The following is a 144179-nucleotide window of genomic DNA, read 5'->3' as shown; positions in this document are numbered from 1 at the left end:
CTTACACTGTTGGTGGGAATGCAAACTAGTACAGCCGCTATGGAAAACAGTGTGGAGATTTCTTAAAAAACTGGACATAGAACTGCCATATGACCCAGCAATCCCACTTCTGGGCATACACACTGAGGAAACCAGATCTGAAAGAGACACATGCACCCCAATGTTCATCGCAGCACTGTTTATAATAGCCAGGACATGGAAGCAACCTAGATGCCCATCAGCAGATGAATGGATAAGGAAGCTGTGGTACATATACACCATGGAATATTACTCAGCCATGAAAAAGAATTCATTTGAACCAGTCCTAATGAGATGGATGAAGCTGGAGCCCATTATACAGAGTGAAGTAAGCCAGAAAGATAAAGAACATTATAGCATACTGACACATGTATATGGAATTTAGAAGGGTGATGACGATGACCCTATGTGCAGAACAGAGAAAGAGACACAGAAATACAGAACAGACTTTTGAACTTTGTGGGAGAATGTGAGGGTGGGATATTTCAAAAGAACAGCATGTATATTATCTATGGTGAAACAGATCACCAGCCCAGGTGGGATGCACGAGACAAGTGCTCCGGCCTGGTGCACTGGGAAGACACAGAGGAATCGGGTGGAGAGGGAGGTGGGAGGGGGGGATCGGGATTGGGAATACATGTAAATCCATGGCTGATTCATATCAATGTATGACAAAACCCACTGGAAAAAATATATATATATAATAATAATAAAAAAAAAAAATAAAATAAAATAAAATAAAAAAAAACTCCAGAAAGTGGGCATGGGCATAGAAGGAACTTACCTCAACATAATAAAGGTCATAATATGACAAACCCACAGCAAACATCATTCTCAATGTTAAAAAGCTGAAAGCATTTCCTCTAAGATCAGGAACAAGACAAAGATGCCCACTGTCACCACTATCATGCAAAAGAGTTTTGAAATTCCAAGCCACGGCAATGGAAGAAGAAAAAGAAATTACCATCTACAGTGATTTTGAGCCCAAGAGGAAATCTGTTACTGCTTCCAACTTTTCCCATTCTATTTGCCATGAAGTGGTGGGGCTTAACCATACACAAAAATAAACTCAAAAGGGATTAAAGACCTAGATGTAAAGTTGGACACTATAAAACCCTTAGAGGAAAACATAGGCAAAAGCCCTCCTTGACATAAATTACAGCAAGATCTTTTTTGATATATCCCTAAAGTAGTGAAAATAAAAACAAAAATAAATAAATGGGATCTAATTAAACTCAAGATTTTGTAGAGCAAAGGAAACCATAAACAAAACAAAAAGACAACCCTCATAATGGGAGACAATATTTACAAATGAAGCAATTGACAAGGGATTAATCACCAAAATATATAAACAGCTCATGCAGCTCAATATCAAAAAAACCCAACAGACTCAATCAACAAATGAGTGGAAGATCTAAATAGACTTTTTCCCAAAGAAGACATACAAATGTTCCAAAAGCACATGAAAAGATGCTCAACATCACTAATTATTAGAGAAATGCAAATCAAAACTACAATGAGTTATCACCTAATACCAGTCAGAATTGCCATCAATCAAAAAATGTTGGAGCAAGTGTAGAGAAAAGGGAAACCTCTTACACTACTGGTGGGAATGTAAATTGGTAGAGCCACTATGGAAAATAGTACAGAGATTCCTAAAAAACTAAAAATAGAACTACCATATGTCTCAGCAATCCTACTCCTAGGCATATACCCAGAGAACACCACAGTTTAAAAAGATATATGCCCCCCAATGTTCACTGCAGCACTATTCACATTAGCCAGGACATGTGTGTGCTAAGTCACTTCAGTTGTGGAAGCAACCTAAATATCCATCAACAGAGAAATGGATAAAGAAGATGTGATACATGTATACAATAGAATACTATTCAGCCATAAAAAAGGATAGAATAATGCCATTTGCAGAAACATGGATGGACCTAGAAATTGTCATACTCAGTGAAGTAAGTCAGACACAGAAAGAGAAACATCGTATGATATCATTTATATGTGGGACATAAAAAAAGAATACAAATGAACTTAGTTACAAAACAGCAGTAGAGTCACAGAGGTAGAAAACAAACTTACCATTTACCAGGGAATAAGGAGGGAGAGGAATAAATTGGGAGGTTGAAATTGACATATATACACTCCTATATATAAAATAGATATCTAATAAAGATCTACTGTATAGCAGCAGAGGGAACTCTACTCAATACTGTGCAATGGCCTATACGGGAAAAAAATCTTAAAAAAGAGAATCCCTTCACTATCTCCCAGAGTTTGATCAAACTCATGTCCATTGAGTTGGTGATGCCATCCAACCATCTCATCCTCTGTCACCCCCTTCTCCTCCTGCCCTCAGTCGTTCCCAGCATCAGGGTCTTTCCCAATGAAGCAGCCCTTTGCATCAAGTGGCTGAAGTATTGAAGCTTCAGCTTCAGCATCAGTCCTTCCAATTAATATTCAGGGTTGATTTCCTTTAGGATTGACTGATTTGATCTCCTTGCTGTTCAAGGGACTCTCAAGAGTCTTCTCCAGCATCATACTTTGAAAACACAAGTTCTTCAGCACTTAGCTTTCTTTATGGTCCAACTCTCATATTCGTTCATAACTCCTGGAGAAACCATACCTTTGACTAGATGGATCTTTGTCAGTAAAGTGATGTCTCTGTTTTTTAATATGCTGTCTAGGTTTGTCATAGCTTTTCTTCCAAGGAGCAAGCGTCTTCTAATTTCATGACTACAGTCACTGTCTACACCAATTTTGAAACCCAAGAAAATAAAATAAGCCATTGTTTCCATGTTTTCCCCTTCTATTTGCCATGAAGTGATGGTACCAGTTGCCAAGATCTTAGTTATTTGAATGTTGAGCTTTAAGCCAGTTTTTTACTCTTATTTCACCCTTATCAAGAGGCTTTTTAATTCCTCTTCACTGTCTTTCATAAGGGTGGTGTCATCTGCACGTCTGAGGTTGTTGATACTTCTCCCGGCAGTCTTTTTTTTTTTTTTTAATTGGAGGCTAATTACTTTACAATATTGTGGTGGTTTTTGCCATACATTGACATGAATCAGCCATGGGACATGTGTCCCCCCGTCCCGAACCCCACTCCCACCTCCCTCCCCATCCCATCCCTCTGGGTTGTCCCGGTGCACTGGCTTTGAGTGCCCTGTTTCATGCATCAAACTTGGACTGGTCATCTATTTCACATATTGTAATATATACGTTTCAATGCTATTCTCTCAAATCATCCCACCCTCGCCTTCTCCCAGAGTTGAAAAGTCTGTTCTTTACATCTGTATCTCTTTCTGTCTTGCATATAGGATTGTGGTTACCATCTTTCTAAATTCCATATATATGCGTTAATATACTGTATCAGTGTTTTCTTTCTGACTTACTTCACTCTGTATAATAGGCTCCAGTTTCATCCACCTCATTAGAACCAACTCAAATGTGTTCTTTTTATAGCTAAGTAATATTCCATTGTGTGTATGTACCACAACTTTCTCATCCATTCATCTGCTGATGGACATCTAGGTTGCTTCCATGTCCTAGCTGTTGTAAACAGCACTGCAAGGAATGTTGGGATACATATGTCTCTTTCAATTCTGGTTTTCTTGGTGTGTATGCCCAGCAGTGGGATTGCTGGGTCATATGGCAATTCTATTTCCAGTTTTGTAAGGCATCTCCACACTGTTCTCCATAGTGGTTGTACTAGTTTGCATTCCCACCAACAGTGTAAGAGGATTCCATTTTCTTCACACCCTCTCCAGCATTTATTGTTTGTAGACTTTTTGATAGCAGCCATCTGACTGCATGAGATGGTCTCTCATTGTGGTTTTGATTTGCATTTCTCTAATAATGAGTGATGTTGAGCATCTGTTCATGTGTTTATTAGCCATCTGTATGTCTTCTTTGGAGAAATGTCTGTTTAGTTCTTTGGCCCATTTTTTGATTTGGTCATCTATTTTTCTGGTATTGAGCTACATGAGCTGCTTGTATATTTTGGAGATTAATTCTTTGTCAATTGTATCCATTGCTATTATTTTCTCTCATTCTGAAGTCTGCCTTTTCATCTTGCTTATAGTTTCCTCAGTTGTGCAAAAGCTTTTAAGTTTAATTAGGTCCCATTTGTTTATTTTTGCTTTTATTTCTGTTACTCTGGGAGGTGGGTCATTGAGGATCTTGCTGTGATTTCTATCAGAGAGTGTTCTGCCCATGTTTTCCTCTAGGAGTTTTATAGTTTCTGGTCTTACATTTAGATCTGTATCTCCTGGCACTCTTGATTCCAGCTTGTGATTCATTCAGCCTGGCATTTTGACTAACAAGTTGGAATAATTATGGGGATGTTTTTAATTTTCTTTTTTGTGCTTTTCTTCTTTTTAAAATACATTTTATACAAATATTTGTTATCAGATTAATAAATAATTTCAGGTACCTAAAAATTTTACTGTGTTCACTCCTCTGCTCCTCTAAACACCAAAGACTCCTTGGAGGTCATGTAATTAAGTTAGTGAGAGACTTTTCTTGCTGGAAGCATCTGGGCAGTGGTTTTTAACTCTTTGGGAGCTTCCCACCTCTTAGAGAGTCTGATTAAAGTTGTGGGCCTCTCTCCAGAAAAATATACACAGATGCAAACTGCAAATCTTATGTGATTTGGTAGGAGGTTCTTGGACTCCATGAAGTCTGACTATGAAGTTCAGGTTAAAAGTTTCTGATCCAAGTAAATTCCAACCCAGGAGAGAGAAAGCAACATATTGAAGTTTGCCAGCAGGCTAGTGGCACTCAGGTTCCTTTAAGGTTGTCCACAGTCTGGCCCCCACCAATCTTCCCAGCTTTACCTCCCCTAACTGGTCTCCACTTAGCGCACTTGGCCTTCTCCAGGCTTTTCTCAGGCATGCTCTCCACCCTTCTGTCCAGTCCTTTCTGCTCTCTACCTTCCAATCCTTTTCATCAGTATCAAGGTTGGCTCTAGCTGCATATAAGTGACCCCTCATACACCCCTGGAGAAGGCAATGGCACCCCACTCCAGTACTCTTGCTTGGAAAATCCCATGGACAGAGGAGCCTGGTAGGCTGCAGTACATGGCAGCAGAAGAGTCAGACACGACTGAGCGGCTTCACTTTCACTTTTATGCATTGGAGAAGGAAATGGCAACCCACTCCCGTGGTCTTGCCTGGAGAATCCCAGGGACGGGGGAGCCTGGTGGGCTGCCATCTATGGGGTCGCACAGAGTCGGACACGACTGAAGCGACTTAGCAGCAGCAGCAGCAGCATACTCCCTTAATAAAAATGGCTCAAATACCCAAGGGTATATTCTATTTGGGTAAAGTCTAAAGGTGAGCGACCCAGGTTGGTCTGGTAACTCCATAAGTTGTCAGGAACCCAGGCTTCTTTTGCCTTTTTGGCTCTGCCATCCTCAGTGTGCACCCAAGGTTGCCTCAGGGACGACATCTACCCAAAAGCAACAAGAAGGAAGGTGGGAGGAGAAATAAAGGCACACCTCCCCCAAGTTTCCCTTCAGGAGCTTTTCCAGGAGTCCCAGGTACCACTGAGAGAAGCAGGTTCCCAGACACGTCTAACCTCAAGGGAGGCTGGGAAATGTAGTCTTTCCCACTGGGCACTGTGCTAGCTTTCTGTCGCTAAGGAAGCAGGGTGGGAGGGATACTGGCCAGGCAGTCTTTAGCCTCTGCCATGGCATCTCTTACGCCCACTTCATTCGTGCAACCTTGCCCACCCACTCCAACTGCCAGGGGTGCCAGGTTCCCGTGCAACCTTCTAGTCTGTCTGAGCCTTTTATTTTCCAATTTCCATCTCCATCTATTATTTAATATTTTATTGCTATCAAATTTGGGGGACTCGATACATTGTAAACAGTCAATTTGTAACATTAATGCAACTCTTTTTCTTTTACAACCTAAAGTCTATGTTCCAATTTTGTCAATTGCCCCAATGTTCTTTATACCACTACAAAAAGCAAGTTTAGTAAGAGTTGAGCCATTTCTGGTTCTTTTTGTCTGTAGATGGAGGGACAAAGCACTGTGTTCAAAAATTACATGGATTACCTTTTTTTCTTTCAATGTGTTTACTACATTTATTTCAAATACGGTTGGATCCATTTATTTTCATTTGAACTCAGTTTTACAGCTCCCTGCATCTGGTTGATTTCATACTATATATTTTCTAATGTATAAAATATTAACATAATTTCCAGAGTCAACCTACATAAAAGGTACACTCAGAGAAGCACCACTCTCCTAAACTTCCCTCCAACCTCCCTCTCCCACCATCCCTTTTGTAGACAGCCAATTTCAGTAGTTCTGAGTTTATCCTTCCTGTGCGTCTTTTGCAAAAAACAAGCAGATACCATTATGTTTTCTTTCCTTCCTTTCTTACATGCTATATGCTCTCTTTTGCATTTTGCTTTTGTCACTTAATAGTATATCCCGAAATTCACTTCATATCAGTTCAAAGAGATCTTCCTCACTCATTTCACAGCTGTGTCAATGTGGATCCACTGAACGGATGTTCAGCTAATCTCTTAAGAGCTTTGACATTTAGGTAATTTCCTATAGTTTGTGATCACAAATCATGCTGCCATGAATCACGTGTATTTAACTCATTTCCTTGTTGTTGACCTGTATCTTCAGGGTCAGGGCTTCCCAGGTGGAGCAGCGGTAAAGAACCCACCTACCAACACAGGAGGCATGAGAGACATTGATCCCTGGGTTGAGAAGATCCCCTGGAGGAGGAAACAGCAACTCACTCCCATATTCTTGCCTGAAAATTCCCATGGACAGAGGAGCCTGGTCCATGTGGTCACAGAGTCAGACATGACTGACTGAGCACTCAGGCACCTCCTCAGTATAAGTTTCTGCAAATCAGTTACTCAGTAGACGGCAAACCTGTATGTAGTTTTCTTTTCTTTTTTTTGGGATGGAAAGGGACTTTATTACTTTTTTTTTTTTTACTTTATTTTTTTTTCCATTTACTTTTATTATGTATGTAGTTTTCTTTCTCTCTCTCTCTTTTTTTTAAATCCTGGGAGCCCATGTGCGTTTTTTTTCCCTGTGAAATAGTCTCCCATTTTATTGCTTACTTTTGAGAAATTCCGTTCTACTTATTTATTTGGCTGGGATCTTTCTCAGTGTGGCTCAGGGCGTCTTCAGTTGCAAGGCATGGGCTGAGTCGCTCCCGAGCATGACGGATTCTAGTTCCCCAGCCAGGGATCAAACCTGCATCCTCTGCATTGTGAGGTGGATTCTTAACCACTGGACCACCAGGGAAGTCCCCGTATGTGGTTTTCTTAGGTGTTCACAAATTCTCCATTGCAGAATCTTGGGTCCCACAATCCCACCAGCAACGTCTAAGACAGCCTATTTCCCCACTACCTCACCAACAGAATAGGTTATCAGAAGTCTGCGGTTTTGCCAATCTGATGAATGAGAAATGTCTCAGTGTAGTTTTAATTAGCACGTCTCTTAATATTTTCACTTGTTTAGTGGTCATTGTTATATCATTTTGCATGTGTGAATTTTCTGTTAGATCTTTGGCACATTCTTCTAAAGGGAGATATCTTTAAAAATTCTTTTAAGATTAAAAAAAATGTTAGGGAATTCCCTGGCAGTCCAGTGGTAAGGATGCTGTGCTTCCATTGCAGGGAACCCAGGTTTGACTCCAGCTCTGGGAACTAAGATCCAACATGCCCCTCAGCATGGCCAGAAACAAAAAAAATTTAATCTTTTTTTTTTTTTCTTTCAGTTTTTATTATTTATGGAGAAGGAAATGGCAACCCACTCAAGTACTCTCGCCTGGAAAATTCCATGGACCTAGAGCCTGGTAAGCAACAGTCCATGGGGTCGCAAAGAGTCGGACACGACTGAGCGACTTCATTTTCCTTATTTCTTTTATTATTTACGTGTTAGAGATATCTCATTTTATTACTGCCATGTAGCATCTACCCCCTCTATGCCAGGCACCATGCTGGGGACTAGGAATCTTACACCTGGGTGGTCATAGTTTAGAAGGAGAGAAAAATTTGACACAGTGTCCTGAGAGTTATAATTTTGTTGTTGTGGTTATTTAGTTGCTAAGTCACGTCTGACTCTTTGTGACCCCACGGACTGCAGCCCACAAGGCTCCTCTGTCCATGGGGTTTGAGACGTGAAAGAGGTGGGAGGAACTTCTGTGTGAATCCAGGAAGGCTCCACAGAGGAGGTGAACTAGCCTATCAAAACTCCAAAACATAGAAAGGCGAATAGACACAGGTGGGAGAAGACCAGGGGAGAGGAAGGCATGGCCCGGGTTCCAAGGCTCTTTCCGGCACTTTCTGCCTGACCCTTGGGCTTGGAGGCTGAGCTCAGCCCCCTCCTTCCCAGCCCTCTCCCTGGGCCTTCCCCGTGCCCTCCCACGAGTCAGAGTGCTGCCAGCCGCCATCGCCACTCTCACTCAACAAGCTGGTTACACTAGTGGGGGCGGGGGGTGGCTTCTGTTCTTGGCTACTTTAGACCCAACTGCCCAGCTGTTTCAGGCACAGTTGGCCTTGCTGCCTTGTCTGTGGGCCTCTGTGTATGTGTGTGTGTCGGGGGGGGGGGGGGGGCGGGGGGCACATGCCCAGGAACACCCACAAGAAGTGCAATCCATTACCGAGAGCTCATGTTTCTCTCACTTGCCTACAACCTGTGGGTCTGCAGTTAACAATAGGCCTCACCTCTCCTCTGCCACCCGAGACTCCCACCCTCCCAAGCTGGGGAGGGCTCCGGTCCTGTCCCCCCACCTCACCACCCCGGAGGGGGAGGGGACTTGTGGATTCGCTGAGCTAGGTCTGAAGTGGTCTGGTCTGAAGAGGTCAGGGAGGGAGGGCTTGCCAGCAGATGTGGGGTCTACACTAGTCTGGGAAAGCTGGGTGGGATTTAGAGAAGCCGGAGAGGCAGTGGGGAGCACCCTGAGGAAAGGCAGGGATCCAGTGTCCAGCACAGAGAGGAAGGTCCCCGGAAGCACAAGTCAGGGCGAGCTGCAGTCATAAACCACCCGGTGAAACAGATCGCCAGTCCAGGTTTGATGCATGAGACAGGATGCTCAGGGCCGGTGCACTGGGATGACCCTGAGGGATGGGATGGGGAGGGAGGTGGGAGAGGGGTTCAGGATGGGGACCACATGTCCACCCATGGCTGATTCCTGTCAATGTATGGCAAAACCACTACAATATTGTAAAGTAATTAGCCTCCAATTAAGATAAATTAATTAATAAAAACCCAACCCGGATTCTCAGAAGGGCTTGAACACAACAGAAACCCATTTCCCTCTCATCTCCTCTGGGTCCCACTGCCTTCTCTCTCCCTCTCTAGCGGCACCTTTTTAGTGGATTTCATATTTTCTACGCATGGACATTCTTGCTTGGGCCACATGTCATTGTAATGGATACAAACGGACTGTATCAGGGATCTCCCTCTCTGACTTTTTCCTCTCAGCTCTGTTTTAAGCTCCTCTATTTGGCCGTCTGGACATCAAATCTGTTACTTCTGAGACTGCGGCGTGCAGGGCAGCATCACACAGACCCGATGACAGAACAGGGAGGCTGGTGGGCAGCACACTGGACTTGTGAGCGCCGGTGGCAGTGGGCGAGTGCTGAGTTATCCCAAAGGGCGCAGCCCCGAGGCCCTTGAACATTAGAGCTGTCTCATCACCAGCAGGGCCCAGCTCCTTAGTCGCATTACTACATGGCCGCTGCGGCTGCCGTGTGTCCAAGTCCACCCAATTAAGCCCAGATTAATTCCAGAGGTGTTGGCCTTCTGACCCCAGGGTGTGGGGTCGAGAGGGCCTGGTGCTGGGCCCACACCTGAGCATCCAGGAGGGTCCCCCAGAAGCTGCCTGGCAGGGTGGGCAGCGAAGAAGGCTGTGCCTCAGTCCCCAGTGCCCAGCTGCCAAGGGCCCACCAGCAGTGCAGGATGGAGTTCTGATCAAGTGCCGACTCAGCCCTGACAGGCTTCAGGAGGGGAGTGGGGGTAGTGGGCCTCATGGCCGAGGAGACCCTCCCATGTAAAACACCCTTCCCCAGCCCTAGGGGCTTCCAAAGGTGCTTCCGGCAGAGTGCCAATCCCCCAGTCCCTCCCCAGTCTGAGCACTTGAGGGTGGGCATTTGAAAATCACTCCAAGGCATCGCCAGTCTAGATGAAAGGCATCTAGACTTCAAGGCCTTCATGAAATGAGTTGAAGCCCCTTCCTCCTAAGCGGGCACATTGGCGGCGTGCACACCTGCACCCCTCAGGGGTCAGGGCTTCCAGGCAAGAGGGAAAGGGGGAGGATGGGATGCCTGAGAAAGACCGCCCCCTTCGCCATTCCTCGCTGGCCGGCCCAGGTCCCTTCTCTGGTTCCAGGCTTCCCATCTGTTCCGGCTCTAAAGGGAATACAGTCTGTGCGCCCTTCCCTGTCCTGGGACAGCCCCCAGCTGCCCAGAGGAAGGACGGAAATGGATGACACCAGAGATGCTTCCACAAACTCATCTCCCCAGCCTCAGACAAAAGAGAGTGGTCCCAGAAGAGCTGAAAGGAGACTCCAGCTGGACTGGGTTTCACGATGAGCCTCTGGCTGTTGGCATCTTGCCTCCTTGGTGTGCAGGAGGGAGAAGAGGCTGCCACATACACCTTCCTCTTCAGCCGCGGCTGATGTCAATGAAGGAAGTTTATGTTAGCAGTGGCTAACATTTTTGAGCAGTATGTCTCTAATTCTTTATGTGCTAAGGGCTTCATGTGCATCATCACATTTAAGGTAAGATGCTTCGATTATTTGCTTTTTTTTAGGTAAGCAGGGAGATCCCAAGGTCAAGCACCTGACCAGGTGAGGAGGCTAGAGAGGAGGTGGGTCAGGGGTTCACCCCAGGCGGTCTGCTCTGCTCCGTGCTCCTCTGGAGCGGATGGCTCTGGGCAGCGGTGAGCAGATCTGGGCTCCCCCAGGCTCCCGGTGACTCCCGTGAGCCCCTCAGGCCATAGTTCTCAGCCTGAAAGTGAGTGGGTATCAGATTTACTGGCTAATATTTTTTCCCCCGAATGTCCCGTCCTATCACTGCTCCAGCCTGTATCAGAACAGGCCGGGGTGAGGTGCACAGTGCGTAAGTGGAAGAAGCCCCAGCAATGATTCTGATGCTTCCCCGGGCCTGCCACTAGAGGCCTGCTGCCTGGGGATCTGGCCCCTCGGGTCCCTGAGAGAAGCAGTCTCAGTCCCATCTCACATTCTGAAGGAGCCCCAAGCCCGTTGCCGGCTTCCTGCACCTTCCCGGTAGTTCAGAGTTTCTGCACATTTCCAAGGCGGGCACAGGGGTGTGGATGTGAAAACATCAATATCCATGCCCCAGGCCAGGAAGCTTGGTGGGGGGTGAGAGAAGATTCTGCCGACAGAGATTTAACTTCTGGCCCCCCACCGCCCCGCCCAGCGCTCCCCTCACCTCACTGAGCCCAGCCCGCAGCATGGAGCTGGGGTTATTCCACCTAATTGTGCATAAATTTGAACATTTCCATAATTAAAAAGTGAGGTTTTTTTTTTTCCTAATGGCTTGCAGGAAGGATCAAATGAAATACTGGCTGACATGTGTTCTCCCTGTGCAGGCGTGAGGCATGATGTCAGGATTATCCGGCTCATCTCTCTAATTCTCCCTGGAAGACGGTCTGGTGAAAGCTCAGGGCACCGACCCTCACTGGGGGGAGAGACCCAGAGGCCCACGGAGAGTCAGCATGTCACCATCTGTGGGGCAGGGACAGAGGGGCGCGTAGCTCACAAAGTATAGTTGTTTTGTCTGGTTGGAGGTGGGACTCTAACAAAAATACAAAATGACAAATACAAAATTAAAGTGAATACAAAACTGAAAATTAATCTCGAATGAGGGAAATGGCATGCTAAATTACAAATATTAAAAAATGCTAAGAGGGACCACTGGTGATCCAGTGGTTAAGATTTCTTCCTTCCAGTGTAGGGGATGAGGGTTCGATCCCTGGTCAAGAAACTAAGATCCCACATACCTTGAGGCCAAAAAAACCAAAACATAAAAATGAGAAGTAATAGTGTAACAAATTCAATAAAAACTTTAAAAATGACCTATATCAAAAAAAGAAAAAGCTAAGAAATACTACAAATTTCTCAAAATACAGAAAAATAACATAACATTTTAAATTCATTTACAGCCCAATCCACCTCTATTGTACTTTTCTTCTATCTTTTTTGGAGTTTTATTCTCTTTGATTACCTTTTCTTGAGAAAATTTTGTAACTGTTCTGTTTTCCACAGAGAAAATAGAAAGATAGCCTTGTCTTTCCTCTAATGTGATTGATCTAAATTTGCTCTTTGACTAGGGCTAGTTTAGAAAATGTTTTCACGTTCACAAATTATTGCTGATATTGCAATGTAAATGTTTGTGATTATTGCTAAATTTGGGGAAACTTCTATCAGTTTCTTTGGATGTAAATGATAGGAATTCAGGGCATTTCAAATTTTTGTATTCAGATCATCCAAAAAATTAAACACACAAAAAAAGTGATAAATTATATTTCAAGTGCTTCCCCCTTGAGAAAAAGTATGATGGGTATCATGTTTTAAAAAAATCACTCATGACACTTGCTTAAGATGGTAAGGAGGTGGGGAGGGGTTGGCTGCTACAGCGGAGTTTTGTAGAAGGGAGAGACAGCACGCTCAACCCTAAATACAGCAAGAAAAGTGGGGATTTACAGCCAAGGAGCAGGAGCAGGGTGGTGGTCAGTGGATGGAAAATTATGAAGAGGAAGCATCAGGGAGGGGTTTCCTGCTGAAGGCATCACCGGGGCAGTGGGGGGGGCACTAGAGGAGCAGAGTGATCAAATAAGGGATTAGGGGAATCTGGCTAAACTGACTGACATCGCAGGAGCCTTGCTAATATTGGGCAATGCAGAGACAGATACAGAAGCCCAAAAGTCAGGGCCAAGTTAAGAGAATTCAGAGTAGCCTGACTAGAGTCTAGTCAAGGAGAGAATCTTCATCAATCCTAAGACTGCACTTCCATTTTGAACTGGGACTGATAAGAATCAGTTTCTGATTTTATGCATTTGATGATCAGAAGAATGTTTCCCAGACTAGCTTCTGGCTTCATCACTTCAAAGTTTATTTCTCCTGTCACACCCACATGTTCACAGCCCAGCCTCAGGGGACACACTCACGTTGTGATACAATCAATCTCTGGCCCTGCACCTTTCACAGTGAACGGCAGGAATATGCCCAGGAGCCATTTCTACACCAGCAAACTACAGTCAGTCCTCCATACAGGCAGGTTCTTCACCTTCAAATTCAACCAACTGCTCATGAAAATATTTGGAAAAAAAATTCCAGCAAGTTCCAAAAAGCAAAACTTGAATTTGCCATGCGAGTATTTACATGGCATTAAGTGAAAGATGATGCTGTGAAAGTGCTGCACTCAATATGCCAGCAAATTTGGAAAACTCAGCAGTGGTCGCAGGACTGGAAAAGGTCAGTTTTCATTCCAATGCCTAAGAAAGGCAATCCCAAAGAATGCTCAAACTACCGCACAATTGCACTCATCTCCCACGTTAGTAAGGTAATGCTCAAAATTCTCCAAGTCAGGCTTCAGCAATACGTGAACCGAGAACTTCCAGATGTTCAAGCTGGTTTTAGAAAAGGCAGAGGAACCAGAAATCAAATTGCCAATATCCGCTGGATCATCAAAAAAGCAAGAGAATTCCAGAAAAACACCTATTTCTGCTTTATTGACTATGCCAAAGCCTTCGACTGTGTGGATCACAATAAACTGTGGAAAATTCTGAAGGAGATGAGAATACCAGACCACCTGACCTGCCTCTTGAGAAACCTGTATGCAGGTCAGGAAGCAACAGTTAGAACTGGACATGGAACAACAGACTGGTTCCAAACAGGAAAAGGAGTACGTCAAGGCTGTATATTGTCATCCTGCTTATTTAACTTATATGCAGAGTACATCATGAGAAACGCTGGGCTAGAAGAAGCACAAGCTAGAATCAAGATTGCCGGGAGAAATATCAATAACCTCAGATATGCAGATGACACCACCCTTATGGCAGAAAGTGAAGAGGAACTAAAAAGCCTCTTGATGAAAGTGAAAGAGGACAGTGAAGAAGCTGGCTTAAAGCTTAACATTCAGAAAACTAAGATCATAGCATCTAGTCCCATCACCTCATGGGAAATAGATGGGGAGACAGTGGAAACAGTGTCAGACTTTATTTTGGGGGGCACCAAAATCACTGCAGATGGTGACTGCAGCCATGAAATTAAAAGACGCTTACTCCTTGGAAGGAAAGCTATGACCAACCTAGATAGCATATTAAAAAGCAGAGACATTACTTTGCCAACCAAGGTCCATCTGGTCAAGGCTATGGTTTTTCCAGTGGTCATGTATGGATGTGAGAGTTGGACTGTGAAGAAAGCTGAGCGCCAAAAAATTGATGCTTTTGAACTGTGGTGTTGGAGAAGACTCTTGAGAGTCCCTTGGACTGCAAGGAGATCCAGCCAGTCCATACTGAAGGAAATAAGTCCTGGGTGTTCATTGGAAGGACTGATGCTGAAGCTGAAACTCCAATACTTTGGCCACCTCATGCGAAGAGTTGACTCATTGGAAAAGACCCTGCTGCTGGGAGGGATTGGGGGCAGGAGGAGAAGGGGATGACAGAGGATGAGATGGCTGGATGGCATCACCAACTTGATGGGCATGACTCTGAGTAAACTCCGGGAGTTGGTGATGGACAGGGAGGCCTGGCGTGCTGCAGTTCATGGGGTCACAAAGAGTTGGACATGACTGAGCGACTGAACTGAACTGAAGTGTATTGTATTCACAACTGCTTACATAGTATTTAAATTGTATTAGGTATAAGTGATCTAGAGATGATTTAAAGCCAGGGTCCCCAACCCCCAGTATGGTCCCTGACCTGTTATGAACTGGACCACACAGCAGGAAATGAGCTGGCAGGCAAGCAAGCTTCATCTGTATTTACAGCTGCTCCCCACTGATTCTGCATTATGGTGAGTTATAAAATTATCTCATTATATATCACAATGTAATAATAATAGAAATAAAGTGCACAAAGGCTTCCCTTGTGGCTCAGCTCATAAAGAATACGCCTGCAATTCGGGAGACCTGGGTTCAATCCCTGGGTTGAGAAGATCCCCTGGAGAAGGGAAAGGCCACCCACTCCAGTATTCCAGCCTGGAGAATTTTAAGGACTTGCATAGTCCATGGGGTCACAAAGAGTCGGACACGACTGAGCGACTTTCACTTTCAAAGTACACACTAAATGTCATGCACTTGAATCATCCCCAAACCATCCCCCCAACCCCCTCACCCCCGTCCGTGAAAAAGCTGTCTTCCACAAAACTGGTTCCCGGTGCCAAAAAGGTTGTGGACCACTGATTTGAAGTATACAGGAGGGGACTTCGCTGGTGGTTCAGTGGCTAAGACTCTGCGCTCCCAATGCAAGGTGCCTAGGTTTGATCCCTGGCCGGGGAACTATATCCCACATGCCTACAATTAAGAGTTTACTTGCTGTGACTAAGAGTTCACATGCCGCAATTAAAGACTCCTCCATGAAGACTGAAGATCCTGCAGCTGAGACCAGGTACAGCCGAATGAATAAATATATAAAAATAAAGCACCTGGGAGGATGCTGGCAGGTTACATGCAATGATTACACCATTTTATATGAGAGACTTGAGCATCCCCACGGATACAGAGGGATGGCTATTCATGGAGTGGCCACAAGCCCTTCTTCGCACCACATGCCCATCTGCCTGCTGTGCACTCTGCCCCGTTCAAAGTACTGAAAAGGACCCTTCGTGCAGCTTCAGACAAGCAAAGACTATCTCTAAGTATCACCAGAACTTCCTGCTCCTGAGACTCAGAGCCTCTAACCTGGATTTGCAGGGACCTTCTAATTGGCCATTTTATCTCCATCTTATGTTCTAGTGTGTCCTGCACTCAGCTCTCAAAGGACCTAATTGCATCAGGCACATAGCACGGTGTCTGGTATACAGAGAGGGCTTAATAAGTGATACTCAACTGGATGAATGAATAAGCAAACGAGTATCAGTCCTTTAAGAACTCCATAGGGCTTCCTACTCTGACACTGCTTCTGTGAGTTTCACAGTTTCAGTTACTATATTCTGTCCTCTCATCCCCACACATGGGCTGTTATCTGTCCAATTACCAGTCCTGAGTTTGCTGACCTTGTCATTGCCATCGTAGTGACCATCAAACCTAAACAATCTACTTGACTTTCAAGGCCTTCTACAATCAACCCCACCCCAAATATTTATCTAGACTATGTTCCCTCTGACCCCATCCCTAGTTTGTTTCAGTAAAGGAAGTAGCCTCACACAAGTAAGAGGTACATTTACTTTATGTTAACATGACATTGACTGTATTTTAAATAGGTCAGTTGTAGAAACGTTGGGGAAATCAAAACATCCCAGAGTGAAAAGCATGTATAAGCATTAACATTCATTTTCTCACCATCTCTTTTCAGGGAACACTTTCTGCTTTCATCGGAGTTCAGAGCACACCATTTTACAACATGTTCTCTTTCGGTGATAACTGAACACATTTTTTTCTGCCTCCATGGTTTCACCTCTAGACACACAAATCTTCGAGGTTAAAGGAAGAGGAGCAGGGCAAGGGGGTCTTTGTCAACATTGAGAGAAAAAGTGGCCAAGAACCAGCTTCTGTTCAAACACTCCCAATAAATGGAACCTCCCCCTCCCAAGGCAGCCGGTCCCACTGGTGGGGGCAACTACTTTTTGGAAGGTGCTTTTTTTCTCTGTGAGCTGAGTGGCCTCTGGGAGCCTCCCTGTTCCGGTTCTGCTCCCTGGAACAGCACAGGAGAGCCTACATGTCCTTCCCGTCAGCCTGTCCACTCTTCAAAGGCTGATAACAGCATGAACCTTTTTTCGGTTCAACAATCCTGAACTCTCATCCTCTCCGGTAGCCCCTGAATCCCCTTTTGGACCATTATTCTTCTTAGGCTATTAAATCACTCGTTCAGGGAGAATTACAGTTACCTTTGAGGTACATCTTCATGATCTATAATTTCTAGATTTTCTTCCATGAGCTTGCATCTTCCCATTAGAAAAAACATTTAACATACATTGTTACTGCTCTGCTGTTCTGCTATTACTTCTTGCTCCTTATGAACTGAATCCTTAATGCTACGATGAGGTTCTCTACTGTGCATCCCTCCCACCACGTGTTCCCTCTGGCTCTTCAGTGGCTGGACCAGAGCCCACTGGCTGCCACTGGGACCGCGCTCCAGGTTGACATCCGTCCCCTCGTCCCACTCTGGGGGCAGAACTGTTCACACTGTGACAGACCCCACCTGCCCATCAGCCTGCTCGCGGCTCTCTCATACCCACACGGACAGCACGGGAAGCTTTGCTCAGGGCTTGCCAAGACACTCTTTGCTTTCCCTAACATGCTAACAATAAATATGTTGAGTGATTGAAAAAAAAATCCTTTGGTAATGGGGATTTGGGTTTGACATGATTTAACGAATTAATTCTGGCATGAGTATGGTTCTCTGTAAAGTGCTCCCGGACCATCTGTCTAATAATTCTAGAATGCTGTGGAGTGACATTAAGCTTACATCCCAGGAAGCATATTATTCTCTTTTTGAAAATCAGGACATTTTGCTCCCTCGGGTTGGGTAGTCCTTCTCTTCTCTAACCCATCCTACAAGTCTTGTCTCCTCAGGCCATTCGGGATCATTCCGCGGATTTACCCTTCCCTGAACTCCTGCGATGACTCATAACCAGGAGGAACAGCAGCCAACAGTAACAGCTACCACCTATTAGAGCTTGTTCTGCGCCAGACTCTTGGCCGAAGGGCTTTATATACCTTTATCATATGTACCAATTAACCACTGTATCATACTTTTGAATATATATAATTAAAGTTTTACTCACTTGCATAATGGATGCTATCATCATCCTCATTTAGCAGATGAGAAAACTTGAGATTCTGAGCCGTTTAGGTTCCAGCGTTGCTCAATGTCCCTTCGCTAGTGAATACGCTCAGGTTTGTCTCGGTCCAAAGTCTGAGCTCTTACGTCCGATCCCCCAGGTGTGAGTGTCGGTGTTACACAATTTCACCCTTCACTTTGTACCATTCTCCTATTGTTTCTGGGACTTTCACCTTAATATTTCTGGCACCTCCTGGGCAGCACCCCACCCCCCAAAATGGCCTTAGGTACGCTCCTTAGCTGCTAAGTGATCTTTCTTGAATGCTGCCCCTGGTTCTGTCTCTTGCTGGGAGCCAGCAGCATCCGTCCCCTAAAAGGCCAGGCGCTGGGAGAAGCCGCCATGGAGGGGTATGGGCAGGGATGCCCAGGGCCCGGCTGTCTCCACCTTTCACTGCAGGATGAAGAAGGGACCAATGTGCAGAAACCAGAGGGATGTTCTCAGCCTGCTGAGCTCCTGGGAGATTGACACTGTCACATTTCTGCCTTCTGTTCTCTCCCACTGAGCCCCTAGGGGCCAAGGCCTCAACTGATAATTCTGATCATCTAATTCTCAACAAGGTCTTTCTGGCTGGTAATTGAATTCTGTATTTTCCTCCCAACCTAGTCAGGGGGCCTTACCCGCACATCTGTTGAGCAGAACACTGGGCCAGGCTTGGTGGGAGGGGCGCAGAGGCATGGAGACCCTTCTCAGGCTCCACGCGTTTGTTTCAGGGCCATAGGTGCAGGCCGACCATTGGACCGAGTGGCATGTCCAGGACACTGTCCTTTGCAGGGCAGTCACTGCGCTTAGGAGACTTCCAGGCCACAAGCTGGGGAAAGTGTCCTGGAGGAGGGTAGACTGCAGGCAGGATTCTGATAGATAGGAGGAGAGAGGGAGGCATGGGCCAAGGCCTGGAGGTGGGAACACGCATGACACATTCAGTGACAACAAGTCAACCCACCTGGACAGGCCTTCAAACCTTCAGCCAAGGAATGACTCTGAAATGTGCTCAGGCTGTTATCAAGAAGTGTGTGTGAGCCGCAGGGGTGGGGAGGCCGGGGGTCACGTGTCAGAAGGCCCAGTCTGACCATGCCTATCTCCAGGCCTCCATCTTCAGAATCAAGCGAAAACCTAGTGGTGAGGCTGGGTGCAGAGGGTTCCCCAGCTCTGTGCACAGATCATCCTGTTCATCGAGCCCAGAAACGGGCCGCTTCCTCACCCTCAAGTCCCCCTGTTTCACCATCTCCACCCCTTTGGCAGGTGGGCCTTGGTCACATCTGATCTGTCTTGGGGTGACTAGCTCCTCCCTGACCTCTCTGCTCCAGCCGAGTTGTTCTCTAGCACATTCTCCACACACACCTCCTCACGGCCCCCCAGCGCTGAAGCCCCCCAGTGGCTTCCCAGGGCCCTCGGGTCCAGACGTGGTGATGAAACCTCCTGAGGCTTTGTTCCCCCGTCTCTCCAGGGCCATCTCTTGTCACATGAAGCTCCCAAGATATGGGGTTGCTGTGAGCCTTCAGCACATAAAAGAAACCTCCTCCCTTGTTTCTATTGAGATAAGCCTGAGGTCCCACTAGCCAGTAAGGAAGGGTGCAGCGTGATTCACACCCAGACAACTTATCTCCAGAGCCCAGCTTCTTCAATACTAGATTACAGTCCCCTGGAAACTTCTATGGGCACCCCTCCAAACCAAGTTCACTCACAAGCCTCTGCTGCATTTAAGGCTTCTGCCTACATGGCGCTCCCCCCGCACCACCCATGAAAGCTTTCTCAGATGCCTCACCCCAGGAGTGCGTGGGGACAGTGATTGCGCTGCTTTGCTCCACATTGGCATCACCTGGGAATCTTTTTTTTTTAAACTACTGATGCTTGACTCCCACTCCCAGATGTCGTGATCAGATTGCTGCTGGATGTCCCAAAATGCAGCAAAGTCTGGTAACCACTGGCAGCCATTCTCAAATCGGAATATGCACCAGCATCCCCAGGGGGACTTGTTAAACAGATAGCTGGGCCCACCCCTGGTTTCTGACCCTGTGTACCTGGCTTAAGGCCTGAGAATTTACATCTCTAACAAGTCCCCAGGCTCTGCTGCTGCTGCTGGCCCTGGGACCATGCTTGGAGATGCCCTGAGCTAAGGAGTCTTCCAGAAACCCAGCTGTCCCCAGAGTGTCCCGTGCTAATCACCACCCATGCACCCATCACTCTGTCGGTGTGCTTCTCTTCTTGGCCACCTCAGCCTGGCCAGGAGCTTCCTGCTCAGTCATCTTCAGTAATAGGTGTCAGCATGTGTTGGATATTCAATGAACCCCTGAGACGCCAGGCAGGCTCCGACTGGCGCTCTGCAGCCATCCATCCTTGTTTCTGAGTGGGAAAGGAGCTGTTATTATGACTGATGCTGTCTTTACCGAGCACAGATGGGGTGGAGTAAGTTGTTCAGGTCACAGCAGGAGAAAAGGGCAGAGCTGGGGTGACAGGGGCAGCCAGACTTTCCTTCCCCGGGAGACCAAGCCCTAACCTCTCCAACTCCCTAAGATTCCTAGCGAATTTCAGAGCGTAGGTCTCCATCTATTGGTAGGCGGGAGCAGTATGCTTTAAAATGACCTCATAAGGGACAGAACCGAGAAAACTAGATCAGAATGCACACAAAAAGCAGTAGAGTTAAGTATTGTTTGGTAAAATACACATGTGCATAAATCCATACTGGGTCGTGAGATAAAACGCACGTCCTACTGTGGCTCATGGTCCGAAAAGCCTGCAGAATCCTTTTTCCAGGCTGCTGTCAGCCGGAGAAGAGCGAGGTCGGCCCCTGCTGGGCGCCGCCAGTGTTGCACCAGGAGCCTCCGCGGCCGCGAGGTGGGAAGGGCAGGGCCCTGCATTGCAGGACAGGTGTGGGAGGCAGCACCCGTTTTCTCATGGGAGCAGTTCAAAAAAAAAAAAAAAAAAAAAAATATATATATATATATATATATATATATATATAATTAAATAAGAAATTTAATGAAATGTTTATCTGTCTTAAGTACTGCTCTGGTCGTCAGTCCCCCACCGTCTTCCCCGTGGTCAGACTGCTTCATCCCGTCCTCTCATCTCCCCAGGAGGAGCTGAAGCTCCTGGGGGCACGCTGGGATCTTACACCCACCCGACACACCGGTGAGGCGGGGGCTCCAGGCCCCCCGGCTGACTGATGAGCCAGCTCTGCAGAAGGAAGCTGTCGAGGGTCCCCAAACACTTGGCTAACCATTCTGAGCACCAGGCAAGAAATGGTGCGGCTCCCTTTCCTTGTGGCAAAAGCAGGGGGAAGTGTGGCATCTGGAGCGTACTGAGTAGCGACTACAAGGGAGGTGTTCGTAGAATCTATTCATCACGTCTTTGTTCCTCCCTTATTACCCTCAGTCTACAGACGAGAACACGGCTGACAAGGCGCAAGTTCCAGAAGCTGAGTCTGCTGACTTCTAGGCCAGCCCCTTGGAGAAAAACGAGGCAGTCGAGAGGACCGGGACCATTTCCCAGCTGGGCCTCTTCCTCCTCTAGCTTTGTTCCATCTCCCAACGTCTCCCTGCGCTGTCCCCAAAGGAGCTGACACCTTACAAGGTGACAGACAATCTTGAAGAGTGGGCCTTTCTTGGCTTAAAGCGAGTTGCTGTGGTGGGTTTGGGCTTAAATCTTAGAGGTCCCCAAACCCTAACTGAACCTGCAGTCCTACAGAAAACACATTTGGGGGCGGGGTGGGAGGCAAGGACTCAGCGTGCCCCCAAGAGCTTCAGTTCTTCCTGGGGAGATGAGAGGATTGGATGAAGCAGTCTGACATAGAGAAGACGGTGTGGGACTGATGACCAGTACTCACTTTAGAAATTAAGACAAATGAGCATTTCATTAAATTTTTTATTTTATTTTTTTGTATTTTGAACTTCTCCCATGAGAAAACACATTTTCACGACTTTAAGCCATAACCACTTTCTGCTGGAGGAAGAACCTGTCTAAAGGAAGCTTTCTTGTCTACCGTGTTTGGGGTAGCCTGTTTGGGAGCTCAGCACGGCCGAGTTACTAGTGGCAGAAGGAACTGGAGATGAGGACAATTTGCAGGAGGCAGATGAGGAGCTGGGAAGGGATAAGGAGGAGCAAGGTGCTCAAAAAATGGCACAGGTGTGGGCTCTGCAAGGACCCAGACCCGGCCACATGCCCGAATGTTTGGTGTGAGGTGATTTTGTAGAATGAGAGAAGGATTTCATGTCCAATCGTAAATCCATGACAGAACAGAGTACACATGCAGACACAGGAACCAAGAGACAGAGGTGATCCCCAAAACCCAAGTCCATAAACATCTTGAAGGGAACTTGGGATTCCCACAGGCATTCCACAGAGGACAGGCTCAGCTGACGTCCTGGGGTTGGGGGGACCCAAGTTTCCACAATTGCCTTGTGCTCACTTTTGGAACATCTGAGGCAAGAAAACAGACAAACTGCCGAAGACTCATTTGGGAGAGCAGAGCAATACAAAATCGCAGTGCAATAAATGATCCCCTATAATGCATTAACAGTTAGTTATTCATAGCCTGTTACCCCACCACCTCTCCCCTGCAGAAGGTCATGTCTCCCAGACATGCAAAAACCAAAAAGCCCCCAGGTTAACCCGTGACAGTCTATACTCCCCTACCCAAATGTATGTATAGCTATGCCCACCCTGCCTCCTTCCAGCCTCAGAGGAAGTTTTCCTTACCTGATTCAAGTGAGGGCACCTCTGCTCCAGTTTTCGGTACCACAGATGCCCATGGGTCCTCTCTTCCATCAATCATCCCCATTCTGAATCCCTACTTGTTCTCTGTCATCAGCATATACAGGGTGTTTGTCTTTCTAACATGTTCCTAAGCTCTTCCTCTCCTCTATAGCTCCTTGTAGCTCATCCCAACACCCCTTTTGTTCACCTCAAAGCTCCTGGAAAGAGTCTGTCCTTGTCTTCACTGCCTGCCTTTCAGTCCTCCTTCCCCAACTCCAAACTGACCTCTGCCTCCACGCTGCTAATGAAATCACATTAGTAAAGGTCCTCATTGCTAAACTAAGTGGACGATTATCAGTTCCCACCTCCCCTGCCCCTCTGTAGCATTGACCTGCTGGCCCTCCTGGCTCCAGGGGACTCTGGTTTTCACAGCCTCTCTCTCTCCAGGTTTTCTTCCTACCCCTGATCTTTGCAATCTTAGAACAGTTTCTCAACTACAGCGCTATGGACGTTTGGGACTGGATAATTATTTGTCATGGAGATCGGACTTGTGTGTTGCAGCGTGTTCAGCAGTGTCACTAACCTTCACTCACTCGGTGCCAGAAGCTCTAGAAGGGAGCGTCTCTTCCATGGGTCTCTTAAATATGGTCCGGTTTTGCAGGGGGTTTTTTGAGGAAGAGCGGTGTGGCTGTGACTTTTATCTGTACTTTATGCTCATATATAAATCTACATCTCCAAAAGTCATACGGCCACTGCCTGCTGCCTGTTTCCACTCTACATCGCCTCAGCATGTCAAGTTCTTAGTGGACTCAACCTCTTCCTGTCTTAGTTTAGATTCTCCCAGAAGCAGAGCCTGAGACAAGCATTCAGATGTAGGCAGTTTAATTAGGAGGTGATCTCAGGAAATAGGAGTGCGGAATGGAGGAGGGAGAGGAAAGGAGGAAAAGCCAATACCAGGTCCAACATCAAAATTACTGCTGTGAGCAGTGTTGTGGTGGGGGGGCCTCAATCCCACTGGACTCTCCAAAGAAGTGTGAAGAATGCCTCCCAGATTTGTCTACCCGCTCCCACAAATGTGAGGCTAGGCATTTATCCCCCACCTAGTGCAGGTGAGGTGGGAGCATCCATCCACTGGCTCCCGTCCTCCACTCTAGAGGGTTGTCCCAGGGCCATCCGGCATCCCAGGGGGCTCAATTAGAGTTCGCCTGCTAATACAGGAGGCACAAGAGATGTGGGTTTGATTCCTGGGTGGGGATGATCTCCTGGAGGAGGAAATGGCAACCCACTCCAGTATTCTTGCCTGGAGAATCCCATGGACAGAGGAGCCTGGCAGGTTATAGTCCATGGGGTCGCAAAGAGTTGGACACGACTCAGCAACTAAGCACGTATGGCCAGGGCCATTAACTTCCCCAACTTCTGGGCTTCTGGGTTATGTATTTGTTAATATTTATTTTTATTCATTAATTTGGCTGTGCTGGGTCTTGGTTGAGGCATGTGGGATCTTTAGTTGCAGCAAGTGGAATCTAGTTCCTTGACCAGAGATTGAATCTGGGCCCCCAAGATTGGAAGCATGGTCTTAGCCACTGGACCACCAGGGAAGTCAGCCCCTCTGGGCTATGTTTGAACACCACAAGAGAAATAGATTCCTGTGGCTTAGAAGAAGGCTCTAGAATAGATACCAGAATGGTGCACCCCATGTGCTTGAATTGGGGGTGCTATCAACACGAGTCTAAGCTCACAAAGAACTATCACGGCTGCAGCTGAAATCAGAGGCTACTGAAGGGGATGCAATGCAGGCACCCCAAACAGTCTATCCCTCTGCAGTACTCGGACCTACAGTAAGTCTGTTCAGTCATGGAGGCCTCAAGGTACTGCTCAGTCACTCAGTCACGTCCAGCGCTTTGTGACCCCAAGGACAGTAGCCCACCAGGCTCCTCTCTCTGTCCCTGGGATTCTCCAGGCAAGAATGCTGGAGTGGGTTGCCATTTCCTTCTCCACTCAAGGTAGTGGTCAGCCATAATTATTCTAGTGAAAGGAGAGTTGTGGGACAGGTTACAACCCGACTTGCTGCTGTAGCAGGTCCAGAGGCCAACACTGCTGATAGCTACCTTCCTTCTCCACCACCTATTCAAGATTTTCCTTGTTGGTCTAGGTGGTTTGCCTGATGGGGTGACTCAGACCTACATCCCTGAGGAGGCTGAGTCCTCAGTGGACTTGGCCTTGGCAGCTCAGAGTTGTTACAAGAGCCCATTCTTCCAATATCACCAGGCATGGATGCCCTGAGTTCAAGACACATTTGTGAGTGCATCCCCTGAGTTCCAGATGTCCTATCATGGGGTTACAAGGGGACCACTGAGAGTGATGGGGAGAGGGACCAATTCTACATTCACCCTGATTCCTGGACCTGTGTGTTCTTGCAACTAGGGACTCAGTGCCATAGAACAGGTTCACTCTGAGTGACAGCAACCAAACCTAATGTCTTCCTCGAGCTGGGACCTTAGCTGAGTTTTTACAAATCATTCTATCATCCTACGAGATCCGCAACTTCCAGCAATTTGATATATACCAGACCAGCGGATTCTGTGATCGCATACCCATCAGCACAGTTCTCTTGCCACAAGATGGGCCTCTTAGATGTGATGTTATGAGGCATCCCATGTAAGTAAGTCAGGCACTCTGTAAGCCCTCAGATGGGTGCTAGGATAGGTATCAATCCCAGGAAGAGCAATTCACTGCTCTTTCCAAGGTGGAAGGGGCCGAATGTAATGAACTTTCCTCCAGGAGCTGGCTGCTCAAGAACTTGGAGCCTGTCTCTGAGCTGGCAGATCAGTCAGCAATGGCGGTGACCACAGCCACCTTGAAGGGAGGCCCTGCCTAGCTTCCATGCCTTGCCATGGCTACCCTATTCATGGGCTCATTGTGCAAGCCCCGATGGCCCAGGACAAGGCTGACCTCCACAGGGCGTCACACTATTCAGCACCTCCTCTGTGCTGGGAGGTCTCTGGCAAACATTAGCAGAAACATAACGAAGACCCACACGCTTTGTGCCCACTCCCATAAGATTACCCACTTGCTGCTTCCCCAGACCTCCCTGCCTTTCTTCTGTTTCCTTTGAGGCCTGACCAACCAACCAAGCTCCTGTCATAGCCCCCAGTACAGATCCTTATGGAATACATGGACTTCTCCCTCTAGAGCACATTGATGGACAGATACATTGCTACAAGTCCTGCCCACTGGGAGGGGGTCCACTCACTACTGTCCCTCAGGGCTACCCTGCTAGGGCCTTAGTGAAACCAACAGTCTGTTTTCAGCTAACACCAACACACTGAACCAGAACTGGGATCTTTCTTCCTCCTGCAGCTCGTCACAAGAAAATGCTCGGTGTGAACTGAGGGAGAGCCATCTACACAACGGGGGTGTGCCTTGGAGGTCTGGGGAAGAAGCCTGTGCAGCTAGCCTATTTGTGCAGCTTACTTGTGCCCCTCGGCCTTTTGCCCTATCCTAGATGTACTATTTCCATCTTAGATTGGACTCCTGTTGGTACAACCGGAGTGACACATGAATGGTACAAACTCCAGCTCATTATGAGCAGTTGATGCCTTGGTCAACTAATGCTGCACGGTCAGGGCCCAAGAGCGTGCTGGGAGCTGCTTTTCAAATGATGAATAGTTCTTTGCTACAGAAGGCACAGCTTTGCCTCCAAAACCTGTAGGATCCCATGGCACACCCCTCCTACTGGGGCTTCTCAGAGACTCCACAGCACACCCTAATCCATCAAGAATACCTCCAGCACCACTGAATTTGCTGTATCATAATGGTCCAAGCAGCAAGGCAGCTTGTATTCTAGCCTGGATTTGCTGAAGAGCACTTCCTTGCTCTAAGTGGCTCAACTGTGGTATGTACTGTGTCCCAAAGCCAAACAGGGACATAGCACTCGGTGCTGTCTCCTTCTTAAGGCAGAGTACAAAGGGCAATAACCTATCCTCATCTCAGAGAGCTAGGACGCGGGACACCCCGAAGCCTCTGTGGCAGTCTCCACACCTGAGTCCTTTTCTGCATCTCCACGCAGTGGATGCAATAACCCACGAACCTCTCTTCCTTTCTCACTCACATGCTGAGTACCCCCATATTCTAACTAAATCATGAAGAATCAACCTCATAAGCTGACTTCTTTATTCTGACTTCTCCTCCCTGTTGTTCCCACCACCTGAGACAGCCTTGTTCATGTAACTGTTCAATTCCTGCAGAAGCTTCCTCATCCAAGTTCCCACTTCCAATTCCCCATTTCACTGCTAGGAAGAGCTGCTTCCTCCTCCTTCATATAATACTTTAGGGTTCCCATCATTTGAGGTACACCCCCATTGCGTTACATTTAGACGTTCATTTTCTGCCTCAAAATGCAGGCTTTTTGAGGGTAATACACATTCTATTGGTGGAGATCAACAGCCAGAGCATCTGAGATGCTAGTGAGGCATTCGGCTCATGGCTCCCAACTCCAGTCTCCAGCACTCACCCGCTTCCCCGCCAGTTGCACTTTGCACTTCCTCCACTGAGCTGTGCTTTCCTTCTCACCTCCATGTTTTGCCAGAGCTTTGGGACAGCATCCACCCACACCCTCCACCTTCTATCTCCCCTGACCTCACAGACTTCCTAACATCCTGCAAATTTAGCTCACCAACACCGTCTACAGGAGCTCTTCCTCCATTTGTTCACTCCATCCCAAAGCTGACTCGGGGAGCCTTCTTGTTTCCACTGCATTGAGCTCTGTCTTAGCGCTTATCAGGCTTTGTGACAATGGTTGGTTACACCAGACAAAGTTACCTGAGGGTGAGGACTGACTTCCAGTCCACCTTTGTGTCCCTGCGGTCTGGCCCAGTGCCTAGAACATAACAAGTACTTAGTATTTGCTGCACCAGTGAAATCTGCATGGTACAGAAGCAGCGAATTGGCAGCCCGCAGGCTAAATCAGGCCTGCAGGCAAGTTTTATTTGGCCCACAAAGACCCTGGCTGAGCTAGGTCAAATAGGATTGATTCAGGTTACAGGGCTGGTGAGACTGATGACACAAAACTGGCCTCTATTCTCTTCAGACTGTCTAGCCAACCAGAGCGATGTACTCAGGCAATACACCAGACCAAGGATGAGCATGACCACAGCTCCTTTAGGTATCTATCCTCTGTCCCTTGCAGAGACGCACCTGGAGTTCAGAGATTTCAGCAGCCTACAGGATGAGGGGCGGTCCCACCCTCACTGCAGTGGTAGGCCTGCAAGTATACTCCCTTCACAGATGAAGAAGTTGAGATCCAGAAAGGTGGCTGACCCCGGGAGGTCACACAGCTTGTTAGCAGTTATGGCAGACCTTGGGACATTCTAATTTTCACCACCCCATGCCAGTTATCACATACCCAAACTGCTGATTGCTTTCTTTGAAGCATTTCACTTCTGAAAAGATGTTCCAAGAGTTTAACTTTGCGGCTATGAGATTTGTGAGCAGCCTAAAGACAAGTTTAATTTGGTCTACATGCTTCCTGGCTCAGTCAGCCGAACGGCGTTGATTGGTGCAGAGCTGGCAAGATTGCTGCCATCAACTTGGCCCAGGATTCATTTACTCCTTAAGACAATCCCATAAGGCGAGTACTCCCATCCGCACTTTAAATGAGTTAGGAACTTGAGGCACAGACAGGTTAGGTGAATGCAAGACTGACTCAGTCACAGTCTATACTAGTTTGGTTCTATCAGTTGTTAATATAATGACACATTTCAGTCACAGGTGACCTACACCCTAGCCCTGGCGTACCCTTCCCACCATCCTGGTCACTCCCCAGGATCTGCAGTCCAGCAGTGATAGGGTTAATCCGACACCTGCCACAGGAACTTGAGTCCTGCTTTCAGCGCTGGTTCTGACTGGTTGATGCCTTGATGCCGGTGCTGAAGATTTCGCATATTTTACCGCTGAGTGCAAGGTTTGCATTTTTAATGGTATACAGCTTTATGTCACAACAAACGAATGTACGCTGCCAAGAGCCCAAAGAGCTAATCAGCAGAATTCAGTCCTCTACTTTGGGAAGTGGAAAATTACTAACTAGATGAAACCGGGTAACTGGATAACCCAGCACTACATAAAACTAAGGTCCTAAGGGTGTTTTCTGCCTCAGCATCCGAGGGACACCACAAACTCTCAGCAGTGACAGCGACTCTCAGGATCTGGAAACCAAGCGAGGCGGTGGCAGTTGCAGCAGAATCTCACAGAGGGCAGGGGCAGGTCTGGCGAGAAACTGCCCCCACTCTGACCCCATGTGACTCACTGCCCAAAGGATGCAGTGAGGGCCGCTGTAGTGGGATGTCAGCTGTCAGAAACTGGTCTCTCGCGCTGGCTGTAAGCTTTCTGGGCAAAAACCTGGGGCAGATCTCAAGAGCTCACAGGTAATGGTCCTGACCTTGCCTTGAGGGCAAGCACTTACATTTCAGTGGGGAATGGTTGGTTTCTTGCTGAATTATCTTCACCCTCAGCAAGCCGCCTCTCTCTCCATGGAGGGTAGATCCCCAGCTGAACTTGCATCTCAGGTTCAGGGCAGGTCACACCCCATAAGAAAGTTGGTCATGCCCATGCCCGCCTTCAATTACTGTCACATTTAACCATTTGAGAAAACAAATTGTTTTCCAACGTAGTTGTACCTTTTTTATATTCCCACCAGCAATCTATGAGGTTTCTGATTTCTCTACTTCCTTACCAACAGCTGCTGCTATTTGACTTTTTGACTTTAGTGGTCCTAGTAGGTGTGAAGTGATATCTCACTGTGGATTGGATTTGCAGTACCTGGATAACTAAAGATGCTAAGCCTCTTTTCACGCGTTATTGACCAACTGTATCTCTTCCTGGGAGATATGTCTACGGGTTTTTTAAATTGGGATTTTTGTCTTTTATTATTGACTTGGAACAGTTTTTATATAGTCTAGATTCAAGACCCTTATCAGATACAAGATTTAGAAGTATTTTTTGCCAATTCCACCGGTTGTCATTTCACTTTCCTGATGTTGTCCTTTGAAGCACAAACTTGGTTTTGCTAAAGCCCGAATTATCAAATCGCTTTTGTTGCTTATGATGATACATCCAAAAGGTGTTGCGGGCATCTAAAAGGAATCAGCTTCAGATCTTACTCATTTCCATTAATATCATCTGCAATGTCATAAAGAACTTTTATTCCTTCTACTTGAGACAGAAAACAATCTTTAATTTTATTATGAAATATTTAAGATATACATAAAGGTGCAAATAATAACATACATCTGTGTCCCCACTACCCAGCTTAAGAAATTCTGCCAATAAACTTGAAATCCCTGTGTCCCCTCCCTACCTCCCATATCCAGAGGTATCCATTACTCTGAATTTGGTGTTTACTATTCTCATGCATTTCTTTATAGTCCTACTATGTGTGCATCAGTATTTTACCAAAATGTGGTGTTACTCTGTCTTTTTTAACTTCATATAAATGGCACCATGTAGTACATATTCTGCAACTTGCTTCCCCCGCCCCCACTTCACAGTGTTGAGGTTTATCCATGTTAATATAACTAATTTAAGTGTATAAATATTGCTCTAGTTCATTAATTTTCACAGTGTCTAAATGTTCTATAAATACAATGTTTACCTATTCTATAGATGAACATCCATGTTGAAATAGCCAAAAACTAGGAAAAACTAAACACTAAACACTAACACTAAACATCTCTGAGCACATAAACCAGTTCCTTTAGAACCATGGCTTTCCATGTCTTCTTACTGCAATCCACAGTAACAATAAATATATTATATCTTGACCCTAGGTACACATACATATATTTGTATGTAGATGTTTATCAGTATATAACAGAAGTCTTGTGTAACAATATTGTCTCCTGTTATTTCTGTGTTGTTAATACCTCCTTAAATAAACAAAAGATGGTTTACAGACACTGAACCGACTTCATGACTTCTCTACCTAGGTTACTACCACAGTTTAAGAGTTGCTCAAGGGTATTATCCCAGATAGTGTAACTGCTGGGTCTTGGGTATCTTAGCCAGCTTGGGCTGCTGCAACAGAACACTATAGAGAGTGGGTAGCTTGAACAAAAGACCTTTTTTCTCACAGTTCTGGAGGCTGCAAATCCAAGATCAGGGTGCTGGCGAGGTCAGGCCTGGCTAAGAGTCCTCTTCTTGGCTTGCAGACAGCGGCCTTTGTACTGTGTCTTACATGTACGGCTGAGGTCACCTCCTCTTCTAATAAGATCATGGATTCATCACACCATGGGGGCTCTGCCCTCATGATCTCATATAAATTTAATTATCTGTCAAGGGTCTTACCTCCAAATAACCTCACATTGGGTAGGAGAGCTTCACCATATGCAAGGGAGGGAAGAGAGACCCAGTCAGTCAGTCTGCAGCTTGAGGTATACACATATTCAGCTTTTTTTACTAGACAACTTCACTGTTTTCCAAAATAGCTGTAGCAAATTAAGCTCAAACAAGCCAACAAGTGAGCTGCCACTGTCCTGCCTCCTTATTGGATTTAACTATAATCCTAACTGCTTCTTCCTATGTGGGGTGGTGTCCTGTAATATGTATGCATTTCCATAATTAGCAGTGAACCTGAGCATGTTTTCTGTGTTTATTGACCATCTGTATTTTCCTATTCCATAAACTGTGAGATAGGGAATCTGTTGGCAGAAGGAAGTTCCATGGCCATCCTGAGCTGGGGCTGAGAGGCATACGCAGGTGTGTAGTTCTGACGTTTAAATCTATGACCACCTGCCCGAGAAAAAAGGCAATCAATCAAACATTACCTTCTTGGGAAAGACTTCTTCCAATTCAGTTCAGGCCAGAACAAAGAAGAATCAGCAGCAATAAGAATGAAGGAAAAATAAGATGGAGAAAAGAGGTTTTTGTTTTTCTTAAAGTTAGAAAGTCCTAATATGGACCACAGGGAAAAAAAATCTACTCTTGCTAAGTCAAGCTTTGTAAATCTGGATATATTATTCTGCTGTTCGCAGTCTTCCAATCTGCAAAATGAGGATAACAATCTACACCACTTCTTAATCCCACGCGGAAATTTTGAAATACATATTCTTTTAAAACTTCGAAAATAAAGAGTTAATAGAAATTCAAGGTTTGTGAGTATTAGTTATCCAATGCCTTCAAAAAACTTGTGAGAGGACAGAACTGTAAAACAGCCTTTTGGAATGAGCCATTCTCCTGTATTACTGCCTGAAAAGCGATGGCTCGGCAGAACAATGAATTATCCCCTAAAATAACACAGCCCTATCTTTCATTCTAAGAAAAGAAATTTTAGAAATGCTTCATTTTAAGGCATAGACATCAAATCCCTTAGCAGTCAGATAGTCTTTCTGGGGTCTCCTACATGCTGGTTCAGGCTTTGTAAATATCAGTCCCTCTGCCCTCTGGTTCTGATATCCCTTGTATTGCAGATGCAGATCCATCCTAAAGTCAGACTTGCCTGCTTTAGACACAAGGCCAAGTGTCAGGGCTCAACTGTCCACAACATTTCACCTTCCCATTCTTACAACAGAGCAATCACGGAAAGGAAACACAATGACTCCTCTGAGGTGTCAATTATCAAAACACAAAGGAAATAACTGGTACCAGATAGGTTCCTTTGCCAAAGAATAAGAAGTCAGATCAACAGAATTTACAACCAAGAGATGTACCCCACCTGTAAGCCAGGACCTATGAGCAGATCGAACCAGCCGCTGCCGCCACCTCCTTTCCGAGGGTTGACTTCACTGCCAGCACTCGCTCTCATCCTTGACTCACATCCACCTACCAAATGAGATCTCAGGGCTTGGCAGAAAGGAAACAAGTGGTGAAGCCTCGCTACACAAAGGGATCCCTGCCTAAAGCCATCTCCACCTCGAAGGCATGCTACCCACAAAGTAGCACAATGGCAGCTGAATTGAGCCAATAGTGTCACAACATTGGCTGAGCTACTGGACGCTCTTTCCACATCTCGATGATGTTCACGATAATCAAAAGCATCTTTTTCTGAGCCCACTGCTCCTTCCAGTATCTGCCACTCCCTTCTTCTGTTCCAGGCAGATTCTCCCAGTCAAAGCTCCACTGTATAGTCCAGGAACTTCTCTAATTTTGTAAACCAGTGCTCTCACACACAGAGTCAAGGAAGTAAAGAAAATCATACCCACCAGTAACCTAGGAGAATCACTCAGCAATACTGCTAAAACAAAAGCTAAAAGAAATTCACCATATTACTTCAGTTGCAAAATTGAAGCTGAACAGATATTTCATAAAGATTTATGTAATTTTTCTCTGTTAAGAGTAAAGTTATAAATAGCTGTCATCTACTGTGAAAAACATACAAGTAAGGGAAGGCTCCCGAGTGGCTCGGATGGTTAAGAATCTGCCTGGAATGCAGGTGGATCCATCCAGGTTTGATCCCTGGATTGGGAAGATCCCCTGGAGAAGGAAGTGGCAACTCACTCCAGTATTCTTGCCTGGAGAATCCCATGGACAGAGGAGTATGGCAGGCTACAGTCCACGGGGTCGCAAAGAGTTGGACACAACTGAGCGACTAACACTTTTACTTTCAAGAGAAGGTAAGGCCAAAAGCCAGTGTAACATAGAAAGAGGAAGTCAGAATGAGATTAATTACTAGCCACTGATTATCTTACTTACTCATGCCTTTACTTACTATTCCTCAAAAGCAGCTTCCAAGGGCAAAAGGGTTCAGAAGCAAGACTCTTAAGTAAAAAAATTTCCTCTAGAGCCCAAGAAAAGAAGTTTCTCATAGGTACTAACATGTCTAGGTCTCAGACACAAGGTAGTATAAAAGAACCATTTTCAAAAACTAAAAACATCTCCTGATAACAGATCTCTTTCCGGTGCAAGCAGAACAAGAATTCGATGAACATGAAGAGACCCAGGAGTGAATATTTAAACAAACACAGGCCTTACTCTCTCTGGCTCCTCATTCTCCTGGATGCAGAGTTACAAAAGTAACAAAACTAACACAGCAGTCCTATCATTTTGATAACCAAATTAAAAACCTGAAAACAGAACCAAATTAGGAGGGAAATTCTTTAGGCTATTTTTGAAACATCCTATATTTGCTTGAACCACAAGCAAAGTGCACGCAGTCACGGCATCTTACCCTGGCACGTTGAACTCTGGGAAGTAACTGTCAGCTGACTTTTGTTCCCAGGAGCAAAGGGGTCAAGCACTAGGGAGCCTTTAGTTGACTTTGAAATCTCACTGGTTCAAACTGGAACGGGAAGTGGGGGCTACAGGAAAGCTAGTACAAAACTATTTTTATCTAGATCTAATACACCAAAGGCCACTTGCAAAACATTCTAGGAGTAGGATACAGCTGTTGCTTGGAAAAAAATCAGGCAACTTAAACAGTTAAGATCTGATAACAAAATATAATTCACTCTCACATCCAAAAGCTAACTTGGGAGCTGCTCCAGGCACCATCTAATTAACTGAAGCAGACAGGAAAAAAAAATCCTCAGAAATTATCTTTGTTTAAATACATTCTATTTTATTTTGTCTTAAAATAGTTTAACCTTTATGCTACAGACTTATTTCAAAAAACAGAAAATCTTATCTTGCACCAAAAAATATATATATAACACTCTGTTTTATTTTTTTTCTCCAAAGACCATTAAATACTAAATGGAAACAAAAACTAAATAATGAACGTAAAGAAGAACCAAATTCTATTTTAAAAACTAGAGTTGCACATTTTAAAACATTAATTCTAAGCAATGATTTGTCGTCACTGCATCAAGTCCACGCTCCAGCAACAGCAGATCTGTTAACCACCAAGTGCATTGGTTCCTAGCCATACAATGGCTAACATTTCACTTTCACGGTAAGAGGAGCAAAAGGCTTTAAAGACCTTTGTACTCTTTAAAAAAACAAAAAAACAACATAAAGTTATTTCCTAGTTATCCAGTGATTTTTTTTTTTTAAGATCACTACCCTTTAAAACTTGTTAAAAGAATAAGAAGTACGTAGTGTTTTAAATAAAATGAAAAATACAACAGCATTGGACTAAAATACGTGATTATTTTAAACAAACAGTGCACAATCTGAGGAAGTTTGGTTAGGGCGCAATCATTTTTATATATACATGGAAGTCGCATCATACACATACTGAAAAACAGGGATTGGGGGAACTCTTTGCCTTTAAAAAAAAAAAACAACTTTAAACTCAAAGACAAAATTGTGCCCCCAGCTTTTTCAAGAACCTTGTGATACAGTATATATAAAAAGCAGGCAACAAATTCGTTTTTAAATTACCTATGGTGCTAATTTGCTAAAAGTAACAGTGAACAATTGACTAAATTAGCAAATTAGATGGTTCATATTCACAACTGGTAATAATGAAAGCAGAGTTTATGGGATGCTCAGTTGCTATGAATAATGGAGTCCATTCAGTTTGGCCCCTTCCATCAAAATGAAGCAAGCAGCAATTACATCTCGCAGGGCAGTCATGGTGATGCAATAGCTAAGTTACCACTCTGTGGTTTCAAATTGAGGGAAGGGGGGCACTTAGCCATTTTGGTGCCATAAACCAATCTGTGACCAAAGTGTACCATTTTACCAGAGATATTACTTTGAAGAGACTGTGAAGTATAAAGTGTTTATGCTACCAAATGCAAAACTGGTTAGAAAAGATCCCCTTTAAAGAAATTTTAAATGTCAGAATATTTACCCCAGAATTTATCATTAATAGCTTGCCAGAAACCACATCCCTACTCTCCTGGACCTGGCAATGAAAGAAGAGTTGAAACACAGTCTCTCTATAGTTAGTTAGTAGGTGGAAAAGTCTCAAACTAGTAGCGAGAAAAGCTGACTATTTCCACCATCCCTTCCCCTCCCTGCTTTCTGCATCTTACATTTTTGTTCTGGTGCACTAAGCCAGGTAGTAAGGGTGGTGGAAAAGGGACAGGTAAGGACAAACTTTAACCCAATACAAAAGCAAAAAGCCAGAAAAGAGCTTGGTTAAAACTCCACTCTCTGTTCCCAACCCACAGTACATACAACAAACTGAAAGAATTCTCATTAAAGGATGACTGTGAGGGACTAAAGAAAATATGTCCTGGGAAATCACCTGCTATATGGAAGTGAACAAAACAAAACATACTGCTAACGCAAGAACAGGTAATGCAAAAATGTTCTTTAAAATGGGGCTCTGGGGAATTACCTGGAAGTCCAGTGGTTAGGACTCTGCACTTTCACTGCTGAGGGCGTGGGTTTGATCCCTGTTTGGGGAACTAAGATCCCACAAGCTACCAGGTGTGGCAAACAATTAAATTAAAAATGAAATAAAATGGGGCTCTGCCCTGATACTGGGGGAAAAATAAGCTGCAAAAACTTCAAGTCATATAACTCACTCTATTCTTTCCCCAATGATATTCCTGGAAAATACAGACCAGAAATTGTACATTTCTGCTTTGTCTAGCATTTTAATTCAAGTCAAAAACAATGTGTAACAGTAAAATTCAATAAATTAAACCTAAAGTAAAATGTGAAGGTCCAAGGATACACCAGTAGTGAATCTGCAGAAGGTCCTATTTTGCTCTGGCCTCTGGGTCTTTGGTTTTTGCCTAGAATTGTGGCCATGCATGAGGGGCTAAAACTGGAGGTTCACGATCTCTTCAAAAGCTTGATCTATTAAAAGTAGATACACAGGAAAATAAAAAGTTGATGAACAACAGAGGCCAGATCAAATGAGATGTTATCAGAGGAGAACACATGCTTAAATATACTCCCATAGAAGGATATACAGATGAACTAAAACAGCAGGAAGAAGGGTGAAGGAATAAACGAGTCTTTACAAAACACAGAAGAACAGGCCAGGCAGGTGGAGCCAGGCAGACTCTGACTCATGTGCATGTGGGGGTGTCTTGCTCAACACAGCAGCCCCGCAGCACCACCCCACACAGTGCCTCCTGCAGAACAGGCACTTGGTAAACATGTGTCCGCTGAATGGAAACTGAATGTGGTAGTTCTCATGCTCTCATGATAAGGAGGAGCCACCAAGACATTTGGGAAGGGAGGCAAAGGGCTATAGCCACACTGGATGGTGAAAATGGAAACCCAAAAAAAAGCAAACAAAAACTGTGGAGAAACACAAAGTGAGGTCTTCTACGCCAATGTTACTTCACTGTTCCCTGCGCACAGTACATAGTGTTCTAACTCTAGGTATTGCTTGTAAAATAATTCACTAGTAACTACAACGTTATAGGAAAAAAAGGTAGTAACTAATGCCATGAAACTCCAACACTGGCATTTCCTGAATTCCCTGAAGCTCCTACTACCCCTTATAATTCCTGTTAGATACTGCAAAATCTACAGTGCCATTAATGTGCTTTGTATCTGATTTTCTATGATACATTCTGATCTTTCCACTTTTACAAGGTAGAGGAGAAAAATACCCAAATACAGCATCAGGTCAACTTCAGCTCAAGCACTGAACAGTTGTTATGCATCCTTTTTGGAGAGACTAGCTATGGAAAAAGGCATTGTCCTCTCAGATTTACAAGTGCCCATAGCCTTAGAAGTCACACAGCTTTCCTATTACCAGCTATACACTTAGGCACAGTCTGCCCAAGCAATAGGCTCTGCTTCTCCCACTGAACAAACCAGGGGGGGAAAGGGTCTCTCAACACTCTCTTCAGATGCTCAAGCCTCATGGTGGGTATCTATCTGAAATGCCTCTGCCCCACAAGGAGATATTTTCCAAAGGGTTATGAATTATTGCAACAAGGAGATCAACTAAGTCACTTTAGCAGTATTTATAAACACAAAGAGGGCATGTTAATTATTTGGGTTGTGGGAAGTCAGCCAGGAGCAAAGTCAGGAAAGGCGGCAGAAGACTTAAGCTAAAAGAAAAAGTTAACTTCTGTCTTCTATTTTTAAGGACAGGTTTTCAATATACATGCCCTACTAGGTGCCAGTAACGACCTGACTAACATGTGTGCAAATGCCCTAAGATAGGAGTGCCAATGGGTGGGCTGACAGTGGTCAAGTCTACATATTAATTTTATTACACAGAAAAATAAATACAAGACTCAAAAACTGAAATCCATTTTACCTGGTAATTAAAATACCATTCTAAAAGGAGGGCAGAGTTTCCTAAGACTGAAAGTCACCAAGTAAAATGAAGTTATCTAATAAACGTCATCATTCTCATATTCCTACTGAGGGAAACAAGAAAAGAAATTCTTTTCTCTGTGATAAGTTATTTTCCTAAGTGACTTCTTTTAATTTAAAAAAAAAGGAGGGGGAAGGAGAGCAATTTTCCATGAGTTTTTGATTATACAAATGCCACAAACAGCTTCTGAGGCTGAAGCTATGACAATGAACTTCCATGTCACAAAGAGGAGGAGGAGGAGGAAGTAGAAGGGAACAGTGCAGAGGAAACACAGTGACATTGTATTACAGTAGGTATTTACGTCTGCTATCCTCATCCAATGTAAGGTCAACAACTTCTGCAGGTGAAGCCCAAGTCTGCTGAGGAGTCACAGCAGTCCATGACTGTGTTTGCCGGGCGCTAACATACTGTGTGCTGGAGCCATGCTTCCATGAAGAAACACTCTGAATCACACCTCCTCGAGGATGAACACACCTGCAATCGAGGCGAAGAGCAAAAGCATGGTTAATCCTACCAGAGAAAAAACCGAAGGCAATATGGCTTCAGTTGTATTAATATTTTTCCTAAGATAAGCTTACTACACAAGTTCATAAAACCCACAACCAATATCCTTCCCCCTTTTCCTTCTTCCCTCTACGTCTGTCTGTCAGTCAGTCTCCCTGCCTCTCTCAGTGTAGTCTAAGAAATGCCAAAAGCCTTGTCTCAGTCACAAGCTCCTGAGTTATGTCTAGATCTATTACTGATAACGGACAAGATGTTTCTCTGAATTCATTTAGTCTCTGGGATCTTCAGGATAGGGCAGAATATAAATCCCAAGCAAAATTAAGATGCCCAATTAGTCTGAGCAAATGAAACAATAAGAAATATAGGTGAAATCTGTTCTTAAAATAAGTTCCATGCCATATTTGTTAATACCACTTTCAAAAACAGCTAACAGTAATACCCCTTTTACAGATTAGATTTCTAAATGTCTACATAAGTACTAGGTCATGAGTTAGAGAGGATTCCCTAGTGGCTCCTGCCAATGCAGGAGACATGGGTTTGATCCCAGAGTTGGAAAGATCCCCTAGAGAAGGAAATGGCAACCTACTCCAGTATTCTTGCCTGGGAAACCCCAGGGACAGAGTAGCCTGACAGGCTATAGTCCATGGGGTCACAAAGAGTTAGATACAACTTAGCGACTAAACAACAACAACATGAATCAAAGATCAATTTTCCTCATCTTGAAGGTGACAACAGAAAAATCTGGCTAGTTCATCACACTTATTCTTTAGTTCAGTGAAAATAACAAGGCTTAAGTACTTAGCTTAGATTCTTTAAAAGTGTTCTGTAAGAGTGAAAGAACTGCCAAGCTGACATATCTCAAAGTTCACCGACTGGGAGAGAATTGTTTCAGAAATACCTCCAGATTGAACTGCACATTTCAGTCAAATGATAGAACCATGAACCTCCCTCCAGGATGAGCCACGGAGTAAGTTTTGATTCAAACGAGAGGAAAGCAAGCAGCACAAGCTATCACTGCTCCTTATGCTGTCACATCTCAATTTTAAGACCTGTCACTATGCAACACATGTGAGAAGTGGCAAGTGGCATGATTCTAATCACACAAACTACTACAGTGGATCGCAAGCAGCTGTTCTGACAACCTGTATACAATGAGTGATGCTTAGTCATCTCAGAACTCCAATTTCGATTCCATGCCACCTGCACCTCTAGGTTCAAAAGAAACAGAGTAACAATAGACAAAGTTTATTATAAGAAATTCATGGTGGCTAAGAGGTTCCCAGGTCTGCAGTCAGTAAGCTGGAAGCCCAGGAGAGACAAGGGTGTAGTTTCATCTGAGTCTGAAGGCTTAGTAGCAGGAGAACTGATGATGTTTCAGTTTGAATTTGGCCTTCTCAGGTGGCTCAGTGGTAAAGAATGTGCCTGCCAATGTAGGACACACAGGAGACATGGGTTCACTCTCTGGTTGGGTTAAGACCCCCTGGACAAGGAAATAGCAACCCATTCCAGTATCCTTGCCAGGAGAATCCCACGGACACAGGAGACTGGTGGGTCATAGTTCATGAGGTCGCAGAGTGGGACATGACTGAGAGACTGAGCACGCATGCACAGACGAAGTTTAGCTATAGAACCGCCCCTGAGGATCCTTAAGATCACGGAAAGAGGCCCAGCTCCTGCAAAGTCCAGCCTGAAAAGGACTCCCTTCCCAAGAGAGGTGCCAAAAAACAGATCCCTTGGGGCCAGAGTAGGGATAGAATGTGGACTTGTTATAGTTATCGGAGGGCCATCAGCTTCCCAGAAATGAGTCAAGCAGCTACTAACCCAGAGGCCACCATATTTTCAAAGAGTAGCTAGTGAAAAGCATTAAAATAAGATACACGAAAACCCAAAGTCTAATCCAAATCTGTCCACTCTTTAAATACACTGAGATTAAATGATCAAGTCATAGAAGAAAGTCAGTCAAAGGAGTCCATTCAACATTTTCAAGAAATGGTTTTGATGACAGATGACAACAGAATACCAAAATTATTAAGCAGTTTCTCCACATTTGACACACCCAACAGACCCATGAAGTAGATGTGGAAGCTATTATCTATACTCTGACAGGGAAACTGAGGAAACTGAGGATTAAAGAGATTACATGACTTGTTCACGGTCACACTGTTCGAAAGTGTAGGCAAGAGAACTTCAGGCCAAGTCTGATTTCTGGTCCAATGCTTTCCACAACATAATGTTGTCACTTAACAAAGGTGTGGGGAAAAAAAACAAACAAACAAAGGTGTGTATTAAGCTGGGTAAGGCAAAACACAAAAGAGTCAGCAGGGTGCAAAGACAGACCCAGACCAACAATTTAAAAATATAAAGTTCTTCAACAGTTCAAATGCTCATTTATACAAGCACTAATTGAAGTAAAAGCTGGTTGGAAACTTAGAAAAATCAGGGAATGAAAAGCTACCCAAAAAAGTCAATGTAATCTCTGACAGAACTGCAAGAAATAATTCTGAAATAAAAGCAGTATTTACTCCCAACTATTACTTTGCACTGCTCCTAAAGTAATCATACCATGTAACATCAGGACATCAAGGAGTGGCTTTAAAAAGGACCTAATCCAATCTTCCCATTTTATAGAAGAGAAAACCAAGACCAAAAGACAACTTCCCAAGGTCTTAAGAAAGTAAAGCATGGAACCAGAACAAAATTAGGTCTCCTCTGGGGAGTTTATTTCCAACTAAATAACCATGTCTTTCCCAGACTGCACCTGAAGTATTATACACTATGTTTTATCTTAAGACGAACTGCTTAGCCCCTAGGAATAATACAACAAAAAGCAAAGCAGATTCTAGAAAGTGTCTAGAGTAGGAGAGAGGTTTAGAGAGGATATTTATTAATGAGGAAAGGTTGAAGGAGACATAATAAGGAGATAAGGCATTTCTTCAGCTATATAAACTAAACCACTTCTGTAGTTACGTCATAAATAGATCCAGTTATTGGAAAACAAATTGGGCTACTTTAAGCAAGAGAAAATTTACTGGAAGTCACCTTTACTTGAGCACCTCAAAGAACCATCACTTCATGGCAAACAGAAGGGAAAAAAGTGGAAGCAGTGACAGATTTTATTTTATTTGGCTCCAAAATCACGGCAGACAGAGACTACAGCCATGGAATTAAAAGACGCTTGTTTCTTGGAAGGAAAGCAATGACAAACCTAGATAGCATATTAAAAAGTAGAGACATCAGTGTGCCGACCAAGGTGTGTCTAGTCAAAGCTATGGTTTCTCCAGGAGTCATGAATGGATGTAAGAGTTGGACCAGAAAGAAGCCTGAGCACTGAAGAACTGATGCTTCCAAATCATGGTGCTGGTGAAGTCTCAATCAAACAAGTCAATCCTAAAGGAAATCAACCCTGAATTCATTGGAAGGGCTGAAGCTGAAGCTCCAACACTTTGGTCACCTGATGTAAAGAGCCAACCCACTGGAAAAGACCCTGATGCAGGGAAAGATTGAAGGCAAAAGGAAAAGAGGGTGGTGGAAGATGAGATAGTTGGATAGCATCACTGACTCAATGGACATGAATCTGAGCAAACTCTGGGAGGTAGTGAAGGACAGGGGAAACTGGTGTGCTGCAGTCCATGGGGTTGCAAACAGTTGGAAACAACTTAGTTACTGAACAATAACAACAACCAATCCTCTTACTCTGCTTCTCTTCAAAATTTTAGATTCTCTGGAGAACGTGATGATCCTTTCTTTGGTCAAACACTTCCCTGTCTCCTATTAACTGCAACTGAAGGGCAGCCGCCAAAGAAGGGAGAATCACCATGGAAGGCAGCTCCTCCATGTACACAATCTTGAGAGCATAGTAAGAACCATGAATCGTTTTCTAGAAGGCAAGTTTTGAATGGTCATTACTACACAAAACAGAATAATCTGCCTTTTAAACATTTAAGTAATTGCTGAGGCATCTGTCAGGAATGTTAATAAGATTCTGAATATAGGCAAACTATCCTGTTAGAAGTCAGGATAGCAGTTATGGGGACAAGGTGGGGGACAGGGGAAGGTATAATGAATAAGTGGCACAGGGGGACTTCTGTTTCTTGTTCTGAGTGCTGGTTACTTGGGTATGGGTACAAAAGCTAGAATGCAAACGTATAGCTTTTCTCTGTGTCTTAAAAGCCAACAAAACATGCAAAAAATTTTTTATGATTTAAGACCTCAACCACTTTAAATAAAATGGTAGCTAGGAGATGGATGAGGATAGAACAAGACTTTTAACACATGTTTTTAAGTACGGGGGGAAAAGGTCAAGCTCTATTTTGTAAGATGGCACATTACAGAATAAGTTAGATAAAAAGGAAAAAAAATTTCAGGAAGACATGGGACTACAACAACTGTTACCCCACAGAGATGCCCTATAAAGGAGGATGTGAGGGACCTCCCTGGTGGTCCAGAGGCTGGGACTCCACCCTCCAAATGCAGGGGGCCCAGGTTTGATCCCCGGTCAGGGAACTAGATCCTGCATGCAGGAACTAAGATCTGGTGCAGTCAAATAAATAAATAATAAAAATACATTTTTTAAAAAAGAAGGATGTGAGAAGCTCAAAAGTTTGGAAGGTTAACTAACATAAAACAGCTCCATGTATTAGAACATATCCTTTTTCTATTATGAAAGATATGGGGTGGGAATATACTCATCTGTTTTACAATCAGTCCAATCAGATTCTAGTGCAGACACAAGCTTTTTCCTCACAAAGCATTTAATCTGCATATGACTGACAACACGTCTACAAAACGAGCCACATTTTGAGTCTTATAGCCAAGAAAAACTGCTTAGGCCTCACTTCCATTTCCCCCACCAATCCACTATTTATAAATAGTAAGTTCTGATAGAATAATTTCCTGCTCTTCATACACTAAAACCAAGAAAGGAGAGACTTTGGAGTAGAAAGGAAGAGAAACACAGGAAGAGGGCAGGCTCTGATGATGATCAGCTGTTGATACAGTTAACTTACTATTCTAAGAAAACAACATTAAAAATTAATCATTTTTTGCTCTCATTTACAGATCCTGAAGGTGACCTCTTAGATAACATTCCTACTTATTTTTCTGAACTGAAGGTGGAGTGAATCCTTGTAGCTTCAGGGAAATGCTCACCCACCCCCTTGCTTTCTTAGGGTTAATGTTAGCAAGTGGTTCTAGGATACAATCAGTCTTAAATGCAAAAGCCTTCCCACACTAATTCTTCTGCTGACGGGTCAATCAACATTAACCAATGACCACAGGGCCATGTTTGTGAAAGGAGGTAAGAGTCTGATTATTCATAAAAGCTTCAGAGAACAAGTACTGAAAGAACTGTTTCAACACAGTTCCATAACATAAAGACCCATGCTACATGCATTCATCACCCTAGGGGAATTACCAATGAGGCTGGTAGAAAGAAAGAAGGAAAAAGGACAAAGGATAAAGAAAAATATTGGCAAGAGAGGGTCATAACTTAAAACTTATGGCAAAATTAAGTGGGTGCAGAAGAACCAGAGATTTTAGAGAAGTTCCCATCTCACTAGCGAACAGCATCTTACAAAACTGGACTGTCCAAAAATAACACCTAGAAATGACATGTAGACAATGACAAGAGTTCATCACGGCAATCCAAGGCAGCCATAAAAGATGCATTCAAGTTAAGAAAGCATGCTTTCTAGCCTATAACTAGAAGAAACACAGAAGCTAAGTGACTATGTCAAAATCTAAAATGAAAGAGCAGGGAAAGACATTAGCATGCAAGAAAAGAAAAATGACTGTTTATTGAAAAAATTTTAAAAAAGGCACATCATAACCAGAATTACTGAGGGCAAAGGTCAATAAAACAGAATGTTTCTAATATGGAAAAATGGTATCCGATGCAAGTCAGAACTACAGCCCCAAAGAGAACAACTCAAGAACGAAGTCTGAGTTTTGTTTTTTTTTAAAAGCTCTCAGAAAGCCCACAAGGTAGAATACCAAAAGGAAAAACAAGAAAAGGACAACTAAATCCAAACAAAACATCTATGCATGCAAAAAATCAAATTAGAACACAAAGATGTGGATCAAAACCTAAAACCTTCTTCCAAGCGATAACCCTGCCAGAAGCCCATCAATACTTCATAACTGCAACCCTAGACCTGTAAAAGAAACAAATTCCAGATGAGATACAGCCAGCTAAAGGGGCAATTTCGAAGCAACCAATAAGAAAGCCTCTTACCCCCCCACCCCCCAACCTGCTTCTCAGCTTTTTAACCTCAATGTTTGAAAGGCTTCTTCTAAATAAAACTGCTGGAAAATTTTTGAGAAAGGCACAACAGTCAGTGAGATTCTACTCATTCCCAGACCAAGGGCCAAATAAGAGACCCCCTCATAATGATAAAAGAGTCCATTCAAAACACTCCAGCAGGGTTTGTCAACTCTACCTAGCTTCCACTGCATGGACAGTTATTAACCAACACTGAGATTTTAAGATAAAGCTGTTACTGCTAAGATATGATTCAAACTAAAAGATCAGAATTTAAAAAACAAAAACACATCTTTGTATTTCAGAGCCTCGTAAGAAAAAGCCCTCAAAAGTAATGCTATAGCATGTTATTTAAAATGTACCCAAAGTCATTTGACTTAGTGAAGACTGAAATAAGTATGTTTGCTCATAGAATAAAATGACAATCTGAATAACAAGTTCAGAGAAGGGTCTACTAAAGATAATCTTTTAGTATGTGTGTGTACTAAAGGTGAGAGAAACTTAGAATTTAAATCTACAAGTTTTAACATAAATAATATAATTTCAACTCCAGATAACAAAAACATTGGTAGGAAAAGAAGCTGAAGATTTCATTATGAAAGGAAAGTTAAACAAAGAATCTGAAAAGAAGGCTGTGTATGTTCAGTCACTTCAGTCAAGTCCAACTCTGCGACCCTATGGACTGTAGCCCACCAGACTCCAGGATTCTCCAGGCAAGAAATACTGAGCAGGTTGCCACGCCCTCCTCCACGAGACCTTCCTGACCCAGGGATTGAACCCGTGTCTCTTGCATTGCAAGCAGAGTATTTACCGCTGAGCCAATGGGGGAAGTCCCTGAAAAGAAGAGTAGCATCTGTAACATTTCTAGGCACAAAGAAAAGAAGGGAGAATTGGCAGGAGTTAATAGGGAACTGGACCAAGTGATATGTCTCAGAATGAGCAAGAATTTAAACAGACAACACAGGTAATGACCTAGTCTTTCCTACTTAAGTAGGAACACATGAGTAACAAGAATTAAAATTTGAAAAGTAAGTCAAGAGGAAGTTTGGTAACTGGATAATGTGCTCCTGGCACAACAGAAGATAATTAACCTACATCAATCTATCAGTCAATAGGCAGAATAAGTTTTATAGTACAGAGTCAGAAATGGAAAATACTATCATATTCTAGAAAGATCTTGACATGGGGCTTAAAAGTCTAATAACGCCTTTATAATTATACAGTGCTGAAAAAAAATAATGACAAATGTGTGCTGAAGGAAGAAATCTGGAGTTCTCTCTTCTTCATCTGATGAATAAGTCAGCTAGAAGAAAATATGTGAGAAAATGAAAGAGAACATAATAGGAAAAAGTTTTTTATTAAGGAAGAGAAGAAAGAATGAGGTAAAGGAAAGGTTAAAGAATGAAAGTTCTTTCCCACCAGAACAGGGGAACATAACCATTTAGAAAGACAAGAAAAATGGAAGCAGCTATGCAGACACACTTATGGGATAAATACAAGATAGAAGGTAAAGTGTTCTGATAGAGAATTAGCCACTTATGGGGAGATGGCTTGTGAAATTACGACTTAACTCTACACCCTTAAAGCCCCAATTGTTTAACTAAAAAGTCCTTTCAGAAAGTAAAATCAGTTCTCATTAGAAAAAGGATTCCTCAATTTATGTGCATGTGTATTTTGCCCCCACTTCTCCACTCTTAAATGCACCTTTTAAATAAGCCAACAGAAGAAGTAAGTGCTGGTGAATGTTTTATTATCTTGCTAACCAAAGATTAAAATCAGATCTAAAAATAAGGCAAGATACTATCTTATATACCTACTTGAGGAAATCACAAAATTGTAATTCTTGTGGAACAAGAGAAAAATTGTTCACTACAAAGAATACAGATTTTTCCAAAGACAAGATTTTGTTTTATATGTGTGTGTTAAATGTTCCTCACGTATATCTCTGACAGGGCTGCAACTAATTCTTAGGACCATATCTTAAAGGAAGAGTCAGTAAATTTTTTCTGCAAAGAGCTAGACAGTAAATATCTTTGGCTCTGTGGACCCTAAGATGTCTGAAGAAACTTCGCAATTCTGCCCCTGGAGTATAAAATAGACAGTATGTAAGTAAATAAGCATGGTCTGTTCTAACAAAACTTTATTTATGGATAAATAAATTGTATGTGAATTTCATTTAATTTTCTCATGTCAAACCATGTCTTGATTTTTTCCTCCCAACCATTTGAAAATGCAGAAACAATTCTCAGCTTGAGGTCCATATAAAAAGATGCATCAGGCCAGATTTGGCCCATGGGCTACAGTTTGCTCACTCTTAATGACAAACTTCACAAAATTATTTTTACACTGCTGCTGCTGCTGCTAAGTCACTTCAGTCGTGTCCGACTCTGTGCTACTACTGCACACTAATTCAATGTCTTACAGCTTTTTTAATTCCTGAGAAATAAGATACCCTAAATCACATGAACATCACCAGAAATAAACTGTTAGGAACTGACTAAAGTAACTTGTAACTTTTCATGAAAGATAAGTGCTCTAAGAAGGTGCTCTAAGAAGAAGTGTGATGTCAAATGCAGATTTTCCAATTATTTGTTCGCGATATATTTCAAGATAAACTGAAAGTCAAGAAAATATGGGTGAGAAGGGGGGAAGTATGGCGATACTTAAGCCATAACAGAAAAATCCATTAAGACATCTAGCCATTTGCTAAAAATAAGAGAAAAACATTAGTTCTGGTTCACATACATGTGTGGCCAAGATGTTTCTGATATAAGACAATCTGCAATACATTCTGAAGCCCACCAAGTGTCCATAGTAAAAATTTATTTCTTAAACTACAGGAAGCTGAGAAATAGCTCCCAACATTCACGCCAGCCACGCCATGGCATGCCATACCATTTTCTTCTCTCCAATTAATTTCCTACCTTGCATGTTCCTGAACCCCCACAATCTCCACTTCACTATCTGAAGAGGCAATATTAATTTCTTCATTGAGTGGTGCATTGCCAGCAGATGTTTTCTCACTTGCTAGGAATCCTGGATCCAAATGACCTGAGAGAGAAAGGGGAGAAAAAACTAAGCACTATATTTTGATTCCTTAAAACAGCAGGAACATCGCATTGATGGATTTCTCCTCTCAGTTTAATCACTGAAACAGAGTGCCCTTATAAAAGCTTGCCTCCATGAAACTGTTACCTATGTCAAATTAAAAAAACTAAACAATACAGACTGATTGTTAACAGAATGTTCAAACAACACAGAAGTACATAAGAGTAAGAACTCCAATTCTCTTGCTTTCTACTGCCATTCCTTAGGAGAAAAAAATTCTAGAGTACTCGGACAAGTTTGTGTATACAAATGTAGGTCTATATAAACTGCCATAATATTCTATTTTGTGATGCTTTTTGCATTAAATTCTACTCTGCTTTTAAATGACCTGTGGGTAGGAGGTTTGTCTCCACTCAGGTCAAAGGGGTTCTCCACTGCTTATCAATTTAATGTAACAAAATTCTAAACCAGGCAAGCTCAAAGGCACAAATGGAGTAAATAAAAGAACTATTAATATCATAGTTACACTGGGAAACCTTACAAAAGATTTAATAATTTTCTCTCGATTTTAAACAATTTTAACAATTTTCTCTCCAGGAATCCAGATTTGACAAAATCAAACCCAAGGGAATTAATTCCCTGGCAGTTCAGTGGTTAGGACTCTGCACTATCACTGATGATGGTGCAGGTTTGATCTATGGGGGGGGGGGGAATGGACCCAAAACAGCATCTAAAAGGGAAGACTAGAAGCAAATAGCAATTTTTACCCTGAGAAACTGAAACATATAACCTGTACGTTGCTGACACCCCTCATTAGACAAACACCACCACACAATGCTTCACCCTGGAAAGTACTGGGGCCTGTAAGGACTTTCTCACAAAGATCTTCACAAAGCATCTATTCCATGGTGCAATAAAATGCATTTTCCAACACTAAACATGAGTTTAACAGAACTGACTCTCAAAACAGGTTAATGGCATAGCACCAAAGTACACAGCTGTTTAAACAATTCTAAAAAGAGTTAAAATTCAGAGGGATTCCTCGGCGCTCCTCCAGTGAGACAGGACTTCACACTCCCAATGCAGGGGTTACAGGTTCAATACCTAGTTGGGAGAACTATGATCCTGCATGTCACAGTCAAAAAAAAAAAACAGAGAGAGACAAAGAGTTAAAAACCTATTTATTCAGCTATTGAATAAGTTCTGACTTAGGATGAATTTCAGAATATCTAGGAGTAAACATGGAAGAAATAGCATTGCAAGGAGTATAAATTTTTGTTTACTCTTTACAGATGTATTTTTATTTAAATATATTGTAATCTGATACAAAATTATTTCTCCCTATTTAAAAAAAAATCCCAACAACTGCTGTTGCTGTTCTGGCACTAAGTCCCGTCTGACTCTGAGACCTCATGGGCTGCAGCACACCAGGCTCCTTTGTCCTTAACTATCTCCCAGAGTTTGCTCAAACTCATGTCCATTGGGTTGATGATGCTATCTAACCATCTCATCCTTTGCTGCCCTCTTCTTTTGCTTTCAATCTTTCCCACCATCAGGGTTGCCTCGCTGGTTTCCCACCAGTGAGTTGCCTCTGCACATCAGATGGCCAAAGAACTGGAGCCTCACCATCAGTCCTTCCAATGAATATTCAGAGTTGATTTCCTTTAGGACTGACTCAACTCCTTGCAGCTGAAGGGACTCTCAAGTCTTCTCCAGCACCGTATTTTGAAAGCATCAATTCTTCGGTGCTCAGCCTTCTTTATGGTCCAACTCTCACATCCATACATGACTTACTGGAAAAACCATAGCTTTGACTAGACAGATCTTTGTTGGCAAAATAATGTCTCTGCTTTTTAACATGCTGTCTAGGTTTGTCATAGTTTCCTTCCAAGGGGCAAGTAGCTTTAAACTTCACAGCTGCAGTCACTGAACAGTGGCTTCGGAGCCCAAGAAAATAAAATTTGTCACTACGTCCACTTTTTCCCTTTCCATTTGCCATGAAATGATGGGACTGGATGCCATGAACTTAGCCTTTTTTTTTTTTTTTTTCCATGTTGAGTTTTTGGCTAGCTTTTTCACTATCCTCTTTCATCCTCATCAAGAGGATCTTTAGGTCAACTAAACCAATATAAATAAGATTTTATATACACAACTCTCTCTTCCCTTCTCACCTTACTCATATCTATGCTTCAAGGTCAAGACAAACCTTGTACTTTCATACTCCTGCAAACTTGTAGTGTAATCCTTTTTTAAAAATTTGGACAGTCCCACAAGTTAAAAAGACTTATAATTTATATACCCTCTGACCTTATAACCTCACCTCTGAGAATTTAGCCTTACAGAAAATAAAAATTTATACTTTAAATAAGCAGAGTCATGATGTCAAATGATACTCACCAGATTGCTATGTAGAAACTTGGGGAAAACACACAGAGTTAACATATAACACTAAAAATATGTATGTGCTGGTTAAAAGCTATGAAAAGTAAGGGAATTTGAATATGATTGTGGGTCTTTTTTTACAATTCTTTAATATTATTTTTACTTTTTTTCTTCAATTGAAACTGATGCATAAATGAGAAAACAGAAGATTAAAGTCTTCTAGACACAACCGGTGACTGAAATTGTGTTACAGTCTGCACAGGCTTGTTAGCGGGCTTCCCAGGTGGTGCTAGTGGTAAAGAATCCGCCCCGCCAATGCAGGAGATGGGATAGACACAGGTTCGATCCCTGGGTCAGAAAGATCCCCTGGAAGAGGAAATGGCACCCCACTCTAGTGTTCTTGCCGGGAGAAATCCAAGGACAGAGGAGCCTGACGGGCTACAATCCACGGGGTTACAAAGAATTGGACACAACTGAGTGTCTGAACACACAGCACACGGGCTTGTTACCCTGCTGTATTTAAGAACAGATAGGATTCTGTGTGGTATGGGCAGTGATGTTGAACTCTACAAGCATGCAAAGGTGACAGCCACCAGACAGACCCAGTTTTGTGAAATCTAGAGCAGTTGCTTAAGTGGAATTTGGTTAAGCCTGGATTTGGTAAACCGAGATTCTTGCTCTGACCCCACTACTTCGTTTGTGGTGAAGTCTTTTGTCTCATTTCTACTTCAATGCTGCAGTTAGACTGCTGTCACACAGTTCCACCTGCACTGCTCAGGAGGAGTACAAATTGACAGGCTCCCTTTTCTCCAAACCTTCAGCTTTTCCATAGTCAATATTTCAATCAGACTTGCTGTGCGCAGCTCTAACAGTATACTTCACCTATTTATTTCTAAAGTAAATATTTACTTATGACATGCTATGCACTGTGCTTGGGCTTCCCAGGGGGCTCAGTGGTTAGGAATCCGCTTGCCAAGCAGAAGACCTGGGTTCGACCCCTGTGTCAGGAAGATCCCTGGAGAAGGAAATGCCAACCCACGCCACTATTATTGCTTGGAAAATCCCATGAACAGAGAAGCCTGGAGGGCTACAGTCCATGGGGGTCACAAAAGAGTTGGACATGACTAAGCGAATGAACAACAGCAAATGCGCTGTGCTCAGTGCTAGGACTACTACAGGGAACAAACAAGGGAGGCATGGTTTCCACCCTCAAGAAGCTTACAATATATTCAAGGATACCAAAAACCAGTCCATTGGCATTATGGCTGGAAAACTAGGCTGAGAGGGAGGCAAAGAATGCTCTACACGCACAGAGAAAAGGACCTTTTCCTAGACTGGGGAACAATCAAGGACACTGAGCGCGCAGGGAAGAGTGGGCACAGGTGAAACAAAGTGGCGCAAGGAACCCTGTGTAGCCCTTTAGGGTGAAAATCACCCTTTGGGGTGAGATCTGGGGTGACGCTGGTCAAAAAAAAAGTAATCAGAAATGAGCTGGTAAAGTCAGCAGAGGTCAGATCATGGGTAAGGAGTCTGGACCTGACCTTGAAAAGTAGGAAACCAATGAAGGATTTCAGCAGAGGAGTGACATGATCGGATTTTGAATTTAAAATTTTTTCAAGTATGGAAATGGAACCAGTAGTGGGACAAGAAATACTAGAAGCAAGGAAACCAGTTAGACTGCTATAGTTTCCAGGGTGAGAAATGACTATGGATGAACCAGGAAAGAAACAAACGGAGGAACAGTCTGTATTTCTATAAGAACAAACAGCGAGTAACCTTGGAAATCAGGCGAAGGGAAAACTGATGCCAAGGTTTCTGATGTAGGTCACTGGTGGCATTCAGGCGCCAGTGGACATGTGAGGGTGGCTGCTTGGGGCATGATGATGACATGCTTCTGAGATGCTCAACAAGCAGTTGAAGGTACTACTGTTCTAAAGCTCAGGTCAGCAGTCTAGAGAGGAAATAATAGGTAAGTCCTCCCAACAGTGGGGAAGGTAAAGTTCATCCAGAGGAATGAAGGGGGCCTAAAACAGAACCCTGACAAACACCAATAACTAAGGGGTGGGTGTAGGAAGAGGCACTCACCAAAGTCAAGCAAGAGACAGAAAGAAAACCTGAAGACAGGAAGCCAGGGCACCATAAGGAGCATTTCTCGGCAGAAGTGCCTACAATGCCTGACAGAGAGGCATGCTAAGAGGAGGGCCTAAGTGCAGCCCACTAGAACAGGTGATAAGATGATCATACACAACCCTGGCCGGGGAACCTCAGAGGAATGACAGGACTACAGCAGTCGCAGTGAAGCAGGCTGAAGAAGAGCAGACGTGGAGGAGGGGCACACACGTCTGAAGGCGTCTGGCTCTGGGGGAGACGGCAACAGATGGCTCTAAGAGGGACATGGGCTTGACGGAGCGGGATGTGTATGTGCATACACTTATTTTTACCGGCCATATCCAGAAAACAGGCAGAGAGCAAACAGCTTTGATGGCAGAAAGCTGAGGTAGTCTTGATCTGTAAAGAATGCAGAGGGCCATCTGCAGAGCCTGACAGGTGTGAGTAGGATAGCAGAGTCAGTTTAGAAAAGTGAGCTAGCCACCGTGAAGAAAGAATGCTGCCTAAGGAAAGGAGGACAGTGCTGGGCAGTACTGAGAGCCGAGGTGAGGCTGCAAATCAGGAAGTTAATATGACCCTCAACTTTGCAACTATCTGACTTTCTCCAGCATGAATAAAGGCTCTAAAGTGTGCATCCAGGGATCAGACTTGGCCAGCTGAGTACAAGAAAGTCAACTAAATAAGGAGCTGAGGATATAAGCAAAGGAGAGTTGGGCTGAACAAACTAGACAGGGAAAGAAAGATGCAACTAGGGGAGCTGAAAAAGGACTGTGTGATGGACTGTGTTCAATAAGGCAGAGGAATAGCACAGCAGGAAGTAACAGTCTAAGTATAGCTAAGCAAAAGGAGAAAGCATTAGGAAGAGGTAAGAGGGAAACCAATGGTTAGGAGAAGTAAAAGGTACTTCTACCCTCCTGGCCACTCACAAAATACAACCCTCTGGGACCACCCATTGTCTGTCTTGTCCCCTGTGTGCATGTGTGGTAAGTGGCTTCAGTCATGTCCGACTCTGCGACCCCATGGACTGTAGCCACCAGGCTCCTCTGTCCATGGATTCTCAAGGCAAGAATACTGGGGTGGGTGGCTGAGCCCTCCTCCAGTCCTGTCCCCTACTCAACTGTTATTCTCCTTTGCTCCAGCCACCTACTACTCACCTTCCTACAACTTTTCCACTGCCCTATGGAATGCCAGCTCTACAGAAAAGGGACTGAACTTTCTCTTTGCCTCCTAGCGGAAACTTGACTCTCCTGAAAATGCTGCCTCCCCTGCAGGCCTCTGATCCTGACACCTCAATGCAGCCATTTTCTTTATTGTTTGGTCTAAAAGTCAGTACGAGACAAAACAGGGCCAGGCACGCAGGGCCAGAGGGTGGGGTGGGGTCGGGTGGGAGGATACAAACAAATTTCCTGGTGAGTGTTTACAACTCTGAACTAATGATGTGAGTACTCTGCCACATTCCCTCTCAGAGCCACTAAATAAAATGTGCCACTCAGGGAATAAGTCAGCTGAGATCCACACCATGTCTGTGGGGGTGCCATGCTCTATAAGAGACCCCTTGGCATTCTCCAGTAAGTCAGGAATGCATCCACTCCTCTACCTCAGAGCCAGGACAATCAGCCCTTTTCTCTCAATGTTACCCTCTTCAGAAAGTCGCTTGTTCGAGGAAGCGCCTATGCAGAGGCAAGCACTCTCTGGCCTTCGGGTCACACCTACATGGTCCCAACCAATGCCCCTAGACCTCAAAGGAATCCAACAGCAGAGCTGGACCTAAAGCATACACAGAAGCGAGTCAAAGATGCATGAGGTTCTTCAAATATTGTCAGTGGTAGTAATCTATTCCTATTCTAGAATAAGCTCTGCATGAAAAGCGTAAACATCACAATTACCATATATTAAACTGAAAATAAAGCAGATTTATATTTAGTTATTGTGGCAGCTGGCTGTCTTTGTGTAGTTCTTTGTTTGTGTAGCTTTTTGAAAAGATAACTTCATTTCATGAGAAAATTCTAAATTTCTGTCCTACTACAGACCTTTTCAACACATAAGTCAGTCAGAAAGTAGACCAGAAAAGGTAGTAACTAAATTACCATGGCAAATATTTTCTTTTTAAATCAGCTATCTAATGAGAACCAGTCGTATTTGCAGTATATAAAATTATTACATACTGATGACAGTGGCATGTTAGGTATAAAAAAGGTTACTATCTTAAGTACTCATAGAGTTTTATAAGAAGCAAATTATTACCTTGTGTTGAGCTTTTTCAACAAAAATATTAAAAACTTCAAAAAGCGGTAGAAAAGGATATTAGAAACCTAAAATCTTACAGTCCACATGTAGCAGCTAAACAAACTCTCCTTCATAAGACTTGATACAATGACTTTAAAGTGCTAACAACAGAAACATGGTCATTCCCGGCTGATTATAAAAAGCCCTACTCTAACAAGAGGAAACACAAGATTTTTTTCTGTTCACTACAACTAAGCTTGTACTATGGACAAATCAAGATTACCAGCCCAATTTTAAGGATGGAGAAAATGTTCATAATCCACCTTCTTAAAAAGAAGGTTGATGGAAAAAATGAGACTTGTTTAGAATTTTTAACTTCTGAGGCAGGAGGACCTCTAAATTAGTTTGGTGTAATGATTATAAGCCTTCTATACCAAGAGTACTTCAGACTTCAGCCTCTCTTGGCCTCATCTACATTTACAGTGAGTAAGCCTTCAAGTCTTTCCAATGAATATTCAGGGTTATCTCCTTTACAATTGACTGCTTTGATCTCCTTGTAATCCAAGGGACTCCAGCACCACAGTTCGAAAGCATCAAAGCATCAATTCTTCAGCGCTCAGCCTTCTTTAAGGTCCAACTGTCACATCTGTACATGACTACTAGAAAAACTATAGCTCTGACTATACGGACCTTTGTCAGCAAAGTGATGTCTGCTTTTTAATATGCTCTCTAGGTTTGTCATAGCTTTTCTTCCAAGGAGCAAATGTCTTTCAGTTTCATGGCTGCAGTCACCATCCACAGTGATTCTGGAGCCCAAGAAAATAAAGTCTGTCACTGTTTCCACTTTTTCCTTATCTATTTGCCATAAAGTGATGGGATCAGATGCCATGATCTTAGTTTTTTAAATGCTGAGTTTTAAGCCAGCTTTTTTACTCTCCTTTCACCCTCATCAAAAGGCTCTTTAGTTCCTCTTCGTTTTCTGCTGTTAGGGTGGTATCATCTGCAAATCTGAGGTCACTGATATTTCTCCCGACAATCCTGATTCCAGCTTATGCTTCATCCAGCCCAGCATTTCGCAAGATGTACTCTGCGTACAAGTTAAACACGCAGGGTGGCAATAATACAGACTTAGCGTATTCCTTTCCCAATTTGGGAACAGTCAGTTGTTCCATGTCTAGTTCTAACTGTTGCTTCTTGACCTGCACACAGGTTTCTCAGGAGGCAGGTAAGGTGGTCTGGTACTCCCATCTCCTTAAGAGTTTTCATGTAACAATAACCTTTGGGAGTAGACACTAGTTTTATCTCAGTTTTGACAGGGAAAACTGAGGCTTTGCATCACTTACCTGAGATCACACAGTCTGTAAAAGGCTGCTGGTTCAAAATCCAGCTGTTTGCTCACAGGAGGCTGCCACCCACTACACTATTTAATTCTAGCATCAATGAGAAAAAGTAAACCTATGGCAAGAGTTGAAAAGGAAAGTTCAGGTCTGTTCTTGATCAGTGGCTTTCCTAATTTCAACTCTTTTACCTTGGTTGAAACTAAAACTAAACAGTAAAAACTACTGTGCATACAAGAACATCTTGTTGCTTAGAAAAAGAGACAAGCTACAAGCCACTTAATGATTGCTTATGTGATTCTAAATGAAGGGCTGCAGACCTGGTCTGAAACGTTGCTATTAATTAGACTCTGAAAATCCATCCTAAGTGGCTGGCTCAGATGGTAAAGAATCTGCCTGCAATGAGGGAGACACGGGTTCAATCCCCAGGTCGGGTAGATCCTCTGGAAAAGGAAATGGCAATCCACTCCAGTATTCTTGCCTGAAGAGTCCCATGGACAGAGGAACCTGGCAGGCTAACAGTCCACGGGGTCTCAAAGAGTCAGATATGACTGAGCAACCAATGCAGTGTACAGTGTACAGAGACACTGAACAGTCTAACTCAGTGACTGGCTTTTATTTTATTGGGAGGGAGAGAAGGAAGACTGTGACTAACCACAACATTTATCTTAAACTCCAAACACAAGAATGATGATCTAATTGATACTAATAGTCCAAGTCTCAAAACTGTAAACTGGCAATGAAGCATAAATTCTATGAACATTTTGTTATAATACAGTAAGTATATTCAAATTCACAAAACAAAAATTCACAAATTCCCACTATGACAATTACATCAAGACTAGAGGGTATTATTAAGTGGTATAGAATCCACCTGCCAATGCAGGAGACACAAGGGATTTAGGTTCAATCCCTGAGTTGGGAAGATCCCCTGGAGACAACAATGGCAACCCACTTCAGTGTTCTTGCCTGGAAAATTCCATGGACAGAGGACCCGGGTGGGCTACACTCCATGAGGTTGCCAAGAGTTGGATGTGACTGAGCAACTGAGCACACACACATACATTACTCACATACCTGAATGTCAGATTAAAAAAAAAAAAAAAAAGAAGACTTTGAATGAGCCAATAAATGGCTTCATAAGAAAACACCATGGGGATCTGTTGAACAGTGATGTCCATGTCCTATGATACACAAAAATCTACACAATTTACGGCCCAATACATACATGAGCTTTCTTGATATATTGCATTCTAGAGAAATTATCACTCATGTACCAAAAGAAACATATAGGAAATGTTAATAATAGCATCATTTCAAATAGCACCATAATGTCCAAGAAGAGAATGGGTAAGTCTATTGTCATATATGTATATGCTGGAATACTAAACAGCAGTGAAAAGTGAATGAACTACAGCAGTACTTAATAAGAACAAACTTCACAACATGTTGAACTAAAAAAAAGCAAGTGGCAAATGATTACCTTCTATGTAATACTTAGTATTAAAACATGCTTCTTTACAGATACAAAGCAAATGCAGTAAAACTATGAAGGAATACATAGGAATACCAAATATTAAATATAAATATCAATTTCAAGGCAGTGCTGGAGTGGAGAGAGAAGAATAGGGGAAGGAAGTCATGCGTATTTCCCTCCTCAAATACTTTTGTCATATTTTATTTCTTAGAATTTAGAGCTGAGCACCAAAGGCTAATCTTGTTTTAAACGATCAAGCTAACAATTACCTGAACTTGAAAATGTGAAGCTTCCCCACCCCCACCAATGCCAGTGACTTTAATGATATGGTCAGACCCCAAATGCTGCACTATTAGGTTAAGTCATATTTAAACTGCTAAATTGGTTGTAGATTAGAAACTCAAATATTAACAATTCCAAAGAGTTCAACCTAATATTAAAACTCTCTATGAAAAGCAAAAAAAAAAAAAAAAAACACAACAAAACAGTAACTGTTCATATTTTTCCTAAGGATTCACAATAAAGTAGTCTACATTTACCGACAAGATTGCATTTAACATTACAATATATACACAATACATATTGATAAACACTTAAAAAACACCTGTTGGGCAAAGCAAGTGTTTATACAAATAAAAACTGAAATCCAGAGGAGAATCACCTTGTCCAAGGTTAAATAGGCAGTAAGCAGTCACAACAGAATTAAAACTAAATCCAGGTCCTGTTCCAAAATTAGTCATAATAAGTTAATCGGAAGCTCAACAAATAAAGAGAAACTTTTTTACTTAGTTCTAATCGAAGATTATGAAATGAATTAATGACAATGATCTGTAGAATTGTCTCTTTTACTTCCTAACAACTTCAATATTAAAAAGTTCTAAATCAGAGCCCACTGCTATTTTTGTAACACAAAACTCATTTCCCATAAAAATAATACTCTAGGTAGTTATTAAGCCAATGGAATTCATAAGTTAACTAGAAAACGAAAATCCCTCTATAACAATAACGAAAATACACGCTATACATGAAGTCTGTCTCTCAATCCCTTCTGCCTCTTTTCTTAGACTTTTCTAAAAACACTAGTACTTTTAGAAAAAGGTTTAAATTAGAAAGAATGCTGGAAGAAAGAGGTTTGGGGAACATACTGAAGGAGACTTGGAGGCATAATGCAAGGTTTTCAAAGGTAACAGCAATCAATAGGTTTCTTAGAGAATAAAACATCACTCTTAAGAATCACCACAGAACCAAGATAAACAATGCAAGACAGGGAGAGAGATTTTCCTGAAAGACAGCAACTGAAGAGTTGGAAAAGACAAAATGAGAACTAGTGTCAAGAAATTAACAGGGACACTGCTTAACAGGCAGAAGAATGGTGCAGCACTTCAATGGAACAGCCCACAGGGCAAACTGAAACAGCTCCCTTCCCAAAACTACAAGGTCACTCCCTGTTCAGAGTTAAGAGAGGGAATCCACTGGAGGGGGGGGGGGGGGGGGGCCGCGGGGGATGGGACTGGGGTAGGGGTAGGAGGCAGTATCAGGTCATCTGGGTGATTTTTACATATGTTAGGCATTTTTAACTCACGATGTCTACTGAAATTTACTTATGCCTACAAGTATTGTCTTAGATAGTCTCATTTTTGCTTTCTTCTGACTAGTAAAGACAAATGACATGCTACCCAAATCTTTTCAGTTATAAAGGGATCCTGGATAGCTATAATCATCTAATGTTAGATGCTTCTAGTTGGCCTGCTTTCCTAAGCAAGGAAAAGAGCTGCCAGGACACATGCACATTATACCATCAGAGAAGGAGGGGTAGGGGTAGGGACACCAACCTGCCTCTGCATTCAGCTCCTCTAGAAGCCCGCTGGTCCTCCAGGTAGCTCCTGTGTCCTGGCCTCCTACAGAATTACTGTGCTCTTGAACTACTGCAGCCGCCAATAAATTGTCCACATTTACCACTTCTGGCTCAGAGCCGGTGTCAGACATATCATAATGAGCTACAACTGGAGGTCCATCTAGGGAGGAAAGAAAATGTATACTTGTATCTAACTTGTGGGGTGAAAAATACTTCTATAACTAAAAGCCCTCTAAAGGCCTGTTGCCTTTATCTTATATATTCTACCTAGTCAGAAAAGCTGCACTTTATACAATCTAATTATTTTGTACAAGAAATGAAAGTTAAAGAAATACTCCAGCTTACAAAGATGAGGGACACATTTAAGAAGGAGGAAAAAGGGTGTTATGAAGAACAAAGACAAGACTACACTGAACAAAAGTTACACCAATTCCTGTCATTCTGCTAAAGGGCAAAAGATTAAGAGAAAGTGGACGACTACAAAGAAGGTAAAGCTGATTTTTTAAAGGAAACACTGATGCAAACTATTAAAACTGAATTTATATTTTTTTAAGAGGATCAACCTAGTTTCTTTCTCTTAGTAGCTAATACTAAAAGTCCCTAGGAGAATCAGAGAAGAAAGTCAAATATATATTTTCCTACTTCAAGAGCTCTACTTGACCGACATCTATTTCCAGTAAAGCCCTTTTATAATATTAGGGATGTTATGTATTTTATAACATTCTACAAAAGATGCGTGTGTATTCAAGTCGGGTCTGACTCTTTGCCAGGTTCCTCTGTCCATGGGATTTTACAGGCACGAATACTGGGGTGGATTGCCATTTCCTACTCCAGGGGATCTTCCAGACCCAGGGATCGAACCTGAATCTCCTGTACTGCAGGTGGATTCTTTACCACTGAGCCACCTGGGGAAGCCCCCAACAAAAAGATAATACTCATAAAATCCATCTTCAGGACTTGGCTTTGGATGTCTTGTGAGAGATATTTCTATTGTCTTTTCCCTGAGAAAAACAACCAGCTGACGCTCCGAGGTAGTGATACACACCTTATGGGCTATCTGAGAGGACGATGTTAAAACTCTAGGAAAATAAGAGAGCCCTTCTACCTCCAAATCACCCTAACCTGCTGAAAAGGAGCTGAGCTCTGAAGTCATTACACTGCAGTGATTCATGCTAAAATAATTCAATATTCATGCTTATAAAATAGATAACATGCTTTAAAATGCTAGTGCTACCCTTTTCTAATATAAAAGTAAAAAGCAAAAATCGTTCTCAATCAACTATATATCCCTTACTACTAACTGCCATTTTTGAATGAAATGCTTTTTCTCCCCCAACAGTTATTTATTAAGTGCAAGTAAATCACTTAATTCCAGGGAAAAAATTTTAATATCTAATAAATTAACATTAAACACACCTAGTTTATGAAACCCTTGACTATGAAGGAATACATATGCCAATGAATCATTAAAATAGAACACAATGAAGGATTACTGTTTTAATACAAACATCCATTGTGTAAACTGTCACTAAACAAAACATGAAACACATTTGGGGTACTTATCTCTTAAGACTAAGTTCCCAAACCACAGGCTTATGCGGCAACGTTTTTAAAATAAAAAATGACCAAACATAAAAGTAAATGAGTTGCTGGGTGCCACTGTATAAGGAACAGACATGTCACAATATGAAATTCTGACGATCATGACAATTTCAGCTGACTACTTAAAAATAATTTCCAATTTCCCCAAAAGGGTACATCAAGTTCATAAAATTCAACAGTGTGGCCTCAGTATCAGTTAGCAATGGATTTTAGACCAAATAGCAAAATATTGGTTCATGTTTGCAGTTTTTCTTTTCAAAAAAGAAAAGAAAGCTGTATCATTTATGGAGTTCTCGTCAGAGTTCAAAATGATTATTATGGAATCAAGATAATGTGTGATGTCCAAATATTTGGTTACAGAAGATATGAAGGTCAAGTACAATATTGACTATTTGACCAAATATTCTATTTTTTAAATGGCTTTATTAAGTGTTTTGCATTTGGGAAAAAATAAAAGAGATTTATTTAAAAATCTGTATCACAAATACCATTCACAACCTCTTGCCCTCACATTCCCCCACCCCACAACCACCAAATTGAGGCAACAGGTCAACAGTCAAGTCAAAATTGTACCACTCCTACAAGTAAAATCATGCAAAAAGTATAAGTGTAGATGTACATGCAGAGTAACATCACCTACCCATGGAAATAACTTGTCTGAAAGTCTTCATCAGTAGGATATACAAGCATAAACTTGTTATCTGGCTTCATTCTTGTATCTTCCATATTTCCAAACAGCACACCTTATAGCTTAGCTTAAATTTAGTATTCATCATAAACAAAGACAGTAATATTTTCACATTTTAATTATACTTAAAATTAAAATAAATTATCACTGTCATTTTTCATATCTAGTATATTCAAACAATGACAAGTCAGCACTATATGAACTTTAATAAAAGTCAAGGAAAGGCTGTCTTTCCAAGTTTGCCTTCCAACAAGAAATCACAATTAAGCATCCTGTGTTCCAAGGTCATCTCACACTGTCAGCAAAGCAAAATTAAGTAAGGTATGTTTAAAGAACTAAGCATCAAGGCTTGGATTTTGAACCACGAAGTATGAATATTAGCTAACTGATGGGGACAATATATGGTATTCTTTTAAAATGTGATTCCTGCTACACAGCAAAATTAAGAGACAGGTAATATCCTTTTAAAATAAGTATCTCTTGAAAGAATAAAATAAAATCAAACCACTAAGAGGAGTTAGAAAAACCAGGAACATTAATAACAGAAGCAGCTATCTATGCTTCCAATTTGATTCTATCGATTTATTACAGGAGGGAATAAGCATGAAGCTATTTTTCTTCCTCTGACTTGATTGTTCCTCTAGTATGCTAAAACAATTGCGCCACTACTAAGATAATTTTGACTTTTAAAAACATCAAAATGGCAATTTCAAGTAAAATTACACATGGAAACATTTCCAATTTAAAATGCAGTCACTAAGCATTCCATGTTTACAACATAAAAGGTTATTCAAACTGCACATTCTCCCATTTGGTATCTGTCAACCGTACATCATCAATTTATAATGATGAACTCTGTTTTTCTATAGTCATTAAAAGCATCTCTCTATAAAGGTAAATTTAACTCAATTATTTAATAATTATTTGGTCTGTGGTTAATCCAAGTGCTGTATCTGATTTAAGTATCTTGAAATTTTTGCTGATCACAAGAAAAATAAAATGTTCAGCAATCCACTGCTTCATTTAAGAACATCAACTTGGTCTATCTTGTGCTAGACAGGTTTGTATACTCTCTCTGACCTCCTAGTTTATAAACAGGTTCTAACTTTTCGAATACCAAAATACAGATATGGGACTTCCCAAAAGGTCCAGTGGTTAAGACTCTGCGCTTCCACTGCATGGGGTGCAGGTTTGATCCTGGTCAGGGAACTAAGATCCAGCTTGCCGCACAGTTCGGTCAAAAAAGAAAAACGAAACAAAACATACAGATCTATCTATTCATCACACATTCCTACTACAGTGAAGTTTAACCCTGTGTGATTTTAAACCTTCTGTATTATTATCAACAGTGTTTAATTTTATGAATTAGTCTTCTTTTTAGTCAAATGTGTTTTCTTCTAAATCTCATGGAAACAATTTGAATCACAAAAACAAAGCAAAACAAAGCCTAACTGTTACCTAACATCTATTACCTATTACATTACCTATTACATGACATCTATTACCTATTACATTATAATCTATCTATTACATCTATCTCTGACAAATCCCTCTTTCCAAAGCTGACAACCAAAAGTACAGAATTTTAAAACTATGTAATACATAAGTTACCAGTCCCATTTTACAGATGAGAAATTTTGAGTCCTAGGTAGGTAAAACCAGCATAGTTTACAGTTGTTCTCGGTGGTGAGGGAATGGGACATACAGAGGATAAGACTGGGAGCAGTATGTGAAGTGCATAGATTTTGGGCAGTAAATACATAGGCTAAAATCCTGCCTACTTCTTCTTAACCTATGACTCAGCTTGTTTACAGGGTTACAATGAAGGTTAAAATATAACACAGGACACAATAGTTCAAATACTGGTCCACCTGCCCACCTTTCCATTATAATTAGCACTTAACCTTACTTCTTTGTTTGCTTATGTTTGTGTAAACTGCGGTACACAGCCTGCATGCTCTTAGCTTTGAGAAAACATCACTGCCTGAGTTGGTGCCTTCTACTGGTCATGGATTAACCCAACTTGTTAAGCAAATGCTTTGCTGGGATTAATAAGATCATCACATATGTGGCTTCTGTATTTTTATTTTTGTTTGAAGTGAAATGTTAGCTTAGATGTATTCACGTCACTTTGGATTATCCCATATTTGGCATCATTCTTGCCTACAGAGCCCTTCCACTAACACAAGTGTTGTTAGTCTCCCAGTATGAAATCCAAGCAGATCTGGGAATCAGAAATTCCTCTTATATCCCAGAGACATCTGGAAACGTCACTCTTCCTTCTCTATTGCTAAATCTTCGGCCCAAGGAAAGGTGGATCAACAGACAAACAGCGTTTATTCATTCAATGCCCATTTCAACAACTACAGTAATGTACAATAAAGACCAGAATAAATTCTTTCTCTATGCTTTACTACAGCCAATTTCCCAAAACCCCTCATAGAAGAGGAAAGAAAAAAACTTTCTTGCTGCTGTCAAAGGACCCCACAGAAGTTCTGCTCCCTAGGCATTAAAGGTCCTAAGCTCAGTGCCATTATCTACAACATCTAGAGAAAGTGGTAGGGGGTGGAAGTCACTCTCAGTCCCACTCCAATAGTGAGGCTCAAAAAAGATTACACCTAAAAGAAGAGTTCTCAGAAATTACCTAGCCAAGCATTTTAGGAAGGAGGAGCATGTGTATGGTGGCCAAGTTAGGAAAATAAGTGTAGGGAAAATGAGGTGTGAGCCTTAGGGGCTGAAAGAAAAGAGCAAACCTCAAGAGTTGGAAGGGAATTTGCAGTTGGCAGAACCTACCTAATAAAAAACTAGCTTTTTAATTACACATCTAAATATTTACCAAGATGGAAAATGATTATTTGGAATAAGAAAAAATAAAATACTTAAGAAAATACATATGCTGTATTTTATTACTATCAATCTACATATATATGTAATATATATACACACATACACAAAGAACCATTTGAATAAAAGTAGTAATTTTCAAAGCATCTCTTGGAAAAGATAACTGTATCAACCAGAGAAGACAAAAAGTGCCATTTCTAAAAAAACAACTTTAAAAACCAAAAACAGTGTATCTTTTCTTTATAGTATTATAAAGCTATTTTAGTAAAAAGAAAAATAAGATAGTGCTAAATGAAAATAAAATGCAGCAATATGCACTGAAATTCTATGTCAGAAGTTTAAAAATCATTTTTAAATAAAAATGAATTGATGCCTGTTTTGTGCTTTTCCCATTATATTCAACTCAATTATTAAGAATTTAGATGTTCAGTTTACAAGGGAGAAATAAAGTTTTAAGGATTACATCTGTTCTTACATCATACTGACAAATGATAGGTCATTTTGCCCAGAAAAGTTACCTATAATACTGATGGACAGTTAACTTTTAAAGTATCGAAGAGGTAAAAGGAAATATTCAAGATTAAATACAGAAAACAGGACACTTGCAGAGGTCACCATCTTTCAATTTATCTTTGTATTCCAAGGACAAATCCACAACTTCTGCTTTGAGGATTCAGATCAATGGAGAACAAAACTAAGACATCTACACTACATACAAGAAGGAAGAACATGAAAATTTGATATGACTTTAGCCACATCCTCATATCTATGTACCCTGCTAACGACACATCCATTCAGCTTTTTTTTTTTTTTTAAAAAACACATTTATTTATTTGGCTGTGCTAGGTCTTAGCTGTGGCATGTGGGATCTAGTTCCCTGACCAGGGATTGAACCCAGGCCCCTTGAATTGGATGTGCAGCCTTAGCCATGGACCACCAGGGAAGTCCCTCCATTCAGCTTTTTGATTACTCCTCAAGGTAGACTACATTTTGCTATTTTCTAAACAGTCCTCAATTTTTAACAAGGGTAACTCAGAAGGACATATAAAGGAGAAGAATCTCTACCTTTCAAGTTAGCAGTGATATTTTGTTATTTTCTTTTTCAATATACCAACTGCAAAAAGACTGAAAATTATCTGAAAAACACCATGCAAAATCTATTATTAGTGATATTACCTACAAACTAATGCCATTCATTTCATGATGGAAAAGTAGGAACACCTAACGTGAATTAACTGGTAGGGAATCACTATAACTAATGTAAAATGATCCTAAATAGAGTAACAAGAAACATTTCTTTTTAAAAAATTTTATTTATCTAGGTCAACTGATACACTTCAAATGCAGAATTAGGTAAAAGATATAAAGAAAATGCAGTAAAAATAAAAATCACAGCAATTTGTTAACATTCTTCCCAAATCTTAAAGTTATAAGACTTCATTATCAAAGAATAAATACACTTCCTCATGGATTATTATTCTGTCATTTCTTAACATGTCTTCTATTGTACGTTGTAGTAATTTAAGATAATATGAAAAGATCTACTCATTACTTTGGTTTCAATCCCCACTAACTTTTCCTAAACTTCAGAGAAATTAAAAACAGAATCAAGAAAAAAATGAAAAGTATAGAACTTGGAAGTTATTCACACTGATAACTATTAATGTACTCATACAACTATTCTAGACAAATTAAAAACAAGTTTCTTATCTGTACAATGATTGAGGGCATATACGCCATTTTTAAATATTCTGAGAATTATTCTTTGAGAACAATTTTTATTAGAACAAATTTAATAAAAAATTAATAAAATTTCAGCTTAATAAATCTGCTCAAATTGTTTTGATACTGTGTTTTCTCACATGTGAAACCCCACAAAATCTTTTCCACTGTGCCCTTATTATACTATTTAAATAATCTGAACAGGAGAGTAAATCAACAGAAGCTAAGCAAAATATAACAGGTAATTATTTTTAGAAGTCACCTTCTGTAAAATAACCTGCCCATGTTATCTGACTTGCACATAAACCTTAAGCAATAAATTTCATTAAATTGTGCTATACCTCGACCTTCAGATCACAGTATCTGCTGTTAAATATACATAACTAAGAAATGACAAAAGCAATGAAGCAAAATAAACTAATTCGTGTATATTCTTTTACTCAGTCTGCTAATGAAACAAACAAGCAGTCCAAATTTTTACCTGATAATCTAAGAAATAAATTTTTCCCTCTAACTTAATCACTCTAACTCATATGTGGCAATTTTTTCTTACACACATTTAGGAAGCAATGAATGGATATATTAGTGACCTGAATCCACTAAAATCCCTGTAGACTATTGCATAGTTATGTTTCCAGCACAACCTGCCAACTATAGCATTAATAAAAATATAGGATTATTTCATAATTCTGAAGGTCCACACACCTACACAAGCACATGCACAAACACACTCGAGACTAGGCTTATTCCTCTGACTTAGTAACAAAGAACAGGCTTTTCTTTTTTCTCTTGGAGCCCAAAAATGACAGATCTTTTAAGTAAAAAAAAAAAAAAACAAAAAACTTCATGCAAAATATTAAGTTTTAAGATTTTAATTTTATTGTGTTTTAAATTAAATTTTATTTGAGCTCTTATTACACTCAAGTTTTAATAATGCATACAAATTACATGTTAATGTAACTGAAAGATATTATGCAATGAGAGGCTCAAATAACCAGATAATTCTAATCTTAATTTGCTGGTTAAATTTTCTTAAAAATGATTAGGAATCTAATGTCCTACAACACTGAACTAGGAGACTCTAGGCAGAAAACAGTCTGTAGATAGATGATCAGAAAACATATTCACCATAGTGCCCCCCCAGCTTAAATATCAGCAACTAAATTGCATATGTAGACATTACAGAGCTGATATAATCCAAATATGGGATTATAGTCTTCATCTTAATCTTTCCTCTATTTCTTTCAGAATTGATCCTTTTCTTGAAAACTGGACTGATTAAAATGAGCAAAGATATTTTAAATAAATAATCTGTTTGTCTTTTTTTTTCCTTTTCTTGCAGTCATTCCCTACAAAGCACTGCAATCTGCCAGTCCTCAGTGACTCTCCAAAGGTCATCTTCCTGCTGATCCCAGAGAAGCAGAGGGGCCACTGCCTGGCTTGCCCTGCGGCCTGTAGACACTGGTGGTAGCCCTATTTGGGAGCACATTCTCCTGGATATACTCTTTTATTAACCTTTTATTTGGTATTAGGGTATAACTGATTAACTGGGTGGCCAATTAACAATGCTGTGACAGTTACAGGTGGACAGCAAAGGGACTCAGCCATGTATCTCCAAGTATCCATTCTCCCCCAGACCCACCCACCCAGGCTGCCACATAACACTGAGCAGAGTGGGATTACATTCTTAAATAAAAAGCATTTCAACCATGTCTAGATCAATGCTAGACATGATTTAGATCAACTGAAAGACGTTTCTGTCCAGCATTAGCCCTTTATACACCACAGAAAAGCCTAAACAGGATATATTCCCTATACTTAAAATTCTAGGAAAATTAAGCCAATTGAAGGTAAGTTAAAGGAAGACCAAGGTTCCCTTTACCATCTGGTAGCTCAGATGGTAAAGAATCCGCCTACAATCCAGGAGACTCCAATTTGATTCCTGGGAATCGAATTCCAGGGGAAGTTCCCCTGGAGAAGGGATAGGCTACCCATTCCGGTATTCATGGGCTTCCTTGGTGGCCCAGACAGCAAAGAATCCGCCTGCAATGCGGGAGACCTGGGTTCAATCCCTGGGTTGGGAAGATCCCCTGGAGGAGGGCATGGCAACCCACTGCAGTATTCTTGCCTGGAGAATCCCCGTGGACAGAGAAGTCTGGTGGGTCCATGGGGTTGCAAAGAGTTGGACAGGACTGAGTGACTAAGCACAGCACAAGGGATGACCACCAGGCACTTCTAAAATAATACCCATATAAAAATGCCACCACACAATCCAAAAATAATTTCCACTTCTTAGTACGTATTTAGACTATAATCTTAGGAATACAGATCCTGCCTCAGTGAAGACAAATTCAATAATCCAAACAGCAGTCAAGTTTTTAAAAAACTATTTTAACTACTTCAAATACTTAATACTCCTTTGTCCGCAATACAAAACAAATTCTTCTGAAAGAAGAATTTTTAAACTGTGCAATCTGGAAAAAGCATAATTACTTTAAAGCACATTTCATTAAAAAAAAAAAATACTGTTTTTCAAAACAATACTCCTTAAGACAGCAACACATTTTTAAGACACCATGACAAACTGAAAATCAGGGGGAAAACTATGTATGTTTCTGGTACAAAATTATTCTTAAGATTAAATTTTTCAAACTACAAAATATAAAATTTTGTTTTAGAATAAATTTTAATATTTTAGCATATATTCTAAGAATTAAATCAGTACATTCTGGTATTCCTCTTCTTTCTATCAAAACCTCTCTTTCCATATCTTTATACAAATTCATGTAGAAAAGGGCTTCCTCAAATTTATTATGTTTGACACCTCAAATGTTTACAATGTTTTTACCTTGAATATCAATTATTAAAACTTAAGCTTGATAATTCCACTCAACTGACATTTTTCTCTTTTAGGCAAAAATACCTGTAGATTTCCTACTCCATTATCTAATAACAAGAATCAGAACATATCCAGTCAATACTAAGAATATGTCTATGTTATTTTTTATGTTATTCTTAAAGGATTCATTCATGTTTTCTATTTTAAAAATAAAAAGCATTTCACTACATGCTTAATATATGAAACATTAAATCATGAAACAAAAAAATCTGTTAAGCTCTTGAAGCAGTTATACATGCATAGAAAAGCAGTCATGTTAACATGCTGAAATTGACATTTTCTTATATCTAAAAATCCATGTCTAGTAAAATCTGTAATCCCAGGGAGAAGATAAATACAGAACAAACTTCCCTGAAAACATCTTAATTTCAAATAATTATATATTAGTTAAAAACTTCTCACCCAAAACCAATATGCTCTTCTTATTGGCATAAAACAGGAAAGTTAAAAAAATGTTAGCTGAAGTAGTTTGCAAGTGTTGTGCTATCATGTCAGAGGAAAACCTGTCAATTCTAACTTTCCCAAAGTTAATTCCCAATTCTCATATATTAAGCTCTAAAAAGAAAATTTTTTTAAAAGTCATTTTTCACTTCAAAAAAGCAAAATAAATTGATTTAATCTATTACAGTTAATTTACAAGGTGTAGATATCTGAATATAGAACTAAATAGAAAAAGTGATGACAATTTTTCTGAGTAGTTACTGGTAAATTACTAAAATAAAACAAAGGTCTTTATTGTTTATATAGCAGACCCTAAAGGTGGGCTCTCACCAGCTGCAAGTTGAAGAGAATCCACACAAAACTTAAAAACAGTCTGTGGTCCCACACCCATGAATACTATCAAGCACAGATTGTGCAGAACCACAGCTCATATTTAGTGCAAAAAATCTGCATATAAGACCTGTGCAGTTCAAACGCCTGTCATTCTAATGTCCAACTATATATGAAACTCCAAATATATCACCTATCTTTCTTCTTGCAAAACACACAATCAGATCTTTTTCAAAGCTGCAATTATATTAAATATTAAAATAACCTTACTCATATTGAGAAGTTAACATTTGAAGGGAAAAACTACCATATTTTTATTATAAGTAAATCCAGTAGGAAGCACAATTTAAAAAAAAAAAAAGCACAGGTAATGTTAGCAAAGTTATATACACCTACTGAAAATTTTCTTACTAATTTAGCTTTTTCTCACAATATTCCTACCAACCCAGAAAAGACAAAATACCACTATTTCTCAGTCCCAGGCCACACACTGAAAATCTATCATGTTGCAAAGCTAACAATGCTGCGCTATTTTCTCCCCTTTTACACACACCATGGACTCTTTAACATACCATTTATTTTCAGTCCAGGGACTGAAAACAAAATTAAATTGGTAGTACATTAGCCAATACATTTAGTCACTAGTAATTGAAAAGCCCATTCAATACACACCCTTAATAGAGTGACCATTTCATCTGTATCCTCTAGAGGTTACCCCTTACATCAGAGTACCAATTTCACTGGATTCTGCCAGGTTACTGGCCTAGAGAGTTTAAAGTTTAAAATAAAAACCCATCTATTTAACAATGGAAAAATACTGCTTTTCTCACACATAAACTCAAACTCCTGTCTAATCTGCATTCCCTACAGTATCTCACATAGCAGGTAGAGTATTAATTTGCTCAAAAAGTAATTCATTCTTCCTGTACACAAAGGCTATTTCATACAAGCCATTAAAGACTAGCAACAAAATCAGTTCATTAAATGACATATGAAAGAATGACATAAAAATGCTCATGCAATATTCACTCATGACCTCCAGAATGAGATTAATTAACCATTCCTCTTACAGGAATCACAAGCAAGTCAACACTATTGTAGAGATTAATGCTAAGAGACGCTAAGGAAAGTAACCACTTACCTATCTGGATTCACTAAGACTCCCTATTTTATATCTTACTGATATTTATGTTTTTGGCATGAAAAAAGCATAAAGATAAGGATCACTCCTATCATCATATAAATACGGTTCTATGTTCCAAGCACATGTAATAAAACTCTAACTAGAATTCATGAAACTTTGTTTTGAGTAACTAATTTTTTAAAAATCAACTTGTTTACTATTATAATTTTTAAAACATTACCAAAAGAAACTTAAAATGGGCAAAAGCATATTCTTTCCTACACAATTCAGAAGACAGTTAACACAATTAATTTTGTGATATACTCAAAGGTTGTTCTATAATATTCCCATTTTCAACAACGTTAATTGGAAAACTGTAATGTCTGAGAATTCTAATGTGCTGTCAACACTCTGACAAGTCACAAAGGGCTGTTGCAGCAGTTCTTAGGAATCAAGCAACTGCAAACTAACTGGGTGATAGGGGAAATGCCTTGGCCAACTAGTTGCATTTTAAGTTCCCTGGGTTCCAGTAGCTGCTTGTTCTCTTCACCAGTGTCAAAGTGAGTTAGTTTTTTCATCCACATTCGGAACTTCTCTGTCTGCCTCTGCATCTTGGAATAAAAGCTCATGGCCTCTTCTAGGACACTGCCTATAATGTTTCTAACACACAGCACCCCTGCCAAGTAATCCTAAAACTTCGCTGGGTGCTCCTTCAGATCCACCAGTATGACTAAAGTCAGCTTTAAAGGCAGTGAGGCCATTTGATAAAACGTCATAAAATCAGAAAATTGTATTTTTATTAAGACATGCTTATTCAGGAAAATGACTTAAGCATTACCAAGAAGAGGCAAATAGATTCAGCAATGATAAGGAGCACTTAATTAACCAAACAAAAGTAATTCTGAGAAAAATAACATGACACTACCCTTTTTCATCAGAGAAGGCAATGGCACCCCACTCCAGTACTCTTGCCTGGAAAATCCCATGGACGGAGGAGCCTGGTGGGCTGCAGTCCATGGGGTCGCTAAGAGTCGGACACGACTGAGCGACTTCACTCTCACTTTTCACTTTCATGCACTGGAGAAGGAAATGGCAGCCCGCTCCAGTGTTCTTGCCTGGAGAATCCCAGGGACCGAGTCGCACAGAGCCGGACACTGAAGTGACAGCAGCAGCAGTAGTAGTACCCGTTTTCATAGCTTCACCGAATCTGCCTAGGATTTTGTATCTTGTACTATACAACTAACTACTCAAGTTTGAGAAGTATCAGTAGCTTTCAAACTTGCTAAACATAAAGACCTGGAATGGTATAGCAAATACCAAAACACAGGCGGCTCCCAGGCATTAGGTTTGTTTTAAGCTCCCTAGGTGATTCTAGTGTACCACCCTGACTGAAAATCACTGTATCCCTGAATGTTTTCACACCATGACTTTAAAATTCTAAAAGTTGTTTTAACAGCTGACCCATAATAAGTCAGTATAAATAATTCTCAGTTAACTGATTTTCATCAAATACTCTTTAAGTTAAAAAAAAACTGTTTTCCTTATGGAAAAACCACGTAAAGGATATGCAAAATCCATGTATACTGCTGTGTAGTATTTTTTATAAACCCTGGTTTGTGCAAGGTACTAAAACATATATCTCAAAAAAAAAGTTTTGCGGTTAAGTTTTGGATTACAAATCATATCCTCTTCTGGAGAGCACATTAGTGGCTCTGAGTTGTCCTGCAGTAGACAAATCTGTTTCCACATGATCCAGCACTTTCCAAATGTGTGAACAGTGTACACCTATTAATACCAAGTAAAACAGTGGTTTCAGAGGATTCCAGTTTTAGGATATGCTCTTCTATATACAGTGTTTTATCCTTGTACTAGGTCAGATTAGTTTTGGTTTGGATCCCAAATACTTTGGGTTTCTAATAAAACTATCTATACTGATCTCTTCTTTTCTTCAGGTAACTATTAAAAACGTTACCTCCTCAGATCACTCTTGCCTATGCTACCTAAAATAGCTATTCTACCCCATCTCTAGTTCATTTTTATCTGAACTCTTATACCTTGCTTTATTATTATCCATAATGTATATTCCTACTTGAGAGCATATGATGAATTCATTTATTATCTGTCTCCTCAAAAAAAGAGTGTGTTTCTTGAGGGCAGACATGTTTCATTCACTGTTGCATTCCCAATGCCGCATAGCAGGTGTCCAAAATTTACTGAATGAATGAATGATGGCATCAATCAATCTTGGCCTTATACCATCTACCTATACCAAGTCTTTATAAAGAACTGCCCCCATGAACTGCTCTATTGCATTTATCCCAAAGTATTTCTGAAAACAAAGTTCACTTTATCTCATAGTGGCTTTGTATGAATAGGCAAAAGAAGCTTCCCAGGTCTCAGTCTCAAGAAGTGCAGTGCTTCTCTTACATAAAGAGAACAGCTTACATCATGCCACCCCACCTCTTTTCAATGCCTAAAAGGCTACGGGACAAATTTTGAGCCCAATTCTACCCAGCAAATAAAACCTTCATGAAGTTTATTGTTACCAACTTTCCCTCTAACTTCATTTTATTCCTCCACCCCTAATTACTCCATTCCACCCCCTCTCTACACATTAAAAAAAAAAAAAAAAAAGCAAAAAAACCCCATGATTTATAAAAGTAAACTTCTTCAAGAAGGACATACCTTTCCCCAAAGTATAACATATTTAGCTTATGGAGACACTAAAAGGAATTCAAAGTATATTAAACTTTCTTTAAACAGTTTATCCCCATTATAAGTGCTGGGTAAACTTTAGTGTATAGGACAGGAGTTTATATGGCTACTTTGATATTTCAGATTCTGGTGCTGCTTATTTTTCAGTATTTAAAAGCTGAATTCAACAAAGGGGTGTGAGAACACTTGTGCTAAAGACAGTGAGATAAGTGCAGCCTTATAAAGATGACTACCAGCAAAAAACACTAAAAGCAAGACATTTTAAAGTCTAAAGAGAAGACGAAATTACACATGTCAAAATAAACAGGATGTACAAACCACGTATGAACCCTAATGTATAAACTATGGACTCTGAGTGATGACGTGTCAATCTAGGTACAAACATTCCGCTCTGTGCAGGTGTTGGTAGTGGAGGAGGCTGTACACATGTGAGAAGAGGAATAAATGGGGAATCTCTGTACCTTCCGTTTTCTTTTGCTGTGAACCTACAATTGCTCTGAAAAATACATCTAAAAAAAGAAAGCCAACCAAGGACCATATTCTCATCTTAAACATACATATGTCCCTTTAACACTAAAATATATCCTACTTTGAGAAAGACCTATCAAAAGCAAAGTTTATGCTTTTGCATACATGAAGGTTTTAAGGGCACTCACTTAAGGAAATAAATTAGGAGCAACAGGCCAAAAATAACACCTCGGTACTTTAACACTGGAGATTGTCAAAGAATACCCACCAGTAACATTTCAAAGCTTCTAAATTTAAGGTAACATTATCTGGACACTGCAGTATTGAGGAAATCACATTTAAACAATGCATGCTTTTAATATAATCACTTAAATGGAGAAAAATTTATAATTGCTTATGTTAATTAATAAAGACTGTGTTGTGGTTTTTATAATTAACAACATTTTAAAAAACAAGACTCTACTGTTCAGAACTTAACTGAAGCAGACTACAATGACCTTCAGCTATGGGAGACTTCACACATCACTGCTTAACTGAGTAGTTCTCAGCCTGGCTGCCCAATGTCACCACCAGGGAGCTTAAAAATGCTGGTACCTTTATGCTAAGTGAAGTAAGTCAGAGAAAGACAAATATTGTATGATCTCACTTGCACGTGGAATCTTAAGAAAACCAAACTATAAAAGCACAGAGTAGTTTGGTGGAGAGTACAGAGTGCAGCAAGAATGAGCGAAGGTGATCAAAGGGGACGAACTCCCAGTTGTATAAGAAGAATAAGTTCTAGGGATTTAATACACCATAGTGACTACAGTTAACAATACTGCATCATATATTTGAAAGGAAGACAACTACAACTTCCTAATACATAAATCATAAGTATGCAAAGTAAGAGGTGTGTTAGCTAACCTTGTGCTAATAAATTTCACAATATATACATTTAGGAGAAGGGGACGACAGAGAATGATATGGTTGGATGGCATCACTGACTCAATGGATGTGAATCTGAGCAAGCTTGGGGAGTTGGTGATGGACAAGGAAGCCTGGCGTGCTGCAGTCCATGGGGTCACAAAGAGTCGGACACGACTAAGAGACTGAACTGAACTGACATTTATTAAATCAATACCTTTTATACCTTAAATTTACAAAATGTTATATGTCAATTATGTTTCCAAAACGCTGAGACGAAAATGCTGATGCCTGGGTCAGATCCAGAGATTCTGATTTAACAAGTCTGGAATGTAGCGCGGGCATCGTCAAGTTTTAAGTGGTTCCCACCCAAGTGATTCTAACATACAGCCAGAATGAAAACTGCAGATACTATGATCTTTGTTTGCATTTACTATCACTGCTCTCAGGCAGTTTTCACCTGATTACACAGTCTTGGTATTTTGTTATCAGTGTATTTAATGAGTCTCCTAAACAGCTGCCAAAATACAATCAGATTTTAAATTGTGGACATGGGGCTTTCAGTCATCTCATATTCAATATAGGAAAAAGGTTACGGGATTCCCAACCTGGGTTTGGGGTCTCATCTTCCACTGTGAGTCGCTACAGCTTAAATTAATAATAAAATTTTTCAAGTAATTCAACCCTCAGTAAGTTACAAACCCTCACAAATCAATTTTAAACAAAAGTGGAGCAAGAGGAAAATATGCAAAGAACATGAATCGATTGTTTATCAAAAGAATACAGATGGTCAGTATGATTTTTCAACTTCATTAGTGAGGCAAAGAAATACAAATTAATGCCAAAATACAATTCTTCCATCAAACCAGCAACATTTTCATAAACACTCAAAAGAGAGAATATAATGCAACCAACAGTTAAGCTCCTGGATGAAATAAACTCAATAAAGTCTTAAAGAGTAGTTTGGCAGTATGTGTTGAGAGACTTAAAAAGTGTTCATACCCTTCTTCATAATAGCAAAAGCTAAAAACAGCCCAAAGGGCCAACATTAGGGAAGTTATTTTATAGTTAGTTAAATTATTCAAAATCCACACATGGTTTTAGGGAGACTATTGTGTTTTGGTTAAATGCTCAAAATGCAATGTTAGAGGGAAATAAAAAGTATACATAGTATGATCAATTCTGTTATATATTATAGAAGGCAATATTCTTAAATGTTAACAGAAATAGGATTTTAATCTTAGACTTCACATTTTTCTATTTTCAAATTTTTCTATGAAGGATTTACTACTTATTTTCATTTCTAAGAGTTAAATGATCAGGCACAATAAGTCTCTACAAAGGAAAACCTGTAAGGTAAAGTAATAACTAATCATGAGGAATTTCATTGTATAAATAATTGTGGTGAGCTATGAATGCTGAGATCCTAGCTTCAGGAGGGCTGAGCTGCTCCAGCCTGACCACAAAGGATTAAGTACTCAGATGATCTTCGGTATCCTCTACAGCCTGACATTCTCCAAAATAGACCAATTAGATTTTCTAAATGCAAACCAACTGACCCTTACCTACCAAGATGGATACTACTTTTGAACCTCAGTCTGAGTGGTCACCTACATGGTGCATACTAAACTACACAAAAGTAGGTCATTATAGCCAAGGGAAGATGAAGCTACAGGCTTCCCAGGTGGTGCAGTGGTATAAAATCTGCCTGACAATGCAGGAGACACAGAAGACATGGGTTCCTTCCCCGGGTTGGGAAGATCCCCTGGAGTAGGAAATGGCAACCCACTCCAGTATTCTTGCCTGGAAAACTCCATGGACAGAAGAGTCTGGTGGGCTACAGTCCATGGGGTCGCAAAGAGTCAGACACAAGAGACCAACTGAGCACACACACACAAGATGAAGCTACCGTGAGGTTTATTATATACTAAATATTCATGAAAAACATGTCACTGGAAAAACTTTTCTCTGCAGCCCACCCTCAATGATGCACGTAAGCTGCTCTGTTCAGAGAATTTTTGAATTGAAGTCTGATGTCCATTACTCACATTCACTAAAATAAAAAGTCCCTGGGGGAGTTCCATGGCCATCCAATGGTTAGGACTCCATGCTTTCAATGCCAAGGGCTTTCATTCAATCTCTGATCAAGGAATTAAGATTCCATAAGCCATGTGGCAAAGCCAAAACAAAACAAAAAACAAAAATTCCCTGCAAGAGCAGACTTTATATATCTAGTTTCAAAGTGATTTTACAGAAAAACTGACATCTCTCACAACCCGTGAAGAAATAATGCTCCAATAATAAAACTGCAAAGAATGATTAATAATATAAAGATCACCTATAAATGAGATACTCAACAAAAACCTTGAATACTCAAAACCACCACACCATTTTCACATTAATATCCACTACAAAATACTCTATTTTTGCTCATCTCTAAGTCCCCCAGATGAAAGAACTGCCAGAATTATCTTGATATGATACTTCCAGATTCTTAAAAGAGAAATGTATCAATAGTTTCGAAAACTTCAAGGAGAGAATTGACCTAGTGTGGATACTAAGCTGCCTATCAGCTAAATGCTAACTAAGACAACAAAACCACTCTGTAAACATATGTGGTCCAAATATCAAACTCCATTATTATGCATCACCAGGCACTATACAAGTCTGCAACATTATTTTTACTCTTTAAAAGAAAATGCTTTAATTGCTAAATTGTTTGGCATAAGTCAACATTTAGCATAATTCCTTCAGTGTTTAAACTGCTGCAAAATAAAAGTTTATAAAGCACTTCTGAACTACTAAAATTATTTGCAACTTAATGAAAGCATAAAGCAAGAATATCAGTTTTTATTCTCCCTCTTGGTTTCCATTCTGTATAAATCGCTGCATTCAAATTCCAAATCCCAAGAGTTTCGTTGTTAGACATATCCAGTTTAAGTTCACCTGAATGTCCACAGTGTTACACTCGACTTTCAAGTCAGTTCACAATTTATCCTATCTTTACAATCCATGTAACTTTTCAACAACTGCCTTCTACTAGGGCAGAGTGTATCCCTCCTACCCTGAAGTTATAATATGACTCAAGAAAATGAGGTACACATAATTATGACAACAGAAAAGGCCAATGTCAAAATTTTTCAGGGATAACAATGTGAATAGTTGAAATGAACTTCCTAATATTTAAACTTAAGCTGTTCTATCTTTGTTGCTTTGCATAATTCTAGGAAAGACCATTCATAGCTGCTTATATGTACAGCATCTTCAGAAACTGCAGCGTACAGCCCAGATAGTCATATATAATGGCCCTGCACCTTAGCTACCATTTGGTTCTCCATGATTACTCTACATATTTTGAAAACTCTGCGTATTTTCAAAACAGAAACTAAATTATAGATTCAGATAATTTACTTTGGTGTTTTGGTTGGTATACAATTCAGAATAGACAAGAAATAGATGACTGACATTTTAGAAGTTTTAGTTACTGGTCAAGGTAGTCAATTAGCAGAGGGGTTTGGAAAACATGAACAAAGCACACCTAATCTATATAAGCCAACAGGGAGAACGTCCCTGAAGGTATTTCTCATGCCACCTCTACAATGGGGTCTATCTTCAAAGAGAATTTTTGTTCACCCACCTTCTCCGTTTCCATAAAAAGACAAAGAAGCATTGGGCAGTTACATAAAAATCTGTTTAGTGAGTGGAATTAAGCACTGTATCAAGAGATCCATTATGATCATGAGTAGTAGATTAGTACAGGACCTAAGAATGCATAAACAATTGTATGGTTGTTAATAGATTTTCCTTAAAACACTAAATATAAAACTTAAATATACCTGCCTTAAAACAACCCCAATGTCTGCTTCTCTCATGCAGTCAACTGATGGGCTTCATTAAACCCTCTTTCCCAGTAATTATAACACAGGAAACTACCAAAGGAATTCAATAGATATTAAAACAGTAAGCATGTCCAACAATTGTTAGGAAAACATTTAATATACTATATGAATGATACTTTTATTGTAAGTTGAACATCTATAAAATCATTCTTGTTACTGAGTTTCTGTAAGTTTGGTTAGTTATAGGTTTACTTAACCAATATGATTTTTCTTGAAATATTCTTCATATATCAGCAATATGCTGATTCACAGAATCAGAAACCTTTCAAAAAACTAGGAGAAAAAAAGTCACCCATAAAACTTTGAAAACCAAAACTTCCCCCTCTTTACCATAGCAACAAATAACCCTGTCATGATCTATTAAATGCTGACTACTTTACAGAATGTTCCTCATCAAAAGTCTCTTCAACAATGAGAATTCACCCAATTAAGGACTGTTCATATTTCATTTTTCTTGCACTAGGAAATCTCAAGACTGCCTTCACAGTACACAGTATCAGACGAAGTAATATAGAGAAAGCAGATTATGTCAAACATGTAATAAATTACAGACTCATATCAATGAGAGCTGGAACAGTGGATTTCTACTGAACTTTTTAAACTTGGGGGTGTTAAGGGGGAAATTTTGCAAAAAACATTCTTTTCAAATGCAAGTGACAACGAGCTAACCATGCACTGAATGAGGGAGAAGGGGAATACATAAAACTACTGTTTTAGCAGGAACAGTTATTAGAAACCTTTAACAAAAAATAGAACATGTTATTTCAGACACCATCAGCTTGAGTGCAGTGGCTATATAATAAAGCAAGGTGCCTATTCCTGAGGAATACGTACTTGGTAATAACACTGAACAGTGAGAATTAGATCTAAGCAGTGCTAGAAAGGCAATGATGGGCGTTCAGGTAATGGGTTACAGAGAAAAAGACTTGTGAGAAATTCCATTCTTTAAAAATAATCTTGTCCCTATCATTAATTTTTTTTTTTTCTGGGCTGATGTGCTAAGTGCACTAGAAACCTCAAAACAGATTTTTAAATTGGCATGTCTTGTTAATACACTGCAGTCTTCAAATTTACATAGAGCTGCAGGTCTCCTGGATTTTTTTCAAGTGTCACTCATCTAACTGAGCCCGAGAGCTGAGAAATGCCACCAGGTGCTCTACAGTCAGTTTAAAAAACATCCTCTACCTGGTATCTCTGCAGTGATTGTCTTGCTGCTCCCTGAAACCTCTTCATCATCATCTGATGAGCTCGTGCTTGAGTCACAAGTCAGGTCACTATCACTGGTACTACTGTCCTGCAACAGGTTATATTTCTTCCGTGCAGCAGCCTCCCGCTTCTGCCTCAGTAGCCTGATTCTCTCCTTGTGCTTTTGGCTCCGATGACCTTTAACCTTGGCAACTCGGCCATTCTGTTTATCACTGGACTGCCGGTTTTTCTTGGCAGCCATGGTGGATGTTTCACTTTCAGATCGTGACCGGCGAGACTTACGCCCAACTGTGGCACCAGACACTCCGGAAGGGTCTCCTTCTACCGCTGTTTCCGCCTGGGAGGGTTCATTCTCCTCTGCAGAAGACAATGTATCTGAATCGGCCAGGTGACCGCTAGAGGAAGGGGAAAGCATGCAGTGGTTAGAGGAGTCACTCTCATAAACTCGGCCAGTTGTCGGCTTGTCACTCTCTGTGGATGCTAACTGAGACTCAGAAGAGTCCCTTCTCAGTTCCATCAACAAGCAGGGCATTGAAGAAAGAACTGTAGAATCCACCACACCATCTTTTGGAACTTGAGATTCCAGTTCCACAGATCCATCTTCCTCCTTAGCTGTCTCTTGTTCAGATGTTTTTGGTGGCACTTCAGACTCAATGAGTTCTTCAACTTTTCCCACTGCCTCCTCCATCTTCATTTCAGATTTTCGAGTTAATTCATGGAGCAGTCTAGCAAACTATGTCAAAGATGTAACAGGAAACCAACCTGTATAAAAACACACAAAAATCAATAAACAGAAATAGCAGATCATTGAATCAACACAACATCCTACCTTTCTAAGTGGATACTAAAAGTAGTCATCATGTGGGCCTTTAAAATATATCTATCAAAATATATATATATATCTATATCTATATATATACCTATTAATTGCTTGAACAAGTCAAATTCAAAGGACTTAATGCAACCAAATACTGGCATACATGGCTACTAAAAATGGCACAATATTAATCTTCTATTACTCAATTTGCAAGGCCAGCAAGCAACCAAACAAGTATTCTCAACTTTAAAACTTTATTTAAAGTGTTCGAAAAAAGGATCCTCAAAACTCTGATATAGGTAGCACACATTTTTAACTCTAATATAAATGAAAAAGAATGCTTCAAAAAATTGATCTAGAACAAGTTAACTGGAATGATTACTTTTATGTTCAAATCTTCAAAGAAAAAAAGCAAGGGAGCGAGCTACAGGGGAGTGACATCAAATGCACACCTTCCTTAAACGGAAAAAACCCATCAATTACGTACATTTGACAAGTGAACAACAGAAGTAATTATGTGATCAAAGCTGTCTGCCATTTTGCTCAATAGGAGCTGCTCTAGACAGGCATTAAGCCGAAAAACCTGAATCTGTTGTTTCATCAGTTCTTCCTAGTTTCCATAAACCTCTCATCATGCTAAATATGAATCTAGTGTTTAAACGTATGTTTTGTTTCATAAACAATAGCCACTAAATACAGATAAACTACTTTGTGAACCCAGAAAACCTAATACTCTCTTTTAAGAATGACTTAAAGGGTTTAAAAGAAAACACCCTACACATGCATTATCCACCTCCAATGCTAACTTTAGAACCTAATATCTTTCCCCCACTGTGTGTGCTACAACTCCACTTACTCATAAGAGAAACAGGACATAATCTTTAACCACAAGAGCTGTGACCTATACAGCACAATGTTCATTAACTGGTAGTTTTTAAGAGGATCCTAACAATGTGCAAGGCAAGTAAGTATGTCACCTTGAACAACTGATGTTAAAGAAGGCAATTATCATAATGTCCCACAAGTCACAGACAGACACAAACATTAAGCTACATGGTGTTAGTAAAGGTACAATAAGACATCTCCATTACATCATTCCATCAAGTTACTTGATAGTTCACCATGTGTTAGACAGCAATTGGAAGATAACTGAAAAATCCCTCCATTGGTCTAACATGACAAGTCTACTTTTTGCTTACTATAAACATATAAACATGAATGTTTTACATATCTGTTATTTTTCTCCCTGCTTAGGTCCTGTTCTTAGCTGCTGACAAAACAGGCATTCTGCGGCTTCCCTGGTACAGAATCCACATACCAACACAGGAGACACGGGTTCGATTTCTGATCCAGGAAGATCCCACGTGCCACGGAGCAACCAAGCCCGAAGCACAACTATTGAGCCTGGGCTCCAGAGCCCAGGAGCCGCAACGACTGAGCCCTCGTGCCACAACTTCTGGAATCCACAGGCCCTAGAGCCCATGCTCTGCAACAAGAGAAGCCACAGCGATAAGAAGCCTGCGCGCTGCAACTAGAGGAGCCCCAGCTCGCCACAACTAGAGAAAGCCCGAGCAGCAACAAAGACCCAGCACAGCCAAGAAATAAATAAAACAGGCATTCTGACGAAGTTTCCCTAACACATTCATGAAAATCAGAACATTCATGACCACTGGAAACATTTATAAATTAAAAATCCCATGGGGCTTCCCTGGCAGTCAGCAGTTAAGACTCCACACACTGCAGGGGGCCCAGGTTCAATCCCTAGTTGGGGAACCAAGATCCCACATGACACAGCCCAAAAAAAAGTGTATTTGTATCATTATTAATTTTTGAGCTAAAAGAAAAATAGCATAAAGGTCATTGCAAACACCACTCCAAAAGGAATGTAACACCACTGAAAGCCAACAGAGGGAGTAAAAGTTCAATCAACAAACTGCCAGTGTCTGAAATGAAGCATGCTGACAGAAAAGAGAAAAAAAAACAAGAAATAAAATATTTATAGATATGCAATATCCTCGGGTAAGAGGAATAAAACAAGGTTTTCTAAATAAATAAACATGAGCGTTAACTCTTCTGCAGAGAGTGAAGTTATATACTCTAGAATAAAGTTCTTCTTAAATATCAGAAAAGACACTAAAATGAAAAATAAATCTGTTAAAATGATCTTTAAATAAAACTCTTGCTTCTTCCAAGTAAATAAATTATGTGGATAGCACAAATATAGACTGTTTTTCCTTGTAAGGAAACATAACAATTATCAATGTCTTTCAATATGACAAGTCAACCTTTCAAGTTCCTTAAATTTTAAGTATTGAGATTTACAGTGACTTCTGCTTCCCAAAAAAGCAACCAGTATTGCAGGCAAAACCACTTAAATATGTCCATATCAATCACAAACACTGGCATCAACCATAAATAGGACATCATGGGACGCCCATACAATGTGGCCATAAAGAATTAAAAAATTCTCTATATACTAATATGGAGCACTTTCTAATACATAACATTAAATGAACAAAAAAGATACATTATATCAATAGTGTAAAATGAACAAAATTGTATGAGTTTGTCTGTACATGCACAGAAATCTCTGGAAGGATAGTAAAGAAGAGAGTAACACCAGCTGTGCTGGGAAGGAGAGAGAGTGACTGAGGCACGGGAATCACAGACTTTTTACCGTACAAGAGTTTCGTAACTCTTCAATTTTGTATCCCATACAACTCTACTCAAAACTCCATTCTAACATAAAAGTCTACTGAAAAGTCTTCTGAAGGAAAAAAGGACTTGTGTTTTTTCTGCTCAGGACACCAATTACTATTTAGGTCAAATTTAGTCAGTTAATTCTATTAGAAGTTCTCCCCACAGTGGAATTTAGTTGTAATTCATAAAACAAGGGAAAAAGTAAAACAAAGTAGAAATCAAAACTCTAACAAAATTCTCTGCAATGGAATAAAGATGAAGTACCAAAAACACCAGGGGAAAAGATGTCATATGTACAGATTAATCCTCCCAAACAAATTATTTACTGCATATATGGTTTTCAATCAGGGGGAAAAAAGTGGGATTTTCCTGGTAGAGGTAGTCAAATGTAGTTGGCAGTAGAAATGATAAAATGATCAAATGGGAGTTGCATCTTTGAGATAAGACTCTCAACCCTCTGGTTTCAGAGAAGGCAATGGCACTCCACTCCAGTGTTCTTGCCTGGAGAATCCCAGGGACGGGGGAGACTGGTAGGCTGACGTCTATGGGGTCGCACACAACTAAAGTGACTTAGCAGCAGCAGCAGCAACCCTCTGGTTTAATGTTCAGAGGGTTTTTCAGTGAATTTACATTCAAGTATGAAATCCACAACAATAAGCATTTATCCTATTAGAACAGCATTCCCACCCCCCATGCTATTATTCTTCCCCCCAATCTAAAGGCAATCAATCCCTTCCTGTGTAAATGAATATATGTAAACACTGTGTATGTTATTACAACCTATCCCTTCTCATCTCTCTAGAACCGTACATTATGATTATTCCTTGGCACTCATCAACCTCTCACACTCTAACTAGACTATCCGTTCATTCATCCACTCACTCATTCATTAAAAAAATAAATAACCTACTTGTACCTATCCCTTCAACCTCAAACCTCCCATTTCCTCCCCCAGGAGGAATCACATCCAACTGTTAACAGAGCTGCCCAAACTTCTCCCTCTATTTTCTTCTCTCTCACATTCCCTCTCCAGCCAAATCTCACCTGACATCTGCTTCTATCAAACCAGGAACAGTTCTTCCCAAGATCATCAATGACCCCCCCCCCCGACCCCACATCTCTGAATCCCACAGACAGAGCTAACCTATGTCTAAGCAGCATTCTACGCCTCACCACTCTCTCTTCTCCTGAAACTGTCCTTCTTTGGCTTCCAGGTTTCCCTATTTTACCTCTGGCTGCTCTTGCTCAGCCTGCTTTGTAAGATTAACTTCCTCTACGAAATCCCTCAGTCATTAGTCCCAGGGCTAGGTCTTCTTCCCACCCACCAAAGTGATCTACTCTCCACTTACAGTTTCCACTACCATCACTATACTAGTAATTTTGTTTTTCCATCTTAGACTTTCTCTGAACTCTATTCCAGTCCTCTCAAGCATCCACTTGACATTATTTAGATTCACAAAGAGAATCAATTCACCATAATCAATCTCTTTACTACCCTACTCTGCTCCTTCTCTAGCTTTCCCTAGTTCAGTCAACAGTACTACTATTATCTCAGCTGCTTATGTCAAAAACCTGAGGGTTGTCCTCGACAGTGCCTTCTCCTTTATTCACTGCATCCCATCACTCACTAATTTCTATCAACCCTACATCCTCAGATTACTAGTTTGTCCTCTACTCACTCTCTCCACTATTAACCACTCTAAACACAACCTCTACCATTTTTTTTTAACCATTTATTTTTCAATGGGATGACTGACAATCAACTCTTGACTCTGTATTCAGTCTTGCTCCTACCCACCAACCTATTCTTCATACAGCAGGCAGAACAGTATCTATACAAGGCAAATTTGACATGCTTATGTGGGAAAGCTTTTTTTTTTAATATTTCACATATTTCCTATAAATTTGTTTTCTTTTTTTTTTTTTCATTTATTTTTATTAGTTGGAGGCTAATTACTTTACAATATTGAAGTGGGTTTTGTCATACATTGACATGAATCAGCCATGGAGTTACATGTATTCCCCATCCCGATCCCCCCTCCCACCTCCCTCCCCACCCGATCCCTCTGGGTCTTCCCAGTGCACCAGGCCGGAGCACTTGTTTCATGCATCGAACCTGGGCTGGTGATCTGTTTCACTATGGATAATATACATGTTTCGATGCTGTTCTCTCGAAACATCCCACCCTCGCCTTCTCCCACAGAGTCCATAAGTCTGTTCTGTACATCTGTGTCTCTTTTTCTGTTTTGCATATAGGGTTATCATTACCATCTTTCTAAATTCCATATATGTGTGTTAGTATGCTGTAATGTTCTTTATCTTTCTGGCTTACTTCACTCTGTATAATGGGTTACAGTTTCATCCATCTCACTAGAACTGATTCAAATGAATTCTTTTTAACGGCTGAGTAATATTCCATGGTGTATATGTACCACAGCTTCCTTATCCATTTGTCTGCTGATGGGCATCTAGGTTGCTTCCATGTCCTGGCTATTATAAACAGTGCTGCAATGAACTATTTTTAAAATACCCTGTAAGGTTGGGGTGGCAAGGTGGGAGAGACCATGAGGAGAGAGAAGCTAAAGGCAACTTGAGCTTTGCTGATGCTTTTCTCTCCCCTTTAAAAGTATTTACGCAATTTCAAAACCTAGCTGTCAATTTTGGAAAATAAAAATGCAGCATTTTATTAGTCCCATACTAATTAAGAAACTAAGACAACAGAAGATGAGGACAGGTGGAAAAGTTAAGCCAGGGAAAGGCAGCAGTATACTGTCCACTCTGAGGAGACAGTGAAGTGATAAGCATCAGAGTGAATAAGGGGCTTCCCTGGTAGTTAGGAGTCCGCCGGCCAATGCAAGGGACACAGGTTTGATCCCTGGTCCGGAAGGATCCCACATGCCACAGAGCAACTAACCCCATGTACCACAACTATGGGGTCAGTGCTCTGGAGCCCGAGAGGTGAGACTACTAAAGCCCACACAATCTAGGGCCCACGTTCCACAGAAAGAGGAGCCACCTCCAAAAGAAGCTCGGCACGCTAGAGTAGCCCTGCTGCTCACAGGAGAAAGCCCTCGAACAGCAACGAAGACTCTTCACAGCCAAAAATAAATAGATCTTTTTTAAAAAACACGTAAATGAGGCTACTAGGAAAATCTGGAGGGAGTCTGTATCATAACAGACCTCAGCAAAGCATAATACAAGGTGAAAAAGAAAGCAGGTTTGGGGGTTTGTGAAAAATGGAAAAGGGTTTAACATATACTACAGAAAATCTTACAAAATAAAACTGCTAAGTACAATGATTTACATAGCGTGAAAGAGAATTCCCAATACTCATTTTCTGGAAACCATTAACACAAACAAGCTAAAATGTGATTGCTCTTCCCTACTCAAAACCTCTGTCAAAAAAACAAAAAAACCCTCATTCTTATCTCCAGTTTCATCTTGGGCCACTCACACCCTAGGTCTCTTCAGCCTACAGTTCAGTTCAGTTCAGTTCAGTCGCTCAGTCATGTCCGACTCTGCGACCCCATGAATTGCAGCACGCAGGCCTCCCTGTCCATCACCAACTTCTGGAGTTTACTCAAACCCATGTCCATCGAGTTGGTGATGCCATCCAGCCATCTCATCTTCTGTCGTCCCCTTCTCCTCCTGCCCCCAATCCCTCCCAGCATCAGGGTCCTTTCCAATGAGTCAACTCTTCACTCAAAGTGAAGTGAGTGAGTGAAGTGAGGTGGCCAAAGTACTGGAGTTTCAGCTTCAGCATCAGTCCTTCCAATGAACACCCAGGACTGATCTCCTTCAGGATGGACTGGTTGGATCTCCTTGCAGTTCAAGGGACTCTCAAGAGTCTTCTCCAACACCACCGTTCAAAAGCATCAATTTTTTGGTGCGGCGCTCAGCTTTCTTCACAGTCCAACTCTCACATCCGTATATGACCACTGGAAAAACCACAGCCTTGACCAGACGGATCTTTGTTGGCAAAGTAATGTCTCTGCTTTTTAATATGCTGTCTAGGTTGGTCATAACTTTCCTTCCAAGGAGTAAGCATCTTTTAATTTCATAGCTGCAATCACCATCTGCAGTGATTTTGGAGCCCCAGAAAAATAAAGTCTGACACTGTTTCCACTGTTTCCCCACCTATTTCCCATGAAGTGATGGGACCAGATGCCATGATCTTAGTTTTCTGAATGTTAAGCTTTAAGCCAACTTTTTCACTCTCCTCTTTCACTTTCATCAAGAGGCTTTTTAGTTCCTCTTCACTTTCTGCCATAAGGGTGGTGTTATCTGCATATCTGAGGTTACTGATATTTCTCCCAGCAATCTTGATACAGAGAGCATCACAAAAACATTTTTTTTGAGATCCCTGGCCTTTCCCACTCATTCTGTGCCTGATCTCTTGCTGGGTACTCTTTGCGGGTTATCAGAATAAATGCTGCTTCCTTGGGGATAGCCATGGGCACCTTACAGACTAATAAGATCCCTGGTACATATACATATTATATACCTATCATTCTTCAGGACACTTTGCTTAACTGTAGTTAACTAACTGTGTCACTGTTTAATGTCCATCCCCCATATATTAACAGAAAATTAAGTAACCACCCCCACCAGCTGATTGTCCCTATGATTAACAGGCAAAAGAGAACACATGGCAAAAATTATTATCAAAACAAAAGGTGTCATTCTAGCCTTGCATGGCTCAAAGACAAACATAATGGGAATTTGTGGAAGTTTTCTTCTGACTGCAAATTTCTCTAGAAGTCGAAAGCAAGGTCATTAGTAAGGACGAAACAAGGTGGTGGGGAGGCTGATCACAGGACTGGGGTGAAACAGTAGTGAGAAAGTCAAGAAACTAGGGAATGATCTAGTATATGATCTCCAGACAATAAGGACCCACTTCACAGGCCGAAACCATGAATTTAAAGCACCATAAAAGTTACAAGGTACACATGGATGTGTCTTCTCCTTTCAAGTTCAATTGTATAAGTCTAAATGCAGAAGTAGAAGTTGGATTTAACCAGAACTGTACTTTCATCAAGCAAGTAAAACAACTCAAGAAAAAGCAAGACTGTCTATAATGTTATGATTTTAATGTTCTAACATTAAGAAGGTATAGGGTAGTGAAAATGCAGTGAACCTACAGAATGGACATCCCAGTGGAGTAAGGGTATACACTGAACTGGAAAGATAGAAGGTGTTAGTCCAAAAACACTGAATGAAATTGAGATTACAGAAGGGTCGTGAGATTGGAGAAGGAAATGGCAACCCACTCCAGCATTCTTGCCTAGAGAACCCCGTGGACAGAGGAGCCTGGTGGGCTGCTGTATACAGGGTCACACAGAGTCGGACACGACTGAGGCGACTAAGCACGCATGCGTGCAACAAGACTAGTGGCGCAGCTGTAAAGAATCTGCTTGCCAATGCAGGGGACACAAGAGAGCTGGGTTTGATCCCTGAGTCAGGAACATCTCCTGGAGTAGGAAATGGTAAACTGCTCCAGTATTTCTGCCTGGAAAATTCCACAGACAGAGGAGTCTGGCAGGCTACGGTTCATGGGGTCGCAGAGTAGAACACGACCGAGCACGCACATGGACCACAGCCCAGGCTCCTCTGTCCACGGGGATTTCCCAGGCAAAAATACTGGAGTGGGCTGCCATTTCCTTCTCCAAGGGATCTTCATGACCCAGGGATCGAACCCACAACTCCTGCATTGTCAGGCAGACTCTTTACCAGAGTCACCAGGAAAGCCAAACCCCCAGCATACACTCACTGTAACACACCAGAACGATAAACGACACACCCACAGGCGCCATGACAGTTCCAAGGCTAACCACAAAAGGTCAAAAAGTAGGCAGTGCCCAATTCCTGGAAATGCCCACCCCTTCCCCCAAATTGCTACAATTCTCTTCCCACTCATTAACCTAGGAAATTACCCACTCCTATAAAAACTTACAACCCCATACCCTGGTGCCTGCCTCTCTAGCCTTCTGATATGGCCCACACTCATAAATCTTCTCCTTGGCTCACTCTTGAATTCTTTCCTGCATCAAAGCCAAGAACCCACACTTGGCAGCCAACCCAGGGACTTACATGAGACCTGGGACGTAACCATCCTCTCTCATCTCCCTATCCCACAACAGTGCTACTCAAAGTGCTATCCCGGAAAGACTGTCTGCAAGGAGGGAACTGTAGAAATTACGAATAACTGATCAGAGACTTACAGCAATTTGATAGTGTCATGACAAACAAACAGCATTTTAATTTCCTAGTATCTGATTTTGAATATTTTACCCCCAAAATCCACCAATGACGGAATGGGAATAAAAATACAACAGACAGTTCAAGAAACATAGGTTATAGTATGACTATGGATATAAGTGGCTGAAGTAGGGTAGAAAACAAAAGCATTATGGGAACTGAGTGGGTAGTGTCAGAAGAGTCATCCATGCGTATACTGAAGTGGCCAAGAATTAAGACAAAAGTAATAATGGACAAAATGACACTAATCAAGGAACAAAAATCATTTCAATATAAAGGGGTCAGTGGCTAAAAGAACACAGCAGTATAGGGATAAATGAAAGAGAAAAATCATTTGAAAAGTGGCAATGAGGAACAGTAGATCGTTTACCCTCCTTCTCCAGACCAGGGAATAAGGGCTGAAGGAGAAAAAACACAGCCACCCCTTATAAGGTGAAGCAGTGCCCTCCCCTCTGGGAAAAGCCAGATTTGTGTTATTATCAGAAGGTAGAGGGCCTTCTACTGCCTTCACGCCTGGAGCCAGAGTTCCACAAGAGAAGCCACGGTTTCTATCATGAACAGTATGAAAAGGCAAAAAGACATGACACTGAAAGATGAACCCCCCAGGTCACTAGGTATCTATTATGCTACTGGAGAAGAGCAGAGAAATAGCTCCAGAAAGAAGGAAGAGGCTGAGCAAAAGCAGAAACTGCAGCCACTTGTACGTAAAGTTCAATGCTGTAAAGAAATAACACTGCATAGCAACCTGGAATGTTAGGTCCATTAGTTAGGTTAACTGAAATTTGCTCAGTCGTGTCCAACTCTTTGCAACCCCATGAACTATGTAGTTCATGAAATTATCCAGGCCAGAATACTGGAATGGGTAGCCTTTCCCTTCTCCAGGGGATCTTTCCAACCCAGGGATAGAACCCAGGTCTCCCAAATTGCTGGCGGATTCTTTACCAGATGAACCACAAGCCCCAAGTTAGGTCCATGAATCAAGCTAAATTGGAACTGGTCAAAGAGGAGATGGCAAGAGTGAACATCAACATTTTAGGAAACAGTGAAATGGACAGGAATGGGCAAATTTAATTTAGAAGACCATTATATCTATTACTGTAGGCAAGAAACCCTTAGAAGAAATGGAGTAGCTCTCAGTCAACAAAACAGTCCAAGATGCAGTACTCGGCTGCAATATCAAAGATGACAGAATGATCTTGGTTCGTTTCCAAGGCAAACCATTCAACATCACAGTAATCCAAGTCTATGTCCCAACCACTAATGCTGGAGAAGATGAAGTTAATGGTTCCATGAAGACCTAAAAGACCTTCTAGAACTAACACCAAGGAGATGTCCTTTTCATCACAGGGGATGGGCATGCAAAAGTAGGAAGTCAAGAGATACCTGAAGTAACAGGTAAGTTTGGCCTTGGAGTACAAAATGAAGCAAGGCAAAGGCTAATAGAATTTTGCCAAGAGAATGCACTGGTCATAGCAAACATGCTCTTCCAACAACACAAGAGACGACTCTACAAACGGACATCACCAGATGGTCAATACTGAGATCAGATGATTATATTCTTTGCAGCCAAAGATGGAAAAGCTTTATACAGTCAGCAAAAACAAGACCTGGAGCTGACTGTGGCTCCAGATCATGAACTTCTTATCGCAAAATTCAGATTTAAATTGAGTAAAGTAGGGAAAACCACCAGGCCATTCAGGGATGACCTAAATCAAATCATTTATGATTATACAGTGGAAGTGACAAATACATTCAAAGGATTATATCTGATAGAGTACCTGAAGAACTATGGACAGAGAGGTTCATAACATTGTACAGGAGGGGCTGACCGAAACCATCCCCAAGAAGAAAAGAAATCCAAAAAAGGCAAAATGGTTGTATGAGGAGGACTTACAAGTAGCTGAGAAAAGAAGAGAAGTGAAAAGGCAAAGGAGAAAGGGAAAGATATACCCATCTGAACGCAGAGTCTAAAGAAGAGCAAGGAGAGATAAGAAAGCCTTCTTAAGTGAACAATAGAAAATTAATAGAATGGGAAAGAAGAGGTCTCTTCAAGAAAATTACAGATACCAAGGGAACATTTAGGCAAAGATGGGCACAAAAAGGGACAGAAGCAGTAAGGACCTAACAGAAGCAGAAGAGATTAAGAAGAGGTGGCAAGAAGTGGCAAGAAGAACTGTACAAAAAAGGTCTTAATGACCCGCATAACCACGATGCTGTGGTCACTCACCTCGAGCCAGATATCATGGAATGTCAAGTCAACTGGGCCTTAGGAAGCATTGTTACAAACAAAGCTAGTGGAGGTGATGGAATTCCAGTTGAGCTATTTCAAATACTAAAAGATGATGCTGTGAAAGCGCTGCACTCAATATGCCAGCAAATTTGGAAAACTCAGCAGTGGCCACAGGACTGGAAAAGGTCAGTTTTCATTTCAATCCCAAAGAAGGGCAATGCCAAAGAATGCTCAAACTACTGCACAGTTGCACTCATTTCACATACTAGCAAGGTAATGCTCAAAACCCTTCAAGCCAGGCTTCAGCAGTACATGAACCAAGAATTTCCAGATGGTCAAGCTGAATGTTAAAAGGCAGAGGAACCAGAGATCAAATTACCAACATCAGCTAAATCATAGAAAACGCAAGGGAATTTCAGAAAAACATCTACCTCTGCTTCACTGATTGCACTAGAGCCTTTGACTGTGTGGATCACAATAAACTGTGTAAAATTCTTTAAATAGATAGGAACATCAGATCACCTTATCTGCCTCCTGAGAAACCTGTATGCAGGTCAAGAAGAAACAGTCAGAACTGGACATAGAACAGACTGGTTCAAAATTGGTTCAAAATGAGTACATCAAGGCTGTATATTGTCACCCTCCTTATTTAACGTCTATGCAGAGTATATCACGTGAAATGCCAGGCTGAATGAAACACAAGCTGGAATCAAGACTGCTGGGAGAAATATCAATAACCTCAGATACTAGATGATACCACTTTAACGGCACAAAGTGAAGAGGAACTAAAAAAGCTCTTGATGAAGGTCAAAGAGGAGAATGAAAAAGCTGGCTTAAAACTCAACATTCAAAACTCTACGATCATGGCATCTGGTCCCATCACTTCATAACAAATAGATGGGGAAAAACTGGAAACAGTGGCAGATTTTATTTTCTTAGGTTCCAAAATCACTGCAAATGGTGACTACAGCCACGAAAAAGACACCTGCTCCTTAGAAGAAAAGCTATGATGAATCTAGACACAATATTAAAAAGCAGAGAAAAAAATAAAATAAAACAAAATAAAAAGCAGATATCACTCTGCCAACAAAGGTACATATTGTCAAAGCTATGGTTTTTCCAGTAGTCATGTATGGATGTGAGAGTTGGACCATAAAGATGGCTGAGCACTGAAGAATTGATACTTTCTTTTTTTTTTTCCTTTAGAATTGATACTTTTATACCACACCAAAGACTCTTGAGAGTCCCTTGGACTGCAAGATCAAACCAGTCAATCCTAAAGGAAATCAGTCCTAAATATTCCTTGAAAGCACTGATGCTGAAGCTGAAACTCCAATGCTTTGACCACCTGATGTGAAGAGCCAACCTGTTGGAAAAGACCCTGACATTGGGAAAGATTGAGGCCAGGAGTAGGGGTGACAGAGGATGAGATGAGTGGATGACTGATCTCTGACTCAATGGACATGAGTCTGAGCAAACTTCAGGAGATAGTGAAGCCTGGTATGCTACAGCCCATGGGCTCGCAAAGAGTTGGACATGACTGATTGAACTGAAACAAAAAAAAAAAAAAAGAAGAAAATACAAATTGAAAAAAACACAAACAAACCCTACACTATAATCCAATGTTTATAAAGTACAAAACTGGACAAACTGAAAAGACACATCACACATGGATAAATAGATGTGCAGTTGTTGTTGTTTAGTCACTCGGTCATGCTCGACTCTTTTACAACTCTATGGACTGCAGCCTGCCAGGCACCTCTGATCATGGGATTTTCCAGGCAGGAATAGTGGAGTGGATAGCCATTTCCTTCTCCAGGGGATCTTCCCAACCCAGGGATAGAACCTGCATCTCCTGCATTGGCAGACTGATTCTTTACCACTGAGCTACCAGGGAAGCACCTAGTTGTATGGTAAGAAGAAAGGAAATGGTTACCAAAATGTGAAGTCAGTTGTTACCTCTGGGTGAGAGAGATGTGATGGATTATGAGTACACAGGGTTCCTAAGTATAACAGGGCAAGACCTCTGGCTGTGGGCAAGCGAAAATGAAAGTTGCTGAGTTGCATCCAACTCTGTGCAACCCCATGGACTATACATGGAATTCTCCAGGCCAAAATACTGGAGTGGGTAGCCTTTCCCTTCTCCAGGGGATCTTCCCGACCCAAGAATTGAACCGGGGTCTCCTGCATTGCAGAGGAATTCTTTACCAACTGAGCTATAAAGGAAGCCCATGGGCAAGTGAGGGGGGTCAGCAAATCTTCTCCCCAAAATGAAACTATAAAGCAGGACAAAATTTACAGAAGCAGTCAATTTCAGTGCTCTGGAAATCAGTCAAAAACATACACAAACAGAAGTGCTGATCCTTGAAAACCTGCAAAATTCGGATTAAGAACAGTGAAATTCCATCTTGCCTGAGGCTGCTCCCGTTTCCCCTCACCTGTAGCTCAGTAGGTTCCGCCTTATAGATAGGGGGCATGCCCTCAGGACCTGCCAACTGGCACTAACAAAGGGGCCTCCTTCAGTTTGGCGTGGACAACCACACCTATTCCGGGGCACTGTAGGTGTAACTGTGATCTCAGCAGCAAGAAATCAAGGCAGTCTTAGGTTCTACTAACCTGGGGATGCAGTCACAAATGAGGTTCAGCATATTCTTGGCTGAGGCTGCATGATAATCCAGAGGAGATGCCAAAGGGTCCAACAGAAAGTAAAAGGCCAGGCAGACTTGAAAATGGCCTGAACTTTAAAATGTGTTCCCCCATCCACATACAGGTCCATCAACAAAGAACAAAAATCCTTCCAGGAACGAGGTGTTTGAGCACAGCTCCGTCCAAGCACTGACTAGCCAATAAGCTACACTAGAAAGGATAAGAGCAACCAGGCTTAAAATTTTAAACAGGAAAAAAACAAAAAGCAGAGACATAGCAACAACACACTGCCGGAGAGACACATTTCACAAATTTACCCAGTTAGCTAAAGGAAGAAACAGCTATGTTTTCAAAGGGAAAAACAATCAGAATCCAAAGTTGCTACAATATTATCTAAAATGTCCAGTTTTCAACAAAAAATTAAGAGACTTCCAAAGAAGCAGGAAATGTGCTCCATTCACAGGAGATAAAAAATCAATAGAGGGAATTCCCTGGTGGTCCAGTGGTCAGGACTTGGCACTTTTACTGCAGGGGCTCAGGCTGAATTCCTGGTTGGGGAACTGAGATCCTGCACACCACAGGGTGTGGCCAAAAAAAAAAAGCCACTAGAAAAATGAGTTTCCTCAGATGTTGGGCTTAGCAGACAAAGACTTCAAAAGAGTTATTTGAAATATGTTCAAAGAAGTGAAGAAAAATATGCTTTAAAAATTACAGGAAAATGGGCTTACCTGGTGGTTCAGTGGTTAAGAATTCACCTGCCAATGCAGGAGACACGGGTTCAAACCCTGGTCTGGGAAAATCCCACATGTTTCAGGGCAACTAAGCCCATGTGCCACAACTACTGAAGCCTATGTGCCTAGAGCCCATGCGCCACAACAAGAGAAGTCGCTGCAATGAGAAGCCCAAGCACTGCAACCAAGAACAGCCCCCAAAGAGAAAGCTGCAACTCAAGAAAGCCTGCGCACAGTGACGAAAACCCAGCAAAGCTGCGAACGATTTTTAAAATTACAGGAACATATGGTAACAATGATTCCACAAGTAAAGAATCTCAGTAAGACGACAGAAATCAATAAAAGAAGAACTAAATGGACATTTTGCCCATTGGAAAGGAAAAATTCACAACAGCCAATTCAAGGCAGAAGAAAAAGAATCAGGGAACATAAGGAGAGCTCAATAGAAAATATACAATCTGAAGAATTAAAAAATTAAAGAACAATGAAAAGAGCCTTAGAAATTTATGGGACAACATCAAGAATGCCAACATGTGTGCATTAAGAGAATCTTCTTTTTAAAATTACAAGATTGTACAAATGTTTGATTACAACACTGTATTACTAGGTTTATAATATACACAGATGTTATATGTATAAAAATAATAGCATAAAAAGGAGGGAAAAGACGGAGCTCTCCCATACAGAACTGTTTCTGTATTTTATTGGATATAAGTATTAATCTGAAGTAGAATGTGATAAGTGAAGATAAAGATGCAATTCCCAGAGTAGCCACTAGGAAAGCAACTCAGAAAATATAATTGAAAAACCCCTACCTCCAAAAAAAGCAGTAAAAGTAAATACATAAGATCAACAACACACAAAAAACAAGCTGTTAGAAAATAAATAACAAAATGGCAACAGTAAATCTAACCATATTGATAGTTACATTAAATATAAATGCTGTGAACACTCCAATCAACAGGCTGAGTTTGTCAGACTGGATAAAAAAGATCTAACTGTATGCAGTTTTCAAGAGACATAGCTTAGATTCAAAAATATAATAGACTAATTTGTTTAAAAGGGTGGAAAAAGATACACTAGCAAGGAGCAAACATAGGAAAGCTAAAACATATCAACATCAGACAAAATTGACATTAAGAAATAATGCTAGAGACAAAGAGGGACACTTCATAATGATACAAAAGCAGCATCAGGAAAACATAAAAACTGCAAATGTATACATTACTTATAAATACTTAACAAAGGTTCAAACTACATAAAGCAAAAACTAACAGAATATGATGTTGTTGCAAAAGTAATTGTGGTTTTTGCATTATTGAAATTTGTCATTTGATACTGGAATACTTTCTTAAATAAATGTTATGTTATCCATAATCATAATGCACATTTCTCGCCTTATTTTTCTTTGCTAATGACCTATTACTTGTTGTTTATTTTGTAATTATTTTAGACTATTAAATGACATTAGACAAAAAGCAAATTTGATCAATTTTCTTGAATAAGAAATTCGAGTTCAAATGGGTCGTAAAGCAGTGGCGACAACTCTCATTATCAACAATGTATTTAACCTAGAAACTGCTAAAGAACATACAGTGCAGTGGTGGTTCAAGAAGCTTTGCAAAGGAGACAGCAGTCTTGAAGACGAGGAGCACAGTGGCCAGCTTCAGAAGTTGACAATGACCGACTGAGAGCAATCATGGAAGCTAATCCTCTTACACAAGAAGTTGATGAAGTGGGTTTTATACAATAGACAATCGGCAACAACCACCTTAGTGGCTGGACCGAGAAGAAGCTCCAAAACATTTCCCAAAGCCAAACTTGCACCAAAAAAAGTTAATGGTCACTGGTGGTCTGATCCACTACAACTCTCTCAATCCCAGGGAAACCATTACATCTGAGAAGTATGCTCAGTAAATCAATAAGATGCACCAAAAACCACATCATCTGTAGCCAGCATTGGTCAACAGAAAGGGCCCAATTTTTCTCCATGACAACACCTGACCACAGGTCGCACAACCAATGCTTCAAAAGTTGAACAAATTAGGCTATGAAGTTTTGCCTCATCTGCCACATTCACTTGCCCTCTCACCAACCAAATACCACTTCTTCAAGCATCTCGACAACTTTTTTTTGCAGGGAAAATGCTTCCAAAGCCAGCAGAGGGCAGAAAATGCTTTCCAAGAGTTCATTGAATCCTGAAACACAGCTTTTACGCTACAGGAATAAACAAACTTCTTTCTCATCCGCAAAAATGTGTTGACTGTAATGGTTCCTACCTTGATTAATAAATATGTGTTTGAGCCAGTTATAATGACCTAAAATTCGCAGTCTGAAACTATAATTACGTTTACACCAACCCAATAGAAAGGAGATAACTTAACACTAATAGCTGCAGATGTCAATTCTCATTATAAATGGATAAAACTAGGCAGGAAATCAACAAGAATATAGATTTTTTAACACTATTAACAAACTCAACCCATAAGACATACACAGAACACTCCACTCCTTGGGTTGGTTAATGACATATACAATTGGGTACAGGGTAACCACCCAAACTAAGATGCAGTCTATAAGAAAAGTAAAAAGACAAAAAAATCAACTATGATTTAAGTTAGATAATGTTGATAGGAACACAAGTCTCCAAGGAAAAAAACAAACAGTAATACAAGAGGACACTATCACTATAAGCAGAGGTGACAGCTGAATATATCAGCTCACCCAGGAAGAAAACAGTGAACAGAAAAGAGATTCTACAGTCTTTGAAAAATTGTGAGGTTCAAGATGGCAGAGTAGAAGGACGAGTGCTCACTTCCTCCTGCAAGAGCACCAAAATCACAACTAGTTGTTGAACAACCATCAACAGGAGGACACTGGAATTTACCAAATAAAAGATATCCCATGTCCAAAAACAAACACAAGGCTGCAGTGAGACAGTAGGAGGGGCACAATCATGATATACTCAAATCCCACTCCCGCCAAGGGAATGACCCACAAACTGGAAAAAAAAATACCAAAGAAGTTCTCCCACTGTTGTAAAGGTTCTGAATCCCACTTCAGGCTTCCCAGCCTGGGGATCTGACAAAGGGACTGGGAATCCCCAGGGAATCTGAAACTTGAAGGCCAGCGGAATTTGATTACAAGACTTCCACAGGACTGGGGGAAACAGAGACTCCAGTCTTGGAGGACACAAACAAAACCTTCCAAGCGCCAAGACTCAGAGGAAAGGAGCAATGACCCCAGAAGACTGAACCAAAACTACCTGCTAGTGTTGGAGGGTCTTCTATGGAGGTGTGGGTCAGGAGAGGCTTGCCACAGGGCTAGGGCATTGGCAGCAGCAGTTTGGGAGGGTCCCCCTTGGCATAAAACCTCTTGAAGACTGCCATTAACCTGACCACAGCCCACAGGGCTGGGTTGCCTCAGGCCAAAAAGCTACCAGGGGAGGAGTGAAACCCCACCATTGTCAGATAATTGGATTAAAGCTTTACTGAGCAAGGCCCTGTCAACCAGAGCAAGACCCAGTTTTCCCAGCACTATTCCCTCCCATCAGAGAAGCTTACACAAGCCTCTTAGCCTCAACCATCAAGGAGCATACAGTAGAAGCAAGAAGAACCAAAATCCCACAACTAGAACAAAAGTCACAATACAGAAAGTTAATCAGTATGAAAAAGCAGAAAGTTATGTCCCAGATGAAGGGACAAGATAAAAACCCCAGAAAAACAACTAAATGAAGTGGAGATAGGCAACTTTCCAGAAAAAGAATTTAGAATAATGATGGTGAAGATAACACAGGATCTCAGGAAAAGAATGGAGTCTAAGATTGAGAAAATGCAAGAAATGTTTACCAAAGACCTAGAAGAACTAAAGAACAAATGAACAGAGATAAATAATACACCAGAAGGAATCAACAGAAGAATAACTGATACAGAAGAAGGGATAAAGTGACCAGGAGGAGAGAATGGTGGAAATCACCGCCACAAAACAGAATATGGAAAAAAGATGAAAAGAAATAAGCACAGCCTGTGAGTCCTCTGAGACAACATTAAAGGCACTAACATTCGCATTATAGGGGTCCCAGAAGGAGAAGGCGGTTTCCCTGGAGCTCAGCTGGTAAACAATCGTCCTGCAATGCAGGAGACCCTGGTTCAGTTCTTGGGTCGGGAACATCCCCTGGAGAAGGGATAGGCTACCCACTCCAGTCTTCTTGGGCTTTCCTGGTGGCTCAGATGGTGAAGAATCTGCCTGCAATACAAGAGACGTGGGTTCGATCCCTGGGTTGGGAAGAGCCCCTGGAGGAGGGCACAGCAACCCATTCCAGTATTCGTGCCTGGAGATCCCCCAAGGACAGAGGAGCCTAGCTGGCTACAGTCCATAGGGTCCCAAAGAGTTGGACAGGACTGAGCGACTTAGCACAGCACAAAAGCAGGAGAGAGAGAGAAAGGACCTGAGAAAATATTTGAAGAGGTAATAGCTGAAAACGTCCCTAACATGGGAAAAGAAATAGTCAACCAAGTCCAGGAAGTGCAGAAATCCCAGGCAGGAGAAACCCAAGGAGGAACACCGAGACACATAGTAATCAAATTGACAAAAACTAAAGACAGAGATAAAACATTAAAAGCAACAAGGGCAAAAACAAATAACATACAAGGGAATTCCCATCAGGCTATCAGCTGATTTCTCAACAGAAACTCTACAAGCCAAAAGGAAATGGAATGATGTATTTAAAGTGATGAGAAAAAAAGAGAAAAAAAAAATAAAGTGATAAGAAAGTTCAGTTCAGTCGCTCAGTCATGTCCGACTCTTTGCAACCCCATGGACTGCAATATGCCAGGCTTCCCTGTACATCACCTACTCCTGAAGCTTGCTCAAACTCATGCCCATCGAGTCGATATTGCCATCCAACCATCTTATCCTCTGTCGTCCCTTCTCCTCCTGCCCTCACTCTTTCCCAGCATCAGGGTCTTTTCCAATGAGTCAATTCTTCTCATCAGTTGGCCAAAGTATTGGAGTTTCAGCTTCAACATCAGTCCTTCCAATGAATATTCAGGACTGACCTCCTTTAGGATTGACTGGTTGGATCTCCTTGCAGTTCAAGGGACTCTCAAGAGTCTTCTCCAACACCACAGTTCAAAAGCATCAATTCTTTGGTGCTCAGCTTTTTTTACGGTCCAACTCTCACATCCATACATGACTACTGGAAAAACCACAGCTTTGACCAGATGGACCTTTGTTGGCAAAGTAATGTCTCTGCTTTTTAATGTGCTGTCTAGGTTGGTCTAGGTTTTCTTCCAAGGAGTAAGTGTCTTTTCATTTCATGGATGCAGTCACCATTTGCAGTGATTTGGGAGCCCAAGAAAATAAAGTCTGTCAAAAAATCAGAAGTTACCAGAGGGCAGTAGAGAAGGTGGAGAAATTAATAAGGAGACCTTCAGGGCAGTGAAACTACTGTTGGATACTGTAATGGCAGAATCCCTGGTAGCATAGCTGGTAAAGAATCTGCCTGCAATGGAGGAGACCTGGGTTCAATCCCTGGGTCGGGAAGATCCCCTGAAGGAGGGCATGGCAACCCACTCCAGTATTCTTGCCTGGAGAATCCCCACAGAGAGTGGAGTCTGGAGGGCTATAGTCCATGGGGTCACAAAGAATTAGATAGGACTGAGCAACGAAGCACAGTAATAATGGACAGGCATTTGTCAAAACCCAGAGAACTGTTATACTGTGTTATTCAACAGAGTGTCTCTTTTTCAATAGAGTGAGCTTTAATACAAATTTGAACTTTAATAATGTATCAGTGTTAGCTCATCAATTGTAATAAACAGTAAACATGAAACTAATGCCAAGTGTTAATAACATGGGAGACTGAAGGAGGGGGGCATAAAGGAACTCTCTGTACTTTCTGCTAAACTTTCCTACAAATCAAAAACTGCTCTAAATATAGTCTATTAATTTTTTCATTAATGCTGAGGAAATTTGCGGGCTTAGAGCTGCTAGGAGGGCCAACTGTGTCCTTATGAGAGGAATGCCTGGCCGGAAATGAAGCCCATAAAGAAGAGCACTAAAGAGTGAGAAAAACAGAAAAATGTGCCCAGATGATATCAAATGAGCTCCGAGACTCAACTAGGCCAGTTGTACACTGGACTTACCACAGTTAAACGAACCTATCAGAGCTCATTTTTGCTTTTAAAAAAAATCCGTATGGTGACACACACACGTATTACAGTCATCTTCCGCATAAACATCTCCACAGAAACTAGGGTCATAGCATACAGAACACCACTGCAATTAGTGGCTCTACTTACACAGACTTCATGGAAAAGGGAACATGAGCACAAACTGCATTACTTTGGCCTGTGCTTCTCAGCGTCAGAAAACCAATGCCTCTAAGCGGCACTACTAGTGCTGCTGGTCAATTTTAGCCACAACATAAAACACTCAATGAATTAGTTGAGGCCTCTTGATGTTTTCAAAAAGTTTCAAGGAATATTTTTTAAAGATATAGGAAATTTCATTTGAAAAATTCCCTAAAATAATGTTTCTTTCAGTCACTAATGATTTTAAAAACAAATTGGTAGTTACTTCATAAATATTCTATTGATAGTCTTTCTGCAACAAAGAACTGCTTTCAGCTCTAATCTCAGGAATACAGATTCCTTCCCAATGAAATCTGTATTTTCAATCATAGACTTTCCGTTGATATAACTGTAGTAGTATACTTTCTGACTTGCTCACCAAATTCAAAAAGCTTACATATTTTAAGAGGATACTGATATCCTTTAGCAAATGCTTGATGCCTGAATAATCAGTTTTAGAAAACCATATCAGTGAATATGATAGTACTGTGAGTCACAGGACTCCATTAATAAAATAAATATATTTTTTAAAAAAAGAAATTCATAAATGTTTTACTGCCTACTTGTAGGCTTTTATAAAAGCTGTAATTTAAAAAGACACACAGAATAAGTGATCTATCCACACTGACAACTTATCTAAACAATTCTATTTAGGATTTCAGAAACCTTATTTTTATTAATTACTGTTCATAGTTAACCTGAAATGTATAATCCTCATTTCTAAGAAAAGACTATGTAGGTCAATGGCCAAGTTATATTTAGATATATTTAGACAGATATATTTAGAACAGTTTCTGAATTTCCAACCTGCTTCTCAACCTAAGACTAGATCATGCTACACAAGTAGTCTCCTTTAACCAAAACAAAAAAAATTCTGAACACCTGGATATTTATAAAAGATAAAGTAGGTTATATTTAAAAGATAAAGTTTTAACACAGATTCCTTTTAAAACAAGTTTTTGTAATGTATTTGAAGTCTGATATTCAAAATTTGGTTTTTGTTGTTAAACTGTCTGTAGATGACCTGCTTCTGGGCAGCCAAAAAGACCACCGATCATGCACACATATTTGTGGGGAACCTGGTGCTAAAATTTAGCTTTGTCCACAAATATACAAGAATATATCACCTGCGTAAATCAAGGCACATCCACATTTTACACTGGAGAGGGCAAACAAGACTGCTACTTGCTTAGAAACTGTGGGGAGTTTCTTTATATAAATTTCCTTACAATTAGAATAAAATTTGAATTTTTTTTGGCTTACAAGGTATGTATTGCTCAAACTTCACTTCAGCATCATCTCTGTCTCTTTAGGCTCCAAATTCTTCAACACATCTTTTCAGATTCAGGGTATTTTGTACTTGCTGTTCAAACTGCCAGGAAAGAACTCCCTCCCAGCTCTTTTTGAGGTTGGCCCTAATATTTCAGGTATTCGCAAATATTCACATTTCAATTTAAATTCACATTAAAAAAGGCCTTCCCTGAATGCATCAAATGCATCCTCTCACCCACAGCCCATTATTCTTTAAGTGCCTAAAATTATCTTGCTTATTGATATGTCTTGTTTATTGCCTGTATGCTTCATAGACTGTAAGATACAAGAAGGCATAGATTTTGTCACATTATTATAACCAAACCACTAGAAAAACACCCAATGTGTGAGTGAGTAAGTGAGTGAGTGAAGTCGCTCAGTCATGCCGAACTCTTTGCGACCCCGTGGACTACAGCCTATCAGGCTCTTCTGTCCATGGGATTCTCCAGGCAAGGATACTGGAGTGGGTTGCTGTTTCCTTCTCCAGGGGATCTTCCTGACCCAGAGATCAAACCCGGGTCTCCCACACTGCAAGCAGATGCTTTACCGTCTGAGCCGCCAGGGAAGCCCACCCAATGTGTAGTAGGTATATAATATCTCTTGAACATATTATTTTTGTCTGTTTGTTTTTGGCCTTGCAGCATGCAGAATTTTAGTTCCCTGATCAGGGATCAAACCATGTCCCCCGGAGTGGAAGCACACTGTCTTAACCACTGAACAGAGAAGTCTTGTCCTTAAACATATAATCAGCATTTATTAAACAAAAGGCATTTTGCTAGGCCCTGTGGATAAGAAGTTCCATTTCATTTTAAAATAAAATGTTTTATTAAAATAGAATCTTAAGGATATCTTCATTTTTTAAATTAAGTTGACATTTTAAAATCTCACATATTTGTTAATAATGTATGACTCGTTTAAAATTCTTAAGGACAAACTGCTACTGTGCAGTTACTTCAGCACTGATTTAACTACAAACGCATCATCGGCACAGCACGTGTCTTTCAAATATACCTAACAATGATACAAGGCTTTTTTTTTTGGTACAAGGCTTTAGAAATGAATTTGTTTTTTCAAAACAGTAGCCACCAGGTAAGCAAATACATGCCATATCCTTGCTTAGATCTATGACTCAATTACTACAAGCTAGTAATATTTAAGTAACACACACCAGGAATTCCTCAGCAGTCCGGCGGTTAAGACTCTGCTTCCACTGCAGGAGGTACAAGTTCCATCACTGCTGAGGGAACTAGGACCCTACCCGTGGTGTGGCTTGGCCCTCCAAAAAACACCAAGCCACTTCATGATTTGTTTTTCCCACAAATATATAAGAATACATCTTTTGCATAACAAAATATATCTACATCTTACACTTAAGAAGGTAAACAAGACTGCTCCTCTGATAGCTTTCCCTAAAAACAAAACATCCATTGTTTTGATTCATTTTCTAGAAACCACACAACCACCATTTCTTTGTTATCTTTATATATATATGTGAAGAAAATAGTATAGTTTTTCATCCACTGTACTTATTTAATATTATGCCCAACGCATGCCAAATGGTTAATCTTGTAAAGTAAAAACTATGCCAAAAAAGAAGAGAAAAGGAGTTATTAAGCAAAGGATATGCAGTTCAAATAGCTTCACTGCAAACTAAACAAATTTTTATTTGGCTGCACTGCCTGATCAGAAATTCAATGCAGGGTCACAGCAGTGAAAGCACGGAGTCCTAACCACTGGAGCACCAGGGAAGTTCCTAAAAACATTTTTTTAAAGTTCTTTTTTAAAAATAGGCTTAGCTTGAAAATCTAAAAATTGTTAGCTGCCTTATAGTTTAAATATTCAACTACACACTTTTACTACCAAATTTAAGATTCAAAAATGATGCACTTTCCTAGCACTAAAAATCAAAGCAATTGGATTGTTCCTATATTTTTGTTAAAAATATTTACTTCTTATATCAGTTCAGTTCAGTCACTCAGTCGTGTCTGACTCTTTGCGACCCCATGAATCGCAGCACACCAGGCCTCCCTGTCCATCACCAACTCCCGGAGTTTACTCAAACTCAAGTCCATAGAGTCGGTGATGCCATCCAGCCATCTCATCCTCTGTCGGCCCCTTCTCCTCCTGCCCCCAATCCCTCCCAGCAGCAGGGTCCTTTCCAATGAGTCAATTCTTCGCATGAGGTGGCCAAAGTATTGGAGTTTCAGCTTCAGCATCAGTCCTTCCAATGAACACCCAGGACTGATCTCCTTTAGGATGGACTGGTTGGATCTCCTTGCAGTTCAAGGGACTCTCAAGAGTCTTCTCCAACACCACAGTTCAAAAGCATCAATTTTTCGGCACTCAGCTTTCTTCACAGTCCAACTCTCACATCCATACATGACCACTGGAAAAACCATAGCCTTGACCAGACGGACCCTGGTTGGCAAAGTAATGTCTCTGCTTTTCAATATGCTATCTAGGTTGGTCATAACTTTCCTTCCAAGGAGTAAGTGTCTTTTAATTTCATGCCTGCAATCACCATCTGCAGTGATTTTGGAGCCCCCAAAATAGTCTGACACTGTTTCCACTGTCTCCCCATCTCTTTCCCATGAGGTGATGGGACCAGATGCCATGATCTTAGCTTTCTGAATGTTAAGCTTTAAGCCAACTTTTTCACTCTCCTCTTTCACTTTCATCAAGAGGCTTTTTAGTTCCTCTTCACTTTCTGCCATAAGGGTGGTGTCATCTGCATATCTGAGGTTATTGATATTTCTCCCAGCAATCTTGATTCCAGCTTGTGCTTCTTCCAGCCCAGCGTTTCTCATGATGTACTCTGCATAGAAGTTAAATAAGCAGGATGACAATATACAGCCTTGACGTACTCCTTTTCCTATTTGGAACCAGTCTGTTGTTCCATGTCCAGTACTAACTGTTGCTTCCTGACCTGCATACAGATTTCTCAAGAGGCAGGTCAGGTGGTCTGGTATTCCCATCTCCTTCAGAATTTTCCAGTTTATTGTGATCCACACAGTCGAAGCCTTTGGCGTAGTCAATATAGCAGAAATAGATGTTTTTCTGGAATTCTCTTGCTTTTTCGATGATCCAGCGGATATTGGCAATTTGATTTCTGGTTCCTCTGCCTTTTCTAAAACCAGCCTGAACATCTGGAAGTTCTTGGTTCACGTATTGCTGAAGCCTGGCTTGGAGAATTTTGAGCATTACCTTACTAGCGTGTGAGATGAGTGCAATTGTGTGGTAGTTTGAGCATTCTTTGGGATTGCCTTTCTTAGGGATTGGAATGAAAACTGACCTTTTCCAGCCCTGTGGCCACTGCTGAGTTTTCCAAATTTGCTGGCATATTGAGTGCAGCACTTTCACAGCATCATCTTTCAGGATTTGAAATAGCTCAACTGAAATTCCATCACCTCCACTAGCTTTGTTCGTACTGATGCTTTCTAAGGCCCACTTGACTTCACATTCCAGGATGTCTGGCTCTAGGTGAGTGATCACACCATCGTGATTATCTGGGTCGTGAAGATCTTTTTTGTACAGTTCTTCTGTGTATTCTTGCCACCTCTCCTTAATATCTTCTGCTTCTGTTAGGTCGATACCATTTCTGTCCTTTATTGAGCCCATTTTTGCATGAAATGTTCCCTTGGTATCTCTGATTTTCTTGAAGAGATCTCTAGTCTTTCCCATTCTGTTGTTTCCCTCTATTTCTTTGCATTGGTCGCTGAGGAAGGCTTTCTTATCTCTCCTGGCTATTCTTTAGAACTCTGCATTCAAATGGGAATATCCTTCCTTTTTCACTTTGCTTTTCGCTTCTCTTCATTTCACAGCTATTTCTAAGGCCTCCTCAGACAACCATTTTGCCTTTTTGCATTTCTTTTCCATGGGGATGGTCTTGATCCCTGTCTCCTGTACCATGTCATAAACCTCTGACCATAGTTCATCAGGCTCTCTATCAGATCTAGTCCCTTAAATCTATTTCTCACTTCCACTGTATAGTCATAAGGGATTTGATTTAGGTCATACCTGAATGGTCTAGTGGTTATCCCTACTTTCTCCAGTTTAAGTCTGAATTTGGCAATAAGGAGTTCATGATCTGAGCCACTGAGACTTAAAAGTCATGTGACCACCAATAAGAATGTAGCTAACTCTAGGATAACAGAATTTCCTCCTTTCAAGACAGTAATGATATGAAACAGATTATAGCTTGCATCTACTGCTAACTCATTTTTAAAGTAGTAGTAACTTCCCGAATATGTAACTGGAATCGAGGTTTTAAAAAGAAAAAAATCCTGACAATCAGTCATCAGTTAAAACCACTCTTGGGTCTTTGTCAAACTTTGCATACTCTACACCTAGAAACTAAAAAGGCCTGAAGTGCCTTGAAGCTTTGCCTGGTTTGGGTTTTTATTTTATTTTATTTATGTCTGTGTTGGCACGTCTTTGTTGCTGTGTGTGCTCTTCTCTAGCTGCAGAAGCAGGGGCTACTCTGGTTGCGGTGCTTGGGCTTCTCACTGCAGTGGTTCCTCTTGTTGCGGAGCAAGGGCTCTAGGGCCCTTGGACTTTGGTAGTTGTGGCTCCTGGGCTTTAGCGCACAGGCTCAGCAGTTGTGGATCACAGGCTTTTGGTTTTAGCTGCATGTGGGAACATCCCAGACCATGGAACAAGTCTGCGTCTCCTGTCCAGTGGTTACGACTGCATGCTTCCACTGAAAGGGGCGTGGGCTCGATCCCCGGTCAGGGCAGTAAGACTCCACATGCTGCATGGCACAGCCGAAAAATAAATTAAAAATAAAAGAGAAGTTTAAAAAAAATTACATAGAATCAGCATTATTTCTAATTGAGTAATTCCCCTTTTATCTTTCCAAATAAAATAGACAAAAGAGACACATCTGCAAACAGCCTAGTAAAGCTGCTCCCTTACATTTAGAAAACTATATAAAGTGACTGTATATTGGCTGGCAGATTCTTTACCACTGAGCCCTTGTTTTTATTTTTTTTTAATTCTTTTTTTCCCCCCAACAAACAGGAACAGGAGACTGGGACCAGAGACAGCACTGCAATCTGCTAATATAAAACTAGAATGAAAAAAAAAAAGAAAAGAAAAAAAAACCAAAAAACCTAGAATGAAGCAGGGCTTTCAAACAGTCTTGTGTGCTTACTTCCGGCTACGATGGGCAATTGTCACAGAAAGACTGTCACAAAAAGTGATTCTACAGTGTTATACAAGTTGGATATCAGAGTAGATATTGTGAAAATCTAATGGTGGGAGAGAATCACAATACTAGCAATTATACAAAAAAAATATCATCTAACAATTATTAACCAATTTTTCTGACTGTGGCACACAAATATACTGCTGTAAGAGGGTAATATTTTAAAGAAAACAACCTCCCCCTCCACACACACACATAATGACCAAGAATATTTAACCCCAAGAAATCAAGTATTTACCTTATAAATGGGGAGAAGAGAAATAATACATTATGATGAAAGCAATTAAAGATACAATGTATTTGTATCAATGGCTTTCTTCACCTTCCCCAGCCCCATTATATTACAATCTTCTTTGAAAACAGAGATTATGTTAATCACCTTCCATTCCCTACAGTTCCTAACATAATGTTTAACAAATACTGGTTGAAAAAAAAAAAACAAACAACAAATACTGGTTGAATTGATGAACTGAATCACTTAAAAATATCACCAAGACAACTAATGAAATACTGTGTTTGCTTAGTAGTACTAGTGACTTGTATATAAAAACATATTCCATCAGATGGACTTCCCTGGTGGTCCAGTGGTGGTGCAGTGCTTCCACTGCAAGGGGCATGGGTTTGATCCCTGGTCAGGGCAGTAAAGATTCCACATGCTGCATGGCACAGCCAAAAAAGTAATTAAAAATAAAATAGAGAAGTTTAATATATATATACATGTACATATATTCCATCACATAGAATCAGCATGATTTCTAATAGAGTAATTCCCCTTTTATCTTTCCAGATAAAATAGACAAAACAGACACAACTGCTGAAAGTCTGGTAAAGCTGCTCCCTTACATTTAGAACACTATATAAAGTGACTGCATATTTATAAGGATGCAAAACCAGACACCATGAAACTAAGCATCTTAAGCCACATAACGCAAACAATGTAAAAAACAGTATTTTACTAAAAATCAAAATAAAAACCCCTCTCCAGAGATTTAGTTCTTAGAAGACATTCTACTACAACTGTGATGTTCCCAAATCATTTAAAATAGAAAAATTAATCTCTTTTCTATTTTATATACATAAATACTAACATACTCTAATGACAACAGTATTCTTAAGTACCAATATCTCAAAATAAACTTTGTTTTCAAAGGACTTCTTTCAATTATTTGTCAGGATTTGGGGTAAGCTTTTCCACTGAGAAGTTGTAGCATAGATATAATGTGGACAGTGCAGAAATCACAACTTGAGATGGGGGTTCCCTCACAACTCAGTGGTAAAGAATCCATCTGCCAACGAAGGAAACACAAGTTCAATCTCTGATCCAGGAGGATCCCATCTGCTGCACAGCAACTAAGCCCATGTGTTACAACTATTCAGCCTGTGCTCGAGAGCCCGGTAACCTCAACTACTGAGCCCACACGTCACAACTACTGAAGCCGTCATGCCCTAGAGCCCATGCTCTGCAACAAGAAAAGCCACTGCCATGAGAAGTCTGCGCACTGCAACTAGAGAGTAGATCCCGCTCGCTGCAACTACAGAAAAGCTCACACAGCAACAAAGATCAAGCACAGCCGAAATAAATAAATGTATTTAAAAAAAGATCAAGATTGAAATAAAAACATCTACAGACTTAGAATACAGTGGAAACAACCCTTTTCTACACAGCAACTCATCTCTTCCTTTCCCTCAGCTCTCAAAAGAAAAAGGTTGAAGAGGCTATAACTATAAGCAAGACAGTATAAAAGACTCAGAACTAGAAATGATGAAAGGCATTCAGAGTAAAGAACAATGAACAATGGGTAAGTAATGGACAATGAGCATTACAGCTGCTAACACTGCAGAGAACCAAACATTAAGTGTCTCCTGATGCAAGTATGCAGCATCACCTATAAAACATTTTTGCCCCCTCGAAGAAAAAATAGAAAAAATGAGAAAAGAGATAATATATTACAGAAACCAAATCTGCTCAACCTTTAAACCTAATATCAATTAACAAGAAACACGGGAGACTGGTGTACCACTACGGCAATGTTAACTGGAAATTCAAACTGTGGGAAGGCTCCTGTTTTTTCAACAAATAATTGGCCAGGAAAAAGAAATGGGGGGTGGGGGGGTGGGAGGTGACACCTATAGATTACAAAACAATGCAGAGACCTACTGGACTCAATCTGAATAACTGTAAAAACACACTTATGAGATAGAAGAAATCTGAACACTGAATAGCAGATGCCATCAAGGAAGTACTGCTAACTATTTTTCAGTGTGATAAGTTATTTGGTTTTTTTCCTTCAAAACTGAAGGTGACTAAAACACACTAGAGTGCAAAAGGGCTAGTGTACAGAAAAGGAACACTAAAAATTAATGCAGCTGAATGTATCTGGCCTACTCGGAACTGAAAAATAAATTATGAGATTGCAACCAGGGGAAGAGAACAGCTTTACTTGCTTGCCAGCCAACCTCTTCTCCACTGATATAAGCTCTATAAATAGGCCACAAGTGATAACGGCTGCTCAAATCACTTCATGTTGCGGATACTACCACTACTGACACGTATCTGGCCCAACACCAGGGCTGTGAGTAAACTACCAACAAGAAAGAAGCCAAGGAAGTTACCAAATGCAAAGAATGCACCAGTGCTAACGACAGACCCTCAAAGTACTCATAAGCACTATTAGTGTAAATCAGGAATAATTTTAAAAACACAGGTTCTAGATTTCCTCCAAGATTTCTGCTCTGGCCATTTTCTATCTCCCTCAGAAGAGGGTACAAATAAAGATGGGTGACCACATGCTGGGACCTGAGGTCCCCGAAATATTGCCAAAACCTACCATGCCCTCAGGCTCATAGCAAATAGTAGAGATAGATAATGGGAAACCCTTGATGATATAATGCTGATTTAAGAATAAACTATGCTTCTATGCTAGGTTAAAACTAAGGCAGACAGGATGCTGCTTAAAATCTTGACCACATGAGGTTTTTGTTCTTAGTACAGAAAGGAAAACAGTCCTGTTTTCCTAGAATTTTAGTCCACACCCAACTTCCCTATGCTCAACAATACCTTTCTCTAATTATAACACACCTAACAAAACGCTGACTCTGGACATCATAGACGCTTTCTTTTTAAGCCAGACAACTCAGTAAAAAAGTAACTTCTACTGATTCCTTTGGTCAGTACCTGGTTTCCCGAATGTTAACCATGCTAATGAAAACTTGAATTTCTGTCTCACCTAAACACAATCCTAGTTTATCCACATTCTTGGGAATGGCTGCCGTAAATAAACAAGATCTAACATTTAATTTTGTTGCTCTTTGAACAATAGTTAAAACAAATTTACCAATACGCGGACTTTAAGTCCAGGCAGAGAAAAAAGTATTTGGTACACGAACTGGAGGTACAAAAAAGAACATTCAAGTCTCCAATCCTTTTACTCTTACAGACCCGTTTAAGAAAAAAAAGTCATTTTCCAATATCTGATTTAAAATTATTTTATAAATGAAAAGACTAATTCCATATACTAGTTGTTTGGTTATCCAATACTTTTTTTCTTCTACAGCCTACTTTTCTTCTCCACATTTTTTTTTTTTTACATCATGGTTTTCTTCTCCACATTTTAGAGCAGGAAAGAACAGAAATCATCTGGTTCCCTAGATTTGAGTTCCTTCAGCATAAATTTCTTTTATTTTTGTGCCCATCTCCACCTGGTGCCTGAGTGCTCAGAAAATGGGTTTTAGTTTAACCAGGTATGACTGTCCCACCCTCAAATTAAGTTCTGCAGACAGATTTCTACTTTTGACTAATCTTCACGTGCAATGTGGGAGACCTGGGTTCGATCCCAGGGTTGGGAAGATCCCCTGGAGGAGGGCATGGCAACCCTCTCCAGTATTCTTGCCTGGAGAATCCCCGTGGACAGAGGAGCCTGGCGGGCTACAGTCCATAGGGTTGCAAAGAGTTTGAAACAAGTGAGCAACTAAGCACACAGCACAACTAGAAAACACTCATCCAAGTAGTTTTAAAAGTAAATAAGGTCAAATGAGTAACTCAGGACTTGCATCATCTATCTATTGGCTATTTCAAGTGACAGAATCTAAGCAAAGAGGTATGAGGTATCTATTTTGAATAAAGACATGAAAGAGAATAGAAACAACACTTAAACTCTATTAACAGATAATAGACTTGTGGTTGGCAGGAGCAAGACAAGGGGGGGAACGGAGAGAGACTGCGGTTATGCAATACAAGCTAGCATATACGGAATGGATGAACAATGGGGTCCTGCTGGACGGCACAGGGAACTACACTGGATATCCTGTGATAAATCATTGTGGAAAATAATATAAAAAGAATGTGTATATATATATATATACACACACATACATATATACCCATACACAGCTGAATCACTTTGCTGTACAACAGACATTAACACAACACTGTAAATCACATACGCAGTTCAATAAATAACACACATTGCAAATTATTTTAAAATCACACTTACTATTATTCACTTCTATTAAAATGCTATAATAAATATGTATAATATATATAATACATATTCTCTCTCCTGGCAGTTTAGAAATACAAGAGAGTAAAACAAGCAAGGTAATTTTAGTTTCATCTTGTTCCTTTCTTTTACCACAAGGACCTGTAAGCCATATGTGAAAACTGACTTAACATCAATCTCACTTCTGGTAAAAGAAATTGCCCACACAGAAGCAGAAAACACTGTTTACTTCCCTAAGTTCAATCATTTCTGAAGAGTAAGGTAAATAGTTTCAATTAAAGATAAAAGGATTTAGAAAAGTTTCATGACACCAATCACATTTAAGACTGGAATTTGACAACTAAAGGAAAATATTAAATTTATCAAATTTGACTGAAAATTTGATAATTTGATTTGATACCCCACTGAGCTTACATCTATCCCTCTGTAAACTCAAGGCACTGGCCACACCATCCAAAATCACTGATACTCACAACTTTGCTTAGGCTGTTCCCTAGCCTGGAATGTCCACCTGGAAATCTATTTCCAGTTTCAAGTTTAAATGCTCAAGTTTCTTCAACCTACCAACCTTCAGGTGGTAGATCCAGACAAAGGTACAGTATTCAACACTACAAAGAAATGATTAGGTTTGTACAAAAGTAACTGCAGTTTCAGAGAGAGAATTTTAAATTATTATAACTAGGCTCATACACATTTTTATTAATCAACTGGAAACTATTACAATCAACACATTTTTGCCAACAAATCAGTTTGTCCCTACAGTGTAAAAATCCATGCTTCAGTATTCAACTAACTATTGGAAAGCATTTTCTGCCTCCTGCTGGTTGTGGAAGCATTTTCCCTGCAAAAAGTTGTCTAGATGCTTGAAGAATTGGTAATCGGTTGACAAGAGGTCAGGTGAATGTGGCATATGAGGCAAAACTTTGTAGCCCAATTCATTCAACTTTTGAAGCAATGGTTATGCGACATGCAGTCGGGCACTGTTGTGAAGAAGAACTGGGCCCATTCTGCTGATCAGTGCTGGCTGCAGGTGCAGTTTTCAGTGCATCTCATCAATTTGCTGAGCATACTTCTCAAATGTAACGGTTTGGCCAGGACTGAGAGAGCTGTAGTGGACCAGACCAGCAGCAGAGCACCAAACAGTGACCATGACTTTTTTTGGTGCAAGTTGGGCTTTGGGAAATACTTTGGAGCTTCTTCTCAGTCCAACCACTGAGCTGGCTGTTGCCAGTTGTTACATAAAATCCACTTTTTGTCACACACCACAATCTGATCAAAAAATGGTTCATAGCTGTCGCACAGCAGAAGAGCAGGTGACACTTTCAAACAACGATTTTTTTGATTTTCAGTCAGATGACGAGGCACCCATTTATTGAGGTTTTTCACCTTTCCAATTTGCTTCAAATGCCGAATGACCACAGAATGGCTGATGCTGAGTTCTTTGGCAACTTCTCATGTAGTTGTAAGAGGATCAACTTTGATGACTGCTCTCAATTGGTCACTGTCAACTCGGATGGCCGGCCACCGCACACCTCAGCTTCAAGGCTCCCATCTCCTTTGCAAACTTCTTGAACCACCACTGCAATGTACGTCCCTCAGCAGTTCCTGGGCTAAATGCATCGCTGATGTTGCACGTTGTCTCCGCTGCTATACGACCCATTTTGAACTTGAATAAACGAATCACTCTAGTTTGTTTTTTGTCTAACATCATTTCCATGGTCTAAAATAAATATAAAGTAAATAGCAAGTAACAAGTCATTAGCAAAAAAACAAAGTGAAAAATGCCCATTAAAATGATGTGTAACAGGACTTCCCTGGTGGTTCCAGTGGCTAAGACTCCCCAGCTCCCATTGTAGGGGGCCGGGGTTCAATCCCTGGTCAGGGAACCAGATGACATATACATACCAGATCTGGCACAGTCAAATAAACAAACAAATAAATTTTTTTAAATGATGTGTAATATAACCACATTTATTTAAGAATGTATTCCAATATAAAATAGCAAAGTTCAACAATGCAAAACCACAATTACTTTTGCACCAACCTAAATATTATGCCATGAAAAGACACAGAGGAAGCTTAAATATGTATTATTAAGTAAAAGCCAACCTGAAAAGCCTACATACTGTATGATTCCAACTATATGACATCATGGAAAATGTGAAACAGTGGTGACAATAAGAAGATCAGTGATGGCCAGTCGTTGTTGGAGGTGGGGTGGGATAGAGAGATGGACAGACAGAGCATTTTTAGGGTAGTGAAAATACTCTGTAATACCATTAGGATGGATACACATCACTACACATTGGACCAAATTGACAGAAGGTGCAACACCGAGAACAGTGTAAGCTTAGGAAAAAAAAAACCTTTAAGTTTCTTTAGCATCAAGGCCTGCCAGTCACACTCACCACTAGAGAGCAGCAGCAACTGGAGCACTACTGGCTCATGGTAAGCAATCAGTAAGTTAGTGCTGGGAGACTGAAGAAGTTCCACCTGAATGTTTGGTCTCTTTTCACAATGGCTCTTCCCCTCTTCTACAGTCTCATAGCTTTTTACTCAATTATCAACGTCTATTTCATTTTTACTTACACAGTAAAGTTTATTTGGCCTTTACAAAAATAATACAGAATACCGAAATCAGTGTGGTTCAAAAGAAAACACATAAATAGTAACACATTTTTCACCTTTTACAGATTTTCTCAATTACTGCCAATCAGTAAATATGAATATAAACTGTTTCCATGGTGCCAGTTACCTGCAAGAAGATCAGGAAGGTCTAAGACGATTTATCAAAGTTACAAACTTTGGGGTCTCAGTCTCCAGTGTGTGTGTATGTTTGTGTGTGTGTGCTTAGTCGCCGAGTCATGTCGGACTCTTGGTGATCTCATGGACTAGAGTCATCAGGCTCCTCTGTCCATGGGGATTTTCCAGGCAAGAATACTGGAGTGGGTTGCCATGCCCTTCTCCAGGGGATCTTCCCAACCCAGGGATCAAACCCAGGTCTCTCGCACTGCAGGCGATTCTTTACTAACTGAGCCACCAGGGAAGCCCGTGTGTGTGTCTGGGTACGCATACATATATCACTTCCAAACTTTCAAAAGAAAGAAAACATTCTAACTGCTCATATGTCAACTCTATTCACGCACACATCAAAATAAAACCATAAGACTGAAGATCCCAGCAAAACAACCCCTGGAATAATGAGTAACTTACACAGCCCCCTACAAGTTACTAGTCATACACTAAGTGTAATGTCACATATGAAACAGAACCTTTGAAGAACAAACACTAAGCACTCAGTTCTCTCAGAACCTCATTAAATTAGAATCTAAAGGTAAATCTATCTTTAATCATGCAAACTATAAAAGAAAGAGCATTATGACACTCTTTCATAAATGCATTTAAGAGTAATACAAACTGAATTAGTCAGTAATGTAACCTTGTGAGCTTAATATGAAGCTAACAATAGAGAAAGTTTCCAGTTCCAAAATCTAGTCCATCCCATTTTTCACAAATAAGAGGTCAGAAAAAAAATTTTCCCATTAAGAAATCATATTTAGCTGACACTTCCGGTGTAATTACCTTGAAGCTTCTCCTTTCCTATTTTATGTTTTGAAGTTTACCTCTTTGTTAACATTATCAAAAAGGTATGGTTTCACATCTCAAGATTACAGTGGTACTGAAAAGCACTCTGAAGGAATATGATTTAGAAATGTCTTTATTTCTCATTTTACGAAACTGCATGAAGTTTCACTAAAGCTCTTCATAAAGTAGCCTATAGGTCATCACAGTAAATTTCATCTTAAGTTTCCTGAATTCAAATTTGATTCCTAATTTTATATTTACTGTGCATAAAACACTCAACTAAGTATTGTATTACCCAGACTATTTGACAAAAATATTACACTTCCTACTAAAAAAGATCAACACTGTCACTCCTCAGGACATCAGGTTAACAACTGTATGCCTCTAAAAAAGCTTGTTAAAAGGCAATGTTCTTACTGAAGGGATCCAGATTGCCAGGATCAGCAAAACCACATTAGAAAGTTAATAGCCTCCCTCCTTAAAATATCCCAGGAGAAGAGAGAGAGTAATTTCAAACTGTTAATACACGACACTACACAAGCGCCTAAGCAAAACTGCCGGGTGTATTTGTAATGAAAAGGCCCAACCTTGACAAAGCATCATCAGTGGGTTTTGCATCCTACTGAGTGGAAGGATTCAGAAAGCAGCAGCTCAGGAGAGAAACCAAAAGCACATCCAGCACAAACTGCTCAAGCGGTTCAATCTGGAACAGGTACAGACGTTCATTCCTTCAACCTGTGAGCACCTATTCTGTGACAGCAGAGAGGACGATTTAAAAAGGAGAATGAATGACGGGCTGAGGTTTTGTGGGGAGTTGCCGCCCCAACAAGAACTGAAATCGGTGCTACGAGAAAATAAAAGTACAAAGTACGAGGTACCACTGAGGAAAAGAGAAAGATGATGACGACCAAGTTGAGGCTCGTCAGGTTACATCCTCGCCGGGTTTTTCTAAACATAGTTAACAAATTCGCCAGAAATAGGTCAATTTTGGACACTGACACATCCCTCGCATTGACCAGGGGGGCGTCTGCCGACCGAAGAAGGTAGTGGAAGCGCCCGAAAACGCAGGCGGCGCCAAGCCGGAGAGAGCCCTCCTCCCTCCTCCCAGGCCTTAGCAGCCGCGGTGCTCGGGCGGCCGCCCGGGCTCTCAGAGGAGTCCGAGCAGGTGTCGGCGCCAGATTCCCGGCTCGCGGGGCCAGCAGAGTTGGCAAAGGCGCCGCGGCCGCTACGCCCGGCCACCCGGGGCCCCGGAAAGTTGCGCGAAAGACAACTCCGGGGCCGCGAAGACGCTCCCCAACCCCCGAGCGCGGCCCACGGGCTTCGACACCTCCAGCCGCCGGGGAAAGGAATCCACTGGGGGCAGGGAAGCGGGGAGAAGGGTTCGGCCCGCCGAGTCCGCCGGGCCCGGAGGACGCGAGGGTCACCGGCTAGCCGGTGAGCCAGGGGTCGGGCTGTTTTCGCCCCTCCGGGCGGCCGCCAACCCGGGCCGCGCCTCCCGCTGGGTTCCGGGCTCGAAGACCCGGCGCCCGACTGCCCTGCCCGTCACGACCCTGGCGCCCGAAACGCCGCAGAAGCCTCGCCAGCGGCCCGCACCCCGTCCCACTGAAGCTGACCCCCCGCTTCCCCGGCAAGCAGCCGGGGACCCACGGCTCGGCCCGGAGCCGGGCCGCGACCCTGCGCCCCTTCGCGTCTCACCTGCGTTGCTCAGCGGCCCCGCACCTCGTCGCCCGCTCCGCGCGCGCCCCGTCGGGGCACGCACCGAGCCCCCCCCCGGCCGGGTCCCTCCGGGCCGCGGCGACTCGGAACGCGACGGCCCCACCGTCGCCTTCTCTCCTCAGCGCAAGCTCCAGCGACGGGTAGAGGGTTGCGGTCAGGACCCCAACCGGGGTGGAGGGGAGGCCAAAGCGAACCCCGCCGCCTCCGCAGCCTCCTCCACCAAGTCCCTTCACTCGTCCGCGCCGCCCGGAGAAAATGTCACCAGAGGCCGTTCCGCTCGGCGCCTCACTTCCGCCCGGAACCACAGAGCCCTGAGTCCGCCCGGCTAGAGCGGCCGCTGCGACGGGGGAACCTCTAGGGACGAGCGCGGGAGGCCGAAAGGAAGCCAGACAGCGCCATCTGGCGGGACGGACCCCACGCTCCTCCCACTGCAGCTCGTCCGGAGCGCGGCATCGGCCTCCCGGGTTTTCCCACGCTCCCTGTATCCGCTCAGGCAGTTCCCTTCTAAGAAATGTCTTGCCCCGGGGTGGGGGTCGGGAAGCCAGTCAATACAAGCCACGGACAATGCCCTAAGAGAAAGTCGGCGCTCCCTTTTCTGTGCGCTGCTCAGGACTCACCCCTCCTGAAGCGTTTACCGAAGGACGCTCTTGGCGTTTGAATCCTTGAGTCACGCCGGCAAGGAAGTCCGCTCCGTTCTCTCCCCCACCTTTTGGCGGATGCCCACGGCTCTGCTCGGGGAGACTTGGCTGTGCCTCTGTCATGCAGTGGCATCAACATTCCGTTCAAGTTTTCTGGATGAACCTTGCACGCCTTGCAGACAGACCGCCACCTGCTGGTGAGTCAAGAGTCCCCCAGGGAGACCTCGCTTCGCCCCCTACGCGCTATGCAGACGCCCCAAATCCCACCTTTGCAGTCACTCCGGATTTGCACTAGCGCGCCCTGAGCTTTCAACGCCCTTCGCTGAGGTCTGGGATCGAGGGAGAAACGTGCTGGACGCGAGACCTGAAAGAAAGGTAAGGTGGGCTTAAGAAAGAGAAAGAACAAACCTCACAACTTAAGATCTGGCCAACGCTTCGCTCTCCCTAAAAGCAGGGTTTTGAGAAATAAATGAATACATAAGGGCTTGAAGCGAAAATGTCAAAGGTATTTACCTTTTCAGGAGCCGCGCTGGGAGTTGGGGTGACATTCCACTGGAGGACATTCTGAAAATCACAGCGCCGATTCCATGCTTCCCTTAACGTCAGTCTCCCCTTTAGATCAGGCACTCCAGCTCCCCCAGTTCACTCATGTATGCGTACTGCCTACAGGCATGGCAATTTTCCATTCCTTAATGAGTAAATTGATAACATAATTTAATAATAATAGCTAACTTCTCTGAATGCCTGTTATGTTCAAGGCACTGTACTATGTACTATGCTTCTAAATGGATTCATTCATCTAATTCTCACAAGAACTCCATGGGTTTGGTGGTATTCTTGGTCCCAGATGTCAGAAGTGGAGCCAGACAGTGATAGTGACCTGCCCAAGGTCGGTCATCAAAAAGTGGCGTGACACAGACAGCCCAGCTCCGGAGCCTGCATTCTCAACTGCTACCACCACGTGCCTGCTTGAAATTCAATGAGAACATACGCAGTGCCAGATAAACGTGTTGTTTATGTGTGTTATTTCATTCATTTATTTCCCTGCTTCCTTAGTCCTCAAGGAATTTGAGAAGTTTTGGGGTAGTGACGAGAGCCCAGGCTCTTTCAGGAGAAAAAGAGAAAAGGACTAACTACTAAATTGACAGCTGTTGGTCTGAAATGAATGAATGAATATGGACAAATATATTCAGTTTTCCTTTTTTTTTCCACTAAAAACTAAGGAACGCTTCTCGAATTTGCATGTCATCCTTGTGCAGGGGCCATGCTAATCTCTGTATCCTTCCAATTTTAGTGTACGTGCTGCCAAAGTGAGCACTACATTCAGTTTTAAAACAGCCTCTCCACGATCTTATCTCATCAGTGCTGCAGAGATGCTGAAGTAGGACCCTGACTTCTAAGGTACTGATTTGGCTCCTTCTGTTTGATACCAACAAGTCAATTCCCTACAGTGAGTGGACTGTTTATTTTTTGGAGTCTGGGGAGTTTGATATCCTAATTACTAATATCCCTATTACTACCAAGCTTCCCTAGTAGCTCAGCTGGTAAAGAGTCCACCTGCAATGCAGGAGACCCTGGTTCAATTCCTGGGTTGGGAAGACCCCCTAGAGAAGGAATAGGCTACCCACTCTCCAGTATTCTTGGGCTTCCCTTGTGTCTCAGCTGGTAAAGAATCCACCTGCAATGTGGGAGACCTGGGTTCAATCCCTGGGTTGGGAAGATCCTCTGGAGAAGGGAATGGCTACCCCTTCCAATATTCTGGCCTGGAGAATTCCATGGACTGTATAGTCCATGGGGTCGCAAAGAATCAGACACAACTGAGCAACTTTGACTATTACTGCCATATTTAGATCCCTAAATAGGGCACTGGCTGTCTTCCCCTTCTGTAGGAGCAGGAAGCGCTGGGCAGCTGATCCTACTTGCCTTGGAATTGCCTCCTGGAATCTCCTGTGCCTTAAGCTCTCCAAGCTCCTGAAATCTCATCTCCATAAAACCAGCCCAGCCTAAACCACATCCTGTTGCCTCTGTAGGAAATTTCTCCCAAGATTCCTTTGCTCACAGATACTGTCCTACCAACATGTCCGCCCCTTGCCCTCTCTGTGGAGTTACTGCTATGTCACATCAGTAGTTCTGCTCTGTCAGAAACCCTGGAGGCCCAGCCTTGAGTCATCTCCAGCTTCATTGCTTGCACCTGATTCATCGCTGGACCTGGGGCTGGGCAGACAGCAGGCACATATTAGAAACCATGGCCTGAGCCTTGGCATCAGGATGTAGCCGGCCTTGCTTTGACTGAAGTCTGTCCTGACTGAGCAGGTTACTTCCAAAATTTGCCCCTGTGAGGTGGACACTATTGTTAGAACCACTGGCTAGATGAGGGAAATGGGGGATCTGAGGGCTGGAACCTTCAGCTCTGGCTGAAGTACCTCCCTCGTGTAACCACCTGCACCTTTCCACCCCCACCGGCATACGCAGCCTCCGCTGCCATCCCCCCGCACCTGCCGTGGGGCAGTGAGCGGCTGAGTGCAGGGAGGCTGATGTGGACCGTCTTCACTGTGGTGGCCTCCCCATTTCATTCAGGTCACCGTGTCCAGAGTTAACATCCCCTGTTCTGCCTCACAGCGTTATCCCACAGAATTAAAGTCATGTCCCCATATTGGAAGGCCATCTGGAAGCAGGCTGAGTAGTGGAAGGCGACTTGGGCTCCAGGACTGAGAGCTCTGGGGTCTGGACAGATCTGGGTGTGGATCGGGTCTGCCTCCCTCGAGCAGCATGACCTCCGGGCAGTTCTGTAACCTCCTTGAGACTCAGCGTCCTCGCCCATCAAACAGGGGTGAGGGTGAGATGAGTTTAGGTAAAGCTCTCAGCACAGCTCTCGGCTCAGAGAGAACACTCACAGCAAGGCTGATGTTCGGCTGGCGACATTCCAGGCCAGCGCCTCCTACAAGCACAGACTCAGACGGGTCAAGTATGGTGCGGTTGCCGTCTCGAGGGACTCATATTTCCAGAGCAACAAGTTCACGTGGAACCAGAACGGAACAGGGCGAAAGGACGCCATGAAGATGGAGTCGCCCCACCACCACCCCGCTCTGGTCCTCCAGAGTAGGTGTTGGCAGCTCCTCTCTCTTGGGCTAAGTCCCTCTTTCCAATCAGGTGACACCCCTTCTATATGGAAAGTCTGTAAGTCTGTTAAAAAGTGGAAAGAAGTGCAACGTACAGTTTTTTAAGTTTTTCAACAAGTATGTGTTAACCTCTCTTTAAAAAAAAATATTTATTTTTGGCTGCGGTGGGTCTTCACTAACAACACCTGGGCTTTTCTCTAGTTGCAGTGAGCAGAGGCCCCTCTTCTCTGCGCTGCCCGTGGCTTCTCTTGTTGCAGAGGTCAGGGCTCTGGATGCATGGGTTTACTTACCCTGCACCATGTGGTGTTCTCCTGGACCAAGGATTGAACCTGCATCCCCTGCCTTGGCAGGCAGATTCTTAACCACTGGACCACCAGGAAAGTTCCTCTCTTTTTAAAGAAAAGAATAGCCCTGGGAATTCCCCAGTTGTCTAGTAGGTAAGACTATGCGCTTGCACTGCAGGGGTCATGGGCCCCATACCTGGCCGGAGAACTAAGATCCCATATGCCATCAATTCAGTTCAGTTCAGTTCAGTTGCTCAGACATGTCCAACTCTTTGCGACCCCATGGACTGCAGCACACCAGGCCTCCCGGTCCATCACCAGCTCCCAGAGTTTACTCAAACTCATGTCCATTGAGTCGGTGATGCCTCCAACCATCTCATCCTCTGTCGTCCCCTTCTCCTCCTGCCTTCAATCTTTCCCAGCATCAGGATCCTTTCCAATGAGTGAGTTCCTTGCATCAGGTGGCCAAAGGATTGGAGTTTCAGCTTCAGCATCAGTCCTTCCAATGAATATTCAGGACTGATTTCCTTTAGGATGGACTGGTTGGATCTCCTTGCAGTCCAAGGGACTCTCAAGACCATAGAATACGGCAATGAAAAAGGAACAGGTCTGTGTAACAGCGCCTGACCCTGTGGGACCTCTAGGGTGGGAAGGGTGAGGATTTCCCCTGATGCCTGATCAGTACTAGCACCCACCGCCCATCACCACAGCTGCTTTTCCGTTCGTTAACATCTGCCCTCCTTTGCTCCTGTCATGCATCTTCTTTCTCATCCCTCTGACACATCAGAGAGTTCCAAGGGGGTTGGACTGAGTTGTCCTGCTCTGCGGTGGACACGCTCCATATGTGGATGGGTGTAGATGGAGGACATCTAAGCACCTAAGCTGGGGAGACACAGAAAACTGAAAAGATGTCAAAACAAGAAAGTGGCGCCAGATGCCGAGTGGGTGAGAAGCTGGGAGGACGGCGGCAGGCTTGCAGACAGCTGTTGAGAAAGAGGAGGGCTCAGCGCCTGGAGTGCAGCGCTCAGGCCGTCCTCCCTTGCAGCCGCCTTGGTGTCCAGCTCAGGGCCTGGCAGTCAGAACACAGAAATAAATGTCTGTGACTGAAGGACAGCTGTGCAGAGAAGCTGACCTTTGGGGGCAAGGGGACAAGAGGTGGAAAAATCCCCAGGATGTCTGAAGGATGACAACTTGAGGGCCTGGCTGCCCATGGCTGGACAGTGAAAGTGGGAGGCCTGAAGGTAGTAAGTCAGAGGCTTAATGTGAGTGGAAAGAGCCGGGGCTTTGTTTTTTTTTTAAACACTCCTGGGGAAGCCGTGTCCGAAGTTCTCACCAGACTTCTGGGGGGTGTTCAGGTCAAGGCCAGCAGAAAACGGATCCTCCCGACCCACTTGGAGAGGAAGGAGAACATGGACCCCAGACTGTCCATGGCAGGGGTGGCAGGAAAGCTGAGGGAGGGAGGGAGAAAGTCGAACTGCCAGCCGCTGGAGAGAAAAAAAGGAAAGCTTTAGAAAAGAAAGGAAGTGTTGCAGGGAGGAAGCCACTTCTGACTCCACGTTAGAAACTGTTTGACTTGCTTTTATTATTATAATCATACTCAATGGTTTGCCTGGAGGACCCTGTCCCTCTGCTTGACTGTAAACTGAAGTGCCTTTGTTCAGTTCTGGGAGAGATAGTTTGTCCCTGCCCACCTGTGAATAGAAGAGATTAACACACCCCTTCTGAAGGCTGGACATTCCCTTGGAGATGTTTTGAAAGACTGAAGGCCCTTCCTTACTGCATCGCCTTCCCTATTCTGCCTTTTGACTTTAGTTCCTAATTGCTTCTTTCTTTCTGATCTATAAAAGAACCAGGCATCCAGACCCCAATAAGATGGTTATTTTGAGGCGCTAGCCTGCCATCTTTTTGGTCTGCCGACTCCCCGATTAAAGTCTCTTCCTTGTCTCAGCACCTCATCTCTTGGATTTATTGGCCTCCGTGCGACGAGCAGAGTGAGCTTGGACTCAATAACAGAAGGACCTGGAGCCCCATGGGCCTTCCCTGTGGGTGGTGGATAAGACTTATTCCAAAGACAGAGTGATCAGGAAGACTTGTAAAAGCCTCTGGGTAACACCGGCTTTGAGGAGAGCTTCTCCAGTCCTCTACCTTCTCCCCTGCAGCTCCAAAAACTGCAGCTTTTAAGTGGGAACAACATCAGGGGACTCTGGGTGTAATTAAAAAATTTATATTTGCTCTTTGTCACAGGTCTCTGGCACAGAGCTCGTAAAATGCTTGGAATTTCCTGAGTGATAGGAGGGCCTTTTGTTATTTGTGAGAAGCCCAAGTTCATGCTAAGGAAGCGATTCTTTTTTTTTTTTAATTGAAGTATAGTTGATTTACAAAGCAAGTGATTCTTGATGGACCTCTAGGGTAGCTTCTGGATGGGGGGCAGGTTCTCAGAGGAACTATCCCTTGAGGAAAGAGAGGGTTAGAAATTTCAGCCCCACTGCCACTTCCGGGAAGAAGATTGAGTTTAGTCACCAAAGGCTAATGGTTTCATTAACAATGCCTACACAATGAAACCTGGATAACCCCCACCTGATGGGGTGGAGAGAGCTGCCAGGTTGGTGAACACTCCCAGATGCTGGGATGCTCTCTCCTATGGAGCATGGAAGCTCTGTGCCAGCCCCACCCCCATGACCCTCATCCATGTGCTGTCCCTGATTTGTATCCTTGGTAATAAACCAGCAACAGTAAGGAAAATGCTTTCCTGAGTTCTGTGAGTCATTCTAGCGAATTATCAAAGGTAAGGAGGAACCGGGCTTCCAAGGTGGTGCTAGTGGTAAAGAACCCGCCTGCCAAGGCAGGAGATGTAAGACATGCAGATTCCATCCCTGGGTCAGGAAGATCTCCTGAAGGAGGGTATGGCAACTCACTCCAGTCTTCTTGCCTGGAGAACCCCATGGTCAGAGGAACCTGACGGGCTACAGTCCATAGGGTCAAAAAGAGTCAGACACGACTGAAGTGACTTGCATGCACGCAAGGAGGAACCACAGAACTCCTGAATTTGTTATAGTCTGCAGAAGATAAGTGTGAGTCCCATAAGCCCAGAGTCGCTGCTTGCAGCTGGCATCGGAAGTGGGACAGTCTTGTGGGGCTGAGCCCTGAGCCTGTAGGACCTGCGCTGATTTTGGGCAGTTCGTGTCAGAACTGAACTGAATGCCTGGACACCCAGTTGTTTTTGGAGAACTGGTGTCAGAAAAGAAACCACACAGGATCCTAAGCTTTGACTTGAAATAAATATGTTATATTTGGTTTCAAATAAACATGACATTAAGCAAGACCAGTCCTAGGCCAAATCTCTCTTCAGACTCCTCACCTCCCTTCCCTGTGACTGCATCTCCCTCTTCGTGGGCCGCTGATGCTATCAACACCCAAGCCTCTGGAAGGCAAGTTCAATGCTTGCCTGTCCCAGTGGTATGGAAACAGAAAGGAGTGCCTCTGAGGAATTCCTCTCTCCTGGTGACAGTGCAGGAAGCATTCCTGGGTGGGGAGGGCCCGGGGTTTCCTCATTTGCATGTGGTAAGCCGCAGGTCAGCTCTGAGTCTTGGGAGAGCCCAGCAAAGCATGCCTGCCATTCAGTCTCATTCAGCAGACATCCTTCAGTCCTGTCTACTAAGCCCAAGGCGCACCGAGGCCCTAGGCGTGGTGTTGCTTTAATCCTCGCCACAGGCAGCAAGTGTTAGTCAGTCACGTTCTACTCTTGGCAACCCCATGGACTGTAGCCCGCCAGGCTCCTCTGTCCATGGAATTCTCCAGGCAAGAATGCTGGAATGAGTAGCCATTCCCTTCTCCAGGGGATCTTCCCGACCCAGGGATTGAACCCAGGTCTCCTGTGTTGCAGGCAGATTCTTTACCATTTGAGCCACTGTGAGAGATGGACCATAAAGAAGGCTGAGCACTGAAGAACCGATGCTTTTGAACTGTGGTGTTGGAGAAGACACTTGAGAGTCCCTTGGGCTGCAAGGAGATCCAACCAGTCCATCCTAAAGGAAATCAGTCCTGAATGTTCATTGGAAGGACTGATGCTGAAGCTGAAACTCCAATCCTTTGGCCACCTGATGCGAAGACTGACTCATTGGAAAGGACCCTGATGCTGGGAAAGATTGAAGGCGGGTGGAGAAGGGGACAACAGAGGACAAGATGGTTGGATGGCATCACTGACTCGATGGACATGAGTTTGAGTAAAATCTGGGAAATGGTGAAGGATAGGGAAGCCTGACGTGTTGCAGTTCAGGGGTCACAAAGACTCAGACACAACTGAGCAACCAAACAACAACAACAGTCAGCAAGGGGAGGGAGGTTTCCCAGGAGAGGCCCAGAGAAGAAGTGCGCCACCAAGACCTCAGGAGCTAAATGGGCAGAGCCAGGATTCCTGGAGGAGAACACGTTACCTCCCTCAAGACAGTGCGTAACAGGGCTCCATCTAGAAAAAATTCACAGAGGCAGAGGAAGGATGTGAGGGAGGAAAAATTAATTCCTCGAAGAAGAGGAAGTTTTTGACCAAGGGCTTGGAGAAAGAGCAGGACTTCCAAGGACAGAGATGAAGAGAAAGCTGCCCTGGGTGAATCAGGTCTGGCTTGAGGGAAGGCTGGGCTCTGAAAGCACAGGTACCACCAGACAGTGAAATAGGTGTGCTTCTCACACTAGTGATGGACCAGGTGTTGTGGTTTGGGACCTCATCACCCACCCTCCAGTTCTGTTTTTATCTTTTTACTGATTCATTCCAACAGTGTTGTCTTGTTTGGAGCTTACCTTGACCACTTCGTAAGTATGACTTCTTTAGCTGCTCCAGATGGTCCTCAAGGGTAGTGTGAGGTGGGTGTTGTTAACAGTTTGCAGAGATTAAATATCCAACTGATACAAGGAGATTCTGAATAAATGATTGTTCTTTTTTTTTTTTATTTAAATTATTTTGCTGCACCAAGGCTTAGTTGAGAGAAGGACATGGCGACCCACTCCAGTGTTCTTGCCTGGAGAATCCCGTGGACAGAAGAGCCTGGTGGGCTGCCGTCTGTGGGATCACACAGAGTCGGACACGACTAAAGTGACTTAGCAGCCGCAGTAGCAGCAGCAGCAGCAAGCCTTAGTTGCAGCGTGCAGGGTCTTTAGGTTGGCGCATGTGAGATTTTTAGCTGCGGAACTCAAACTCCTTGTGGTGGCATGCAAGATCTAGTTCCTTGACCAGGGATCAAACTCAGGCCCCCTGTGCTAGCAGAACAGAGTCTTAGCCACTGGACCACCAGGAAAGTCCCAATGAATGTTTGCTCTGAATGAATGAATGAGTGAACAACTTATCCAAGGTCACCAGCACTCAATAGGAGAGTCAGGACCAAACTTTGCTCTACAGCCTCCAAATCCCAGACTCTTCACTACTGTGTGTATCTGGGGGACTTAGCAATGTCATTGTGTGTGTATGTGTGTGTGTGTGTGTGTGTGTGTGTGTGTGTGTATTGAGGGTAGGGAATTAGGCTCATTATTGTGTTTTATAATGTGCTGATCGTTTGAAAAAGGCTTGGGGCCTGAGAACAATACAGGCATTCATTAAAGTACTTCAGCAGACTGACAGCAGCAACAATAATCTAAAATTAAACGAAGCAGAGTATCTCATGTGACTCCTCTCTTGAGGAGTCGGTGCAAAAGCACCAGGCTTTGGGAAAACAGGATGGGGCTCCCTTGGAGAAAGACAAAGCAGAGATTTGCAGAACCTGTGTAGGAGGCAGCAGGCTGGAAGGGTCCCCCACCAGCCACGTGGGCAATTCCCCAGGAACATAGGATACAAGCCTCCCCTCCTCTTTGAGTAACTGATTCACTGGGAACCATGAGTAGCCACCAGGCCCAGGAAGGAGGCTTAGAGATCACCTCTTATTTTGCAGAAAACTAGTATATGTTTACTAATTATACTTTTTGGAGACATTTGTTTCTTAAAGCACTTAGTGGAACTGTTCTGGCTTTTTAAAAAAATTATTTATTTATTATTTTTGGCTGTGCTGGGTCTTCATTGCTGTGCATGGGCTTTCTCTAGCTGCTATGAACAGGCTTCTCATTGCCATGGCTCCTCTTGTTGCAGAGCATGGGCTCTAGGGATCAAGGGCTTCCACAGTTGCTATAGCACAGGAGATCAGTTGCCCCATGGCATGTGGGATCTTCCCGGACCAGGGATCAAACCAGTGTCCCTTGCATCTCAAGGCAGATTCTTAACCACTGGACCACCAGAGAAGCCCCCGTTCTGGCTTTTTAATTCTGCTTGTGATTTCTGCCATGAGTCCTTCATAGTCAGTAGATAGGCCAAAGGCCAGCTCTGCAGGGGTCATCTCAAGGTCCCTTTCTGAAGTGACGGGGAGCCCACCCTGAGTGAATACGGGCTCACCACAAGTCCAGGATGTTTGCAAAGTTGGAGAGTGCGTGCCAAGCTGGCTCCATTCTTGTTCCCCAAGAAAACACTCAGCTTGTACCTCAAATGAGACAGAGGGATGTATGCTGGCCATCCCTGCCCTCAGGGAACTAATGTTACCTCCACTATGCAGGTGGCCTTACAGAAGGCAAACAGTTTGTCTTTGCTGCGTGTTTTTTTAAAAACATGTGTTTACCCACTATGCCCAGGACCGCCCCTCCCCACCCCACCCTCCAACCCAGTCAGTGGTGCCTTTACCGCCTACCACTCAAGGCCTTAGGACTTTAGCCCTCCTTGTCTCGCTCCCCCACCTTCTGACAACTAAGACTTCCTGGTCTAGGACTCAGTCTCTAAGGTTTCTACTCTTCGTTTTAAAAAAATTAATTAAGGAACCTAATTCTTGCTAGAGTGACTAGCGGATTACCCCTCCGAGGTGATGGAATCCTTTGTCCAACAAAAATAAACACTTCCCTAGAAGCTGTCAGGAAGTGACATAAAAGGAAGGCATTTCAGACAGCAGGGCAGGTCAGTTGGGGAGAGGAAGATATTTTTAGTTCACCAGGTTTTTCAGCATTCTCAAATCACGATGTTCTGACGACCTAGGAGAGCCAGTCTAACACAGAGTCATCTGTGTGATCTCACCAAGGCCTAATGCCAACTGTTTTGCATTCCTGGTGTACCAGGAACCTGGGAAATACCAAGAAGCTCTAGAATTCACAACCCGAGAAGACAAAAATATCCCAGAGAGAACAACAGGAGGAGAGCTGAGAAGTGAGTTGGTGCTATTGGTTATCAGTGCTATGATAACTCAGAGAAGGAAAAGATTGATGCTGTGTGGGAGGAGCCCCACTCGATGGTGGGATGAGACTGGGTCTGAAGTGTAGGTGGAGTAAAAATATGGAACGTTGCAGGCTCTTTAAACTTCAGAAGTTTCAAGAGCCTCTCTCCTCAAATCACCCAAACTGGATTTCCCATTGCCACAAGGACTGCAGGAAGCTTGCTTCCAGGCTGGCAGGTCACATCCATTGGTATAATCACGTGCTTTCAACTGCCCTTTGGTAGAAAAGTGTTCTCAGCCAAACCCTGAATTGACATTGTGGCGTAAAAGCCAGGAACACCTAGGAGACAGCTTATCTACCTGGGAAGCAAGAAGAGCTTGCCTGTGGCTCCAAGGGTAGAGGCTGTACAGTCCCTGCCTGAGGGCCTGCCAGAGTCTGGGGGAAGAGGAGACTGACACCTAGACTCACCCAGCCAGTGCCCACCCCGCTGCTGACGGCTGCCTCTGCCCCCGTCTCACTCCTGCCTCTGCTCCCTTTTGTGCTAAGTTGCTCAGTCATGTTCAACTCTCTGCGACCCCATGGACTTTACCCACCAGGCTCCTCTGTCCATGGGATTCTCCAGGCAAGAATACTGGAGTGGGTTGCCATTTCCTTCTCCAGGAGATCTTTTGGACCCAGAGATCAAACCTGTGTTTCTTTTATTTTTTTGCCACATAATAAAGAATGATTATCAGAACAAATTCCATGACACATCATAAAAAATAACCATTCTTTGAAAGACATCCGTAAGACCACCTGAGGACAAATGCATAGAGGTGCCTCCAAGAAGCCAGACAAATAAGCTACTGATCCCAAGGCGAAGTCTGAAGGGGAGAGGAGCATGGCTTTGTGAACAAAAAAAGTTGTACAGTGATCGCCACAGTGGGGTGTGAGGGGGGTGGATGAGGTGGGTGGATGGACTGCTTGTTTCTGGGGGACAGCTGTGTGGGGCATGGGGGTGGGGGGTGGCGGGGGCACCAGGACTAGCACCTCCTCCGTGTGGACACAGCAGGCTCGCGTGTTCACTTGCACACACTCACACACACTCACACGTGAACATCGCGGAGGGGCACAGGGCCTGGGCATTGGGCTCCACATCGGCTAGACATAAACACAGACACACGGGCACCCGCGGGGCTCTGGTCCCGCCTCGGTGACCCCACCCCCAGCAGCGGGTCCCTTCTCACAATCAACATGAGTGCAGATGCCAGGCGGGGTGGGAGCACCCCCACCCCAGGGTGGTCTCATGGGGCGGCCCCACCCCCACCCCCCACCGCCAGTGGGCTCTGTGGCCTAGAGGCTCCAGAAACATCCGCCCCCCAGGAAGGAGGGGCCGCGCTCTGCTGCCTGGCTCCTTCCCAGCTGAGAGAATCCTGAGACATGAACTGTTCCTGGGGGGCTGTCCCCATCGCCACCCCCACAGGACTGGAGCATGGAGGCCTGAGGGGCACCCAGTTAGCGCCCACAGTGTCCAGAGGCCGGGGGGGCGGCGTGCTGTCCAGGGAGCTTCTGGAAGCCCCGGGGTTTTGGCCAACTTTGGTCAACGGCTCATCTCACCTGGTGGTTCACCGGAAGCCCCAGAGGCCAGGTGCAGGGCCTGCGACCCTCCCTGGAGGTGCCTGGTGTGGGCTGTGCCTGGGCTCGCCGTGAGTGTGATGAGCAGGTGTCTGTGTGCATGGCCGACCGACCCACACGCTGAGGTCGGCAGTTGTGTCGGCACCAAAGGCTCACAGCGGTGGGGTTCCTGCCCCAAATGTCCCCCCGGGCCGCACCCCTGCCCGGATCACTGGCCTCTGCCCAGTCCAGCCCACACCCTGCCTGCCCCGAGTCCTGGGGCATCACGGGGCACCCCCCAACCCCCGGCGCTGGGTTTGGCACCGAAAGACCGCACTGCCCAGTCTCTCGTCCCCCACCTGGTCCCGGCCAGCACAGAGGGACGGGCAGTAAGCATGTGTCCCCCAGCCCCCGAGGGAGAGTGGGGCCCTTCCAGGCCGGGGGGAGGGGGGACAGCTGCAATGAATGGCACAATGACTCTTTCCTTGAGCTAAAGACGAAACAGCAGTGACGGAGGGTCCCTGGCACACGGCTGGATGCTGGCCCTTGGCGTCGGCCACAGCGGGAGCTGGGCCAGGAGGCCAGCAGGGTGGCAGGGGGCGGTGCCGGGAGTTGAGGAGGGGCCTGGGCACCCACGGGGTTTCGGCACGTGGGCATGTGTAGGGGTCTTCATGGTGAACTGTCTGAGCTGGGAAGAGGCCACAGCGACGGGTGATGTGGAGAGGTAGGGCCCAGGGCCCAAGCAGGCCGCCCGGCCCCACCACCTAGATCAGGAACCTCTCCGCGTCAGGGAGGAAGGAGGGGTGGGGAGGCCGAGGGTCCCGCAGTTACCCTGCTGCGGGAAGCTCCTCGGTGGCAGGGCCGAGGAGAGTGAGGACAGGCTCTGGGCAGCTGGCCAGCCTCTCCCGACCTGGGCCAAGCCCACAGAGCCGCGCAAACCCACATTTCTTCTGTCTCCTGCATTGGCAGACGGTTCTTCACCACTAGCTCCACCTGGGAACACCTGCTTCCTTCTGACTCCCTCCAAACGGGGACAGCTCCTGTCTGCCCTGCCTCGCCTCCCCATCACCACCCTTTTTGCCTTCCTCTCTGTGTCCTTTCCTCCATCTTCACCCTCCTCTCTTGCATATGGCCCAGCTCACGTCTTCTTAGTCCGCATCGTCACTCAGCTGCCTGCTGTCCCCTGTCCCAGGGCTTCCCTCCCAGGACTTGGAGGACCCTGGATAAACTGAAAGAGAGAAGGAATTATTATTACCCCTCAGGGTGACCCTCAGCCAGCAGAGGCCAGAGCTGGGGGATAAATATCTGGCTGCCTTCTTGCAGGCAGGTAAGTCTGAAGCCTTCTCTGCAGGGCTCCTTAGTGGCCGCCAGCAGGACCATGCTCCGAGGCCTCTTTGGAGACCCACTGGGTAATGCACCCTGGGCTGGCCCTCCCTGCTTCCTTGAGCTACTCTTCAAAGCTACTCCCTTCTGTTCCTGGGGAGCTTCCCCAAGTCCACGGCCTGTGCACAAGCTCTTGTCCTGGACTCTGTTTGGGGGAACCCAAGGCCACCACTCTCCTTCCTCTCCCTGTGCCCCATTCCCACTCAGATGGTAAAGAATCTGCCTGCAGTGCTGGAGACCTGGGTTCGATCCCTGAATCGGGAAGATCCCCTGGAGAAGGAAATGGCAGCCCACTCCAGTATTCTTGCCTGGAGAATCCCATGGACTGAGGAGTCTGGCTGGCTCCCCAGTCCATGGGTGGAGAAGAATCGGACACGACTGAGTGACTAGCACTTTCACTTTCACTTTCCACTTTCACGCCCACCGCTCCCCTTCTCTCCCTGTCTCCCCCTCTGTCCTCTCAAAGTACGTTCTCCTCCCCGGCCTCCCTCTAGCAGATGGTGTGTCCCAGGCCGACCACCAGTGAGGTGTTAGAGATTCCATCCCTGGACTATCCCTGGGGAGCCCGGTCTCCGCATCGAGGGAGAGGAGGGCATTAGGCTAAAGAGGAGATGGGAGGAGAGTGAACTGGGCTGGAGGTGACTCAGCGTGGAGAGAGATCTATGTGTCTCAGGGTCCTGGTCCTCACTCTTTTCCCTAGGAGAACGCTCCCCGCTGGGGCCTTTAGTCCCTGGCAGGAAACATCCACTGACTGAAGGAGTCTCCTTTCTGGGCTGCCCCAGGCTACTGTGAGTGCACTCCACACCAGCTCACCCCCAAACAGCCACATTCCGGGCAACAGATAAAGGGATGAACAAGTAAATTCTGGGCCAGATCAGGCCTTAGCAAAATTTCCTGGAAGTTCCTAATGGCCTAGTGGTTAGGATCCCAGGCTTTCATTGCTGAGGCCGGAGTTCAATCCCTGGTTGGGGAATTCATTGAATCTACTTCTAGTGGATTATAATCTAAATCCCCAACTTACATCTTTTTTCAGCCTTTTTAAAAAATTAACAGATACTTGATTTGTAATGTTGTACTAATTTCTGCTGTGCAGCAAAACGATTCAGTTATACATGTGTTTTTTAAATTCTTTTCTGTTATGGTTTATCACAAGATATTGAATATAGTTCCCTGCACCACATACACGTGGGCCTTGTTGTTTATCCATTCTGTATATAATAGTTTGCGTCTGCTTACCCTGACCTCTCAATCCACCCCCCTCCCACCCTTCCTCCCCCTCGGCAAGCCCAAGTCTGTTCTCTGCGTCTGTGAGTCTATTGCTGTTTCCTACACAGGTTCATTTGTGTCATTTTAAATTCCACATATAAGTGATGTTATATGGTATTTATCTTTCTATTTCTGATTTCACTTAGTTAATAATCTCCAAGTCCATCCATGTTGCTGCAAATGGCATTACTTATTCTTTTTTACGGCTGAATAGCATTCCATTGTATACATGTACCACATCTTCTTTATCCTTTCGTGTTGTTGTTGATGGACATTTAGATTGTTTCCTTGTCTTGGCTATTATGAATAGTGCATAGGGGTGCACTCATAGGGTTATGAACATAGGGGTGCATGTATCTTTTTGAATTACAGTTTTGTCTAGATATATTCCCAAAATTGGGATTACTAAATCATAGGACAACTCTGTTTTTAGTTTTTTGAGGAACCTCTGTGGTGTTTTCCATAGTAACTGTGCCAACTGGCATTCCCAACCGCAGTGTAGAAGGGTTCCCTTTTCTCCACATCGTCTCCAGCATTTATTATTTGTAGACTCTTTGATAATGGCAGTTCTGAGAGGGATGAGGTGGTACCTCACTGTAGTTTTGATTAGCATTTCTCTAATAATTAGCAATGTTGAGCATCTTTTCATGGTGCATGTTGGCCATCTGTATTCAACTCACTTTCCTTATGGTCTATAAACCAATTTAATTTCTACTCTAAAGCCCCCACCTGGCAGGAAAGTCCATGTCAGTCATTGCCGAAGCTTCATTTCCCTTCCGTACTCAGGACGCCCAAGTGCCTGGAAAATTAGTATGGGGCCTATTCTCTCATGCACATCGATCTCTTGTTTACCAAAGCACAGTGGTGGGCAGTAGCTGGGGTCTGTTTCCATGTGATGCATGGAGAGAAATCTTTGCCAACACTGGATCCCCAAAGGCCTCCCACCCCACGAAGGTGGGCAGGCCACTTCCATCATGGACATCTGTACAAGGATAACGTTACTCACACTTCTTTTACCTTCCAGGCCCTCATGATTTCTTCTCTCTCAAAGGCCATCTCCTCTTCTCACCTTGTCCCTTCCCCTTACAATGTACATGAAATCCATTGAGTTTAGATTTTTTTTTTAAAGGACAAGAAGAGTCATTGACCTCAACCTCCTTCTGCCTTGCACCAAACCTGAATCAAGGAAACAAGAAATTACCAACCTGGCAGTCTACTTGAAATGGCAGAGTTAGTTGGAATGCTATAAGAAACATAAATCAATATGTCAAAACATCATCCTGCCACTCTTTCATTCTCCAGCACTTTATGGACCTGCTTTGGAGCCAAGCACCATGCCATCCCTGGGGAGACAGACACAGAGCTCTTCCAGGTTCAGAACTCAGCCTACCCTGACCTAGTGGGGAAGACAGACATGAGGTCACCTAATTTTGGAACTTGTGACAACATAAAGCGAGTGTGCACCCAGAGTCATGGGCGCTAAGACCAGGAAGCTGCAAACATGGCCTGTGCCCAGGGAGGACTCAGCTGGAAGAAGACTTCTGAGCCAAGACTCTGACAATGAAGAGAATTTGCAGCATCAAGAAGAGTTAAAAAAAAAAAAAAAAAAAAACACACCAGAAACACTAAGAGTGGAGATGCCCCAGCTGCTGGTGAAGATGCATGAACAGGTCCCACCAGCTGTACATTTTGAAAAATAAAAAAAAAAATTAAAAAAAAAAAAAAGAAGAAGAGTTAAGTCTTCTAGGCAGATGTCAAAAAGAACCAAGCCATTCTGGGAATGAGTGGGCTTGGGGTCAGAGTGCTCATTTGGGGGTGATGAGGGCAACAGCAAAAGAGGAGTTTAGAAAAAAGAACAGTCCCCGAGGAAGACTTATTTGTAAGATGGGCTGAGATGGTTTTTCCTTTCCTTTTTCTTGCTAGGATAGGGGTAGAGGTGCAATAAATAGTCTTGTCTTCTTCTCCTCAAATAAAAAGTTTGGAACCCATTGAAAAATAAGACACAGAAAAGAGGTGAACATTTAAATGTCAACTTTATGATAAATAAAAGCTAGACAGGAGGACACAGTAAAATGTGCAGGCCACACAGCCTTCACGGCCACTGTAGACGGTATTCACCCGGCTGCAGACAGACTTGATAACCTCAGACCTTCCCCCAAGTAGTGGATTTACCGCCTGGTGAGGAGCCCAGAATATAGTCCCTTTGCAAGCGGGCAGGCCCTACAGAGAGTATTTATTGATTCACTAGGACTGAAGTACCACAGCCTGGTGACTTGTATTACAAGTATTACTTGTATACAGCAGACATGTTTCCTCATAGTTCTAGAGTCTAAATTCCAAGACCAAGGTGTCAGCTGGTTCAGTTTCTTCTGGAACTTACAACCGGCCTCCTCCCTGCTGTCTTCACGTGGTCACCCCTCCGTCTGTATTTTCTGTGTCCTAATCTCCTCCTCTAAGGACACCAATTTAACTTTATTGTTGTTGTTTAGTCACCAAGTCATGTGCTACTCTTTGCAACCCCATGGACTCCAGCCCGCCCAGCTCCTCCGTCCCTGGGATTCCCCACGTCACACCCACATCCCTCTGTGGGTGCTCACATTATTATCATTTTCTGAAATAAAGCACTACCTCACATTTATGTAGAAACCAAACTTTTCATAACACTGTCACATCAAAATCAAAGCATGAGGGACTTCCCTGGTGATCCAGTGGTTGATAATCTACCTTCCAATGAGTTCAGTCCCTGATCCGGGAGCTCAGATCCCACATGCCATGGGGCAACTAAACCCAAGCGCTGCAACTAGAGAATCCTGCGTGCCACAGCAAAGACCGAGTGCAGTCAAAATTTTAAAAATTCAAATAAATACATTTTTTAAATTAAAAAATAAAAAAATTTTAGTTAAAAAATAACATGAAAGAAAAGTAGGAGAGTTTTCAGAAATCACCTAACCATACTCACTGCTTTTACAAATGAAAGAACCCAGGCCTGATTGCAGTCCAGCCAAGGGTCACGCAATTAATTAGCGGTCACCTGTGACCACTTGTGATTCATTTGACTTTACAGTCCCCAGCTCAAGATTTTCTACCATCTTTATACCCACTTCTCTGCAGGACCTATCCTGAAGATCAGCACGACTGTTTGAAAAGGAAATTGAAGTAAAAGAGATCCTGAGCCGCTAACTGCTCTGAATGGACTCAAGTGACTTGGCCTAAACGTGTGTTTGTTTACATTTGCATTGCCCAGTGCTCAGCCTGGGTGCCACCGTCAGCGGGTACTCCGTTCACATTAGCTGCCTGCAGGCATGAATGCTTGAAGAGCCAGAAGACTGGAGACAGGAAGTGTTTTTTTCCAGAAGTGGGTGAAGAGGGATTCTTCAAACAATACAGCCCTGAACTTGGCATTGATCTCGGCCTCTGCTGGGCTTGTACTCTGACACCTCTCCCCATCCTGCAAGCATCTTTCAAGGTCATCTCGGCTTCTTTCCTCTCCTCCATCCCTATATCAAATTTGTTTCCAAGTTCTCTCATATCTCCTTCTTTTCCATCTCTGTTGCATCCTGGCCTAGGCCCTTATCACGTCAGCGCTGGTCTGGACTCACGTGTCTGGCAGGGTTGAGCACAGAGGCCCACGCAGCAGCTAGGAGGCTATCTAAGTGGATCAGCCTGCAGTGGACGCTTGTTTCGTGTTCCCTCCCCCTCCTCAGCCTGTGGCTTCCTTCTTATCGGCTCCCCTCATGTGTACCCCCCCACCCCGCCGCCTCTTTCCAACCAGCTCCCCGCTCCCCACTCCCCAGCTTTTCAAGCTTTCTCTACCACCTCACCTGTGCCCACCCCTCCCCCAACCCCTACCTCAGGTTTCAATTAACCAGCTGCCCATAGAAAGATTCCAGCAAATTTATTCTCCCTAAAATAGAAGTGACCCATAACAAGGCTTAATGAGATCATCCCCCAAGGAATTTCATAAGGGACCTTCCCTTCAGCCAGTGAAATGAGAGTGTCAGCTGGGTCTCAGGGCATCTTTGCGGAGGGAAGTTTGCTGCGACGTCCCTGGGGCACGTTGGTGGTCCGGGGCCCCCCTGACAGGCACAGGAGTGTGGAAAGCAGGGACACGTGGCCTGGGGGCTCGGTGAGAGGACACGGAAGCACAAGATCACCCTCTCCAGAGGTTTGCCAAGAGCTCACAGGAAACCTGACGCCCGCCCTGACTCAGCTCGCTGTGAGCTCCCTGTCCTGCCCACCAGCCCAAGAGCTGTCTCGAGAAGAAGATGGCTGGGAATGGACCTTTCACCCCTCCTAAACTGCTAGAGATGGGGCAGTGTTCAGGGTGGTGTGGAGCTCCCCTGACAGAGCAGGGAAAAGAGGATGCTTGTTTTCCCTGCTTTTGAAAGACGATCGCCTCTGTAACCAGGAGTGGTGCCAGCTGCAGGCGGTGTCCAGCCCAGCAGATGAAGGGTCACTGGGCACTCAGGGGGAGTTCTTGGCTGTCTGCATTTTTCTCTGCATGTGCACTTTATTGGTGCCCATGGCCCCCTGCCCCATGTCTGCTTACCCGCTGGAGGACCATTCTCCCTTCTCTGCCAAAACCAAAGCACCCAGAATCTCAGAGGGTCTCCAAAAGCTGGATCCAGAAAGACTCGTCGATATGACCTTAGTCTCCCCATTTCCCCTGTGTATGGGCGAGCAGCTGGAGCCCAGGGAGATTAAGGACTGTCTGCAGTGTGCTAGGCCTCTGTGTTGCATAACCAACAGCCACAATACGGTGGATGCAGACAGCACACGCTTATTAGCTCAGTTTCCTTGGGTCAGGAGTCTGACCTTGACTTAGTGGGTTCTGTGCCTCGGCCATGTGATATGTTGAAATCAAGGTGTCAGCTGGGCTGCCATCTCATCAGGGTCTCGAGTGGGGAAAGATCTGTTTCCAAGCTCCCTCGGGCTACTGGCAGAATTCCTCTCCCTGCGGTAGCAGGACTGAGGTCTTTGTTTTCTTGCTGGTAGTCAGCCAAGTGTTCTCAGTGACTAAAAGCTGCCTGCAGTTCCTCGCCAAGGGCCTCTCCATAGGGCCTCTCACAGCATTGAAATTTCTTCAAAGCCAACACGTGAGAGAGCCTTGGCCTCAGGGAAGAACTGCAGTCCCTCTTTTGAAGCTTTTACCTGATTAAGCCAGGCCCACTTATATTCATTTCCTCTTTGATTAAATAAAAATCAGTCGATTTGGGATCTTAATTACATCCTCAAAATCTCTTCACCTTTGCCATATTCTGTTAGATGCAAGACACATGTCCTGCCCACGCTCAAAGGGCAGGGATTGTCCCAACCCAGGGATCGAACCCAGGTCTCCTGCATTGCAAGCAGATTCTTTCCCAGCTGAGCCACGAAGAAGCAGGGATAAATGAAGCTTAGGGTCACCACATCACCACATGTCCCACAGCTAGATAAAAGCAGAGTTAAGATATAGAACCTAGGTTTCATATAGAAACAGGTTTCAGGAGTCAGTTATGTTTCAGAATTCAGACTGTTCTAGAAAGACAATCAGACAGTTACACCATAGACTCACAACATCCTTGGTGCAGTCTGGGATGGCACTCTATAATCACTGTAGATTTCTGCAGTGAAATATATGATTACTCATACCTAGTGGTACATGTAGACCAAAATTAGCTGCATGGTGGTTCAGGTGAGGTTTTGCTGCCAAATAAGGTTAGGTCAGATTAGGTTTTGCCAAATGAATTATGAAGGACTTTCAGGTTTTTTAAGCTTTGGGACTTTGGAAATTCCAGTAAAGGATTGTGGACATCTAATAACTAATACCCATTAAGTTCTTGCTCACAACAGATTTGGGCTAAGTCTTGTGCATTCTCAGAATCCTGTGAAGGGAGATATTTTCAAGATGTCAATCATTTTCCTCTCCTTGCCTTCTTCTCATTCAAGTGAGCTCTGCATTCACTGACTTGAGGGTGGGAGTGTTACCAAACTGATTAACTGGATCTACTCTGGAGTTCTAGCCCAAGCTGAGACCCCTTATCTCATCCAGGCAGGTTCTTTTTCAATTGATTTTGTGCAGCCAATAAAAAAAAAACAAAGACTGGAATAGCACAAGCTTTATTCAGTGGCCAATGAATGGAGAGGCAGGAGCCTGGCTCACAAATCAACCTCTCAACATGGTTAGGGCCGAGACACCAAATATACAGTATAGGAGGATAGAGTAAAAGGGAGGGATTTGGAAAGAGTCGGAGGAATGTTCATGAGTTAGCTGAGCTTTTCTACTTGTTGTCAAGGCAACTGTCAACTGTCATCACACCTGTGGGTGTGTCATTTATATTCTTTTTTTTATTTTCCAGTATTTATTTATTTGGTTGCTCTGGGACTTAGTTGCAGCACGCAGGATCTTCAGTTGCAGCGTGTGGGATCTAGTTCCCTGATCAGGGATAGAACCTGAGTCCCCTGCATAGGGAGCACAGAGTATTGGCCACTGGACCAACCAGGGAAGTCCTTGTCATTCAGATTCTAATGCATTAGGAAGAGCGTATACCAAGGCTCAAGGTCCACTGGAAGTCAATTCTTCCATCATCTTGGGCCTGGTTGGTTCTAAATTGTTTTTTCTCTTTGCAGCTTCTTCCTGAGACTTAGATAAGAGCAAGTGGTTTTTATCTGAGGGAGGGACAGGGTCTGACTCTGGGGCAGCAGCCTTGGTTGCAGAGGGGGCTGGATGCGGTGGGAGCCTGGGAGTTTCTCCAGCTTCTGTGTCACCAAAGCTGTCCCAGCCCCGAATGGGGAGGGGATGTGGGGCTTTGATAAAACACTTGGGCACGCGAAACCCAAAATAAGACAAATGAAAACACTAGAAATAGATGCCGCACCTGAGGCTAGGGAGAGGACAGATTTGGAGCTCCTGGAATCACAGCTCTGCTGGCAGGACCCCAAGGGCGAGGAGGGCCCAGGCTGCGTCTAGAGAAGCTGGGGCCCAGGGTGGCCTCTGCTTCTGGAGCGGACGGTCGGCTGGACACTGTTTGGCTCCGGCTGTCCTTCCTGCTCTCTCAAAACGTGTGCAAATGAGACCTTGCTTTGTAACCAGAACGCTTTCCTCCTGCCAGATACTGACCCCGCTGCTGAATAGACAGTGCTCAGTAAGTGCTCACTGGCTGATTTTTCAGGGAGGACTTGAAAGGTGGGAGGGGTGGGGGGTGCTCCAGACCCCTCCCTCCAGGGTAACCGCTAACCCTGTGGTTCACTCCCTCAGAAGTGTTTGATTTAGGTGATCCGCTGATCTACTTCGTTACAACCTAGGTCAGGTTTCATTACATCATCCTCCACTCAAGGCGCCAGAGCCTCGTGGCAAATTGGTGCAATCCGCAGGCCTGAAGTGGGACAGTGCTGCGCTGCGTCCCCGTGGGAGTGAGTCCCACCATGTGATTTTTGCCTCTGGCCCCAGAACCCCAGGGATAGCCTTTCAAGGAAAGGGTTTGTTCTTTTTCTTCTCCTTTGAAAGTATTTTTAAAATATGACTGCCCCCTGGTGGTTAAAATTATATATGTAAATACCAGTATGTAAATATGGGCTCAATAAAGGACAGAAAACGTCTGGACCTAACAGAAGCCAAAGATATTAAGAAGAGGTGGCAAGAATACATAGAAGAACGATACAAAAAAGATCTTCACGACCCAGATAATCACGATGGGGTGATCACTCACCTAGAGCCCGACATTCTGGAATGTGAAGTCAAGTGGGCCTTAGGAAGCATCACTACGAACAATGCTAGTGGAGGTGATGGAATTCCAGTTGAGCTATTTCAAATCCTGAAAGATGATGCTGTGAAAGTGCTGCTCTCAATATGCCAGCACATTTGGAAAACTCAGCAGTGGCCACAGGACTGGAAAAGGTCAGTTTTCATTCCAATCCCTAAGAAAGGCAATCCCAAAGAATGCTCAAACTACGGCACAATTGCCCTCATCTCACATGCTAGCAAAGTAATGCTCAAAATTCTCCAAGCCAGGCTTCAGCAATACGTGAACCAAGAACTTCCAGATGTTCAGGCTGGTTTTAGAAAAGGCAGAGGAACCAGAGCTCAAATTGCCAATATCCGCTGGATCATCGAAAAAGCAAGAGAATTCCAGAAAAACATCTATTTCTGCTTTATTGACTATGCCAAAGCCTTTGACTGTGTGGATCACAATAAACTGTGGAAAATTCTGAAAGAGATGTGAATACCAGACCACCTGACCTGCCTCCTGAGAAATCTGTATGCAGGTCAGGAAGCAACAGTTAGTACTGGACATGGAACAACAGACTGGTTCCAAATAGGAAAAGGAGTACGTCAAGGCTGTATGTTGTCACCCTGCTTATTTAACATATGGAGAGTACATCATGAGAAACGCTGGGCTAGATGTAGCACAAGCTAGAATCAAGATTGCTGGGAGAAATATCAATAACCTCAAATATGCAGATGACACCACCCTTATGACACAAAGTGAAGAAGAGCTAAGGAGCCTCTTGATGAAATTGAAAGAGGAGAGTGAAAAAGTTGGCTTAAAGCTCAACATTCAGAAAACAAATGTGATGGCATCCGGTCCCATAACTTCATGGCAAACAGATGGGGAAACAGTGGAAACAGTGGCTGACTTTATTTTTGGGGGCTCCAAAATCACTGCAGATAGTGACTGCAGCCATGAAATTAAAAGACACTTACTCCTTGGAAGAAAAGTTATGACCAACCTAGACAGCATATTAAAAAGCAGAGACATTACTTTGCCAACAAAGGTCCGTCTAGTCAAGGCTGTGGTTTTTCCAGTGGTCATGTATGGATGTGAGAGTTGGACTATAAGGAAAGCTGAGTGCCATAGAATTGATGCTTTTGAACTGTGGTGTTGGAGAAGACTCTTGAGAGTCCCTTGGACTGCGAGGGGATCCAACCAGTCCATCCTGAAGGTGATAAGTCCTGAATGTGCATTGAAAGGACTGACGTTGAAGCTGAAGCTCCAATACTTTGGCCGCCTGATGCGAAGAGCTAACTCATTTGAAAAGACCCCGATGCTGGGAAAGATAGAAGGCAGGAGGAGAAGGGGATGACAGAGGTTGAGACGATTGGATAGCATCACCGACTCAATGGACATGAGTTTGAGCAAGCTCTGGGTGTTGGTGATGGACAAGGAATCCTGGCATGCTGCAGTCCATGGGGTCGTAAAGAGTTGGATGTGATTCAGTGACTGAACTGAACTGAACCAAGTTTTTATTTTTTAAAAACTCATTAATTTCTGAATAGAGGGACTTCCTTGACATGCTAATCAGTCTGAACCTAGGCTTAAATGTGAAGGCACTTTAGAAGGATCTCCACTCAAGTCAGGAACACAGCAAAGTCGTTCCCTTTGCCAGGTTGCGTTTTCCAAAGATGATCACAGTGATATCTTCCACGCTCTTCTTACAATGTAATCCTGACCCTCCAACCACTGGCTGGAGAGTGTATGTCCCTTTCTCTTGACTCTGTGGGTGGACTTCTATTACAGTAATGATGGAATTGAGGCATTGTGACTTTCAAGATTGATCATAAGAATGCAGTTATATCTCTGCCTTGCTCTGTTAAAATGCTCACTCTTGAAAACCAGCTATCATATTGGAAATAAGCCCAAATCAGCCATCATGAAGAGACCACACAAAGAGATCAGGTGTTAAGGTTTTAGCCTGAGGCTGACAGCTTGAGATCCTGCCCAAAGCCAGCAACAACTACCAGGCAAACAACTCAAGCATCCCTGGTGGTTTTACCCCTCGGCTCTTTAACCATCCCCAGCCTTTCAGTCTTCCCAACCTGCGGCTGCAGACAGTACAGAGCCAATGTGAATAATGCCCACTGTGCCCCATCCCAGCTCCTCACCCAAAGAATCCACAGTTATTTCATGCCATTTGGGGTAGTTCATTATACAGCCCGTGCACGCGTGCTAAGTCGCTTCAGCCATGTCCAACTCTTTGTGAACCCATGGACCATAGCCCACCAGTCTCCTGTGTCCATGGAATTCTCCCAGCAAGAGTACTGGAGTGGGTTGCCATTTCCGCCTTCAGGGAATCTTCTCGACCCAGGGATCGTGTTTCTTATGTCTTCTGCATTGGCAGGCGGGTTCTTTACCACTAGTGCCGCCTGGGAGACAGTCACTGTACAGTAATAATGACTAAAAATTTTGCTGTTATTAATACCACCTTTACCACATTGGCATGATAGTACTTGCTGAGAAAAGAATGAGAAGATCCAAAGTTGATAAGGAGGAAGTAAACGTATATTATTTGCATGTGAAATAATTACATATCTGGAAAAGTCAAGAGAATACACTGAAAAAACATTAGGACAATAAGAGAATGAGGGGTTAGTTTCAAAATCTAATTTCTTTCTTTCTTTTTAAAAAAAAAGATTGAAATATTTATTTATTTGGATACACTAAATCTTGGGGCACTCGGGATCTTTGACCTTTGTTGTGAATTCAGGGTCTTTAGTTGTGGCATGTGAACCCTTAGTTGCGGCATGTGGGATCTAGTTCCCTGACTAGGGATTGAACTCAGGCCCCCTGCATTAGGAGTACAGAGTCTTAGTCACTGTACCATGAAGGAAGTCCCCTAAAACCTAATTTCTTTCTATTTTTACTTGCATAAATGACCGAAGTTGTGACTCCCATTGTCAAAATTTCTGTAACATTGCCTACTCACAATTGAAATTCTAAT

General features: G+C 42.7%; 1 protein-coding gene and 1 non-coding gene across 7 annotated transcripts; both read right to left on the bottom strand.

Annotated features, from left to right (window-relative positions):
* Positions 1 to 29935: 29935 nt before the first annotated feature.
* Positions 29936 to 118713, bottom strand: ARK2N (arkadia (RNF111) N-terminal like PKA signaling regulator 2N). 6 transcript variants are annotated; one of them, XM_061131009.1, is made up of 6 exons: positions 118604 to 118713; positions 79914 to 80696; positions 59072 to 59254; positions 47585 to 47711; positions 38199 to 38371; positions 29936 to 31509 (listed from the first exon to the last, which is right to left on the bottom strand). In XM_061131009.1, exons 2-6 carry the CDS (start codon positions 80626 to 80628, stop codon positions 31391 to 31393), a joined length of 1317 nt encoding a protein of 438 aa, XP_060986992.1. In that variant the 5' UTR covers positions 80629 to 80696; positions 118604 to 118713; the 3' UTR covers positions 29936 to 31390. The 6 variants fall into 6 exon arrangements, with proteins under 6 accessions (XP_060986992.1, XP_060986991.1, XP_060986995.1 ...); XM_061131008.1 differs by lacking the exon at positions 118604 to 118713 and adding an exon at positions 117966 to 118262; XM_061131010.1 differs by lacking the exons at positions 29936 to 31509; positions 118604 to 118713 and adding exons at positions 34248 to 36411; positions 117966 to 118262.
* A 1125-nt stretch (positions 118714 to 119838) lies between these two features.
* Positions 119839 to 119942, bottom strand: LOC133047845 (U6 spliceosomal RNA). Its single transcript, XR_009690857.1, has one exon. It is a non-coding gene; the product is annotated as a U6 spliceosomal RNA (small nuclear RNA).
* Positions 119943 to 144179: the final 24237 nt, after the last annotated feature.

Source organism: Dama dama, chromosome 27, assembly GCF_033118175.1.
Source record: "Dama dama isolate Ldn47 chromosome 27, ASM3311817v1, whole genome shotgun sequence".
NCBI lineage: Eukaryota > Metazoa > Chordata > Mammalia > Artiodactyla > Cervidae > Dama > Dama dama.
The sequence above is the reverse complement of the archived record's forward strand: the minus strand, read 5'-3'. Positions and strand labels throughout refer to the sequence as shown.

What these genes read in the sequence shown, in the direction of transcription:
- ARK2N (XM_061131009.1), bottom strand. Translation starts at nt 80,628, where the DNA reads ATGAAGATGGAGGAGGCAGTGGGAAAAGTTGAAGAACTCATTGAGTCT. An exon ending in AATCACTGCAGAGATACCAG is followed by an intron (nt 59,255 to 79,913) that starts GTAGAGGATGTT and finishes TTTCCTCCCTAG; the next exon opens with ATGGACCTCCAGTTGTAGCT. An exon ending in GGAGCTGAATGCAGAGGCAG is followed by an intron (nt 47,712 to 59,071) that starts GTTGGTGTCCCT and finishes TTTCTCTCTCAG; the next exon opens with GTCATTTGGATCCAGGATTC.